General features: G+C 44.0%; 1 long non-coding RNA gene across 1 annotated transcript; it reads right to left on the minus strand.

Annotated features, from left to right (window-relative positions):
- Positions 1 to 117301: 117301 nt before the first annotated feature.
- On the minus strand, positions 117302 to 118861 carry LOC138680704 (uncharacterized). The gene is made up of 3 exons (XR_011321739.1): positions 118596 to 118861; positions 118387 to 118508; positions 117302 to 117321 (listed from the first exon to the last, which is right to left on the minus strand). It is a non-coding gene; the product is annotated as an uncharacterized lncRNA (long non-coding RNA).
- Positions 118862 to 144179: the final 25318 nt, after the last annotated feature.

A 144179-nucleotide genomic window follows, 5' to 3' on the forward strand; every position in this document is an offset into this window, starting at 1 on the left:
CTCTCCATTGCTTCAATCTTCATGCTCTCGTTTAGTAGTTGTAGAAAACCACACTGCATTAGGCCTACAAATTGGGTATGGGGTGTAGAGAGATGGTGTGTTCCACTCCAAGGTGTTCCCCAGGTTTTGTCCACATTGCTTCGGTCTTCCGACTCTCGTTTAGTAGTTGTAGAAAACTACACTGCATTAGGCCTACAAATTGGGTATGGGGTGTAGAGAGATGGTGTGTTACACTCCAAGGTGTTCCCCAGGTTTCGTCCACATTGCTTCGATCTTCCGACTCTCGTTTAGTAGTTGTTGAAAACTACACTGCATTAGGCCTACAAATTGGGTATGGGGTGTAGAGAGATGGTGTGTTCCACTCCAAGGTGTTCTCCAGGTTGCCTTTCCTGAACTTCTATCTTCAGGCTCTCATTAAATTGTAGTTAAATGGAACAACTGCATTTGGCATACTAGTTGGTTTGGGGCCTACTATCGGTGTCTGCCACTCCTTGCTGTTCTCCTGGTTTCCTGTCCTGAAATTCCATTTTCAGGCTCTTGTTAAGTAGTTGTTAATGTTAGACTGCATTTGGCCTACTAGTTGGGTTGGGGCCTACTATCGGTGTCTGCCACTCCTTGCTGTTCTCCTCAACTGAACAAAGCTGGGCCGCCTGTTTACTACGGTTGCCAATTTTGAACTGCATGTCGACTACTTACTGATTTGGGCCTACTCTCTGTGTCAGCCTCTCATTCCAGTTGTCCTCCACTGCAATGCCCCCTGGTTAGTCCTGTGTTACCAATTTTGAACTGCATTTAGCCCACTTTATTCTTTGGGCCTATATCTGTGTTTCCTCCTCATCCTGCCCATTGCCCAGCCAGTGATAGATGAGTCTGCTGGTACATTGACCCATAACGCAAAATTCCCCGTGCACGCTACACAGCAAGATTGTGACCCTGCTGAAAGTCAGGTTCCTCTTCCCGCATACCATACCACCTTACACGGGGACAAAGAGGAAGGTGCAGATGAAAGTGCAGGTTCCTTCATCAGGTGGGTGGAGGAATACTAGTTGGCGACGTCACTGGCACAGGGCCTCTCATAGTACGCAAAAGTGTTGCTGCCGGTGGGAGGCGCCACCGCCGTGCAAACACACCGCTGTACTTTGAGGGGCCCTGTGCCAGTGCCAATGCCAACGAGTGGGCCCCCCCTGCTTGCTCAGGATCACAGCACTTGCAAAGTTTAAATACTTACCTCTCCCTGCTCCACTGCCGTGACGTGGTCCAGATTTACTGGGCCCACTAATTACTTGAACCAGCCCTACCCCCCACAACTTTAGCCAAATGACCCCCAATTTCAAATGCCTTCCAATTATTATAAGGTAAATTACGATTGACAAGCTTCTTTAACAAGAATGGATGTTTTTGCCATTAAAATGGGCAGTGTAGGTGTTTTCCTGGCCTCCACTCACTGCCGACTATGCTCCCCCATTGACTTGCATTGGGTTTCGTGTTTCGGGCGATACCCGACTTTTCGCGATAATCGGCCGATTCCACTCGACTCGACTTCTAAGATAGTCGGGTTTCGCGAAACACGGCTCGACTCTAAAAAGGTCAAGGTCGCTCAACCCTACTCAATACTGTATAATGACCTTACGTGATGCTCAATACTGTATAATGGCCCCATATGATGCTCAATACTGTATAATGACCTCACATGATGCTCAATACTGTATAATGGCCATATATGATGCTCCATACTTTATAATGGCCCCACATGATGCTCAATACTGTATAATGACCGCACATGATGCTCCATACTGTATAATGACCTCACATGATGCTCAATACTGTATAATGACCGCACATGATGCTCCATACTGTATAATGACCTCACATGTTGCTCAATACTGTATAATGGCCATACATGATGCTCCATACTTTATAATGGCCCCACATGATGCTCAATACTGTATAATGACCGCACATGATGCTCCATACTGTATAATGACCTCACATGATGCTCAATACTGTATAATGACCTCACATGATGCTCAATACTGTATAATGGCCCCACATGATGCTCAATACTGTATAATGACCGCACATGATGCTCAATACTGTATAATGGCCACACATGATGCTCAATACTGTATAATGACCGCACATGATGCTCCATACTGTATAATGACCTCACATGATGCTCAATACTGTATAATGACCTCACATGATGCTCAATACTGTATAATGGCCCCACATGATGCTCAATACTGTATAATGACCGCACATGATGCTCAATACTGTATAATGACCGCACATGATGCTCCATACTGTATAATGACCTCACATGTTGCTCAATACTGTATAATGGCCATACATGATGCTCCATACTTTATAATGGCCCCACATGATGCTCAATACTGTATAATGACCTCACATGATGCTCAATACTGTATAATGGCCCCACATGATGCTCAATACTGTATAATGACCACACATGATGCTCAATACTGTATAATGGCCATACATGATGTTCCATAATTTATAATGGCCCCACATGATGCTCAATACTGTATAATGACCGCACATGATGCTCCATACTGTATAATGACCTCACATGATGCTCAATACTGTATAATGACCTCACATGATGCTCAATACTGTATAATGGCCCCACATGATGCTCAATACTGTATAATGACCGCACATGATGCTCAATACTGTATAATGGCCACACATGTGTTGTGAATTCTGTTGCCGAACTCCCTCCTGTGGTCGTGAATGGTACTTTGGTGAGTTCTGTCCATGGACTTCCTCTGGTGGCTGTGAGTGGAGCTGCTGCTTCTGAGGTTCCTTGCACAGGTGACGTGGTTTATCCTTTGGTTGGCTGCTCTATTTAACTCCACTTAGATCGTTACTCCATGCCAGCTGTCAATGTTTCTGCATTGGTTCAGTTCACTCTTAGATCTTTCTGGTGACCTGTCTACTCCAGCAGAAGCTAAGTTCCTGATAGTATCTAATTCGTTAATTGTTTTCTTGTCCAGCTGGGTATCATGATTTTGTCTTGCTAGCTGGAAGCTCTGGGATGCAGAGTGGCCCCTCCGCACCGTGAGTCGGTGCGGAGGTCTTTTTTGCACACTCTGCGTGGTCTTTTGTAGGTTTTTGTGCTGATCGCAAAGTTACCTTTCCTATCCTCTGTCTATTTAGTAAGTCTGGCCTCCCTTTGCTGAAACCTGTTTCATTTCTGCGTTTGTGACTTTCATCTTTACTCACAGTCAATATATGTGGGGGGCTTCCTTTACCTTTGGGGAATTTCTCTGAGGCAAGGTAGGCTTTATTTTCTATCTCTAGGGCTAGATAGCTCTTAGGCTGTGACGAGGCGCCTAGGTCTGGTCAGGAGCGCTCCACGGCTATTTCTAGTGTGTGTGATAGGATTAGGGCTTGCGGTCAGCAGAGCTCCCACATCCCAGAGCTCATCCTGTGTGAGGTTTAACTATCAGGTCATTCCGGGTGCTCCTAACCACCAGGTCATAACAGTACAGCTGGCCCAAAGTATTAATGCATCTCAATAGAGGGATAAGAGAACTTCTGAGACCATTTTTTTTTCTTTGCACTGTGTTTTGTCTTTCTTTTCCCCTAGACCTTTGGGTGGTTCAGGACACAGGTGTAGATATGGACATTCAAGGTCTGTCCTCTTGTGTGGATCATCTCACTGCAAGGGTACAAAACATTCAAGATTTTGTGGTTCAGAATCCTATGTTAGGCTGGTTTCACATTGGCGTTTTTTCGGGTGCGTTTTTGCGGTAAAAAACGCAAAAAAACGCATGGTGAAAAACGCATGTAAACGCGTGTAAACGCTGCGTTTTTTTGACGCATGCGTTTTTGCATGTGGTGAAAAAAACGCGGCGTTTTACCGCGTTTACATGCGTTTTTTCATGCGTTTGCGTTTTTTAAACGCATGCAGAAAAATGTGTGACAACTGCCAATCATCAAAATAAAGTAAAAAACCCACTATAAACAGAAATAGTTAGGGTTAGGGTTAGGGTTAGGGGTAGGGTTAGGGGTAGGGATCATAACCCTAACCCTAAAGGGATCCTACCCCTAACCCTACCCCTAACCCTAACCCTACCCCTAACCCTAACCCTACCCCTAACCCTAACCCTACCCCTAACCCTAACCCTAAGGGATCCTAACCCTAACCCTACCCCTAACCCTAACCCTAACCCTAACCCTAAGGGATCCTACCCCTAACCCTACCCCTAACCCTAACCCTACCCCTAACCCTAACCCTAAGGGATCCTAACCCTAACCCTACCCCTAAGCCTACCCCTAACCCTAAGGGATCCTAACCCTAACCCTACCCCTAACCCTACCCCTAACCCTACCCCTAACCCTAAGGGATCCTAACCCTAACCCTACCCCTAACCCTACCCCTAACCCTACCCCTAACCCTAAGGGATCCTAACCCTAACCCTACCCCTAACCCTAACCCTACCCCTAACCCTAACCCTACCCCTAACCCTAACCCTAACCCTAACCATAAAGGGATTAGGGTTAGGGTTAGGATCCCTTAGGGTTAGGGGTAGGGTTAGGGTTAGGGGTAGGGTTAGGGGTAGGGTTAGGGGTAGGGTTAGGTTCCCTTTATCACCTTTATGCTGGGGGGTGGCATATCAGTGTGTTTTCTGGTTTTTTAATAAAAAAACGCATGCGTTTTTTACTGCAAAAAACGCATGCACCAAAAAACGCATGCGTCCCCATTGACTCCAATGTATTTTTTGACCCAAAAAAAACGCATGAAAACGCATGCGTTTTTTTTTGGTCCAAAAAACGCTTCTAAAAATACTACAAGTAGCATTTAAGAAAATGAACGCATGCAGTAAAAAAACGCATGCGTCAAAAAACGCGACCAAACGCGTACACAAAAAAACGCATGCGTTTTCAATGTTAAAGATAGGAAAAAAAAACGCATGCGTTTTTTTGAAAAAAAACGCTGCAGACAAAAACGCAAGTGTGAAACCACCCTTAGAGCCTAGAATTCCTATTCCTGACTTGTTTTTTGGGGATAGATCTAGGTTCTTGAATTTCAAAAATAATTGTAAACTGTTTCTAGCTTTGAAACCCCGCTCCTCTGGTGACCCCGTTCAACAAGTAAAAATCATTATTTCTTTGTTACGTGGTGACCCTCAAGACTGGGTATTTTCCCTTGCGCCAGGAGATCCTGCATTGCGTGATGTTGATGCCTTTTTTCTGGCGCTTGGATTGCTTTATGATGAACCAAATTCAGTGGATCAGGCAGAGAAAATCTTGCTGGCTTTGTGTCAGGGTCAGGATGAAGCGGAGGTGTACTGTCAGAAGTTTAGAAAGTGGTCTGTGCTTACTCAGTGGAATGATTGTGCCCTGGCTGCAATTTTCAGAAAGGGTCTTTCTGAAGCCCTTAAGGATGTCATGGTGGGATTTCCCACACCTGCTGGTCTGAATGAGTCTATGTCTTTGGCCATTCAGATCGATCGGCGCAAGCGTGAGCGCAAAGCTGTGCACCATCTGGCGGTATTCTCTGAGCATAGGCCTGAGCCTGTGCAGTGTGATAGGACTTTGACCAGAGCTGAACGGCAAGAACACAGATGTCGGAATGGGCTGTGTTTTTACTGTGGTGAATCCACTCATGCTATCTCCGATTGTCCTAAGCGCACTAAACGGTTCGCTAGGTCTGCCACCATTGGTACGGTACAGTCTAAATTTCTTTTGTCCGTTACTCTGATTTGCTCTCTGTCGTCCTATTCTGTAATGGCATTTGTGGATTCAGGCGCTGCCCTGAATTTGATGGACTTGGAGTTTGCCAGGCGCTGTGGTTTTTTCTTGGAGCCCTTGCAGTATCCTATTCCATTGAGAGGAATTGATGCTATGCCTTTGGCCAAGAATAAGCCTCAGTACTGGACTCAATTGACCATGTGCATGGCTCCTGCACATCAGGAGGATATTCGCTTTTTGGTGTTGCATAATCTGCATGATGTGGTCGTTTTGGGGTTGCCATGGCTACAGGTCCATAATCCAATGTTGGATTGGAAATCTATGTCTGTGTCCAGCTGGGATTGTCAGGGGGTACATGGTGATGTTCCATTGCTGTCAATTTCGCCTTCCACTCCTTCTGATGTCCCTGAGTTTTTATCAGATTACCGGGATGTATTTGAAGAGCCCAAATCTGGTGCCCTACCTCCTCATAGGGATTGCGACTGTGCTATTAATTTGATTCCTGGTAGTAAGTTTCCTAAGGGCCGTCTGTTTAACCCCTTAATGACCGCCAATATGCCTTTTAACTGACCTGAGATATAAGAGAATAGCCTCCCCATACAGGTGACAATCCAGCATCTGTCAGTTTTACACTATAGCTGACAACTTGCTGTACCAGCCACGATCAGTATTTGCACCATCTAAATCTGTTTAACCCCTTAGATGCTGCTGTCAATAGTGACTACATCATTCTAAATGGTTAACAGAGCGTGGGGGCTTCTTCTTTGTCCCAATTGGTACCCTCATATCATGATTTTGTTGTCCTGATGTTTGCCATGGCAATTCATGGCCAAATAGCGGCCTTAGAGTCTGACGGCTGTAGTAATCTGTTTAGAAGTTAGAGACATTTAGGTGGCAAAAATACACATTTTCATTTCTGTCATACCACTTTGCATTAATTCCTGTAACGCACCTGAAGGGTTAATAAACTACCTGACCGCAGTTTTTGATATGTCAGGGGGTGCTGTTTTTAAAATGGTATCACGTTTGTGGGTTTCCCAATATATGGGACCCCTAAAGTCACTTCAAACATGAATAAGTCCCTAAAAAAATAAATTTTGTAAATTTCTTTGAAAAAATGAAAAATTGCTGCTACATTTTTAAACCTCCTAAACTGCTAACAAAATAAAATAATATTTTACAAATGGTCCTGATGTAAAGCAGACATGTGGGAAATGTTATTTATTAATGGTTTGCTGTGGTATGACCATCTGGATTAAAGGGATAATCATTCAAATTTAGAAAATTGCTAATTTTTTAACATTTTTCTCAAATTTTTGATATTTTTTATAAATAAACACAAAAAATGTTGAACAAAATTTACCATTATCATAAAGTATAATGTGTCACGAAAAAACAATCTCAAAATCACTGGGATTTGTTGAAGCGTTGCAGAGTTATTACCACATAAAGTGACACTGGTCAGATTTCAAAAATTTGGCTCGGTCACTAATTTATCTGTGCCAGAGCACGCCGCTATGCGGAGTTATATAAAGGAATCCTTGGAGAAGGGTCATATTCGTCCGTCGTCGTCACCATTGGGAGCAGGGTTCTTTTTTGTGGCCAAGAAGGATGGTTCTTTGAGACCTTGTATTGATTACCGCCTTCTTAATAAGATCACAGTCAAATTTCAGTATCCTTTGCCGCTGCTGTCTGATTTATTTGCTCGGATTAAGGGGGCTAGTTGGTTCACCAAGATAGATCTTCGTGGTGCGCATAATCTTGTGCGAATTAAACAGGGTGATGAATGGAAAACGGCATTTAATACGCCCGAGGGCCATTTTGAGTACCTGGTTATGCCATTCGGGCTTTCTAATGCTCCATCTGTGTTTCAGTCCTTTATGCATGACATCTTCCGAGAGTACCTGGATAGATTCATGATTGTATATTTGGATGACATTTTGGTCTTTTCGGATGATTGGGAGTCTCATGTGAAGCAGGTCAGAATGGTGTTCCAGGTCCTTCGTGCGAATTCCTTGTTTGTGAAGGGGTCAAAGTGTCTCTTTGGAGTTCAGAAGGTTTCATTTTTGGGTTTCATTTTTTCCCCTTCTACTATCGAGATGGACCCTTTTAAAGTTCAGGCCATTTACGATTGGACTCAGCCGACATCTGTGAAGAGCTTCTGTAAGCTCTTCACAGATGTCGGCTGAGTCCAATCGTAAATGGGCTTTGCTAATTTTTATCGTCGCTTCATCGCTAATTTTTCCAGTATTGCTAAACCGTTGACTGATTTGACCAAGAAAGGTGCTGATGTGGTCAATTGGTCCTCTGCGGCTGTAGAGGCTTTTCAGGAGTTGAAGCGTCGTTTTGCTTCTGCCCCTGTGTTGTGCCAGCCAGATGTTTTGCTCCCTTTTTAGGTTGAGGTTGATGCTTCTGAAATTGGAGCAGGGGCTGTTTTGTCGCAGAGAAGTTCTGATGGCTCGGTGATGAAACCATGTGCCTTCTTTTCTAGAAAATTCTCACCTGCTGAGCGCAATTATGATGTGGGCAATCGGGAGTTGTTGGCCATGAAGTGGGCATTCGAGGAGTGGCGACATTGGCTTGAAGGAGCTAAACATCGCGTGGTGGTCTTGACGGATCACAAGAATTTGAGTCTCGAGTCTGCCAAACGGTTGAATCCTAGACAGGCTCGATGGTCGCTCTTTTTCTCCCGTTTTTACTTTGTGGTTTCATACCTTCTGGGATCTAAGAATGTGAAGGCTGACGCCCTGGCAAGGAGTTTTGTGCCTGACTCTCCGGGTGTTCCGGAGCCGGCGGGTATTCTTAAAGAAGGGGTAATTTTGTCTGCCATTTCCCCTGATTTGCGGCGTGTGCTGCAAAAGTTTCAGGCGGATAGACCTGACCGTTGTCCTACAGAGAAACTGTTTGTCCCTGATAGATGGACTAGTAGAGTTATCTCTGAGATTCATTGTTCAGTGTTGGCTGGTCATCCTGGAATCTTTGGTACCAGAGATTTGGTGGCTAGATCCTTTTGGTGGCCTTCTTTGTCACGGGATGTGAGTTCTTTTGTGCAGTCCTGTGGGACTTGTGCTCGGGCTAAACCCTGCTGTTTTCGTGCCAGTGGGTTGCTTTTGCCCTTGCCGATCCCGAAGAAGCCCTGGACGCATGTTTCCATGGATTTTATTTCTGATCTCCCTGTTTCTCAAAAGATGTCGGTCATTTGGGTGGTTTGTGATCGCTTCTCTAAGATGGTCCATTTGGTACCCTTGTCTAAATTGCCTTCCTCCTCTGATTTGGTGCCATTGTTTTTCCAGCATGTGGTTCATTTGCATGGCATTCCGGAGAACATCGTCTCGGACAGAGGTTCCCAGTTTGTTTTGAGGTTTTGGCGGTCCTTTTGCGCTAAGATGGGCATTGATTTGTCTTTTTCTTCGGCTTTCCATCCTCAGACTAATGGCCAAACCGAACGAACTAATCAGACTTTGGAGACATACAGTGGGGCAAAAAAGTATTTAGTCAGTCAGCAATAGTGCAAGTTCCACCACTTAAAAAGATGAGAGGCGTCTGTAATTTACATCATAGGTAGACCTCAACTATGGGAGACAAACTGAGAAAAAAAAATCCAGAAAATCACATTGTCTGTTTTTTTAACATTTTATTTGCATATTATGGTGGAAAATAAGTATTTGGTCAGAAACAAAATTTCATCTCAATACTTTGTAATATATCCTTTGTTGGCAATGACAGAGGTCAAACGTTTTCTGTAAGTCTTCACAAGGTTGCCACACACTGTTGTTGGTATGTTGGCCCATTCCTCCATGCAGATCTCCTCTAGAGCAGTGATGTTTTTGGCTTTTCGCTTGGCAACACGGACTTTCAACTCCCTCCAAAGGTTTTCTATAGGGTTGAGATCTGGAAACTGGCTAGGCCACTCCAGGACCTTGAAATGCTTCTTACGAAGCCACTCCTTCGTTGCCCTGGCGGTGTGCTTTGGATCATTGTCATGTTAAAAGACCCAGCCACGTTTCATCTTCAATGCCCTTGCTGATGGAAGGAAGTTTGCACTCAAAATCTCACGATACATGGCCCTATTCATTCTTTCATGTACCCGGATCAGTCGTCCTGGCCCTTTTGCAGAGAAACAGCCCCAAAGCATGATGTTTCCACCACCATGCTTTACAGTAGGTATGGTGTTTGATGGATGCAACTCAGTATTCTTTTTCCTCCAAACACGACAAGTTGTGTTTCTACCAAACAGTTCCAGTTTGGTTTCATCAGACCATAGGACATTCTCCCAAAACTCCTCTGGATCATCCAAATGCTCTCTAGAAAACTTCAGACGGGCCCGGACATGTACTGGCTTAAGCAGTGGGACACGTCTGGCACTGCAGAATCTGAGTCCATGGTGGCGTAGTGTGTTACTTATGGTAGGCCTTGTTACATTGGTCCCAGCTCTCTGCAGTTCATTCACTAGGTCCCCCTGCGTGGTTCTGGGATTTTTGCTCACCGTTCTTGTGATCATTCTGACCCCACGGGGTGGGATTTTGCGTGGAGCCCCAGATCGAGGGAGATTATCAGTGGTCTTGTATGTCTTCCATTTTCTAATTATTGCTCCCACTGTTGATTTCTTCACTCCAAGCTGGTTGGCTATTGCAGATTCAGTCTTCCCAGCCTGGTGCAGGGCTACAATTTTGTTTCTGGTGTCCTTTGACAGCTCTTTGGTCTTCACCATAGTGGAGTTTGGAGTCAGACTGTTTGAGGGTGTGCACAGGTGTCTTTTTATACTGATAACAAGTTTAAACAGGTGCCATTACTACAGGTAATGAGTGGAGGAAAGAGGAGACTCTTAAAGAAGAAGTTACAGGTCTGTGAGAGCCAGAAATCTTGATTGTTTGTTTCTGACCAAATACTTATTTTCCACCATAGTATGCAAATAAAATGTTAAAAAAACGGACAATGTGATTTTCTGGATTTTTTTTTCTCAGTTTGTCTCCCATAGTTGAGGTCTACCTATGATGTAAATTACAGACGCCTCTCATCTTTTTAAGTGGTGGAACTTGCACTATTGCTGACTGACTAAATACTTTTTTGCCCCACTGTATCTGAAATGCTTTGTTTCTGCTGATCAGGATGATTGGGTGTCCTTCTTGCCTTTGGCTGAGTTCGCCCTTAATAATCGGGCCAGCTCAGCTACTTTAGTTTCTCCTTTATTCTGTAATTCTGGTTTCCATCCTCGTTTCTCTTCAGGGCAGCTTGAGCCTTTGGACTGTCCTGGTGTGGATGCGGTGGTGGACAGGTTGCAGCAGATTTGGACTCATGTGGTGGACAATTTGACATTGTCCCAGGAGAAGGCTCAGCGTTTTGCTAACCGCCGGCGTTGTGTTGGTCCCCGACTTCGTGTTGGGGATTTGGTTTGGTTGTCATCTCGTCACGTTCCTATGAAGGTTTCCTCTCCTAAGTTTAAGCCTCGTTTCATTGGGCCATATAAGATTTCTGAAGTTCTTAATCCTGTGTCATTTCGTTTGGACCTTCCAGCTTCTTTTGCCATCCATAATGTGTTCCATAGGTCGTTGTTGCGGAGATACGTGACGCCTATGGTTCCCTCCGTTGATCCTCCTGCCCCGGTGTTGGTCGAGGGGGAGTTGGAGTATGTGGTGGAGAAGATTTTGGATTCTCGTGTTTCGAGACGGAAACTCCAGTACCTGGTCAAGTGGAAGGGTTATGGTCAGGAAGATAATTCCTGGGTTTTTGCCTCTGATGTTCATGCTGCCGATCTAGTTCGTGCCTTTCATTTGGCTCATCCTGATCGGCCTGGGGGCTCTGGTGAGGATTCGATGACCCCTCCTCAAGGGGGGGTACTGTTGTGAATTCTGTTGTCGAACTCCCTCCTGTGGTCGTGAATGGTACTTCGGCGAGTTCTGTCTATGGGCTCCCTCTGGTGGCTATGAGTGAAGCTGCTGCTTCTGAGGTTCCTTACACAGGTGACGTGGTTTATCCTTTGGTTGGCTGCTCTATTAACTCCTCTCAGATCGTTACTCCATGCCAGCTGTCAATGTTTTTCCATTAGTTCAGTTCGCTCCTGGATCTCTCTGGTGACCTGCCTTCTCCTGCAGAAGCTAAGTTCCTTATAGTCTTTATTTGTTCTCTGTTTTTCTTGTCCAGCTGGTTTTCATGATTTTGTCTTGCTAGCTGGAAGCTCTGGGATGCAGAGTGGCCCCTCCGCACCGTAAGTCGGTGCGGAGGTCTTTTTTGCACACTCTGCGTGGTCTTTTGTAGGTTTTTGTGCTGATCGCAAAGTTACCTTTTCTATCCTCTGTCTATTTAGTAAGTCTGGCCTCCCTTTGCTGAAACCTGTTTCATTTCTGCGTTTGTGACTTTCATCTTTACTCACAGTCAATATATGTGGGGGGCTTCCTTTACCTTTGGGGAATTTCTCTGAGGCAAGGTAGGCTTTATTTTCTATCTCTAGGGCTAGATAGCTCTTAGGCTGTGACGAGGCACCTAAGTCTGGTCAGGAGCGCTCCACGGCTATTTCTAGTGTGTGATAGGATTAGGGCTTGCGGTCAGTAGAGCTCCCACATCCCAGAGCTCGTCCTGTATGAGGTTTAACTATCAGGTCATTCCGGGTGCTCCTAACCACCAGGTCATAACACTAATCAGACTTAGGAAACATATCTGAGATGCTTTGTTTCTGCTGATCAGGATGATTGGTTGTCCTTCTTGCCTTTGGCTGAGTTCGCCCTTAATAATCGGGCCAGCTCGGCTACTTTGGTTTCTCCTTTTTTCTGCAATTCTGGTTTCCATCCTCGTTTCTCTTCAGGGCAGGTTGAGCCTTCGGACTGTCCTGGTGTGGATACTATGGTGGACAGGTTGCAGCAGATTTGGACTCATGTGGTGGACAATTTGACATTGTCCCAGGAGAAGGCTCAACGTTTCGCTAACTGCCGGCGCTGTGTTGGTCCACGACTTCGGGTTGGGGATTTGGTTTGGTTGTCATCTCGTCATGTTCCTATGAAGGTTTCCTCTCCTAAGTTTAAGCCTCGTTTCATTGGGCCATATAAGATTTCTGAAGTTCTTAATCCTGTGTCATTTCGTTTGGACCTTCCAGCTTCTTTTGCCATCCATAATGTGTTCCATAGGTCGTTGTTGCGGAGATACGTGGCGCCTATGGTTCCCTCCGTTGATCCTCCTGCCCCGGTGTTGGTCGAGGGGGAGTAGGAGTATGTGGTGGAGAAGATTTTGGATTCTCGTGTTTCAAGACGGAAACTCCAGTACCTGGTCAAGTGGAAGGGTTATGGTCAGGAAGATAATTCCTGGGTTTTTGCCTCTGATGTTCATGCTGCCGATCTAGTTCGTGCCTTTCATTTGGCTCATCCTGATCGGCCTGGGGGCTCTGGTGAGGGTTCGGTGACCCCTCCTCAAGGGGGGGTACTGTTGTGAATTCTGTTGTCGAACTCCCTCCTGTGGTCGTGAATGGTACTTCGGTGGGGTCTGTCCATGGACTCCCTCTGGTGGCTGTGAGTGGAGCTGCTGCTTCTGAGGTTCCTTGCACAGGTGACGTGGTTAATCCTTTGGTTGGCTGCTCTATTTAACTCCACTCAGATCGTTACTCCATGCCAGCTGCCAATGTTTCTGCATTGGTTCAGTTCGCTCTTGGATCTTTCTGGTGACCTGTCTACTCCAGCAGAAGCTAAGTTCCTGATAGTATCTAATTCGTTCATTGTTTTCTTGTCCAGCTGGATATCATGATTTTGTCTTGCTAGCTGGAAGCTCTGGGATGCAGAGTGGCATCTCCGCACCGTTAGTCGGTGCGGAGGTCTTATTGCACACTCTGCGTGGTCTTTTGTAGTTTTTTGTGCTGATCGCAAAGCTACCTTTCCTATCCTCTGTCTATTTAGTAAGTCTGGCCTCCCTTTGCTGAAACCTGTTTCATTTCTGCGTTTGTGACTTTCATCTTTACTCACAGTCAATATATGTGGGGGGCTGCCTTTTCCTTTGGGGAATCTCTCTGAGGCAAGGTAGGCTTTATTTTCTATCTCTAGGGCTAGCTAGCTCTTAGGCTGTGAAGAGGCGCCTAGGTAGAGTCAGGAGCGCTCCACGGCTATTTCTAGTTGTTGTGATAGGATTAGGGGTTGCGGTCAGCAGAGCTCCCACATCCCAGAGCTTGTCCTGTGTGAGTTTTAACTATCAGGTCATTCCGGGTGCTCCTAACCACCAGGTCATAACACACATGATGCTCAATACTGTATAATGGCCACACATGATGCTCAATACTGTATAATGGCCACACATGAAGCTCCATACTTTATAGTGGCCCCACATGATGCTCAATACTGTATAATGACCGCACATGATGCTCCATACTATATAATGACCTCACATGATGCTCAATACTGTATAATGACCGCACATGATGCTCCATACTATATAATGACCTCACATGATGCTCAATACTGTATAATGACCGCACATGATGCTCCATACTATATAATGACCTCACATGATGCTCAATACTGTATAATGACCGCACATGATGCTCCATACTGTATAATGACCTCACATGTTGCTTAATACTGTATAATGGCCATACATGATGCTCCATACTTTATAATGGCCCCACATGATGCTCAATACTGTATAATGACCGCACATGATGCTCCATACTGGATAATGACCTCACATGATGCTTAATACTGTATAATGACCGCACATGATGCTCCATACTGTATAATGACCTTATATGTTGCTCAATACTGTATAATGGCCCTACATGATGCTCCATATTGTATAATGGTCCCACATGATGCTCCATACTGTATAATGACCTCACATGATGCTCCATACTTTATAATGGCCCCACATGATACTCCATATTGTATAATGACCGCACATGATGCTCAATACTGTATAATGGCCACACATGATGCTCCATACTGTATAATGGCCCCACATGATGCTCCGTACTGTATAATGACCGCACATGATGCTCCATAGTGTATAATGGCCATACATGATGCTCCATACTTTATAATGGCCACACATGATGCTCCATACTGTATAATGGCCACACATGATGCTCCATACTGTATAATGGCCATACATGATGCTCCATACTGTATAATGGCCATACATGATGCTCCATACTTTATAATGGCCACACATGATGCTCCATACTTTATAATGGCCCCACATGGTGCTCCATCTAGATATATAACTAGATTGTGGCCCGATTCTAACGCATCGGGTATTCTAGAATATGCATGTCCCCGTAGTATATGGACAATGATGATTCCAGAATTCTCAGCAGACTGTGCCCGTCGCTGATTGGTCGAGGCAACCTTTATGACATCATCGTCGCCATGGCAACCATTATGACATCTACGTCGATACTGTGCTCGTTGCTGATTTGTCGAGGCCTGGCGGCCTTGACCAATCAGAGACGCGGGATGTCTACGTCCTTTATGACATCATCGTCGCTGTGCTCGTCGCTGATTGGGATTTCTATGTCGATACTGTGCCCGTTGTGCCTGGCGGCCTCGACCAATCAAAGACGCGGGATTTCCAGGACAGACAGACAGACAGACAGTGTCTGTCTGTCCTGGAAATCCCATGTCTCTGATAGCGGCCTCGACCAGTCAGCAACGGGCACAATATCGATGTAGAAATCCCACGTCTCTGATTGGTCGAGGCCGCTAGGCCTCGACCAATCAGCGATGGGCACAGCGACGATGATGTCATAAAGGACGTAGACATCCCGCGTCTGATTGGTCGCGGCCTCGACCAATCAGCGACGGGCACAGCGACGATGATGTCATAAAGGACGTAGAAATCCCACGTTTCTGATTCAGCGACGGGCACAGTATCGACGTAGATGTCATAATGGTTGCCATGGCGACGATGATGTCATAAAGGTTGCCTCGACCAATCAGCGACGGGCACAGTCTGCCGCGAATTCTGGAATCATCATTGTCCATATACTACGGGGACATGCATATTCTAGAATACCCGATGCGTTAGAATCGGGCCACAATCTAGTATTGTATAATGGCCATGGCTCATATCCCCCCTCCTCCTGTATGCATGGCTGATGGCTCATAATTCCCCCCCTTGTATGCATGGCTGATGGCTCATAATTCCCCCCCCTGTATGCATGGCTGATGGCTCATAATTCCCCCCCCTCCCTATGCATGGCTGATGGCTCATAATTCCCCCCCCTATGCATGGCTGATGGCTCATTATTCCCCCCCTCCCTCCCTATGCATGGCTGATGGCTCATAATTCCCCCCCCTCCCTCCCTATGCAAGGCTGATGGCTCATAATTCCCACCTCTCTCCCTATGCATGACTGATGGCTCATAATTTCCCCCCCCCCTCCCTCTGCATGGCTCATCTCTCCACCCCCTCCCCCGCTCCTTCTCCCGGGCCATCTTGCATGGCGCGGGTGGCTTACCATCCTCCCCCCGCCCCCCGTCCCTCATACTCACCTGTCAGCTGCCTGTCCCACACGCCGTGCCGACATCCCTCCGGCTCCGGCTCTGTCCCGCCGCAGCGCCTTCTTCCTGAGTGAGTGGTCATGTGGTACCGCTAATTAAGGTCATGAATATGCACATATTCATGACCTTAATTAGCGGTACCACATGACCGCTCACTCAGGACGCGCTACAGAGGCTGAGACCAGGCATCTCTGGATCAAGTGAGTATCGTCTTCAAGGAGGGTGGGTGGGACTCGGAGGCGGGGGGACTCGGAGACTTGGAGGTGGGGGGACTCTGAGGTGGGGGGACTCGGAAGCGGGGGGCGGGGCCGTCGGTCACGTTTTTGACCCGGGACTTATAAAAAAAAAAAACACCTTGCTCAGGTGCCACCCCCCGCAATGTCGCCGCCCTAGGCACGTGCCCTCGCGTGCCTAGTGGCAAATATGGCCCTGATCTTGGTACCGTGTTAGCCAGTGGTTAGAAAAATATTTAGAATTGAGAGTCCTCAGTAGTTGATACCTTTTAAGATGAAGAGACCTGTGTAGTCTCGAAAGCTTGGAATTTGTTACCATCTTTTCAGCTAACAATTAAAAGGTATCAACTACTGAGGACTCTCAATTCTAAATAGTGAAGTCTTTGGCACTTATAGTATATACTTTTTACGTAGATTTAAAAAGAAACTAAAGGGCTGAATTAACAAAGTGTTTACATACCTATGTTTTTTGGGCGCATTTTGGTGTGTTTTTTGACAGCTTGAAAAATCCTTGTAAAAAGAAAAACCTCCTTAGGTATAGTCACACAGAATTTCACACAGAATTTTATTGCAGTTTTTTTACCCAGCTTCCTCACCAAAATAGAAATCTAAAAATACTTCAAATCTGCTTCCAGCAATTTATCATATACTCGTCCGGGTCCGGCGCCTCCCATCTTCTTGTGATGCCACCATACTGTTGCTTCCTGGCTCCCCAGCATCGCGCTCCGTACTTATCTGTCCTGTTGAGGGCAGAGTAAAGTACTGCAGGTGAGGTTCCTCTCTGATCTTTCCCAGCACCTGTGCACTACAGTACTTTGCTCTGCCCTCAACAGGGCAGATAAGTACACCTGTGCGGCAGCGCAATACCGGAGAGTGATGAAGCAACAGGAGGGCGGCATCGCAAGAAGATGGGACGCGCCGGACGAGGACCTGCAGATACCTATCGGACCGGACCGCATCGGACCACCCCCCCCCCCCCCCGGGTGAGTATAATAAAACTTATTTTTCTTATCTTTCAGGTGGGACTGGGGGCTTATCTACAGCATTATAGAATACTGTAGATAAGCCCTGAAAGGCGGTGGCCATATCTTATATCATCCGCCAAAACTGCTGACAGGGGCACTTTAATAAAATGAGGCATGTTATTAGGATAATTGACTGGCAATCCCTTTGTGTATTGGATGTGAAATTTTTTTAGACTTACAGTGGGCATGGAAAGTATTTAGACCCCTTTTAATGTTTCACTTTTTGTTTCATTGCAGCCATTTGGTAAATTCAAAAAAGTTCATTTTTTCACATTAATGTACACTTTTCACCCCATCTTTACTGAAAAAAAACAGAAATGTAGTAATTTTGGAAAATTTATTTAAAAAGAAAAACTGAAATATCACATGGTCATAAGTATTCAGACCCTTTGCTCAGTATTGAGTAGAAGCCCCCTTTTGAGCTAGTACAGCCATGAGTCTTCTTGGGAATGATGCAAAAAGTTTTTCACACCTGGATTTGGGGATCCTCTGCCATTCTTACTTGCAGATCCTCCTTAATTCCAATAGGTTGGATGGTGAACATTGGTGGACAGCCATTTTCAGGTCTCTCCAGAGATGCTCAATTGGGTTTAGGTCAGGGCTCTGGCTGGGCCAGTCAAGAATGGTCACAGAGTTGTTCTGAAGCCACTCCTTTGTTATTTTAGCTATGTGGTTAGGGTCATTGTCTGAGGTCTAGAGCACTCTGGAAGAGGTTTTCATCCAGAATATCTCTGCACTTAGCCGCATTCTTGTTTCCTTCAATGACAACCAGTCATCCTGTCCCTGCAGTTGAAAAACACCCCCAAAGCATGATGCTGCCACCACCATGTTTCACTGTTAGGATTGTATTGGGCAGGTGATGAGCAGTGCCTGGTTTTATCCACACATACCACTTAGAATTATCACCAAAAAGGCCTATCTTCGTCTCATCAGAACAGAGAATCTTATTTATCATAGTCTGGGAGTCCTTCATGTGTTTTTTAGCAAACTCTATGTGGGCTTTCATATGTCTTGCACTGAGGAGAGGATTCTGTTGGGCCACTCTGTCATCAAGGACTGACTGGTATAGGGCTGCAGTGATAGTTGACTTTGTGGCACTTTCTCCCATCTCCCTACTGCATCTGTGGAGCTCAGCCACAGTGATCGTCAGGTTCTTCTTTACCTCTCTCACCAAGGCTCTTCTCCCACAATTGCCCAGTCTTCTGGTGGTCTCAAACTTCTTCCATTTAAGTATTATGGAGGCCACTGTGCTCTTAGGAACCTTGAGTACTGCAGAAATTCTGTTGTGACCTTGGCTAGATCTGTGCCTTGCCACAATTCTGTCTCTGAGCTCCTTGGCCAGTTCCTTTGACCTCATGATTCTCATTTGGTCTGACATGCACTGTGAGCTGTGAAGTCTTACATAGACAGGTGTGTGCCTTTCCAAATCAAGTCCTATCAGTTTAAGCTGGACTCCAATGAAGGAGTAGAACCATTTCAAGGTGGATCACAAGGAAATGGACAGCATGTGACTTAAATATGAGTGTCTGAGCAATGGGTTTGAATACTTATGACCATGTGATATTTAAGTTTTTCTTTATTATTAAATTTGCAAAAATTTCTACATTTCTGTTTTGTCTCAGTCAAGATGGGGTGCAGAGTGTAGTGTACATTAATGTGAAAAAAGTGTACCAAATGGCTGCAGTGAAACAAAGCGTGACAAATTTAAAGAGGTCTGAATACTTTCCATACCTACTGTATCTAATAGGTATGTTTTTTTAAGCATCACTTTTAACCCCTTATCCCCCGGAGCTTTTTCAGTTTTAAGTTTTTGTTTTTTGCTCCCCTTCTTCTCAGAGCCATAACTATTTGCGGGACGAGTTGTACGTTTGAATGACTCCATTGGTTTTACCATGTCAGGTACTAGAAAATGGGAAAAAATTCCAAGTGCGGTGAAATTGCAAAAAAAGTGCAATCCCACACTTGTTTTTTGTTTGGCCTTTTTACTATGTTCACTACATGCTAAAACTGACCTGCCATTATGATTCTCCAGGTCATTACAAGTTCATAGACACCAAACATGTCTAGTTTTTTTTATCTAAATCGCGAAAAAAAATTCCAAACTTTGTTAGAAAAAAATTGCACCATTTTCAGAGACCTGTAGCGTTTTCACTTTTAGTGATCTCGGGTTTGGTTGAGCTTATTTCTTTCATGTCAAGCTGATGTTTTTAATGATACAATTTTGGTGCAGATATGATCTTTTGATCGCCCGTTATTGCATTTTAATGCAATGTAGCAGCGACTAAAAAAAAATGGCGTTTTGACTTTTTTTTCTCGCTACGCTGTTTAGCGATCAGGTGAATCCTTTTTTTATTGATAGAGCAGGTGATTCTGAATGCGGTGATACCAAATATGTATATGTTTGATTTTTTTATTGTTTTATTTCAGATATGGCAAAAGGGGGGTGATTTGAACTTTTATATTTTTTTATTCTTTTTATATTTTTAAAAACATTTTTTTTCTTTTAGCATGTCTCAATAGTCTCCACAGGAGACTAGAATCTGCCACAACCCGATCGGCTCTGCTACATAGAGGTGATAGAAGAAATCCTACAAGAGAACAGTACTACAAGAACCAGTGTAAAACTAATTATTTTATTGAATCAATAAGTAAAATCACAAGAGATGTATACAAAGGGATAGCGTGAATGACAATCATTCCCCAAACAGCAGCAGCCTCATGCCCAACAGGTAATGTCCCACAATAACAAGATGAACTGTAAACATATAGTTAACTCCAAAAAGTTCAAGTGCATTGTGCATTTCAATATAAAAATAGTAACACCAAAGGCACCATGTCACAAGGTATATAAACCAATATATGCATACTTGGTATAGAGTACAAGCGTACAAGGCAAAAATAGTGTGGGCTAGTGCTATAGTTACCTGGAGAGCTGCGCTGCCGCTTGCCCCAATGCGCATTTTGGCATAGTGCCTTTTTCCAGGGGTAGCCCACACTATTTTTGCCTTGTACTCTCTGTTACTCCATATTTACTCTTTAGTGCCACCTCGGTAGCCATTCCCTCATATAACTGTACCAAGTATGCATATATTGGTTTATATACCTTGTGACATGGTGCCTTTAGTGTTACTATTTTTATATTTTGGGGGGAATGATTGTCATTCATGCTATCCCTTTGTATACATCTGTGATTTTACTTATTGATTCAATAAAATAATTAGTTTTACACTGGTTCTTGTAGTGCTGTTCTCTTGTAGGATTTCTGCAATCTTTCTCGCACTGAACTACCTATATATGTCCTTGCACCCACTATTGTTTTTGAGGTGCTTGTGTGGTCTGGTATATAAGCTTTACATAGAGGTGATGCTCATATTGCCTGTATATAGCTGAATTACTCACTCGCTATGAGCACTGACCACTGGGTCGCGCTCAGAGTTTGACAGCGGCATTTAACTGGTTAATAGAAATCGCGATCCACACGCAGCTATTGCGGGCACTTGTCAGCTGTTCAAAACAGCTGACATGTACCAGAAAAGATGTGGGCTCCCTGCTGCAACCCGCATCAAAGGGACGCTGTCCGACATCGGTGTACTATTACGCCCCATGTCGGAAAGGGGTTAATGATGGCTAGTTTGGGATTGTATAATGCATTTCCAAAGGTTGTTTTGTGTATTCACAGTCTCCACTGTGTAGTTTCCCCTGGAGCACCCCATAGGACTGTGGGGTACTCGGGCCGGGTGCAGCGGTACTTAAAGGGGTGGTCATGGAAGCGATGACCCGGTCCATGGCCTTGGGCGTCCAATTAAAGGGGATGAAGTGTAGTTGGAAATAAAGGCTATGGAGAAATGTTCGTGACGCCACCTGTGGTACTCAGCCAGGGATGGCCGACGCTGCTTGGGGCCCACTGGGGCTGATGGTGTTGCAGCAGAGTTGGTATAGCTTCCCAAGGGTAGAGCTTAGACCCCAGGGCTACAAGTGTAGTTGGTAAGGGATGATAGCTGGTGGGGTGCAGGACGGAGGGAGCAGGAAATAATTGGAGTACACAGGGTTTCAGTCTCCTTTACCTTTTACTGATGAATTTCAGGTGCAGTCCGGGGCACAGGTTACAGGTGTAGATTGGATCCGACTGGCCTGGGAGTAACTTAGGTTCCACTTAGCCAGGTGGGTTCGGAGGCCTTCCTTCTGCGCTGAATTCTCTGTCCCTTGCTGCCTGAAGCTTTACACACGTTTCTCTCAGTGTCTGTTACTCCTAACCTGTATGGTTAACAGCATGAGCCTTTCATGGGCACTGTCTTCTCACTGACAGCCCCAGGCTCCTGACCTGCTGTGGTGCCTCCAGGTGTCAGATGGGCCAGGCGACCTGCAATCTCCTGCCCTCCGGTTCTAGCTGCTGGGACTTTAGTACCCGTGCAACCATGGACGCCGGTGTCCATTTTTTTTGCACTTTATCCTGGGAAGAGCTCAGTTACAGCTCCATTCCCAGTCTCTTTCCTCATGTGCTTCCTCTCCCTTCAGTGTCTTACCCTACACTCCCCAACCTTGCCTCCAAACCAGAACTTCTAGGGAAGTTCCCCTGAAACCGGGTTTAGAGCTCCCCCTTCTGGTCTGAAGTCAGAAGGTTTTGTATGTTTGTGTTACCTACCAAGGGGATCCCTCCTTACTCCCAGGCATGACATCACCCCATGAGGAATGAAATGCCATTATGGCAACCGGGGTGCCACACCCCCACAGCTATTCATTAGATGCATTAAATCAGCTTAGTTCACTAAGAACATGCGGATTTAAGTGCATGATTAGAACACAGCATTTTGGAGCCAGTGAAAATACGCTGCGTCCAAAATACTGCTATTCCTGATCATGAGCACATAGCCTGCAATTCTTACATTCAAGTAAGGCTGCTTTCACACATCAGGTTTTTGGTTTCAGGCTAGATCTGGCAAATTTGCAAAAAAACGGATCCGGCGCAAATTGTGAAAAACTGATGCACCAGATCCGTTTTTTTAGCTGGATCCGGCTCTCTTTACGAGAGAGAGATTTTCCCCATGCCAGAATCAAAAACAAAGCTTCTGGGCATGCTCAATGTGTAAAAAATGGATTCGGTAGCCGGAAACGTTCATTCACACATCCGTTCCATGCGTTTATTGCCAGAAACGTCCCTTCAGGCTTTTTCGCCGCACAGAAAAAACGTTGCAGTGAACGTTTTTTATATCTGGCAAAAAAGCCTGAAGGGACGGATCCGGCACAAAACGGATGAAACGCGTGTCCTACAGGCACAATCCGGTGCTAATACAACTCTATGGGGAAAAAACGGATCCGGCGTAAGAAAAAAAGGGATCCGTTTTTTTCAAAAACTGCCGGATTGTGCCTGAAACAAAAAACCTGATGTGTGAAAGTAGCCTTAGAGACTGCAATCAAGATTTTTCATTGAAACTCATAATACATTTTCTGACAACATTTTAAAGGGGTTATTCACTACTTATTAATGATCTATCCTTGGGATCAGTGGAGGTCAGTAGGGGTCACCTGGTACCCGCTGTTTGCAGAGGTGGTGGCGGCCGGATACAAACAGTGTACAGAGCTGTGTTGCTTGTGCAGATCAGGTCCCATTAAAGTGAATAGGAGCTGAGCCACAATCCTCAAAAATGGCCACTACACAGAGTATGAAACTGTGTTGTTCTGACTTCACACACAGTTTAGATATGTCTACTATTGGCAATGCAAACAGTTGATCATTGGGATAGCTCTCCGCTTATGAAACATTGAAGACTTGAGCATAGGTAATATTCCTTTAAAGAGGTGTGGCTTGAAGGAGACCCACCCACGCTTATGTGGTGCTTTCTGGCCAATCAGGCTTGGATAAACCATAATCAGAATGAAGGGCATTCTTTTGGCATAATAAGTGCTTCATAATTTCATAACAAACATCAAAGATAAGACCATCTTAAATCTTGAAATCTTTCCCAGCCCAATTGACAGATGGTGAAAATGTAAAAATTTGAAGAACCAAAACTATAACACTTAGCTTATCCATTGTGCTAAATTATAACAGTTTTGAACATATTGCCATTAAATTGGTTGGTTTATGGGAGAATATTTATTTAGTATGCAAATAAGTTATGTAATTAATACCCTCAGTAGAAATTGCTTATTATTATGCAAACTACAACTCATCTATAAACACTAGGCATAGATGGAAGATGTCACGAAAAACTGGGATGCTTTATAAGAAAGGCAACACAATTCAAACATGACTTGATTATGACAGAAGGTCACGTACTGTGCAGTTATTGTGTGATATGAAATATCTCTCGTCTACTGTAATTCACTCAGGACAGTGTGCTGAGGATTTACAGCTCATATGAGTCACGGACCTAAAGTGTTTTTAATGGATTTGTTTGTGATGAAACACTGAAAAGTAACTGCTGGGATAAGCATATTGCAGAGAGCCTAATTAAGTGATCTGACAAAGAAAATAAAGCTCCTTTATCAAAATAAAATAGAAAATGATTAAATAAGAATAAATTGAAGAGACATGCCCTTAGGCAACGAAAAAACAGCATGGTTGACCAGCAATAATGAAAAGATAGGAGCATCACAAAGCATTTCCAAAGTAACATCTTTATGAACAAAAGACTGCAGGAAGAGCTGACAGGGGAATAATGTAGAGATTGGAAACCATTTCCACATAAGTAAAATCTGCCTTGGGTGGCACAAAAAAATATTAAACTGCTGCGTCCATTCAGCAATGGTAGCTTTTTAATAAGAGCAATTTTACCTCCTTATAAAATAAATCCAAACTAAAATACAAAATGAAGGAGGCAATAGGTTAAAAAACTAGTTACACTAACGTCTTCAACTTCAGATTCCAACTCACCATATGCTTTGAAAATTCCATTGTTACAAAAGCAGTAAATCTCAACAGTAAAACCTATACATTCAGAGATATCTATTGGTAGGTGGTCTTCTTAGCGGTGATCACCTAGGCAGTGAATGCCATAATGCATACTTACCGCTTCATAAAAATACTAATATTTGTCTAACATTTGCGTTACCTACTGTGCAAAGTCATCGTAATCCACTCATGTAACATTCGCTTTCTCTTCATGTGGACAGACGAAAGTAAATGCTATAGAGAATAGTTCTCAAATAAATATATAACTTAAACATGGGTATAGATCGTAAAAGGATTCTGAATAAGAAACTAAGGGTTTTCCGGTCTAGTAAAATACAGCAGTTCCTCAACACAGAAGACTCTGTTTCTCAAATGTGTGGATTCCACTGTGACATCATATGGTTTGGGGGCTGTGAGGAACTGTGGTGACATCATACTGAGTAGGCAGCTGTGGGGGCATAATATTGTGTGGGGGACTATGGAGCCATCATAATGTGTGGGGGCTGTAGGGGCATCATGCTGTGTTGGGGATGCTGTTGGGGCATCATATTGTGTGGGGGACTATAAAGCCATCATATTGTGTGGGGACTGTAGGGGCATCATGCTGTGTTGAGGATGTTGTGGGAGCATCATAATGTGTGGGGGTGTTAGGGGCATCATGCTGTGTTGGGGATGCTGTTGGGGCATCATATTATGTGGGGACTATAAAGCCATCATATTGTGTGGGGACTGTAGGGGCATCATGCTGTGTTGAGGATGTTGTGGGAGCATCATAATGTGTGGGGGTGGTAGGGGCATCATGCTGTGCTGGGGATGCTGTTGGGGCATCATATTGTGTGGGGGACTATAAAGCCATCATATTGTGTGGGAACTGTAGGGGCATCATGCTGTGTTCAGGATGTTGTGGGAGCATCATAATGTGTGGGGGTGGTAGGGGCATCATGCTGTGCTGGGGATGCTGTTGGGGCATCATATTGTGTGGGGGACTAAAAAACCATCATATTGTGTGGGGACTGTAGGGGCATCATGCTGTGTTGAGGATGTTGAGGGAGCATCATAATGTGTGGGGGGCTGTAGGAGCATCATACTGTGTTGGGGATGCTGTGGTGGCATCATTATGTGTTAGGAGCTGTTCATCAAGGTACATCTATACTTATACATAATAAAAATGCATTACAGGAGCAGTACAACTTTTTTTAAAACTCAGTAAATTATGTTGTTTCAATTAGCTTCTACTGGTAAGAATACATGTTATAATAAACCATGTAAAACGTATTAGCATATTTAATTCTGCTCAATATTAAAAACTATATAAAACAATAATAATATTGATCAGAATTTAGTTCAGCATGTTGGTTCAACCCTCCACAACAGTAATGGTCTCTCATGTCGCCCCTTGAGAAAATTAATTGTCCACCCCTAATTTAGATGTCAATCACTGAAAGCAGCATTTAGATGGGCACATCTAAATTGTGGGGTGTAGAGAGGAAACCAGGAACTGCACTTGGAGTACATGGTTTCCTCTTCATGTCTACAAGATAATTTACTATAGAGCACCCACCTTTTATAGCTGTGGTGTGCCTACCATATACTACTATTAAATTGTGGGGTGGTGATGGGTTACCATGACAGCTAGGGCCCTCTCAAGGGCTTTCACAGAAAATCGTGAAATATTATAATAGTGTAGTATTTCAGTATATTGTACAAGTGATGAATTTCCTTAGTGGGCCTAAAAAAGTGAAAAATAAATAATGTTTTCGCCAAGTTTTTTAAGATAAAAAGCATAACATTTTTTAACAAGGACCCCACTCCCTTTTAAATTCAAAAATATGGCAATGAAAGATATCAAAATGCCAGAATGCACAATTTTTGATCATTGTACCTGTCTCAAAAAGGCAATAAAAAGCAATCAGAATTTTGAATGTATCCCAGATTGATCAGCAAAAAAAGAAAAGTTACGAGTCTCAGAAAATGGAAACATAAGCACATTTTTTTACTCATTGAAAACTGCAAGCCCTTGTACAGCTATGTCAATGCAAAAATAAAAAAAAAGCTATTACCTGGTGAAGGAGTTAGGCTATCTTGAAAAATCTATGTAAATATTTTGATATACCATACATTCAAGACAGGAGGTTCGCACAGACACACAAGTTGTGGACTTGGAGAGATGACAGCTGTAACACATGGTTCTCCGGCACAGAAAACATCTCAATCTTAGCCATTAAACTTCTCTGATGCCATAAATAATTTTCATCACAACATCTAAGCGGTATAAACAAAGTGAGTAGGTTCCCATTGTTTAACACTCAAACCCAGCTGTAAGAGATGAACATCAGTCATTAGAACCACAAAGAAATCCCTTTACATGGACCTTTAAACCTTTTGGTGATGAACAAATGTGCATGGAAATGGTGTTATCCGAGCACGCTCGTGTCCTAAATGAGTATTTTTGACGTGCTTGAAAAAAATGCTCAAGTCGCCATTGCTGCATGTGAAATTACCTAACAAACAGGAAATCCCTGTATGTGTTGCGGCTGTCAAACAGCTGCGAGACATGCAGTTCCGGCGTCTTGAACATTTTTTTCATGAACGCCGAAAATACTTGTTTAGGACAAACCATCTGGGCTGAACGATTTATTGTCAATTGCACAGTGCACACAGACTGCCATCTTTCTCGGCACTGGTAGTGTTGTTAACACAGGACAATGCACTGCTGAGAACTCTGCACTTCTTTCTCAAGAAGAACGATCATTTCATCCGGGTGATCGGCAGCCTGTTTACATGGAAGACATTTGTGAACATGACTAGATTTAGGGTATATTCCCAATGTGTTTTAGTTTTAGTACAAATTATGCAGATTTCTTGCACTTCTCACTCTCAGCACATGCTGCAGTTATCAAATCAGCAACACTCGTTAATTTATGCTTCAGATTTTCTTTGCAGAGTGTGAAATGGGGCCGTGCTTTTTCTGTACCATCCATAGATTAAATTTAAAGTGATATTTTTGTAATTGAAGGAAAAAAAATCTTTGGCTATCAAGTTACCTGCAGTAGAATGATTCTATATGGAAAGGAGGGAGGAGGCTCCCTTTATGGTCACTTAGAAGTATATTAAACAATTTAACATTTTTCTGATAAAATAGAATCAAATGAAATGATTTGAATAAATTCTAAAATTAGAACTATATTGATCTGCAATCACTACTGAAGACTTATACTGTCGGCAACTAATCAATTTGAAAACAGCAAATTGATTAAATAAACATAAAATATTTTGCAAACAACAAAAAACAAAACTTCTGAGCTCACTGTGTGCAAATGATAAACTGTACCATAAAAATGCTGAGACACTACATTCAGATGCACAAAACTGAATAAAAAATCGGAACTATCCACTGTATCACATCACAACACACACCACATCAGCTAAAATAAGAAGGTGAGTCTACATGTATTAAATTAGAATTAGATAGAATATCAATGGCATCAATCCAAAGTGTGGCACCCCAGGATTCCGGTTGCCACAGTGGCATTGCCTCCCTCTCAGAGGTTGATGACATGCCTGGAAGCAAGGAGGGTTTCCTTGACTAGATAACACTTACATCCAACATTCTTCCTACTCCTGACCAGAAGGGGGAGCTCTAACACCTGATTTCAGGGGAGCTTCCTTATATAAGTTCTGGCCTGGAAACAGAGTTAGTTAGTCTAAGGAAGGCAGAGAGGAAGTCAAGGAAGAACCTGAGGGGTTTGAGCTGCGACTGAGCTCACCCCAGGACTGAGCGCCAAAGATCAGACACCAGAGTCTGTGGTTGTGTGGTAACTGCAGGCCCCGCAACTAAATCCGGAGGGCAGGGGACTGCAGGTCTCCTGACCCATCATAACACCTGAAGACACAGCAGCAAATGAGAGTCCGGAGCCACCACGAAGGAGTGACACCTGTAGTAGGCTCAAGCTGCCTGCCATACAAGCAAGGACTACAGACCAATAAGGAACAGAGGACTGAGAATAGCTTTAGGCAGCAAGGGCCTCAGAGGACAGTGCAGTAAGGAGGCCTCAAAATCCATCTGGCTAGTGGATCCTAAGTTGCTTCCAGGCTCCCTGGACTTCCATTGTCATCTGTAACCAGTGCCCTGGCCTGCACTTCAAACTGTGAGTAAACTGTGGAAACCGGACCCTGCTGTGCCCTCTGAATTATTGCTGCACCACCTGCACTACAACATTCACTTCCACCATCATTGACTTTAGCACCATAATTGCCCAGGGACTAAGCTCTACCTGTGGATAGCTGTAACAATTATGCTGCATGATCATCAGCCCCAGCGGTCCCCTTTAAGCAACGTCGGCCATTCCTGGCCGAGCACCATAGGTGGCATCACGAACAATACCCCTGTTAACTTTATTTCCCCTTTCAATTCATTGACTCTTTTATTGGACGCCTAGGGCCATGGACCGGGTCACTGCTGCCGTGACCACATCCCTTTAAGAACCGGCCCGATACCGGAGGGGGCTCCAAAAGACCAAAAACTCACTATCTAATGATAAAAGGCATTTCTATCTGTAGCTATTAATAAAAAAAAATTAGGTATTTCATAAAGCTGTGAAAAATTCAAGGATGAATTTGCAGTTTAGTAATGAATGCAAAAATTCCTACAAAGACCTTGCCAGATAAGGTGAAAATGCAGTCAATTAATCTGTTTGTTATTAGCTACCCTCCGGAAGTGCAAACTTATTGTCTTATACCGGGGTGCCAAAAGTGGCCGGAAGCTTTTGATGCAAGTATTGGTGTGTGCCATCACTTGCTTTAAAGTACAGGTACCCGTGAGAACCAGAAACCCTACGCATTTTGGAAAAACACCTTCCTTCATCAGGGTTTTAATTCCTCACAGGCTTTCGCTTTCGTATAAAATGTTTTGGATGGCAGTAGAAGAGGGAGGCATAAAAATTCCGGAATACATCCAGACAATAATAGCATATATAGAAACTTCCACTTGGTATATTTGCATGTTTCAAAATTACTCCTTTACTCATAACAGTTCAAAATTATATAGAATATGGACCAAATGCCGATTTATAGCTACAAATCTAATATTCAGCCCTATTAAATGCCTCTAGGCGACTTTCTGTTTTTGTCTTTTTCCTTCCCTTCTTCCAAGAGTTATAACTTTTATAATTTTCCATCAATATGGCCGTATGAGGGGTTTTTCACAGGATAAGTTGTGCTTTTGAATGACTCTATTGATTTTACCATTTAGAGTAATGGAAAACAGAATACAAAATCTAAATGCGATGAAATTGCAAAAAAAAAAGCGCAATTTCACAATAGTTTTTTTAGTTTTTTTTATTTACTATGTTCTCTATATGGTAAAACTGACCTAGTAGCATGATTCTCCAGGTCATTGCAAGTATGTAGATACCAAACCATGTATGGTTTATTTTTTCTTTAAGTAGTGAAAAAAAATCTGAAATTTCTATCAAAAAAAGTTTTTGCGTTTGTTACCACTTTCCGAGACCCGTAACATTCTCATATTTTGTGATCAGGGGCTGTGTGATTGCTTATTTTTTCTGCCCAGAGCTGATGGATTTATTAATAGCATTTGGAGGTAGACACAATGTTTTGATCGCCTGTTATTCCATTTTATTGCAAAGTTGAGACAACTTTAAAACTCTAATTCTTACGTTTTGATTTTTTTTCTCTATATGCCGTTTACGGATTGGATTAATTTACTTTATATTTTAATAGATCATACATTTCTGAATGCTCCAGCCCTGCTATGTATAGAAAAAAATCACGATCTCCAATGAACGACAGCCACAAGCGTTAAATCAGTCATCAAGTGTGGGGAAAGATGCAGGCTCAGTGTAACTATACATCATCGATCGTGAAAAGATTTAGATATACTCCCTCAAATGTAGACATTATGCAGCTCGCTGTATCTGTAACCCCAGAACTGGTGAACATACTGTATCATTATTATTATTATTCATTTTTATAGCGCCATTTATTCCATGGCGCTTTACATGTGAACGGGGCAAATATAGACAAGTACAATAAACAGGAGTAAAACAAGGCACACACAAGTACAGGAGGAGAGAGGACCCTGCCCGCAAGGGCTCACAGTCTACAGAGGATGGGTGAGGATACACTAGGAGAGGGTAGAGCTGGTCATGCGGCGGTTCAGTATACTGGGGATCACTGCAGGTTGTAGGCTTGTCGGAAGAGGTGGGTCTTCAGGTTCCTTTTGAAGGTATCAAAAACAATCTAACAATGTAAGGAGCAGAAATAGAATACAATAACAAACAATACAAATCATATGTAAAAAAATGTAAAATCCACCATAATCTCACCAGATCACTCTATGTATGGGAAAATAATGCTATGAATCCTAAGGAAAAATCTATATCGGGATACCCAAAAACCTTATAATACTGCTGTGCTTGTTCAAAAACAAAGTAAAATTTCTTAATTTAAAACAAAACCCTTAGGGATAGAATATTTAAATAAAAAATCCATCTAGATTCAAACTTAGCGCTCATTCATATTTACGTGCAAATCGGTATGAGCACAGACAGCAATACACAGACTGGCAGCAGTTCTCCCAACCCATGTGAGATAGAAGTACATGTACCTATAATGCTCCAGTCTGGAGACCTGTGGCCAGTTCATCCGTTATGGTCAGTGCTCGGACCGATTTGCACTTACTCATTGAGCCCTTAGACTTTTCAGATAGTCGCCGTCTCTCCATTCCTTATGAACAATTAGTTACGAACTCAAATAATCCTGTATCCGAACATATTTGTAGATGAGCCTTTACTTAAGTGCTCATTCACATGTCAGTTATTTTCGGATGCAAAAAAATATATTTTTTCATCAGTGTTTTCATCATACTGTGTATGTGTGGGGTCACTGTGGCAGCATAATACTCTTTGTAGAGGCATCATACTATCATACTGTGTGGGGGGGGGAACTATGAAGACATTTTACTGTGCTGTGGGGATTGTGGGGCATCACTTTGTGTGTGGGGGAATTGTAGGCATCATACTGCGTGTGAGGGACTATATGGGCTATCATAGATGAAAAATGGGAAAAGATTCCGGCACAACATGGGCCATCATACTGTGTCTGGAAATGTACAGTGGAGGCATCATACCATGTGTTGTGTGGGGGGTCAGTATATTGGGGGTGGGAGTTTTGGGAGATGTCCTACTGTGTGAGGGTCTGTGGAGGCCAAAGTACTGTGTAAAGGTTTTGTGGACCATCATACTGTTTAGTGGTTGTGGGGGCCATTGTACCATGTGGGGGTCTGTGGTGCCAGCATACTTTGTTGGGGGCTTTGGGAGCCATCATAAAGTGGGCACATCATAATAAGGGGATTAGACTGGGGGGCATCATACTAAGTGAGGGACTTTGGGTACATCATACTGTTTTGAAACTAGATATGTATCATACTGTTTTGGGGTTCACTGTTGGGGTCTCATAATTTGTGTGAGAGAGCTGTGGTAGCATCATACTATGTGTAGGGGGAATCATGGATGCATCATACTGTGCGGAAAAGTGTGGGTGGCTATGGGGCCAGGAAGCTACAGGTGCATCTCACAAAATTAGAATATCATCAAAAAGTTAATTTATTTCAGTTGTTCAATACAAAAACTGAAACTCATATATTATATAGAGTCATTACAAACAGAGTGATCTATTTCAAGTGTTTATTTCTGTTAATGTTGATGATTATGGCTTACAGCCAATAAAAACCCGAACGTCATTATCTCAGTAAATTAGAATACTTTAAAACACCTGCTTGAAAAAAGTATTTTCAAAATCTGAAATGTTGGCCTACTGAAATATATATTCAGTAAATGCAGTCAATATTTGGTTGGGACTCCTTTGGCATCAATTACTACATTGATGTGGAGTGGCATGGATGACATCAGCCTGTGGCACAGCTGTGTTATGGAAGCACAGGTTGCTTTGATAGCAGCCTTCAGCTCATCTACATTGTTGTGTCTGGTGTCTCTCATCTTCCTCTTGACAATATCCCATAGATTCTTTATGGGGTTAAAGTCAGGCGAGTTTTCTGGCCAATCAAGCACAATGAAACTGTTGCTTTTAAACCCGGAATTGGTACTTTTGGCAGTGTGGACAGGTGCCAAGTCGTGCTGGAGAATTAAATTTCCATCTCCAAAAAGCTTTTCGGCAGAGGGAAGCATGTAGTAAATTTCCTGGTGGATGACTGTGCTGACTTTGATCTTGATAAAACACAGTGGACCTATACCAGCAGATGACATGGCTCCCCAAACCATCAATGATTGTGAAAACTTCACACTAGACCTCAAGCAACTTGAATTGTTTGTCTCACCACTCTTCCCCCAGACTCTGGGACCTTGATTTTCAAGGTCTAGTGTGAAGTTTCCACAATCAGTGATCAGCTTCATACTATGGAGCACTATGAGCGTATCATACTATATAGGATTCTGTGATGGTCATCATTTTGTGTGTGTGCGGGGTGCTGTTAGGGTTGTGTTTAGGGCTGTGGAAGCTATAGTAGTGTGTTTGAATGTGTGGGAGCTATAATACTGAGTGGAGGAGCTGTGGGGGCCATCATACAGTCATGGGGCCTATGAGGGCCATTTTACTGTATGGTGGTCTGTAGTGGCTATCATACTCTGTGGGGATATGGGGTCCATCATACTGTGAGGACATCATACTGTGTAGGGTCTTTGTGAGCATCTTATTGTGTTGGGAGTGACTGTTAGGGCCTCATAATGTACAGTATGTGGGGAGCTGTGGGGGCACTATACTGTTGAAAAGGGGTCGTCCCCATTTAATGAACAGATTTTGGAATAATAATACGTTCCACAATTGGATGTGATTAGAACAAATGTTCCTGCACTGAGATAATCTTATAAATGTGCCCCTGGTACAGTGGCATGTAATAGTTTGGGAATCCCTGATCAAAAGTACTGATATTGTTAACTTTGACCAAGGTTTCAGACCTAAATTAGTTTGTTAAAATTAAGACTTGTTCACTATCATAGGAAAGGTCAGGTGTTGCAAATTTCCCAGCTTTATAAAAACCCAGCCTACTCTAACCTTGTGACAAAAAACAGAAGACATTGGTTCTTCTAAGTAGCTGCCTAGAACTCTGAAAATGGTGGATGCCCACAAAGCAGGAAAAGGCTATCAGAAGAAAGCAAAGCTTTTTTTAAAGTTACCCTTTCCTCAGTTCGAAATGTAATTAAGAAATGGCAGTTAATAGGAACAGTGGAGGTTAAGATAAGGTCTTTAAGACCAAGCAAAATTTCAGTGAGACCTAGTCGTAGGATTGCTAGAGAGGCAAATAAGAATCCCCACTTGACTGCAAAAGACCTTCAGAAAGATTTAGCAGACTCCAAAGTTGTGGCACATTGTTCTACTGCTCAGAGACACCTACACAAATATGGCCTGCATTGAAGAGTCATCAGAAGAAAACTTATCCTGCATCCTCACCATAAAATATAGCATTAGAAGTATGCAAAAGAACATCTAAATAAGCCTGTTGGATTTTGGAAAAAAGTCCTGTGGACCGAGGAGATTAAAAAAGAACTCTGGCCACATTGATCAAATTGATCAAATTTCAAGAAAATAACCATGGAACTAGGTTTTTTTCAACCTGACTCCCAACCTTTCTGACCTTGACAGCCCCGTTCAGATTTGAGAGAGAGTCACAAGCCACATCCAGCTCCTGCCCCTTCACAATACGGACACACAAAGCCCCCATTACTGGTGTAATAAAAGCCAAAACTTTTAAACATAAATCATATCGAGGCAGAATACCAAGATCAAGAAGTTCCCACAATACCTCCATTCAATAATCTCGCGTCAATCACTCTGACCACACTGTTGAATCTGGCTTCAAGTACCTCCTATGACAGTTCGTTTCATCCAGACTCCAGCTGACTATACTTGAATTACAGTGCCTTGCGAAAGTATTTGGCTCCCTGGAACTTTTCAACCTTTTCCCACATATCATGCTTCAAACATAAAGATACCAAATGTAAATTTTTGGTGAAGAATCAACAACAAGTGGAACACAATTGTGAAGTTGAACAAAATGTATTGGTTATTTACCTTCAGTGCAGCAAACTCACTCCAGAAGTTCATTGTGGATCTCTGAATGATCTAATGTTGTCCTAAATGCCTAATGATGATAAATATAATCCACCTGTGTGTAATCAAGCCTCCGTATAAATGCACCTGCTCTGTGATAGTCTCAGGGTTCTGTTTGAAGCACATAGAGCATCATAAAGACAAAGGAACACAACAGGCAGGTCCTTGATAATGTTGTGGAGAAGTTTAAAGCCGGATTTGGATAAAAATTATTTCCAAAACTTTAAACATCCCAACGAGCACTGTGCAAGTGATCATATTGAAATGGAAGGAGTATCATACCACTGCAAATCTACCAAGACCCGGCTGTCCCTGTAAATTTTCATCTCAAACAAGGAGAAGACTGCTCAGAGATGCAGCCAAGAGGCCCATGATCACTCTGGATGAACTGCAGAGATCTGCAGCTGAGGTGGGACAGTCTGTCCATAGGACAACAATCAGTCGTACACTGCACAAATCTGGCATTTATGGATAGTGGCAAGAAGAAAGAGCCATTTCTCAAAGATATCCATAAAAAGTGTTGTTTAAAGTTTGCAACAAGCCACCGGGAAGACACACCAAACATGTGGCAGAAGGTGTTCTGGTCAGATGAAACCAAAATCGAACTTTTTGGCAACAATGCCAAATGATATGTTTGGTGTAAAGGCAACACAGCTCATTATCCTGAACAGACCATCCCCACTGTCAAACATGGTGGTGGCAGCATCATGGTTTGGGCCTGCTTTTCTTCAGCAGGGACAGGGAAGATGGTTAAAATTGATGGGAAGATGGATGGAGCCAAATACAGGACCATTCTTGAAGAAAACCTGTTGGAGTCTGCAAAAGACCTGAGACTTGGACGGAGATTTGTCTTCCAACAAGACAATGATCCCAAACATAAAGCAAAATCTACAGTGGAATGGTTCACAAATAAACATATCCAGGTGTTAGAATGGCCAAGTCTAAGTCCAGACCTCAATCCAATCAAGAATCTGTGGAAAGAGCTGAAAACTGCTGTTCACAAATGATCTCCATTAAACCTCACTGAGCTCGAGCTGTTTGCCAAGGAAGAATGGGCAAGAATTTCAGTCTCTTGATGTACAAAACTGATAGAGACATACCCTGAGTGACTTGCAGCTGTAATCGCAGCAAAATGTGGTGCAACAAAGTATTAAGTTAAAGGGGCCGAATAATATTGCACGCCCCACTTTTCAGTTTTTGAATTTCCACAAAAATGTAAAATAACCAATAAATTTCATTCACTTCACAATTGTGTTCCACTTGTTGATTTTTCACCAAAAATTTACATTTGGTATCTTTATGTTTGAAGCATGATATGTGGGAAAAGGTTGAAAAGTACCAGGGAGCTGAATACTTTCGCAAGGCACTGTAACTTCAAACCCCCAAGGCCAGAACATGCACATTCAGAGCTGCTTTTTGGTGTAGGGCTACTCACAAAATTCACTATCTGGAGTCCTGCTCTTCGTAGTTGTTTGCTAAACCTGGTGCTAATGCAGGCAGGCAGCCGTGAACCACACATCATGGACTTATAATGACCAGAGGTCCTAATAAGATCCAGTGGGTCACAAACTGAGACTGAGGGAGAAATAACAATACTGTCTTTACTAAAGTAACAGTTGGATTGAGATTTAGTGTTGAAGGAAACAGACTGAAATTCCCTTTCAATTACACTCATTCAGCCAGAGCTGAAATCAATGTGCCAATCCCAAAGTTCCCGCTTTGAGTGTGTTACACTGAGGTTTAGAATAAATTTACCTGTCCAAAAGGTCAAACAAGGTACTAAGAAAACAGGTGTAAATTGGATGAGGTAGTATTATGGTACCCCCTGGGATGGCACACTGAGTATGAACCATTCAAAACCCACAGTAACAATACATATAAATATAACAGAAGTTCTTAATCACTTAATCTGGGGATACCCTGGTAGCTATTACTACGGTACCCTTAACCTAAGGTGAGTCTCCACTCAGGTATACAATTTGCATCGGCCGCAGCCAGTCCCAAAATCTTCGGCGCCAAAACAACCACAGGAAAACAAGGTTCCTCGTCTTGTCGGCTAATGCCAAGCCCACATGCCGGGGACTTACAGTTCTAAAGCCTCAGGATACGATCAGGGATAGCACTTCAACGGGGCTTGTCCGGATGCCTCTCAATACGAATGGTAGAGGATACCTTCTTTCCTCCAGCAGTCACTCACAAATTCTCCTGAGAGCAAACTGCCTGAATTTGCACAGGCTAAATGTTTTCTGTTGCTTTCAGCTCAGCACAGCAGGGACTCCACAGAGCTCCAAAGTGACACAGCTCTCCTGAATGCTCTGTAATTGTTCCACAAAAGAACCACGGGTTCACCAGAGGAAGGGGTTAACACCCTCACTAACACGCTGGCAGCAAAACAGTCTTTTTAGAGTCTTCACATCAGCTGCCGCATGCTGTGTCTCAGACAGCAGTTTCTCTTATCCCCCTCCATTCCTCTCTCTTGAGCTTCCCCACTCACACAGTTTCCCAGGTTTTTTCTCTCAGCTAAGTCATGCAGAAACAGCAGGGTCCTAATGCTCTCCTGATGTTATCACAGTTCACCCTCTTAAGGTACCTTCACACATAACGATATTGTTAACGATATCGTTGCTTTTTGTGACGTAGCAACGATATCGTTAATAAAATCGTTATGTGTGACAGCGACCAACGATCAGGCCCCTGCTGGGAGAGCGTTGGTCGCTGAAGAAAGTCCAGAACTTTATTTCGTCGCTGGACTCCCTGGAGACATCGCTGGATCGGCGTGTGTGACACCGATCCAGCGATGTCTTCGCTGGTAACCAGGGTAAACATCGGGTAACTAAGCGCAGGGCCGCGCTTAGTAACCCGATGTTTACCCTGGTTACCATCCTAAAAGTAAAAAAAAACAAACAGTACATACTTACCTAACGCTGTCTGTCCTCCAGCGCTGTGCTCTGCACTCCTCCTGCACTGGCTGTGAGCGTCGGTCAGCCGGAAAGCAGAGCGGTGACGTCACCGCTCTGCTTTCCGGCCGCTGTGCTCACACAGCCAGTACAGGAGGAGTGCAGAGCACAGCGCTGGAGGACAGACAGCGTTAGGTAAGTATGTACTGTTTGTTTTTTTTACTTTTAGGAAGGTAACCAGGGTAAACATCGGGTTACTAAGCGCGGCCCTGCGCTTAGTTACCCGATGTTTACCCTGGTTACCGGCATGGTTGGTCGCTGGAGAGCGGTCTGTGTGACAGCTCTCCAGCGACCAAACAGCGACGCTGCAGCGATCCGGATCGTTGTCGGTATCGCTGCAGCGTCGCTTAATGTGAAGGGGCCTTTACAGACCTGTGAGACACATGTGGCTCCTAAGCCTCAGGTTAGGTACCCCTGATCTAACAAAGTCAATAATACATTTCCCATTTTCTACCCTTTTTTTCAAGGTGGGCCCAATTAGGACCTCTGCTATGGGGCATCATGATTTTTATATATGCCTCTGCTGCAAGGTGAATGCCATAGAAGCAAAAAAAATCACACGATCCTAGGTATAGGGCAGGTCATCGATATCAGATCAATCTGTGTTAGTGAGTTTGGACTCAACCCCACTGTGCTGTTCTAATTCTATACTTTGTGTGCTACTATGGGAACTGCAAAAGTGGGGTCTGAATATGAATTTGCTGTTCAAATGTTGGTAATTATAGGCGCTATGAAAACTAGAATAGGTCACACTGCTCACCCAATTTCTGTAAAGATACATTTTATCCATTTTACCACACATTTGGGACCAATATAATAATGTAGAAAACATTTACATAAATAAAGAGTGAAGTGAGGAAAACAAAAACCAATAAAATAAAAAGTTTAGAGACATTTTTAAATGTTAAGCATTTGTTAACATTGTATTCCTCTTAAAGTGTTTGATCATACTTCCCATTAACTCATGCCTTACTTTGAAATACATTTTTCCTTGTCCTAATTAAAATGGATTAAATATCATTTTCAATACTGATGAAAATGAATGCTATTCCGCAATTAAAACAAAAGCTTTTCAGATTTGGATTAGTATCTAAGAATGCTATTAACTCCGGAGCAATAACAGGGACTCATATTCTCTGTGATGAGGCTGTTAAAATCAATTTCTGGTTAGGGCAGTCACCTCAAAGAAATTAGTTCTTTCTTACAAGTTGAAATAACACGTAGATATGGTTCCAAGCAAGCGGTAATTGCATTTGATTTAAAATGTCAGTTGTTGGCCTAATGTGAAATATATAGACCAAGTGTATTTTCTTCCTAGTGTGAACCTTACTGTTAGAATACAATGTAGTGTAGAATGTAAAGTTCACTGCTGGCACATACCAGTAATCTTCAGTGTCTCCCAAGGTTTTTTTTTTCTGAATAGCTGCTATCTGTTTTCAATCCAATTGAAAAATGTAACAATCATATAAGGAATACATAATGCAAGTTAATTAATAATAATCCCACGAAAAAGTTCAGTTCTAGTGATTTAACAATAGGCTATGCTATTAAGGAGAATCTGCCAGGCCACCCAAACCTGCCAGATCACCACGATAATCTTGAATTGGCCTACTCCTGGAATCTAATTTCAGTACAAGATGCTCCATGCAAATTTTGCAATGTTGTAAATAAAATAATTTTTATAACTTTCGTTATGTGCAAATGAGCCAATACTAGTCAAGTGAGGCATCATTTACCGCAGACTAGACATGGCTCAAATTCTACAATCACACCTGGGGGGTGACTGATATTCTCTATTCTATACTCAACTTCTTAGAAAAGCCTACATCCTGCTCGGGGTGCACAATGAAGCTGGGTGTACTCTCCTTAGCTTCACCAATGCACTGTGTATGCCAGTGATGGCAAGTGCAAATTGAAAAACTAGAGTTCTCTTCTATAGCTGCTGGCTCAGAGAGACTGACCAAAATGTAGGGCGTCAAGCACTGTATTTGATTGCAGAGAAAAATCAATTTTGACATTATAGTGATGGTTTAGTGGCTTGGGGGACCTGACATTTTTCCTTTAAAAGTGGTTTTCCCATAATGCAAGCTCATTCCCATTCACAGGTGATTAACCCATTTATATAATTGCCTTGTAATATTTTCATTTCCTGTTCTGTTCAGATGTCACCGTATCCCAGAATTCCAAGCGGAGGAAGTTCACCGACCGCCATATTGAGACACCCAAGTGATGGGAGTCTCAATATGGAAACTGCTGCTGGTACCAACCTATAGCGCGGTACCACCAGCAGAACACCGTCGCACCACTCACACTCACTTTATACGCCGTACGCACCACACACACGCACGCACACACGTGCACTCACACACTCATACTCACACACTCACACTCACACAGCCTCTTGCACGGTACCACCAGCTGAACACCGTCATGAACACGCCGCCGCCAGGATCAGCCGAATGATCTACTGACTTCCGCCATCTTTGTACAGGAGGAGTGCATGTTTTAATGTGACCATCGCTATCTGTCTGCACAAATATGGCAGCGGCCTGATTTAGGTTGGTTTCACATTTGCATCTTTGTGCACAGCATTTGATCCACATAGATCGGCATGCATCATGCGTACATATATTTAACATGGTGTACGCATGGACATGCATGCATCGTTTCGCGGCGGGGAGCAGTGACTGCAACATGTTGCCTTTTTGGAGGCGTCAAAAATCTGTCAAATATGTGCAGGCATGCGCATGCGGATGAGTGCATCAAGACAACCCATTACTGTCTATGGGAACGCATACGTATGCAAGGACATGCGTACTCATGCGTTCAATGTGCTTGCGTACTTTGCACTGCACATGCCCAGGAACTGTTTTGAGACACACCTATTGAGACACGCCCTCCCGGGAATATAAAACACATGCGCATAATCAACGCAAATGCCTGCAAAAATGCATGCAAACGCTGCATTTTTTTGCCATCATGCGTAAGCTGATGCGGATAAAAAACGCTGCATTAGCATGCGTTTTTGCATGCATTTGCGGTTGCGGATGATACGCTGCGCACATAGATGCAAATGTGAAACTAGCCTAACTGAACCTGCACGAATTACGCGGAGGAGCAGTGAATCATTTGGCTGTTCCCAGCGGCAGATGCATGACGTGTCTACAGGCAGAGGAAGCCTGTCTTATTAAAGGGGTTTTCCATGGACAAAAGTTCATTTTAAAAATTGACTGTGTCTGACAGTGTACGGAGCATACCACACCTCCTGGGCAGGGGAGGAAGCAAAAGATAAAACTGACATTACAGCAGGGGATCACAGTGGATTCATTTTGTAAGGTAAAATATTTCACTGACTGTTTTTGAAAAATATTTTACCTCACAAAATGCATCCTCTGCGATCCCCAGCTGTAATGTCCGTATTGTCTTTTGCTTCCTCCCCTGCCCAGGAGTTGTGGTATGTTTGGTACATGGTCAGACGAAGACAGTTTTTAAAATGAACTTTTGTTCGTGGAAAAACCCCTTTAAAAAGTAAATACCAACATGGCTCCTCCTAAAATGTATGCCAATGACAATGAAAGGAAAGCAGCAAAGGCACAATGTCGAAGGCAACCAAGGGCAAATGAGATTATTGATGAGCTACAGCATCGCTGGGACGAAAACAATGCATATAAGCGTAGGCGTCAAGCACATGAGTTCCCTGATGCAAAAGTCATTAGATTATCACAGGATGCCATTAGGCAACAAGAAGCCGCATGCCTGCCCCATCGTGACATTTCCGCCCTCCTGATGTGATAGCATCGGGCCTCCATCTAGTAGTTCATTATATGTGGTATAGTACAATGCATATGTGCATTCATCACAGGACCTCAATTCATACAGGGTTCACTGAACCTCCATTCTCATGATCATTAATAGTCCCGCTGATGGCAGCCAAATCCTGTGGATAGGAGATAAGTGTTTTAGATAATATGTAAATAATATGTATGCATGTACATTGACGAGGAGGAGAAGGCTGCCAAGGGTGCTAAAGGTTAGAATACCACAATGTTTTGCTTTATTTAGTAATAACAGACAAATTATTTAAACCTACAATAATGTAACATCAGAAAAATTAGTCATGTCACTGTATTGCTGCTAATGTACATGTGCATTTCATGAAGTGAAGTATGAAACTGGAGAAACCCAAGTGCCCAGTGTGAAAATTGCAAGAATTCTGCTTTATTTTATATTTAATATGAATTGAGATATAAAAAAAAAAATTAGCAAAAAATATATTAAAAAAAATTCAGATGACATATTCCCTTTAACAATTTTTTCCTTTAGTTTCTTCAGGAGCGCACAGTTTCCCGACTTCGTGGTTGGGGGACATGAGCGCTCCTGCTTGAGTGAAAGTACAGACCAATAGCATCATCCCATTGCTGGCCTGAACTATGTGTGTGCTCCCAATGGTGCTGTCACATCTCCAGATATACAGTGGGGGGATAAGTATTTGATCCCTTGCTGATTTTGTAAGTTTGCACACTGACAAAGACATGAACAGTCTATAATTTTAAAGGTAGGTCAATTTTAATATTGAGAGATAGAATATCAGAAATAAAATCCAGAAAATCACAAAAAGTATAAAAGCATAAAGTATAAAAATGTATTTGCATTTTGCAGTGAGAAATAAGTATTTGATTCCTCTAGCAAACAAGACTTAATACTTGGTGGCAAAACCCTTGTTGGCAAGCACAGCAGTCAGATGTTTTTGTAGTTGATGATGAGGTTTGCGCACATGTCAGGAGGAATTTTGGTCCACTCCTCTTTGCAGATCATCTCTAAATCATTAAGATTCTGAGGCTGTCGCTTGGCAACTCTGAGCTTCAACTCCCTCCATAAGTGTTCTATGGGATGAATTTCTGGAGACTTTCTAGGCCACTCCATGACCTTATTGTGCTTCTTTTTGAGCCACTCCTTTGCTGCTTTGGCTGTATGTTTTGGGTCATTGTCTTGCTGGAATTTTTAATGCCCTGGCGGAGGCAAGGAGGTTGTCACTCAGGATTTTATGGTACATGGTACCATTCATTCTCCCATTGATGAGGTGAAGTAGTCCTGTGCCCTTAGCAGAGAAACACCTCCAAAACATAAGGTTTCCACCTCCATGCTTGAGAGTGGGGACAGTGTTCTTTGGATCATAGGCAGCATTTCTCTTCCTCCAAACACGGCAAGTTGAGTTAATGCCGAAAACATAAATTTTGTCTCATCTGACCACAGCACCTTCTCTCAATCACTCACAGAATCATCCAGGTGTTCATTGGCAAACTTCAGGATGGGCCTGCACATATGCCTTCTTGAGCAGGGGGACCTTGTGGGCAGTTGAGGATTTTAAACATTTACAGCGTAATGTGTTACCAATGGTTTTCTTGGTGACTGTGGTCCCAGCTGTCTTGAGATCAGTAACAAGTTCCCCTCATGTAGTTTTAGGCTGATATCTCACCTTCCTTGTTATCTAGGCTACCCCACGAGGTGAGATTTTACCTGGTGCCCCAGATCGATGTCGATTGACAGTCTTTTTTTATGTCTTCCATTTTCTTACTATTGCATGAACAGTTGTCTCCTTCTCACCCAACATCTTACTTATGGTTTTTGTAGCCAATTCCAGATTTGAGCAGGTCTATGATCTTGTCCCTAACATCCTTATAATGCTCTTTGGTCTTGCCCATGTTGTAGACTGATTAATTGAGTCTGTGGGCAGGAGTCTTTTATAAAGGTGACTATGTAAGACAGCTGTCTTTAATGCAGGTATTTTTGGAGTTGTTTTGGAGTGTCTAACTGGTCTGTAGGAGCCAAAATTGTTAATGGTTAGTAGGGGATCAAATACTTACAGTTAGGGCCAGAAATATTTGGACAGTGACACAAGTTTTGTTATTTTAGCTGTTTACAAAAACATGTTCAGAAATACAATTATATATGTAATATGGGCTGAAAGTGCACACTCCCAGCTGCAATATGATAGTTTCCACATCCAAATCGGAGAAAGGGTTTAGGAATCATAGCTCTGTAATGCATAGCGTCCTCTTTTTCAAGGGACCAAAAGTAATTGGACAATGGACTCTAAGGGCTGCAATTAACTCTGAAGGCGTCTCCCTCGTTAACCTGTAATCAATGAAGTAGTTCAAAGGTCAGGGGTGGATTCCAGGTGTGTGGTTTTGCATTTGGAAGCTGTTGCTGTGAGCAGACAACATGCGGTCAAAGGAACTCTCAATTGAGGTGAAGCAGAACATCCTGAGGCTGAAAAAAAATAAAAAATCCATCAGAGAGATAGCAGACATGCTTGGAGTAGCAAAATCAACAGTTGGGTACATTCTGAGAAAAAAGGAATTGACTGGTGAGCTTGGGAACTCAAAAAGGCCTGGGCGTCCACGGATGACAACAGTGGTGGATGATCGCCGCATACTTAATTTGGTGAAGAAGAACCCGTTCACAACATCAACTGAAGTCCAGAACACTCTCAGTGAAGTAGGTGTATCTGTCTCTAAGTCAACAGTAAAGAGAAAACTCCATGACAGTAAATACAAAGGGTTCACATCTAGATGCAAACCATTCATCAATACCAAAAATAGACAGGCCAGAGTTAAATTTGCAGAAAAACACCTCAAGAAGCCAGCTCAGTTCTGGAAAAGTATTCTATGGACAGATGAGACAAAGATCAACCTGTACCAGAATGATGGGAAGAAAAAAGTTTGGAGAAGAAAGGGAACGGCACATGATCCAAGGCACACCACATCCTCTGTAAAACATGGTGGAGGCAACGTGATGGCATGGGCATGCATGGCTTTCAATGGCACTGGGTCACTTGTGTTTATTGATGACATAAGAGCAGACAAGAGTAGCCAGATGAATTCTGAAGTGTACCGGGATATACTTTCAGCCCAGATTCAGCCAAATGCTGCAAAGTTGATTGGACGGTGCTTCATAGTACAGATGGACAATGACCCCAAGCATACAGCCAAAGCTACCCAGGAGTTCATGAGTGCCAAAAAGTGGAACATTCTGCAATGGCCAAGTCAATCTCCAGATCTAAACCCAATTGAGCATGCATTTCACTTGCTCAAATCCAGACTTAAGACGGAAAGACCCACAAACAAGCAAGACCTGAAGGCTGCGGCTGTAAAGGCCTGGCAAAGCATTAAGAAGGAGGAAACCCAGCGTTTGGTGATGTCCATGGGTTCCAGACTTAAGGCAGTGATTGCCTCCAAAGGATTTGCAACAAAATATTGAAAATAAAAATATTTTGTTTGGGTTATGTTTATTTGTCCAATTACTTTTGACCTCCTAAAATGTGGAGTGTTTGTAAAGAAATGTGTACAATTCCTACATTTTCTATCAGATATTTTTGTTCAACCCTTCAAATTAAACGTTACAATCTGCACTTGAATTCTGTTGTAGAGGTTTCATTTTAAATCCAATGTGGTGGCATGCAGAGCCCAACTCGCGAAAATTGTGTCACTGTCCAAATATTTCTGGCCCTAACTGTATTTCTCACTGCAAAATGCAAATAAATTTATATAATTTATATAATGTGATTTTCTGGATTTTATTTTTGATATTCTATCTCTGTGTTAAAATTAACCTACCCTTAAAATTATAGACTGTCCATGTATTTGTCAGTGGGATCAAGATCTGCTGTTGGCAGCTAGATTTGCAAGTGCCAATAAATGACGTTACACATGTACTCAATTGGAGACAAGCCTAAAGATACTGCAGGCGATTGTAGCACATTTAGGATAAAAAGGCTGCTCACAGTAGTATTAGCCATATGCATCCTGGCCTTTTATTAAAAATTGGCTCCTTGGCCACTTTGGATAAATAGTCATACCACTAGTTCCACAATCAAGTCAATGTAACACCATGCTGTTAGTGTAACTGGATTGAAGACTAGAGAGGTCTGGCTGCCATAAGTTATGGCACCCCACAGCACAATCCCAGGAGTAAAACAAGTGTGACATTGCCTTGTGAAAGCCGCTTTATTCCATGGCCCATGTTTTTCCCAGACCAATCTCTGGCTATCATTGTTTCCAAGACAAAAGCAGGATTCATCACTGAAGATCTTGATTCCAGTCTCCATTGCTACATTTCAACCTCTGGTCTACATCTGGAGACCACATGTGCCCTGTCATGAAGAGGTCTTCACGAGGGAATGTCACATCTGTCCTCCTGGGAGTATGTTGCTCATATTACTGTGTGCAGCCTGGATGTCCTAACCATGCAAATATGGCCTGCAGCATCTCTAGCTTGTCTCCTATTATTATTATTATTATTTATTTCTATAGCACCACTGATTCCATGGTGCTGTACATGAGAAGGGGTTACATACAAATTACAGATATCACTTACAGTAAGCAAACTAACAATTACAGACTGATACAGAAGGGCGAGGACCCTGCCCTTGCGGGCTTACATTTTACAGGATGATGGGGAAGGAGACAGTAGGTTGATGGTTGCAGGAGCTCCGGTGTTGGTGAGGCAGTATCTCTGGTAGTGATAAGGAGGCAGCAGGGTCAGTGCAGGCTGTAGGCTTTCCTGAAGAGATGGGTTTTCAGGTTCCGTCTGAAGGATCCGAATGTGGTTGATAGTTGAATGTGTTGGGGCAAAGAATTCCAGAGGATGGGGGATATTCTGGAGAAGTCTTGGAGGCGGTTGGGTGAGGAGCAGATAAGTGTGGAGGAGAGAAGGAGGTCTTGGGAGGACCGGAGATTAAGTGAGGGAAGATATCGGGAGATAAGTTCAGAGACATATGGAGGAGACAGGTTGTGGATGGCTTTGTAGGTCAGTATTAGTAATTTGAACTGGATACGCTTAGGGAATGGGAACCAGTGAAGAGATTTGCAGAGGGGGGAAGCGGAGGAGTAGCGAGGATAGAGATGAATTAGTCTGGCAGCAGAGTTAAGGATGGACTGGGGAAGTGCAAGGGTGTTACCAGGGAGGCCACAGAAAAGGATGTTGCAGTAGTCAAGGCGGGAGATGATGAGAGCATGCACAAGCATTTTAGTAGATTGACGGTTGAGGAAAGGACGGGTTCTGGAGATATTTTTGAGCTGGAGGCGACAGGAGGTGGACAGAGCTTGGATGTGCGGTTTGAAGGACAGGGCAGAGTCAAAGGTTACTCCAAAGCATTGAGCACTTCTGGAATGTCATTGGTTGGTACTTGCAAAGCAAGCTGCCAGAAGCAGATCTTGATGATTTGTGTGCATATGTCCATTCAGTGTGACAGAACATTCCTCAGACAACCATTAATAACCTCATTGATAGAATGCCAAGGCATGTAAATGCGTGCATTTCTGTGCATGATGCTCATACTTGATACTAAATAATGCAAGATGTTTTGAAATTTCTGTTTATATTTTTTCATCATTTGTTTATCATTAACATGTCTATTGATCCTGTGATTTTTGTACTTAAGTGACTTTTCATTCTTGCTTTTGCAATTTCCATATTTCAATGTTGAGGAGTAGAATACACCTTACTAAATTATTCTTATTACATTCAAATCTGTGTTCATTTTCAAATTCTCTAAATGAGTAATTAGTTTATTATCTGTGAAATAAAAATGTCTTTACATAATATAGTTATTCTTTCACATTCCAACTATAAAAATTGGAACTGCTGTTATTTGGTTTACTTATTGTTCTCCTTTTCTTAGCAAATAAGCACAAGCAACACTGAACTAAAAGATCTAATTTTGGGCATCTCTAATGGGACATTTACATGGGACATTCAAAATGTTGATTCAATTTCCTGCTTTCAAGCGATCCAGATGATAATTGATCAGTATAGATAAAAAAAAACACATGCCAATAAAACTAAAGTCCTCTTCCTTTTGAAAAGGCTAATTGCATATATTTAAATTCCCACTAGAGTATTGTATGGCCTATAAGTGTCCTTACACTGGCTCTGCAAGGAGAAAAGTTCCCCCTTAGATCCCAAGACAGAGGCCTCTCACCTAGCCAAATCAAATCTGCTTTGCACTAATGAGGGGCAACACCCAGAAACATGGGTCTGCAAATGGAGTTTCTGGTTCAGCTTCTTATCTTAATTCATGTAGCAAGGCTCGTTAAAGGGTGGATATTGACTTTTAAGATTGCTACATCCAAAGGGTGACACAAGAGAAAAGGTCCTCTTCCTCTGAAAAGGCCTATACCGTAAGTCTCCTTATGTTGGCTTGGCATTATCCGCAAGGAGAAATATTCCCAGTCAGATTCATCTCTAGCCAAATCAGATCATCTGCTTTGCCTTAATACCTTACATATTTTGATATGTTCTGGTGCACTTTTTTTATTTTTACTTTTTGGGGTGCAGTTGGGCTCTGATGGCTTTGTAAGTTGTGGCATCTGTTCACACGGGACGCATTACAGTTAGCCTGGGCAGCCCGCCACAGGGCGTTACTAATAGGCTATGATCAAAATGCTTTGCATTCTCTGTGTGAACACTGCTGCAGATTATGTATTTGCACTGGTGTGCCAAGCAGCCAATCCCTGATTGCAGGCTGGCTGTCTGAGTTGGTCTTACTGCACCTGTGCAGTCGCCATCTTTACGTGGGCCCGCTGCACCATGATAGTGCATTTGATTTGAGGCCTGGACAGGTAAACACCTTTGCCTGTTTTTTTTCTGTAGTGTTTTCTCTAAAAGAATGGAGGTTTTTTCCTCCTTTTTTTTCCTCCTGTTGTGTTTTTTGCTGTTAGAGTAGGACTGGCAAGCGTGAGGATCCGTGACGTGGGTTGCCAGCTTATGAATTGTGGCCATAATATTAATTAACACCTTACATATTTTGATATGTTCTTGTGCACTTTTTTTACTTTTACTTTTTGGGGTGCCGTTGGGCCCTGATGGCTTTGTAAGTTGTGGCCTCTGTTCACACGGAACCCATTACAGTTAGCACTGGGCAGGCCGCCACAGGGCGTTACTAATAGGCTATGATCCAGATGCTTTGCATTCTCTGTGTGAACACTGCTGCAGATTATTTATTTGCCAAGCAGCCAATCCCTGATTGTAGGCTGGCTGTCTCAGTTGGTATTACCGCACCTGTGCAGTCGCCATCTTTACTTGGGCCCGCTGCACCATGCTAGTGTATTTGATTTGAGGCCTGGACAGTTAAGCACCTTTGCCTGTTTTTTCTGTAGTGTTTTCTCTAGAATAGTCGAGGTTTTTTCCTCCTGTTGTGTTATCTTAATTCATGTAGCAAGGCTCGTTAAAGGGTAGATATTGACTTTTAAGATTGCTACATCCAATAGGTGGCACAAGAGAAAAGGTCCTCGTCCTCCGAAAAGGCCTATAAGTCTCCTTACGTTGAGAAACGTTCCCCTTTATATTCTCAGTCAGAGGCATCTCACCTAGCCAAATCAGATCATCTGCTTTGCATTAAGGAGGAGTAACACCCTGAAACAAGTCTGCAAAAGGAGATTCTGGCTTGGCTTCTTATCCTAAATCATGTGGCAAGGCTCATTAAAGGGTCAATATTGACTCTTATGATTGCTACATCCAATAGGTGTTGCTAAAGTATTGGTACCGGGTCCGGTGTTTCACAGGGGGATGTCACGGTGGCAACCCTGTCCGTGGCCGTGGGCGCCCATGTAAAAGGGAAAGGTCTTTAAAGGGAATAAAGTTTAAATTCGTGACGCCAAATGTGGTATTCGGTCAGTGGGGACCAATGCTGCTTTAAGGGGTCCTCTGGGGTGATGTTATTGCAGCTAGATGGTATAATTTCCCACAGGTGAAGTATATCCCCAAGGCTCCCGGTGTGTAGATGGAAGATGGTGAATGGCGCAGTATAGAAAGAGGACGCAGGTTTGCAGTCTCTTTACCTTGTTTACTGAAGACTTCAGGCAGCCACAGTCCAGGGCACCAGATCACAGAGCAGGCAGGGTCTGGCCGGCTTGGAAGCAAATCCAGAGTCTTCTTTACCAAGTGGAGTTAAAGGCCTTCCTCTAGCGCGTTGGTGTTGTAGTCCCTTACTGCCTACGGGTTCAGATAAGGTTCTCACAGATGTTCTCTCTCTGTCCCCCGTATAGGATAGGACATAACCCTTATGACTGGTGACTTGAGCCTGTTTATAGGGACTCTAGCACACCCTGGGCTCTATGGGTGTCACCGTGTCTTCAGGTGTGTGTGGGGACAGATAACTTGCAAATCAGCTGTCCTGCCGGTTTCTGCTGTAAGTCATAGAGTCCTTACAACCTCGGTGGTCTGGCTACCAGTTATCTGCGCATCAGAGGGAGGCAGCCTGATCTTAGCTGGTCTCCCCTGATGTTATTCTCCTGTGCTTCGCTCTCCTGCACGCTCACTGAACAATGTTCGGCTTTCTGTATGTCTTTCTCCAGGGGCTGCAGTACTTCAGACTACAGGCTCCTTCAGACCTTCTGACACTCTATGTCGGTCTGCTCTCTTCTGTGTCTCTCACTTTCTGACTGAACTTCTTTCCCTCCAGAACAGAATGTCTTTTTAGGGGAGTTCACCTTAAACAGGTTTAGTGATCTCCCTTCTAGCCTGGAGTGTGAACATGTTGTATGCATTGTGATTGCCTAATAAAAGATCTCCTTCATCGCTTCCAAACATAACAACTCTCTCCCCGTGAGTAAAGCAACGCCACTGTGACGACCAGGACCCTGGGACGCCACACTTTTCCTTCTAAAGAGACTATTTGCATACCAATAAAACTATTATTTTTTGGTTGTTGACCTTTTGCTGCTGTATTCGACAGCACAATAAGTTAAAACCCTATATAGTGACACAAAGCATTACTGCCAGCGCCATGTGATGAATACTATTCCTAGGTAACAATGGCAGTCCTTTTCTTACCCTAAGGGTAGTTGAGATCAAAATCGCAGAAAGGACTTTAGAAAGACACTGTATGTTGATGTTTCATAGCAATGTGAAGATACCTAGTCATTGCTTGCTGATCTGGTAATTTAGTTTAATTTCATAATACAATCCCTCTAATTAGGTTGTCTATATAAGCCTGCTTTCAGAAGAAGAGGAAGAATATTCTGCAATACTAGTGATGAGCAAATATACTCGTTACTCGAGATTTCGGGTGACCTCCGAGTATTTTTTAGTGCTCAGAGATTTAGTTTTTCTCACCTCAGCTGAATGTTTTACATCTCTTAGCCAGTTTGATTACATGTGGGGATTCCCTAGCAACCAGGCAACCCCCACATGTACTTATGCTGACTAACAGATGTAAATCATTCAGCTGCGGATATGAAAAGTAGATCTCCGAGCACTAAAAAATACTCGGAGGTCACCCGAGCGTGCTCGGGAAATCTCGAGTAACAAGTATATTCGCTCATCACTATGCAATACCCATAATGTCTGTTTTTGCGACTCCTGCAGTTGTTTAGCCAATCAATGAAACATGCAACCAAAAACAGATTGCGTTTATTGGATCTAAGACTCCACCATTTGCTATTTAGCTAGTTTACAATACAACCCACAATACAATAATTGGCTTGTAGATTGTGTAACTTTTTGACATTTGCTATTAGTAAAACACTAAATCAGCAGAAGCCTAGATCCATACAGTGACAGATAAGGGCCAGCAATTTAAGTAATGCAAATTGCAGAAACAGGGAGGTTATCCATAGAGTGGAGGTTTGTACAGATGAATTGGTTCTCATCTACCTTTATTTGCCATGAGCAGCTTTAACTATCACTGTGGGATATATTTCATAGCACCACTTCCAATGACCCTTTGAAGTAATTCAGGTTTGAGTATTCCTCACACAGAGTAAGTCTAATTAAATACAATTGCACAGGGACTTTAGTTTAACAGAGCATAAAATCTTTTCACTTGCAAAAGTGCTGACATTATTAACTAAAATTTTGTAAAGCTCTCAAATTTCAACAGGGCTAGTAAAATATAAAAATATACATTATAATGGAACACTTGCTGGATCAAAAGACAATGAATAAGTCTTAAAACTCTGAAGTATCTTTAGATAAGTGATTTATTTCTCAGTGTTAAGTTAATGTATACCCCCAAATAAGAAAAAACTTTTTTTATATATATATTTTGAAATAACCTTAAAGCACCACTCTAGTGGGTTGTTTTTTTATTGCAGCACTTGAGTAGTGCCACTAATCTAAGTTCCTTGTACAAAGTTTCCGGTACTGCTCCAGACTATCTCCAACAGTTTGTGACCATCCGGATCGCTCCAGTGTTTGCTGGAGAGAAAGCCAGAACAATGCTCTCATAGGCTTATACTGAGCGCTTGTGACTGTTTACTCTGAATTCTGGTCAGAAATTGTGGTCACAAAATGGCAGAGGGACCGAAGCAGCGGCTGGAAGAGCTAAAAACGGCACCTGCTAAGTATAAGACTAGAGTCATGGAACTTAAATTAGTATCACCACTCCAGTGCTGCTGCTGCAAAAAAAATAAGAGTGGTGCTTTAAAGAGAACCGTTCAGGTCCCCCGTGCCCCCAGAACCACCTGCTGTTATGTCTGCATATATAAACACCCTGCCTAACAGTCTCTGTATTACATTATACACATTATGCAAATTGTCTCTTCAGAGAGGAAGAGAGCTAGAACTCTAGTGCCACCTATTGGAAGGTAGCAATCCTGCAAGTTAATGTTGACCCTTTAACGAGCCTTGTCACATGACTTAGGATAATAGCCAAACCAGAATCTCAATTTGCAGACACTGTGTTTTGGGGTACTGACCCTCGTCAGTGCAAAGCGGAGATCTGGTTTGGCTGTGTGAGAGGCGTCAGACCGTTATCCAAAAGGTATTGTTTCTCCTTGCAGAGATTGACATGCTAAGCATGCCGAGATGAGGAGACTTAAAGCTACACTGCTCCTCTAGGTAATATGCTAATTATGCAAATTGTCTCTTCAGAGACATGCTGCAAATAGTAGTCCGAAAAAAATGAGTAGGTTTTCCATCACAGTTGGTGTCCAGAGATTTGGAGAAGGGGGTGTTATTCTCACTTGCAAGTGACCAACTTCTTGCAGTAAACTGGAATGACAAGAAGGACGTCTACATTCTGACTACGCTGCATGCGGACACCACTGTAATGGTCAAAGACAAGAGCACTACCAGGGACAGGCAAAAACTGGTCTGCATCAATGACTATAATACATTTATTGAGTGCAACCATTTTCGTATTTTGATATATAAGTTGCTTTTTTTGGTATGCACCTGTTCAGACTAGTTCTTGATGTGCCGCTCATTTTTTATGTTATTTATATAATAAATTTATAAAAGCAAAGAATCTCCAGCATAGAAAACGTAGCTAAGTTAAAAGTTACTTTTAATAGTCCATGTATAAAAACATGGGTAACTGGACACCACAAATAGAGATATATAGCAGTACAAACCGACGCATTTCAGTGGAGAGCTTTAGTCAATGGTATATGTATGTACCATGTATATAACATTTCACCTACCTACGTTCCCGACTAGGATAACTCTGGGAGTTTATCTGTAAAAAGGTTGCATTCATTTGGGTGAGTTGACTTTCTCCTTTTACATTATAATAAATTTATGGAAGGCGTTGACTTGTTGGACCATGTGCTTCAACCATATCTGGTGAAGCAGAATACCAGGGCCAGGTATAAATGTAGTAATCTACCTCATCCAGATTGCTACAGCTTTATCCTCTATGAAAAGTCACTCATTTTTCTCCAGTTCCAGGAGAAAATTGTCGTGTGTCTCCTATGTGACTCAACGACACAAGAGGCATTCTTCTAGTCAGAGGATGTCTGGAGACTATCAGAGTGATGTTTTTTTTTTTTTTTCCTTGTCCCTGCACTCCCACCCATTTATGATAGTTTGACTGTTTTTACAACTATATCTTGCTACACAAAAATGTAGTTTTCCTTTATATTACTTATACATTATTTATATTGGTGATACGGGCATGATCAGTTTATTGGAGGATCTCAACTAATGATGCTGTTCCGTACTTATACACTATGGGCTTTACTGCATGGTTCTTGCCGCACTCCTGTACCAGACAATACTTTCAAGGGATTGGTTGTTTTATGCACATAGCAGTTCCTAACTTAGCAGATGGGAGCTTGTAATGGTATACCACTTCTATTGGCACATTTGTCCCTCATATAGGGATTGATCGAGCTAAACAGACGTTGTATGATCAGTCTCTCAAAGATAAACCTGTCATTCTAGCCCTGCTGGTGTTCTTTCATCTATGGAACAAACTCAGGTTTGCCACATAGTTGCCTGCATTTTCTTCAACATTTTGCCCTTCATTCCAGTACAGTTTATTCTTACTGCTAAACGCAATTACAAGACAACTGTTTTGTTACCAAAACCAAGTTTTATAATCAGCAAATGTGTTTTTAGGGGAATGTGTCCCTCTGTGAGTAATAATTCCTAAAAGGATTTTTTTGTTTGGTAACGCATTGCCACTGTAAGCTTTGAACGGGTCCTGGAATTCCATCAATTTTACCCTAAAGACCAAATTGTACACCATCTATTATAGGCAGAACCGTGTGTCCAGTACTCGTATTGGTGCCATATTGGATGTATTTCTGAACACCTAAAAAGTAGTGCAATAGAATTTGAGGTGTGTTCCTCAGACTGTACCAAAAAGATTCAGAAAAGTGACAGTGAAAAAAATACAAAATGTAAATTTTCAAACCTGTGTTGCATCAACTGCATAAAAAATGATGGTATCAAACTAGTCACTACCTCCCTACATATAAACATTGGAGGGTATACCATATTTTTTGGACTATAAGATGCACATTTTTCCCAAAACATTTTTGGGGAAAATGGGGGTGCGTCTTTTTAGTCTGAATATACTCACCAGGAGTGTGGCGGCAGCAGGAGTCAGGCGATTCTGACGTCACTGGGCTGGGAAGAGGGGTTGTTCAGTGGTCCCACGCTGCAGGGCAATGATCTTACTCCCATCCCAGGCTAGTTCAACGATGTTTGGTTGTGTGGCGGCTCCACCAACATTTTGTGAAAGCCCGGGTCCCCTGCACATCCATTGCTGCAATGCGGTGGCCTCCAGCAAAATGGTCGCCGGAGGCGGCGTATAAGCATATTGAGATCTTGGCACTGAGATCTCGTATCCCAAAGGCCACCACATTTCAGCAATGGAAGTGCAGAGGCTCCGGGCTTTCACAAAATGTCGGCAGAGCCGCTGCACCACCGAGCACTGCCAAATCAGTCTGGGAAGGGATTTCCTGGAGGCCACCGCATTGCAGCAATGGATGTGCGGGGGCTCCAGATTTCACAAAATGTCGGCGGAGCCCCCGCACCACCGTGCACCGCCAAACCTGACACACCAGCTTGGGATGGGAGTTAGATCAACGTCGGACCACCGAACACCTTCTGTGACCCCGCTCCGCCAGCGCTGGCTATCTCCCCCTTATGCTGAATTCGGACTGTAAGACAGACCCCCATTTGGCACATTAATTTTTTTCCCTATTTTAATTCTGAATATTTGGGGTGTGCCATATGGTCTGTTGCTTTTTATTGTCCGAAAAATATGATAATTTATTAAAAAAAAATACATTTACATTTTACATTTCTGTTGCTCTTGAATCACACAGGCTCTGCAACTATGACAATCTATTCCAAATAGAGCCAAATTTGCTTTCCAAAAATCACATTGTGCCCCTTCCATTCCGAGCCTTGCCATTTGTAATAACAGAAATTTTTCACTACATGCATACCTCCCAATTTTGGAAGAAGGGAAAGAGGAACAAAGGTTGCAGCATGTGCAGCATGCTGTGGCAAATTTTAGGCCATGCCCCTTACCACACCCATTTTACAACTAGTCACACCCATATCCACCCCCCAACTACATCAATTTAGCACTGTGGATCACACTGTTTCATAAACAATAATTATAAACAGAGAAAAGATAATTTTATTTACAAGTAATGAATTAAAGTACATGCTACGCCCCCGCTACAAGTTCTGACTTATCGCAGTCATGTGACTCAAGTGTCCGTGTGCTGCTTCTGTAATTTCTCCTGAGGCTGGTACAACCTCAGTGCAGTGTGTGAAAAGTAAGATCCCGGCCAGGACAGCGGGACAGAGTCTCAAAATCAGGACTGTCCGGCTGGATCCGGGACGGTTGGCAGGTCTTATCGGGTGGGCTCAAATATAATGCTCTGTCCCTGCGGCTGCATGTCTCAAGGCTATTAGAAAGCAGCAACATATGCAGTGATTCCTGTTTGATGGGCAATACCCCGCATGTGTTGCTGCTGTCTAACAGCCAAGAAACATGCAGCCGCAGATAACGCCTTACCCAAGCACGTTCACTCATCACTAGTAGCTTCAAACCGGAGCTCATTCCAAACAAGGTTATCTAGTTTTCAATAATTGACCACTCATTGCCAGTCGGGCTCTGCACCGAAAATACCATCCAGCGCATCATAGGGAAGTATGAACAGGCTCTGGATATACCCTACTGCCAAACACAACATGGAGCCAGGTTTCTGATTCCTAATTCACTGCTTAGCACCAAGAACAGATGGGTGGTGTGCTTACAGGGTCCTGCCTGGTACTGTCAGGCTCCAGAAAAGGGGTCTCACTGGCATAGAAGACAGAGAACCACATCTGGCTGTAAAATGGCAAATGCAACTGGGCTCCATGTACACATCATACCAGGCACCACAGGGCACCATAGGCACATGGCATCATCAGGATTTCCCAGGTGCCAAACCGAACGTAGTATGGTGATAAACTCCTGTCTTCTCACACAGTCATGGGATAAAGGATCCACAACAGTCGTCAGCAAACTGGACTGGGTTCTGTCCACCAGTCATCATTATCATTACCACCACCAACACCACACTGGACTGGGTTCTGTGCACCAGTTGTGGTTGTCATCATCATCCTGGACTGGGTTCTGTGCGCTCATTGTCAGATTCATTATTATCATTACACTGGACTGTGTTCTGTACACCAGAGATCATCAAATTGGATGGGACCCAGGTAATATGACTTTACCTTCCAGTAAGATTGGGTTCCTTGCAGTCATCATCACATTGGTTGGGACCCAAGTTCTGCACAGTATCATCATCATCACATCTGTTGGGACCTGGGCTCTATGCAGTCATCATCATCACGTCTGTTGGGACCTGGGGCTTTGTGCAATCATCATCATATCTGTTGGGACCTGGACTCTGTGCAGCCACCATCATCATCACATTGGACAGAACCTGGACTCTATGCAGTCATCATGATCACATTGGACGGGACCTAGGCTCTGTGCAGTCATCATTATTTTATTATTATTATTATTTATTATTATTATAATGCCATTTATTCCATGGCGCTTTACATGTGAGGAGGGGTATACATAATAAAAACAGGTACAATAATCTTGAACAATACAAGTCACAACTGGTACAGGAGGAGAGAGGACACTGCCCGCGAGGGCTCACAATCTACAAGGGATGGCTGAGGATACAGTAGGTAAGGATAGAGTGGTTTGGTCGATCGGTGATTACTGCAGGTTGTAGGCTTGCTGGAAGAGGAAGGTCTTCAAGTTCTTTTTGAAGGTTTCGATGGTAGGTGAGAGTCTGATATGTTGTGGTAGAGAGTTCCAGAGTAGGGGTGATGCGCAAGAGAAATCTTGTATGCGCTTGTGGGAAGAGGAGATAAGAGGGGAGTAGAGAAGGAGATCTTGTGAGGATCAGAGGTTTCGTGCAGGAAAGTACCGGGAGACGAGGTCACAGATGTATGGAGGAGACAGGTTGTGGATGGCTTTGTATGTCATGGTTAGGCTTTTGTACTGGAGTCTCTGGGTAATGGGGAGCCAATGAAGGGATTGACAGAGGGGAGAAGCCGGAGAATAGTGGGGGGACAGGTGGATTAGTCGGGCAGCTGAGTTTAGAATAGATTGGACGGGTGCAAGAGTGTTCGAGGGGAGGCCACAGAGCAGGAGGTTACAGTAGTCGAGGCGGGAGATGATGAGGGCATAGACTTGGGTTTTGCAGATTCTTGGTTTAGGAATGTATGGATCCGTGAAATATTTTTTAGTTGAAGGTGGCAGGAAGTGGAAACGGCTTGGATATGCGGTTTGAAGGAGAGATCAATGTAAAGAATTACCCTGAGACAGAGAGCTTGTGGGACTGGGGAGAGTGGGCAGCCATTTACTGTAATGGATAGGTTCGTTGGGGGGTTGCGTGAGATGGGGAAAGACAATGAATTCTGTTTTTTGTCATGTTAATTTTTAAAAGTCTAGCGGAGAAGAAGGATGAACTAGCGGATAGACATTGAGGGATTCTGGTTAGTAGGGTGGTGATATCTGGTCCAGAGATATAGATCTGTGTGTCATCAGCATAGAGATGATACTAAAAACCGTGAGATTCTATGAGCTGTCCCAGGCCAAAAGTGTAAATGGAGAAGAGCAAGGGCCCTAGAACTGAAACTTGTGGAACTCCAACAGATAGGGGGCGAGGTGAGGAGGTGGTGTGTGAATGGGAGACGCTAAATGTTCGGTCAGTTAGGTATGACGAGATCCAGGATAGGGCCAAGTCTGTGATGCCAAGGGATGAGAGGGTCTGTAGTAATAGGGAATGTTCCACTGTGTCAAAGGCAGAGGACTGGTCCAGGAGAAGGAGGATAGAGTAGTGTTGCTTGCTCTTGGCGGTTAATAGGTCATTGGTGACCTTAGTTAGGACAGTTTGAGTGGAGTGGTGTGACCGGAAGCCTGATTGTAAGCAGTCGAAAAGGGAGCAGGAAGATAGATGGGATGACAGTTCAAGATGGACGTGTTGTTCCAGTAGTTTTGAGGCATAAGGGAGAAGTGATATAGGGCGATAGCCAGAAGATGGGTCAACAGAGGGCTTTTTGAGGATAGGTGTGATTGAGGCATGTTTAAAGCTTGAGGGGAAAACACCAGTTGTTTGTGATAGGTTGAAGAGATGGGTTAGAGTTGGGATGAAGACTGAGGCGAGGTTTGGGATGAAGTGGGAAGGGATTGGGTCAATTGAACAGGTAGTGAGATACTCTTGAGAGTAGAGTGGAGAGTCAATCTTCTGTAATAGAGGAGAAGTTGGTTTTGGAGGTGGAGGGCTGGGTAGTTGGGATGAAGGGCTCTGGGGGTTTTCGACTAAAACTGTCTCTGATGTTCTCAATCTTCTGCTTGAAAAATGAGGCAAAGTCTTCAGCTGAGATGAGTGGGGAGGGAGGAGGTGCTGGGGGACGGAGGAGAGAGTTGAAGGTGTTGAATAACTGTTTAGGGTTGTGAGACAGGGAGAATATGAGAGATGAGAAGTAGGTTTGTTTAGATGTGGTGAGTTTGGTCTTGAAAGTAGTGAGGGACTGTTTGAATGCGATAAAGTGCTCGTTGGAGTGGTATCTTTTCCATCTCCGCTCTGCAGCCCTGGAAGCTCGCCTCAGTTCTTTGGTCAGGCTGGTGTGCCAGGACTGTCTGTTTATTTTGCGAGCTTTGGTATGTGTGAGAGGGGCAAGAGATTCCAAAGCTGTAGATATTGTGGTGTTGTATAGAGCGGCAGCGTCATCCGCATTGTGTAGGGAATTTATGTCTGTGAGAGGGAGGTTGGATTCAGAGAGTGAATGTAGATCAAGGTGTTTAAGATTTCTGCGAGGGTGTGCAAGTTTGTTGGGTGGGGATTGTAGACAAGGAGTGGAGAGGGAAGAGAATTTGAGTAGATTATGGTCAGAAAGAGGAAGAGTTGAGTTAGAGAGGTTAGATAGGGAGCAGAGGCGGGTGAAGATGAGGTCCAATGTGTGACCATCTTTGTGAGTGGCTGCAGAAGACCATTGAGTGAGGCCGAAGGAGGAAGTGAAAGATAGAAGTTTAGTGGCAGCTGAGAGGGAAGTGTCAATGGGGATGTTGAAGTCACCCATGATGATAGTAAGGATGTCCGCAGAAAGTAAATGAAGTAGCCAGGTGGTGAAGTGGTCAAAGAAGGTGATGGCTGGCCCTGGGGGGCGGTAAAGGACAGCCAGTTGGAGGTTGGTGGGGGCATAGATGCGCACAGAGTGCACCTCAAAGGAAGAGAGGGTAACAGAGGGTGGCAGTGGGATTGGGGTGAAGCAGCAGTTATCTGACAGGAGAAAACCAACTCCTCCGCCATGTTTGCTGCTGGGGCGGGGTTTGTGAGAAAGGTGGAAGCCACCATAGGAAAGTGCAGCAGGAGAGGCTGTGTCAGAAGGGGTGAGCCAGGTTTCGGTTATCACATCTGTTGGGACCTGGGGCTCTGTGCAATCATCATCATCATCACATCTGTTGGTACCTGGGCTCTGTGCAGTCATCATCATCACATCTGTTGGTACCTGGGCTCTGTGCAGTCATCATCATCACATCTGTTGGGACCTGGGGCTCTGTGCAGTCATCATCATTACATTGGACAGGACCTTGGTTCTGTGCCATCATCATCATCATCATGTCATTGAACAGGACCTGGGCTCTGTGCAGTCATCATCATCATCATCATCATCATCACATTGGACAGGACCTGGGCTCTGTGCAATAACCATCATCACGATCACATTGGACAGGAGCTGGGCTCTGTGCAATAATCATCATCATCACATTGGACAGAAACTGGGCTCTGTGCCATCACATTGGACAGGACCTATATTCTGTGACTGTCACCCCCTAAGCCTACCTCTGTACAGGATTAGGTGGCACAGCCTTTGCATTGACTGGGGTCCAGACACACAGATGCAATCATACACCAATCCCCATCTGTGGCATTGCTGGGACCAGTAGTGCCCTGCACCTCACATACCTGCTCCTCCTGCACAATGTCAAGGACACTGCACCTCGGTATGAGCATGCTGAGCTCTGCTCAATGTGATCCCCATATAACGGGCGGCCCACTGATGTGCAGGAGCAGGTGCTCACCGCATCAGCACTGAGCCGGGGAAACTTAACGGTGCGCAGAGCCACCCCACTCGCTTCTCACCTGTCCGTGCGCTGCGAACACTACCGACCTCTCCGATCTGCAGAGCTGACAGGCACCACCTGGTTTTGGGCAGTTTTATCGCAGGAAGCTCCAGCAGTTCTGCTCGGCGATTACCTCCTGACATCAGGAAATTACATGACAGTGCCGGTCACAAGGTCTGGAACTCACAGGGGGCTTGTTTTCTTGGGGGGGGACGGAGAGATGTCATTGCTGAGATTTATTAGCAGTAAGGGACTGTGGTGGGTCTTTCTGGGAGGACGAGGATGGGGTGCATGGATGCATCAAGAGGTGGTGTGGCGGCTGATTCTCAGTGCAGGGCGGGAAAAGTAAGATCCCGGCTGGGACCGCCGGACAGAGTCTCAAAATCGGGACTGTACCTCTGGATCCGGGACGGTTGGGAGGTATGCTCTATTACTGGGTTCCCGCTGCTCACACTCAGCAAGTATCTGCACTGCGGACTATATGTCTGAAGTACCACACACATTGCCACTCTGTGCACAGCGTACACCCAGTACTTCTGTTATATGCAGTCTGCTCCGCACACCTCATACACATACACAGGGCTCTGCTCCGTACACCTTGTACACATGCAGCTCTGCTCCATACACCTTGTACACATGCAGCTCCACTCTGTACACCCCGTGCACACGTGGCTTTGCTTCTTACACCCTGTACACACACGGCTTTGCTCCATACACCTTGTACACGTGCGGCTCTGCTCCGTACACCTCGAACACATGCGGCTCTGCTCTGTACACCCCATACACATGCGGCTATGCTCCGTACACCTCGTACACATGTGGCTCTGCTCCCTACACCCCGTACACACGCAGCTTTGCTCCATACACATGCTGCTCTGCTCCGTACACACACACCTCCACTCCATACATACGCGGCTCTGCGCCGTACATATGCTGCTACGCTCCGTACACCCTGTACTCACGTGGTTCTGCTCCATACACACGCCGCTGCGCTCCGTACACCCCATACACATGCTGCTCTGCTCCATACACACGGCTCCGCTCCGTATGCATACGGCTCCGCTCCGTATACATGCAGCTCCGCTCAGTACACCCCGTACAAACACGGTTCTGCTCCATACACACGCAGCTCCGGTCCGTACACCTCGTACACACGCGGCTCCGCTCCGTACACACGTGGCTCCGTTCCATGCACCTCAAACACATGCAGCTCTACTCCGTACACCCCGTACACACGCAGCTCTGCTCCGTACACCTCGTACACACACGGCTCTGCTACATCCACACTGTACTGTGCCTGCAAAAGAGGAGACAATTGTGTCTTCTCCTCATGGTCCTGTATGCTCCATTCTGGCTGCTGTCTGAGTTCTCCTGGGTTTTTGGGGTGATAAGGGTTGGTTAGGTAGGTTCGTGTAAGGGGGCTCCCTTACATAGTTTTTTCATCTTGCTGCCTCTCCTCCATCTCCCCCGTCTTGATATTTGTACTGTCTGCATAGTTTTCTCATATGCCTGCTCTTTGTCTCCACTCTCTAGAGTTCTATGCTGTTCAAGAGATTCCTTGTCCCTTATGGGGCATATGGTTTGGGGATCCAATTGGACATTGGAGTCAATAACACTTAGGAGCCTATACTCACCGGGGGCTGCTTGGGGGGCATCATGATGGAGGATGGTGTGGTCATGAAGACAAGATGTTATGTCTATTGGGACCCAGGATTTCGGTGGTATCGGCTTACAAGACATATCCTTTCTGATGACGTTTTGAGGCATTGAGGACGTTCCGGATAAGTTTTGAGACTTTTTCTTATTTAAGAAAACTATATATATGCTGGGCCATTAACCCTCAGAGCATCTACATCCCTGGAAGAGGCCTGGGATCGGGTCACAAGGAAGATGCACCGATATATGGGTTTTCATCCATCCATATGAACTTATGTCTATTGTGCATGCTACCATCAAGTACCTTTGGTGATGCATATCATGAGTATTGTTTTCCTCAGCTGAAGTTTAGTCCATTGCTAAATAGATTATTGTACTTTATAATTTTTTAGTATTCTTTCATAATTGACACTTTTTCTTTTTCTCTCTTGGATAATATGGCCATTTGTATATCTGTAGGCCAATAAGTGGATTTTTGACTCTTGGCATTTATTTTTATCTGTTTGCCATTTAAATCTTGTTATATAAGCGAGTGGTGTTACCAGATTTTTTTTTTTTTTTTTTTTTTTTTTTTTTTATTATCTTTCGCTTCATCTCATTTGATCTTTGATGAAGTAATATACAAACACTCATTTTCTAAGTATCGCTACATCTAGTTGTCCTCCTGGAGACATATATGTGTTTTGTGCTCATTATATTCTGGGTATGCAGGCTCCCCTCCGGCTGCGAACATTTGCCCTTGTATTCCCTGTATTGCATCCGCGCATGCGCGATCTCCCCCTTTCAGTGCTGCCGTCCAGCATGTGCAACTGCACTATGACAACAGCAGCACTTTTCGGCTATAGCCACTTCCGGTACGCATTTTGCGGTGATTCCCTCTGGCGCGGCGCTCCCTGACTGCACACCGGTCTGTATTTAATTTACTTACATTCATGTATATAATGCCTCAGGGTGGACGTGTGAGTTCACTTCCCCTGACGAAGCTGCGTTTGCAGCGATACGCGTGGGGCTCGCTGCCTCACCCCTGCTCTTGTCTCTTGTCCTTCTCGGGCATTGCCTTCCATGATATATTTCTGCTTACCACTGACCACATAGGTATACCGCTGGGACATGATCTTTACTACTTTTTTTGTGGTCCCATTGTGTGTTCACATCTAAACCCTAGGGATTGTATTTCCTATCTGTCTCTCCTGCACTATTGTGTTCATGGTCTCACTAGTCTCATGCATGAGCATAATTTATCTTTTGACATCATATTATTATGTGTGTGGGGGGGGGGGGGATTTATTGTTATGATTATTGGTCATTTGGTATGCTTGAGTTGGTTCATCCCTTCTAAATTGAGTATATGTTACATTATATACTTCTTTGTGATCTGAGGGAATATCTTGTGGACAAGAGACGTTGCATATATATGTATACTCTATATGTATGTATTTATACTTCTTTATGTGTTAGGCTTATTTATGCCATATATGTCTAGGGGTGATGGTATGTGGTCTTGTATCTAGACCTTTTTAATTGGTTTTATCTATACATGTCTTGTTCTGAGGTGTAAATAAAATTGTTTCATATGTTTATAGCATTCGTGGGTGTGCATACCATTTTTGGCCTAGTCTGCTCTTTTTTTGTTTCTATCATTTGTTTACTGGCCAGGTTTTGCACCCTGCTTTCTCTTGATTTATGCAGGGGTGCACCACTTACATATATTACCACTATTGCTTCTTCAATGCTGTGACTGACTGTCATGTTGTGCAGGTACATGGGGACTCAGAGAGTAGCCACAAAAGAGCAAACAGGAACTGCTGCTTCTGGAGGTCACTGTTCTTCGTGTTTTGTCTGCAGAAATTACCCCAGTCCAGTAGTAAGTAAGCAGGACGACGAGCTGAGCTCTCTCTGAATGACAAGAGGGGGAGACAGAGAGGGCATGTCCTGATACATAAGGGGGCGTCTCCGCTGCTTCTCACTAGTACAGTGCAGGAAAAGAAGATCCTGGCTGGGACAGCGGGACAGAGTCTCAAAATCGAGACTGTCCCACTGGATCCAGGATGGTTGGGAGGTATGACTACATGTGTTGTATTGCCACACTCGTAAGAAAGTGGGAAACAAACTGTGGGGTCCACTCTTTGGTGTTACCTCTTGCAAAAGTGAGAAATTTGAGGCAAAAGCAAGATTTTTGTGAAAAAGGAACTTTTTTTAATATGACGATCTAATGTTATCAAGTACTGTGTTGCACCTGTGGGTACAAAATGCTCATCATACTCCTGGATATAATCCTTGAGGAGTGTAGTTTCCAAAATGGGGTCAGTTTTGACAAGTTTACTTTCCAAAATGGGGTCAGTTGTGGGGGATTTCTGTTTTGGCACCATAAGTGCCCTGAAAATGCGGCATAGCGTTGTGTTCCAAAATTCAGATATTGCTTCTTTTCCTTGAAGCCCTGCCGTTTGTCCAAACAGAACTTTTTGACTGCATGTGGAGTATGTCTGTGCTCGTAGAAAACAAACTGTGGGGTCCACTTTTTAGTGTTACAGCTTGAAAAAGTGAGAAATGTGGGGCCAAAGCAAGATTTTAGAAGTAATTTTTTTTTCATTCCACTTTGCATTAATTCCTTTGTGACACCGGAAGAGTGAAAAAATTCCAGACAGTTTTGAAGTATTTGAGTGGTGAGATTTTTTAAATGGTATTACTTTTGGGGAGTTTCCAATATATAGGCCCCTCAAAGTCCATGTAAATCTGAATATGTCCTTAACCCCTTCATGACCAGAGGTATCTTTGTTTTTGTGTTTTTGTTTTTTCATCCCCTTCTTCCTAGAGCCATAACTTTTTTTTTTTCCATCAATATGGCCATAAGAGGGCTTGTTTTTTGTGGGATGAGTTGTACTTTTGAACGACACCATTGGTTTTAACATATCGTGTACTGGAAGACAGTACAAAAAATCAAAGTGCGGTGAAATTGCAAGTTCATTATGAGTTCATAGACACCAAATATGTCTAGGTTCTTTTTTATCTAAGTGGTGAAAAAAAATTCCAAACTTTGCTAAAAAAAAAAAATTGTGCCATTTTCCGATAACAGTAGCGTCTCCATTTTTTGTGATCCTGGGTTGGGTGAGGGCTTACTTTTTGTGTGCCGAGCTGATTTTTTTAATTATACCATTTTGGTGCAGATACTTTTGATCGCCCATTATTGCATTTTAATGCAATGTCACGGCGACCAAAAAAACATAATTCTGGTGTTTTTACTTTTTTTCTTGCTATGCTATTTAGCGATCAAATTAATCCTTTTATTTATTAATAGATCGGGAGATTCTGAATGCAACGATACCAAATATTTGTATGCTTGATTTTTTTTTTTACTGTTTTACTTTAAATGGGGCGAACGGGGGGGTGATTTGAACTTTTATATTTTTTTATATTTTTTAAAACTTTATTTTTCACTTTTGGGATGCTTCAACAGTCTCCGTGGGAGACTAGAAGCTGTCATAACCCAATCGGATCTGCTACACAAAGGCGATAATCAGATTCCCTGTATGTAGCAGAATACCTCACTTGTTATGAGCGCCGACCACCAGGCGGCACTCATAGCAATTGGCAGTGACAAACATAGAGGTCTTCAGGAGACCTCTGGTTGTCATGTCAACCTAACGGTGACCCGCGATCACGTGAAGGGGGTCACCGATGGGCGGATTTCCAGCACGATTGCCAGAAGTACATGTTAAATGCCGCTGTCAGTGTTTGACAGCAGCATTTAACGGGTTAATAGCCACTGGTGGATCGCGATTCCACCCGTGGCTGTCCCAGGCACATGTCAGCTGTTCAAAACATGTGTCTGGAAAGATGTGAGCTCACTGCTGGAGCCCGCATCAACGGTAGGGAGTCTGACATCGGCGTACTATTATGCCCGATGTCGGAAAGGGGTTAAAAAAAGGTTTTCTACATTTGTTGAAAAAATTAGAAATTTTTAAGGACATAAACATTTAAAGTTCAAAATTGCAAATTGCTATTTTTTTGGCAAATTTTAGACATTTTCATAAATATGCACAAATCACATTGACCGAAATTTACCCCTAAAATTAAAGGAAACCTGTCATCCCCCAAAATCGAAGGTGAGCTAAGCCCAACAGCATCAGGGGCTTATCTACAGCATTCTGGAATGCTGTAGATAAGTCCCCGTTGTATCCTGAAAGATGAGAAAAAGAGGTTAGATTATACTCACCCAGGGGTGGTCCCGGTCTGGTCCGATGGGTGTTTCGGTCTGGTCCGGGGCCTCCCATCTTTTTACAATGACGTCCTCTTCTTGTCTTCATGCTGCGGCTCAGGCGTACTTTGTCTGCCCTGTTGAGGGCAGAGCAACGTACTGCAGTGTGCCGGGAAAGGTCAGAGAGGGCCGGCGCCTACGCATTTGTGTCAATTTCTCTGCATATTATCAGGCCAAAATCACCAGGGTATGTGAACTTTTGATCAGGGTCATTTGGATGTTTTGGGTTGTCATTATGATTTAAAAAGAGAAAACACAGTAGTTTGTCTTCACCCAACCACTAAACATGAGTGGAGAAAAAGTTTTGGTGTTATCATTCATATTCTCAGGAAAAAGGCCAAGAAATCAAAAATTCTGCCGGGGTATGTCAAGTTTTGAGCACAACTGTATCCCAGTAATTCTAAATTTGTTTTTTCATGACATATTGTACTTAAAGGGAACCTGTCACCCTCAAAATCGAAGGTGAGCTAATCCCACCTCCATCAGGGGCTTATCTACAGCATCTCTTCCACCCGGTCCCCTGCTGAAAGCGCAGATTTTGGACCATTCGGCCTATGGACATCTGTCTTTCACCTCACCCCTTTGCAAATCAGGCAAGCAGTCTGAGCCCCAAGTCATGCAGCAGTCATTTCTGCTTTTTGATGACTCTGCTGGCTATCCTCGTGGCCCCACAATTAAAAGAGATTGAATGCACTGATGCCAAACCACCTGTTCTGTTGGAGGATAAGCACGTGGGAGGGGTAGTGAAAAAGGTCAGTGGACAACCACAGCACATCTCTGATGATGATGAAACACAGGTGGCAACAGCTGCAGTTTTTTGCTGTGTGCATTCCAGCAAGAATGGCAGGTGTGAAGACTGGGTGTAAAATCATGCGGAAGATTATTATTAGGTTTTTTTTAGAGCACCATTGATTCCATGGTGCCGTACATGAAGAGGGGTTACATACAAAACCCAAAAAGAAATTACAAGGAACAGACTAATAATGACAGACACGTTCAGAGCAGTAAAGGGCTAGAAGGAAATAAAAAACGCAATAGGGTCTTATCTGGGTATAAGGAGATAAATTCTATTCAAATTTACTCATTAGATTGAGCCCCAACACAGGCTCATAAAGACGTAAGCTGCTGCAAATCTCCCGGTCTCCTCATGACCAACCAAAGATAAAAAAATGAGATATAGAGGTAGATTCTTCTCTGCGCCGCTTATAAAATTAGAAGTCCAATTAAGTAATCCAATAAAAAAGTGACTTTATTTTATTTATAGAATAAAGCTTCTTTTTCATTGGATTACTTAATTGGACTTCTAATTTTATAAGTGGCGCAGAGAAGAATCTACCTCTATATCCCTTTTTTTATCATTAGACACGTACAGAGGGGAGAGGACTATACCCTTGCTGCATTACATTCTACAGGATAATGGGGAAATAGACAGTAGGTTCGGTGGTTGCAGTAGCTCTGGTGTTGGTTAAGTGGCAGCAGAGTCATTGCAGGCTGTAAGCTGTTCTGAAGACATGGGTTTTCAAGTTCTAATAGAAAGTTCCACATGTAGGGGATAATCGTATGTGTTGAGCAACAGTATTCTACAGGATGGGGAATACTTGACAGAAGTCTTGCAGGCGAATGAACGAGGAACGTATGATTGTGGAGGAGAGAAGGGGGTCTTGACAGAACCAGAAATTATATGTGGTGAGAGATATCGGGAGATTATTTCAGAGATATAGGTGGAGACAGATTATGGATGGCTTTGTAGCTCAATGTTAGTAGTTTGAAGTGGATACTTTGTGGAATTGGGAGACAATGAAGGCATTTGCAGAGGGTAGAAGCGGAGGAGTTTTGAGAACAGAAGTGGCTGCAGCACATACGGGTGAATCGATCTGCAGAACAACACCAGTTCACGACCAGTGACTGGGTCTCCCTGCTGATGTGTGTGCTGTATTGCACTGCTTCCGGTGCTCCAGGAACATAGCCAGGACTGATGAGTCGACGTCATCATCAGCACTACTATCCAACTTCTATGCCTCCTAGAAAAACAAAGCTTCATGCAATGAGGGATAAAGGGGTGGCACAGGAGTAAGAGGGTTAAGAGGAACAGGCCCCATTCACACCATTATCAGGCCAGGCATCCACACATGTCTTGGAGGATGGGTTTCTGTACCAATAACGGCCAAGTAGATAAAATGTCCAACATCAAAAATTAATGCTGCCTAGGCAAGCGGCAAAACTTCCAAAATCAAATAAACATCAAAAAAGGAGAACAGGGAAGCAATAAACCGTAAAAAAAGTAATTTTTATTGAAACAAATGTATTAAAAAAAATGTTATATATTTTTTTTACCACTTTCATTATACCTTACATACTAGCAATTTTTTGCCTTTATTTGGTGGTTCTCCTTAGCATAACATCATCCCTGCTTTAGAACAAAAACATTTTTATAAAAAAAATTTTTATACATTTGTTTCAATAAAAATTACTTTTTTTACAGTTTATTGCTTCCCTCTTCTCCTTTTGTGATGTTTATTTAGATAAAATGTCCAGTCAGAGGACAGTTTGCGAGTAGGAGGAGTAGTGAATGAGGAGGAAGAACTTCCGTGCTCACAGCAGGGTGGCAATCAAAGCAGTTCAAAGGGATTATTGGAGCATGGTTGGGGGGATACAGATGATAGAGGACCCAGACAATACACCTCCTACCAAGGACTACTTGCCTCTGGGAAGCTTGGCACACATGAAGCAAGTGCAGCGCCCCAGAGATCTGGTCATTGCAGTATGACACTCTGCCACTAAGGGGAGTGATGGTACGTCTGATGGCACTGAAGGAATTCTACTGACCAGTTATCACCAGCACACATTATACTTCACACTCCGGCCACTAGGGGGAGAAAAAGGCTTTATTTATTGGGCCACTCCTCACACTGGTAAAACTAGGGGTTGGGTAGGAAGTTAGTTAGAAGCTGATTGGGTTGGATTCAGGCAACATCCCGTGGCAGGGGGTGTTGCAGGGAGAAGACACAGGGGGGTCCCTGTCGGGCATGGGAACCTGGCAGGTACCTAGCGAACAGAGCAGAACGTTACGTAACCGCGCCTGCACTACCTTGCGGCGGTATCCTAAGAAAGAGACACAAAGCGAAGGGTATTGTGGAACAGTGAGAAACGAGATCAAGCACAAAGGAGAACCAGTAGGAGTCGTGCCGTGAGACCAAGGCAACATCCTACTGAGGCGCGTAGCCGGTGGCCGGAACACCGCGGAAGTAACTGACTCTATGCCTTACTTCGAACTCCGCAGGACAGTTAATTATAGGTTGGCTGTCTACCTTAAATTTCCTACGAAGACATAGGGGTGTTGTGAGTTCTGTTTTTGGGCTCCCTCTGGTGGTTACTGATGGTACTGGGTGACTTGTCTTTCCTGGGTCTCTGGGTTCCACCTGTTCCATCAGGATATGGGAGTTTCCTATTTAACCTGGCTTTGCTGGCATTTCCTCGCCGGTTATCAATGTATCCAGTGTGTCTTGTTACCTCTGCTCCCTGCTCCTAGAACCTTCTGGTCAAGCTAAGTTTGGATTTTCCTGTTTTGGTGTTTTGCTTTATTTGGTTTTTAGTCCAGCCTGCAGATATGTGATTCTTGCTGCTGGTTGCTCTAGTGGGCTGAAATTGCTCCTCATGTACCATGAGTTGGCACATGAGTTCAAGTAATTTCAGGATGGTTTTTTGAAGGGTTTTTCGCTGACCGCGCAGTTCACTTTTGTATCCTCTGCTATCTAGCTTTAGCGGGCCTCATTTTGCTGAAACTGTTTTCATACTGCGTATGTGCTTTCCTCTCATTTCACCGTCATTATATGTGGGGGGCTGCTATTTCTGTGGGGGATTTCTCTGGAGGCAAGAGAGGTCTGTGTTTCTTCTAATAGGGGAAGTTAGATCTTCGGCTGGAGCGAGACGTCTAGGATCATCGTAGGCACGTTCCCCGGCTACTTTTATTTGTGTGTTAGGTTCAGGGTCGCGGTCAGCTCAGGTTCCATCGCCCTAGAGCTTGTTTGTATCTGTGCTTGTCCTTTAGTGATCCCCTGCCATTGGGATCATGACAGTATAACCGGCCACAAAGTGTTAATTGTATTGGCTGAAGTAGGAGGATAAGTAGTCTGAGGAAGTTTTTTTTTTTTTTTTTTTTCTTTCTCTTTCCCTCAGAGTTTGCTGCCTAGCCTTATTGCAGCCTGGCTACTTCCTCCTCCTCTTAATCTTTGAATGGCTCTGATCCCAGCTGTTTATCATGGACGTCCAGAGTTTGGCTTCCAGCCTGAATAATCTTGCCACTAAGGTTCAAAATATACAGGATTTTGTTGTACATGCTCCTATGTCTGAACCTAGAATTCCTGTCCCAGAGTTTTTTTCTGGAGATAGATCTCGTTTTCTGAATTTTAGGAACAATTGCAAGTTGTTTCTTTCTTTGAAATCTCGCTCCTCTGGAGACCCTGCTCAGCAAGTCAAGATAATTATATCTTTCCTGCGGGGTGACCCTCAGGATTGGGCATTTGCATTGGCACCAGGGGACCCTGCGTTGCTTAATGCGGATGCGTTTTTTCTGGCATTGGGTTTGCTCTATGAGGAACCTAACCAAGAGATTCAGGCTGAAAAAGCTTTGTTGGCCCTCTCTCAGGGGCAAGATGAAGCAGAAATTTATTGTCAAAAATTTCGAAAGTGGTCGGTACTTACTCAGTGGAATGAGTGCGCTCTGGCTGCAAAGTTCAGAGATGGCCTTTCTGAGGCCATTAAAGATGTTATGGTGGGGTTCCCTGCGCCTGCAGGTCTGAATGAGTCTATGACTATGGCTGTTCAGATTGATCGGCGTTTACGGGAGCGCAAACCTGTGCATCATTTGGCGGTGTCGTCTGAACCGTCACCTGAGATAATGCAATGTGATAGAATTCAGTCCAGAAGTGAACGGCAAAAGTATAGGCGGAAAAAAGGGTTGTGCTTTTATTGTGGTGATTCAGCTCATGTTATATCAGCATGCTCTAAACGCACAAAAAAGGTTGATAAGTCTGTTGCCATTAGTACTTTACAGTCTAAGTTCATTCTGTCTGTGACTCTGATTTGTTCATTATCATCCATTTCCGTCGATGCCTATGTGGATTCAGGCGCTGCCCTGAGTCTTATGGATTGGTCATTTGCCAATCGCTGTGGGTTTAGTCTGGAGCCTCTGGAAGTCCCTATTCCTTTGAAGGGAATTGACTCTACACCTTTGGCTATGAATAAACCTCAGTACTGGACACAAGTGACCATGCGTATGACTCCCGTTCATCAGGAGGTGATTCGCTTCCTGGTACTGTATAATTTGCATGATGTTCTAGTACTTGGTCTGCCATGGTTACAAACTCATAATCCAGTCCTTGACTGGAAATCAATGTCTGTGTTAAGCTGGGGTTGTCAGGGGGTTCATGATGATGCACCTCCGATTTCTATCGCTTCATCTACTCCTTCTGAGATTCCTGTGTTTTTGTCTGACTATCGGGATGTTTTTGAGGAGCCTAAGCTCAGTTCGCTTCCTCCTCACAGGGATTGCGATTGTGCTATAAATTTAATTCCAGGCAGTAAATTTCCTAAAGGTCGTTTGTTCAATCTGTCAGTGCCAGAGCATACTGCTATGCGGGATTATGTTAAGGAGTCCTTGGAAAAGGGACATATCCGTCCATCTTTGTCCCCTTTGGGAGCAGGTTTTTTTTTTCGTGGCCAAAAAAGATGGTTCCTTGAGGCCTTGTATAGATTATCGTCTTTTGAATAAGATTACCGTAAAATATCAGTATCCTTTGCCATTGTTGACTGATTTGTTTGCTCGCATTAAGGGGGCTAAATGGTTCACTAAGATTGATCTTCGGGGTGCGTATAATCTTATACGAATAAAGCAAGGTGATGAGTGGAAAACCGCATTTAATACGCCTGAGGGCCATTTTGAGTATTTGGTAATGCCTTTTGGACTTTCTAATGCTCCTTCAGTCTTCCAGTCCTTTATGCACGATATTTTCCGTGAATATCTGGATAAATTTATGATTGTGTATTTGGATGATATTTTGGTTTTTTCTGATGACTGGGAGTCTCATGTTCAGCAGGTCAGGAAGGTGTTTCAGGTTCTGCGGGCCAATTCCTTGTTTGTAAAAGGCTCAAAGTGTCTCTTTGGAGTCCAGAAGATTTCTTTCTTGGGGTATATTTTTTCCCCTTCTACTATTGAGATGGATCCCGTCAAGGTTCAGGCTATTTGTGACTGGACGCAGCCTACATCTCTTAAGAGTCTACAGAAGTTCTTGGGCTTTGCTAATTTCTATCGTCGTTTTATAACTAATTTTTCTAGTGTTGTTAAGCCTTTGACGGATTTGACTAAGAAGGGTGCTGATGTTGCTAATTGGTCTCCTGCGGCTGTGGAGGCCTTTCAGGAACTTAAGCGCCGGTTTTCTTCTGCTCCTGTGTTGTGTCAGCCAGATGTTTCGCTCCCTTTTCAGGTTGAGGTTGATGCTTCCGAGATTGGAGCGGGGGCGGTTTTGTCACAGAGAAGCTCCGATGGTTCAGTGATGAAGCCATGCGCGTTTTTTTCTAGAAAGTTTTCGCCGGCTGAGCGGAATTATGATGTTGGTAATCGGGAACTTTTGGCCATGAAGTGGGCATTTGAGGAGTGGCGTCATTGGCTAGAGGGTGCTAGACATCGTGTGGTGGTCTTGACTGATCACAAAAATTTGATTTACCTTGAGTCTGCCAGGCGTCTGAATCCTAGACAGGCTCGTTGGTCACTGTTTTTCTCTCGTTTCAATTTTGTGGTTTCGTACCTGCCAGGTTCAAAGAATGTGAAGGCGGATGCTCTTTCTAGGAGTTTGGTGCCTGACTCCCTTGGAAATTCTGAGCCCTCTGGTATCCTTAGGGATGGGGTGATTTTGTCTGCTGTCTCCCCAGACTTGCGACGTGCTTTGCAGGAGTTTCAGGCGGGTAAACCTGATCGTTGTCCGCCTGAGAGACTGTTTGTTCCGGATAATTGGACCAGTAGAGTCATCTCCGAGGTCCATTCTTCTGCGTTGGCAGGTCATCCTGGAATATTTGGTACTAGAGACTTGGTGGCCAGGTCTTTTTGTTGGCCTTCCTTGTCGAGGGATGTGCGTTCTTTTGTGCAGTCTTGTGAGGTTTGTGCTCGGGCTAAGCCTTGCTGTTCTCGGGCCAGTGGATTGTTGTCACCTTTGCCTATCCCGAAGAGGCCTTGGACGCACAATTCCATGGACTTTATTTCGGATCTCCCTGTCTCTCAAAAAATGTCCGTCATCTGGGTTGTGTGTGATCGCTTTTCTAAAATGGTTCATCTGGTACCCTTGCCTAAGTTGCCTTCCTCCTCTGAGTTGGTCCCTTTGTTTTTTCAGAATGTGGTTCGTTTGCATGGGATTCCTGAGAACATCGTTTCTGACAGGGGATCCCAGTTTGTGTCTAGATTTTGGCGGACGTTCTGTGCTAAGATGGGCATTGATTTGTACTTTTCGTCTGCATTCCATCCTCAGACGAATGGCCAGACTGAACGAACTAATCAGACCTTGGAAACTTATTTAAGGTGTTTTGTTTCTGCTGATCAGGATGACTGGGTTACCTTTTTGCCGCTGGCCGAGTTTGCCCTTAATAATCGGGCTAGTTCTGCTACCTTGGTTTCTCCTTTCTTTTGTAATTCGGGGTTTCATCCTCGTTTTTCCTCTGGTCAGGTGGAACCTTCTGATTGTCCTGGAGTGGACATGGTGGTGGATAGGTTGCATCGGATTTGGAGTCATGTGGTGGACAATTTGAAGTTGTCCCAGGAGAGGGCTCAGCAGTTTGCTAATCGCCGTGTGGGTCCTCGACTTCTTGTTGGTGACTTGGTGTGGTTGTCTTCTCGTTTTGTTCCTATGAAGGTCTCTTCTCCTAAGTTCAAGCCTCGGTTGATCGGTCCCTATAGGATCTTGGAAATTCTTAACCCTGTGTCGTTTCGTTTGGATCTCCCGGCATCGTTTGCTATTCATAATGTGTTCCATCGGTCGTTGTTGCGGAAGTATGAGGTACCTGTTGTTCCTTCGCTTGAGCCTCCTGCTCCAGTGCTGGTGGAGGGAGAATTGGAGTATGTTGTGGAGAAGATCTTGGATTCTCGTGTTTCCAGACGGAAACTCCAGTATTTGGTCAAGTGGAAGGGTTATGGTCAGGAGGATAATTCTTGGGTGGTTGCCTCGGATGTTCATGCTGATGATTTGGTTCGCGCTTTTCATAGGGCTCATCCTGGTCGCCCTGGTGGTTCTCGTGAGGGTTCGGTGACCCCTCCTCAAGGGGGGGGTACTGTTGTGAGTTCTGTTTTTGGGCTCCCTCTGGTGGTTACTGATGGTACTGGGTGACTTGTCTTTCCTGGGTCTCTGGGTTCCACCTGTTCCATCAGGATATGGGAGTTTCCTATTTAACCTGGCTTTGCTGGCATTTCCTCACCGGTTATCAATGTATCCAGTGTGTCTTGTTACCTCTGCTCCCTGCTCCTAGAACCTTCTGGTCAAGCTAAGTTTGGATTTTCCTGTTTTGGTGTTTTGCTTTATTTGGTTTTTAGTCCAGCCTGCAGATATGTGATTCTTGCTGCTGGTTGCTCTAGTGGGCTGAAATTGCTCCTCATGTACCATGAGTTGGCACATGAGTTCAAGTAATTTCAGGATGGTTTTTTGAAGGGTTTTTCGCTGACCGCGCAGTTCACTTTTGTATCCTCTGCTATCTAGCTTTAGCGGGCCTCATTTTGCTGAAACTGTTTTCATACTGCGTATGTGCTTTCCTCTCATTTCACCGTCATTATATGTGGGGGGCTGCTATTTCTGTGGGGGATTTCTCTGGAGGCAAGAGAGGTCTGTGTTTCTTCTAATAGGGGAAGTTAGATCTTCGGCTGGAGCGAGACGTCTAGGATCATCGTAGGCACGTTCCCCGGCTACTTTTATTTGTGTGTTAGGTTCAGGGTCGCGGTCAGCTCAGGTTCCATCGCCCTAGAGCTTGTTTGTATCTGTGCTTGTCCTTTAGTGATCCCCTGCCATTGGGATCATGACATAGGGGGCAACGCGTGGAGAGGGGCGTCTCTAGGGTCCCGGAAGAGCTCCGAGCCTTCCCGTCATACGGGTGCGTCCTAGCCATAATATATCTGGGGGACGAGAAACTAGTAACATCTGGAACAAGAGAGAGAGAAAGAATTAGAAAGAACTAGAAAGAACGAACGAACGAGAACAGAAGTTGTGAGGACTATTCCGAATGCTCAGCAGGGTAGCACTACAACACACAGGCGCTAGTGGTAGGCACTGATTTCCACCTGCAAAGGGAACTCTGGATGTGCCCATCGGACCGGCCAGTCTCGGAAAGCCCTGTTAAACGTGCTCTGGATTGTGGATCCTGAAGTCTTCAGTCAAGAGGTAAAGAGACTGCAACCTTGTGTCCTCGTTATTGTCTGCACCTCACACCATCGCCATCTACCTCACTGGGAAGCCCTGGGGACATACTTCACCTGTGGGAAGGTATACCATCTAGCTGCCATTCCATCACCCCAGCGGACCCCAAGCAGCGTCGGTCATCCTGACCGAACACCACAGGTGGCGTCACGAAACCTTGACAGACTCCTATCACCCTTTATTGGACGCCCCTTGGCAGGGTCACGGACCAAATCCAGCCACCGTGACATCCCCAGAACTGAGCCAGCAGAGGACCGGTACCTAGTAACCTGTGGCCCTGTGTCTGGGGGCGATCCACAAGACATGCTGCTGATTACTGTGTGGCCTCCCTGCTGGTCCATGCTACAAGCACAACGTGCCATCCTTACTTCTGTCACTAGAGCATGATTGGAAAATACAGAAATACAATTGCACTCTGGTAGACGCACTACTGACAGCGTCCTCACCTGATAGTGGGGCACCACCTCTAAAGGGAGGGTTAGCAAGGCAGAAATGTGGAAAACCTTACTCAACACATCGCAACATCCAGCACTAGTGTCGGATGCTAGCAGGATGCAGTGACAGACAGGAGGCAGAGCAAGGGTTAACAGGTTCTTTATATATAGGAACAGTAATGGTACAAGCAGGGGGGTAAAGGATGTGATTGGAGGATGGGGAGAAAGTCAAATGCAATAGAATATAATGGATTAACTTATCAGTCTCTGTGCGCTGGAGGAAGGTGGCTGGAAGATCCTGATCCAGTCCTGAAGATGAACAATGCACTTCATCCTTGCAACGACGAATCCTCCGGGTTCTTCGGCACATGATCTCCTGATCCGTGCACACGGTGGAGAAGAGGTGATGGTCGGCGGCACAGAAGAAGAAGCAGAAGGCAGATACTCTATCCTGGTCACTACCCAGTGCGGAAGTCTCTCTGGGCTGAGGATAGGATGTGTCAGTAGTCTGGCTAGTTGGGGGTATAGGCGCAGCTAGCAGGTGTAGGTCCGTGGAGAGGGAGTTATTCGTCTCACTATTCACAAGCTCGTTCCCTGCCAAGTGTCCCATCTTTCCACTCAAACTGCTATTTATGTCGGACCCGCCCCCATCAGTCAGGTGCCCTGAACTGCTCCGGTCCACAATCTCTTCCCCCTGAAACACTGGTGACAGCTCCGACAGTTCCGGCCCAGACACGCAGGAGAGACCGTTGGCTTGCCTCTCCTCCCTACACTCTCCAGCTCTTTTTCCTCTCCATTCCACTGGCGAGACTCTTCGAGAAGTGTGTTACCGTCTTGTCTTTTTCTGTTTGAATTGTTGCCAGATGAAATTCTCTTGGTTATAGCGGTTGGGGTCTTGCCAGCTGTTATTCTTTCAGGGTGTCTCAGATCAGGAAAAGTAGTGGAGCTCTCTTGTGGGGCCAAATCTGGCTGTGAGGGAAGAGCCCTGGAGGAGCTTGCATCCTCTGGTTCTAACCTCTCAGAGCTTAATCCTTCACCCCCTCTTCGTCCTCTGCTTCTACCAGCGTATGGACCATCTCAGGAGCCTTGGGCTCCTCATCTATCCAAACAGGGTTCTTAGACAGGCAGGGTCGGAGCATATTCCGATGAAGAATTCGAGTGGGGGCATCTTCTTTTCCTTCAGGTTGGACTTTGTAGACAGGTCCCTCTGGACTTAGTCTTCTCTTCACCTAATAAGGGTCTTTCTCCCAACGATTTTCCAGCTTGTCTCGAGGGCGCTTCTCCCGACCTAAGACACTGTCTCCAGCTCAAAACTCTGTTGCTCCAGACGAGGTCCTCTCTGCATGTTCTAGCTCCTGTAACCTGGTCTGGACCAACCGGTGTTAGGTCTGCAGGTGGTGTCGATGTTCTCGAACCCAGGAGGACATCCCCATCCATGGTAGTCCTTTTTGATGGCCGATGGTTATGTAGTCTATTGTCAAGAGTTCCAGAGGAGTGGAGGTTATAATGGACTGAACGGGAGCCTTCTGCTCTGGCAGCTTAGCCAGCTCACATGTCCGGCACTTCCTACAGGCCTCATCCACTTTCGCCTTCAACTGGGGATGGAAGATGAACCATTGTAGCCATTGGAATGTCTTTTCTGAACCAAAGTGGGTTCCTTGCTCGTGTGCAGTCACAGCCATTTCAAATAATTACGTTGTTGGAACGAGGACTTGCCAGGTCACATTCGGCTCAGTCCGCAGTTGTGCTTTCCGATATAGTAAGCCGTTCTTCATCCATAGTTGTTCCCACTGTTGTAGGATCCAAAACACCTCCGGGGATAAGGGGGGTGCCTTCTGACAAGCTTGGAAGTCTCTGAGAAGCAACACATCATCTTAATAAAGCCAGTTCACCATCTTCCTGTTGAAGCTGAACCCACTCATCTCAAGTTCGTCCCAGTATGTCGTCTTGGACTGAGGTATGTATCTGTCCCTGTGTTGCCACCACCATCCTGGTGGACCTCCAGAATCTAGGGACTTCTTCATCCTCTAGCTCTTCTTCTGTCCCGCTCATGTCGGGTACTCTTCCACCGGGACGGGGCATTGGCATGGGTATTAACTACCCGCCTTCTGTGGGCGATTTTATAATGGAATTTCACCATTATGGCTAATTTGTGGAGGTCGAGACAATTACTTTTCCTAACACTCCTCCCTCACATTTAGACTCCAGTACTTGTGCCACTTGTGCTACTTGGTGGAAAATTCTTCTCTGTGGTGTATGTGGGCCCCACTGTTTCAAAGTGTCATTAGAGGGGACTCTGAGGAGGAGAAGGCTTCCAAACTCCTTCAGCACATTCATCCCCAAGGTGACAACGGGTCCATAATTCACCTCTCCCTGTGTCAGTACCACGCCTTTCCATCCCAGGTCTTTCCCACAAATAGACACTTGCATCCATACCACCCCTGCGACTGAGATGGGTAGCTGATTGACCGCCATTCGGGCCGGTTTGTCAGTGGAAAATGTTGCCAGAAATAAGCCTCTGGCATCGTCGTCACCTGTGAACCCGTGTCCACCAGGCATCGCACTGCACGTCCGTCCATTTCTGCCCATATCAGGGTGCATATTGACAATAAACTTGTGGGACTTCCACTACTCTTCCTCATCTGTTTTGGCTCCGGGCGGCGTCCCCCTGGCTTTGAGCCCTCTAGTTTAATGGGCAGCAAGACATCACTCTTCCACGGCGAGTGATGAGCCTTGGCCGGCGAAATATTCTGGAGTCACGACGGGGCTCTGGACCTTCCCTGTCCTCCGGAGGATTACTGGTAGCCTCCATCTTTCTCTTGATGTCAGCCAGTTCTACTTTCACATTCAAGAGTTCTCTCCTCAGTTCTTCCACCCATTGGGGTTCAGCAATAGCATTTACAGACACCCCCACGCTCTGGACCATTCCCACCGGGACTGTCACCCCCTGCTCCTGTTCACGCATGCGTGCTTCACTATCTCGTCAGGAAAAGTCATTTGGGGGTCCACCCATACGCATTCTCGCAGGGCTTGTTTAGTCAGCATGTCTCGCAAACCTGTCACTAGGAGGTCTCGTAACATTATGTCTGTGGGTCCCACTCCACTGCCGTCTTTCCTAATAATTGCAGTGTGTAGCTCTTACAATGCATTCATATATTGGGTCACGGTCTCCCCCTCCTTCTGCATCCTACTAAAAAGGCGTGTTCTCAGTTCCCCTATGTCTGTGGGATCCCTGTGAGTTTCCTCCAAGATCTCCAGCACCTTAGTAAAGGTATCCCGGTCTCATGGGGTCCGTAACATTACTGAATCCCTGGCTTCTCTATCCAGGGCCATAATGGCCACCTCAGCCTCCAACGCAGGGGTCATGGGGTGCATTCTCATCATGCCTCTAAGGCACTCAGTCCAGCTCCAAAGCATAGTGTTGCTCCCTATGAACTTGGGAAAATTGCTCAGCATGGCCCCCAAGGAAAGGCTAGTCCTGGGGCCACCCTCAACTGCTTGGTCTTCTGCCTCCATGCTATTGGACTGCATCCTGCCAACTGCGCCAAGTGTAGGATGCTAGCATGTGCGTAGGATGCAGTGACACACAGGAGGCAGCACAAGGGTTAACAGATTTTTTAAATGTAGGAACAGTACTGGTACAAGCAGGGGGTATAGGATGTCATTGGAGGATGGAGAAAGTGAAATGCACTAGAATAAAATGGATTATCTTATCAGTCTCTGTGCACTGGAGGAAGGTGGCGCGAGATGTCTCTGATCCGATCCCGCAGATGAGCGATGCACTTTCTCCTTGCAACGACAAATCATCCGGGTTCTTCGGCATGTGATCTCCTGATCCGTGCACACGGTGGAGTAGAGGTGATGGTCGGTGGCACAGAAGAACCAGAAAGTTCAGTAGGCAAGGCCGCAGTAGAATAACACAGTCCAGCGGACACAGCCACAGGCACGAGCCAGTCCTCAGCAGACACCGCAAGGATGGGACTAAGTGGCGCCTCCACGGTGGCGAGCGGAGCCAAGGTACATACTCTATCCTGGTCACTACTCAGTGCAGAAGTCTCTCTGGGATGAGGGTAGGATGTGTCGGCAGTCTGAGTATGTGCACGTGGAGAGGGACTTAACCGTCTCACTACTCACAAGCTCGTTCCCCCGCCAAGTCTCCCGTCTTCCTGCTCAAACTGCTATTTATGTCGGACTCGCCCCCATCAGTCAGGTGCCCTGAACTGCTCCAACCCACAATCTCTTCCCCCTGAAGCACTGGTGACAGCCCCGACGGTTCCGGCCCAGACACGCAGGAGAGACCGATGGCTTGGCTCTCCTCCCTACACTACAATCTGATACGATCCGTATTAGCGGGAGGCAGCGATAGGTTATGATTGTGTAGCAACTCACTCGTTAGTAATTTGTTAGACACTAAAAAAGCTATAGGTGGACAATTTAAAACACCTGTGTTAAGCAGCTCACTGAATTTCAAATAGTAGAGACACAAAAATTATACAACTCTCACCAACTAGTGCTCAAATAATAAAATAAAACATAACTTTTAATAGATTCCAATAAAAAAATCTCAATAGAAAAATCATATATAGTTTTTGGTCCACACCCCAAAAATTACATGCTAATTGGTACAAAAAGAGAAAGGGTTCACCCTAATGGGTCACTATATTCACCCTTTCTACCAGCGGAGGTTGACACCCTAAACCTGCACACTGGCGCCCCCGCTCAACGTAGACTCTCCCTCACTATCCCTAGATAACCCTAAATAGAAAAGGGTGCAAAGAAAATATCAATAGTACCATATGCAATAGAATAAGTACCCAATCTCTGATATACCATATGGTGCGTGTAATATATCAAAGAGGGAGAGATTTTTTTGCAGAACACCAATGTCAAAAATGAGATTATAAAAATGGGTATATATTAATCGTGATATCATATGTATTCCCTTTAGTTATGCCAAGGACAGTGTCTTTTATAGATCATATAGATATTTTACCCTTATTGCACCATAGTCATATAACAAAAAGTGTTTAATGCATACGGGTATTTAGCATATCAACCCTAGGCAATCATTGTGCAACACATATATTGCACTTCGCCCAAGCAACCAAGTCCCTCTTAATAGGGTTAATACTGGGAATACTACAGCACACCGGTATGAAAATCCTGCTGCACCTTGATCAAGTTTCAAAATATAGGTGTCAAAAACTTATCATAAATAGCATCTCAGTATAGCCATCATCGGCAGACAATCAGTTATACCCCAGTCAGTATTATCATATATAGATATTGCACTTTGCCCAGGAAAGAGGGCATCATATATCACGTTGTCATAATAAATTATCAAAGATTTTTTCGGTCCTTAGAGGGATTCAGATTGTCAATCTACTCCCCCATTCATTATAGTCGTTTAGAAAAAAATGCCCAGTATGCACATTTCTCGACACGTTTCCCCAATAGTTGGTTCTTCAGGAGAACATACTGGTATCCCATACAAGGGAACATAACATCCCATACAGGGGACTTATCTTATCTATAGATCAGGGTGACAGCGTGCGGGGTAATGCCATATTCAAGTGTCAGGAACCGGTGTCTGCCATTTTTTAGAACCTCCTTCCAGCCCCTCACCTTACACCATCCATCCTCCCCACTTCTGGGGTCACAGCGGGACGTATCCATACCCCATGTTCCTGAAGCACAAGTGCGGTCCATCTCGCACAGGTGCAGAACCACCTCTAGGACGCACACAATGGTTCATCACCCAGAGGCGGTCCCAGCTATTGAGATGTAAATGCGCTCCACTGGGCGCGCATCGGTCACATAGATATCTCCCTCCGTGTCCAGGGAGTATTAAAATACATCAATCAACCTGATTCAAATGCTCTTTTCGGGTGTGTACAGATACATTATGTTCCAAAGAAGATATAATTCTAGTTAATTCCATGGGATGAATCAGGTCATATGTAAGGGGTACTTTTTAGACGGGGGTAATTAAGATTTCTAAAGTAGATATAATATACAGATATTGATACGGGCCAACACCCATTAGGGTCAATGTGCCCACATAGCAAGAGTTACCTCCAGGATAATATAACAGGGATACAGGAGCTACTGAATCAGAACACATTATGTATTGAGAATTATTAAGGGGTCAGCTAACATAGAAAAATTAAAAAAAAACACAACATGAAGAGCAAACTCACCAAAACCTTGTCAGATGACAAATGCACTCGCATGGTGCAGCGGGCCCCTGATAATAAATGCTAAAGCAGCACAGGTGCAAGCTACAGATGAGAGCAACCACACACTCGCCCAAACATTGGAGGGGCTGGCTGCCTAGTAGCAAAAATGCACACAGGTAAGGCTGGGTTCACACTTGTGTTGTGCAGTCCGTTCAACAAATCCGTTAAACGGACTGCACAAACGCAAGTGCCGACTTTGGCACTGCGCTAGCGCAGATGGAGCATCTGCTAGCTCCATTTGCGCTAGCAGTGCGCTACTAGTGACGAAACCCGGAAACGCTGCAGCCCACGTCTCGGGTCCATCACTCAATGACGGCACATCGCTAGCACACGCCCATTGTGGGCGTGCGTTAGCGATGCATTCGCCATTGACAGTAATGGCGGCGTTAACGGACAACGTTACACCGCGTTATGCCGCGGTGTAACGTAGTCCGTTAAACAGGTTCACACAACACAGTGTGAACCCAGCCTAAGGCTTGCATAAGACACTATTCACACAGATAAATGTGATGCACAGTGTCTGGACAACCTATTGATCACGCCCATAGTATTAGCAGGCGGGCCGTCCAGCACTATATATATACATGCAACACACAAGTAACAATATAAAGGGGCCCTGCTGCACCCTGCAAAAAGATGATAAAAAGTGCAAAAAAAGATGAAAAATTAAATAATTTGTCAATGGTTGGGCGAGTGGGTGGTTGCTCTAATCAGTAGCTTGCACCTGTGCTGCTTTAGCATTTATTATCGTGGGCCTGCTGCACCCTGTGAGTGCATTTGTCATCTGACAAGGTTTTGGTGAGTTTGCTCTTCATGCTGTGAATTATTAAGGGGTCACAAAAAACAGCCAAACTGCAGCTGCTCATTTAAACCGTCTGGAGATACACTATTCATACGGTAAATCCATCTCGCCTCTTTTTGAAGAAGTAGGCGGTCCAAATCTCCCCCGTTTTTGGCGGTGTAACGACCTCCATCACCGTAAATTGAAAACAGTTCAAATTTCCTTGGTGGATTTCTCTAATATGCCTCAAAATGGGGGTATCCCGGGCATTTAGGATATCCCCAACATGTTCGCCCACTCTCCTACGCAGTTCTCGCTTAGTTTTCCCTATATAGTCCATAGGACATGTACACTGAAAAAGATAAATAACTCCTAGCATTTTACAGTTTGAAAAATGTCTACATAGAAGAGGATTCTTTACTGTTAGGGCAGTGAGAATCTGGAATTGCTTGCCTGAGGAGGTGGTGATGGCGAACTCAGTCGAGGGGTTCAAGAGAGGCCTGGATGTCTTCCTGGAGCAGAACAATATTGTATCATACAATTATTAGGTTCTGTAGAAGGACGTAGATCTGGGTATTTATTATGATGGAATATAGGCTGAACTGGATGGACAAATGTCTTTTTTCGGCCTTACTAACTATGTTACTATGTTACTATGTTACATTGATATACTCTAATAAACACTTTCTCCATCTAACGAGGAGAAAAAATAGAGGAATCCACAAGAAAAATAAAAATGTATGAAATTTATTACAAAAAATTATACAATATGTAAATGGCAACAGATTCAAACAATACAAAGGAATCTAGATTAAAAACATACGGCAAATGGGCAAAAAGTAATCATATAGATATTTCATAGCACCTAATATATAAGAGAGAAATGATGGTGTAATTCAGACCCTCTATATCCCAAAATATGATGGAAAGCAACAGTGCTGTAGTCCTATACTGATATAGGCAACATATGAATTAACAGCAAAAAATGCATTAGTAAGAAATAAAGCAAGGGATAAATAGATATAGTCAAGGAAAGCCGACAAAAAGGATATTTGAAAAAAGGGCTATTTGAAAATACACCAATAGTATAAAATGTCAGAGGATCAATCAGTTCAAATTGAACAAACCTGATCACTCTATGGAGTGAAACAATGCATAGCTATGCCTATAAGACCTTAAGTCAGCTAGAGTGATGTGCTAAATACCTATCATAGTTATTAGAGCAAAAAATAAGTTAACTTACATGATATGTTTAGATGGTGCAAGTGCTGCGCCCGTGCCGTTACCCCGACAGCGTCGTTTCGCCTACCAGGCTTCTTCCATATGGGGGCCGAATGTGTGTCTGCTATGTGAGCCTTGCATTATATAGTGCCTCATTAGGTGTAATCTAGGAATCAGCTGAACAATTATGTCGCATAGCGATCCACTTAGTAGCACATGCGTCCTCCACATAGCTTCCCATGATAATCCAATACTGACTTCCGGTCTCCGCATCTGGAACGCAAGCGTGGAACGCTCACGTCACCTAGTGAGCGGGACTGGAAGTCACTGGGAGCTAAGGACGAGGCATGCGCAGTCTGGATCAGTAGCGACAGAGGACACCGCTAATCACAGGGGGCGTGTATATGGTAATAAAGGGCGTGTATGAAAAAGAAAAGAAAGGAAAAGGGGAAGGTGTATATATAATAAATATTATAAGGTGAGTAAGGATGGGAGTATACCGAACCAAAGAAAAAAAAAAGGGGGGGGGGGAAGGGAAGTGTATAAAAGTAAAAGAACGTGTCTAACAAAGTGTCTTTTATAATTTGCATGGAAGCGATTCAGACATAGAAAGAACATGCCTTTACCAGCATTCTAACAAATCACAGAGTACGAGCACCACTAATGGTCACAATTAAACAACACTGGATCTATATGCATAGAGAACATATATATGAACTTGCACATACAAATATACCGCTTCCAAGCCATAGAAAATTCTAAAAGCACAGTAATATATAAACAAAAGTAAGTGTACCATCATAATAAATATAACAATATTACCAATATAAAAACACCGTTATATTATATACATGTTGTACAAACTAGTATCATATGAATATTAAGATAGAACAAAATCCCCTACTAATAAAATGCTATATATAAATTTTCCACAAAGTGACAGTAATTGTGATATACAAAAAAATGATTAATAATATACACACCCTCCCTATAATGACAAATTAAGGCTACACATAAGAGTCATGGCGGAAGCTGAAACTTAGGTGGACCTTAATTTCTACTATCAATAATAAAGAAGATTGGTTGCAGTCATTTTCGTGTTTTTATGTGTATTCATTTAATATAGTTGTGGACTGTTATCTTTGCTCTTATGTGTAGCCTTAATTTGTCATTATTAGAGTTGAGCGACCTTGACCTTTTTAGAGTCGAGCCGGGTTTCGCGAAACCCGACTATCTCAAAAGTCGGGTCGAGTGAAATCGGCCGATTATGACGTAAAGTCGGGATCGACCGAAACACGAAACCCAATGCAAGTCAATGGGGCAGCATAGTCGGCAGTGAGTGGGGGCCAGGAAAACACCTAGAGTGCCCATTTTAATGTCAAAACCATCCATTCTTCTTAATGAAGCTTGTCAAGCGTAATTTACCTTATAATAATTGGAAGGCATTTGAAATTGGGGGTCATTTGGCTAAAGTTGTGGTGGGTAGGGCTGGTTCAAGTAATTAGTGGGCCCAGGAAATCTGGACCACGTCACGGCAGTGGAGCAGGGAGAGATAAGTATTTCAACTTTGCAAGTGCTGTGAACCTGAGCAAGCAGGGGGGGCCCACTCGTTGGCATTGGCACTGGCACAGGGCCCCTCAAAGTACAGCGGTGTGTTTGCACGGCGGGGGCGCCTCCCACCGGCAGCATCATTTTTGCGTACTATGAGAGGCCCTGTGCCAGTGACGTCGCCAACTAGTATTCCTCCCCCCACCTGATGAAGGAACCTGCACTTTCATCTGCACCTTCCTCTTTGTCCCCGTGTAAGGTGGTATGGTATGCGGGAAGAGCAACCTGACTTTCAGCAGGGTCACAATGTTGTTGTGTAGCGTGCACGGGGAATGTTGCGTTATGGGTCAATGTACCAGCAGACTCATCTATCACTGGCTGGGCAATGGGCAGGATGAGGAGGAAACACAGATATAGGCCCAAATAATAAAGTGGGCTAAATGCAGTTCAAAATTGGTAACACAGGAATAACCAGGGGGCATTGCAGTGGAGGACAACTGGAATGAGAGGCTGACACAGAGAGTAGGCCCAAATCAGTAAGTAGTCGAAATGCAGTTCAAAATTGGCAACCGTAGTAAACAGGCGGCACAGCTTTGTTCAGTGGAGGAGAACAGCAAGGAGTGGCAGACACCGATAGTAGGCCCCAACCCAACTAGTAGGCCAAATGCAGTCTAACATTAACAACTACTTAACGAGCGCCTGAAAACGGAATTTCAGGACAGGAAACCAGGAGAACAGCAAGGAGCGGCAGACACTGTTAGTAGGCCCCAAACCAATTAGTACGCCAAATGCAGTTGTTCCATTTAACCACAATTTAACGAGAGCCTGAAGATAGAAGCTCAGGAAAGGCAACCTGGAGAACACCTTGGAGTGGAACACACCATCTCTCTCCACCCCATACCCATTTTGTAGGCATAATGCTGTGTAGTTTTCTACAACTACTAAACGAGAGTCGGAAGACCGAAGCAATGGCAAGGCAACCTGGGGAACACCTTGGAGTGTAACACACCATCTCTCTCCACCCGATACCCATTTTGTAGGCCTAATGCAGTGTAGTTTTCTACAACTACTAAACGAGAGTCGGAAGATCGAAGCAATGGCGAGGAAACCTGGAGAACACCTTGGAGTGTAACACACCATCTCTCTCCACCCGATACCCATTTTGTAGGCCTAATGCAGTGTAGTTTTCTACAACTACTAAACGAGAGTCGGAAGATCGAAGCAATGGCGAGGAAACCTGGAGAACACCTTGGAGTGTAACACACCATCTCTCTCCACCCCATACCCATTTTGTAGGCCTAATGCAGCCTACTTTCCGATAACTACTAAACGAGAGCATGAAGATCGAAGCTCAGGAAAGGCAACCTGGGGAACACCTTGGAGTGTAACACACCCTCTCTCTACACCACGGAAGGGCTGATTCTTAGGAAGGAAGGCTGTCGGAAAGAAGCAGGGCGCGTCCGAGGGTGATTATATTCTTATTAGGTATATACTCACCCTCGGACGCCCTGCTTCTTTATTTGTAATGAATGTTTATTTGCAATGTGGTTTTGACTTACTCTATTTTTTTGGTAAATAATGATTTTATTATTTTCATTGTTTTGCATCTTCTTGGCAATAATATAAAGAAGACGCGACAGGACAACACTCGGTGGATGCCATATCTGTGTTTTAAATTGAAAAAAACTTTCAGTTAACTACTTGCAGGAGAAAGTTATTGTAGCTGGTGGCCTGTTAAAAATCGTTATTGCGCAAAAATATCTAATCAAGACTTAACCAGGTGCGTTATTCTTAAAAGAAAAATGTCATGATATTCTGACGAAAGTATAGTGGTTTATTGAGTTATCCACCATCGCAACAAAAACATAAAAGGTAGATGAAACAATTACAAACAGAGTGTCCATGTGTAAATATCAGCGCTTCTCCTGTTACTCATCTTTAAAAGGTAGAATGGTAGAAGTCATCTGTCTGTGTGAAAGTCTGAAGTCATCATGGCATGGAGTAGCTAACAGCTGTTGTTCCTCGTGTCTTGTCTCATGTCCATGGAGAATGATGGTGAAGGAAGGGAGGTGACCGTCCCACGTGACAAAAAGCCCCCCACCCTCCTTAGAGACGTTATTTATATGGTTTCTACAGATCACATGTCTTCTGTATATGGAGTTAACTTATACTCTGAGCTACATACACAGAAATAGCTTTTCATAGTGTCAGCAAGAAGCAATGTGCTCAGTACAGAATAAAAATAAGAATAATTAATATTTAACATGGCCATTTTTAGTACTGTACCAGATTTTTGTTGTATGTGTTTGTTTTTAATGTTAAAATGTCTGCATTTGATATCTCTCCAGTATTTTCTTTTTTATAAGCAAAATACTTATTTTTATATTTTCTGATGTTGGTTCAAGGGGAACCCGGGCAGCAGTAGACAGGTCAGTGGAGGCCTAGTGGAAGGAGGGACCGCAGACAGGCTTCGAAGCCCTAACATAATAAATTGGGCTGGCTGTAGGCAATTTAAAATTGGTTCCAGGGGAACCCGGGCAGCAGTAGACAGGTCAGTGGAGGCCTAGTGGAAGGAGGGACCGCAGACAGGCTTCGAAGCCCTAACATAATAAATAGGGCTGGCTGTAGGCAATTTAAAATTGGTTCCAGGGGAACCCGGGCAGCAGTAGACAGGTCAGTGGAGGCCTAGTGGAAGGAGGGACCGCAGACAGGCTTCGAAGCCCTAACATAATAAATTGGCCTGGCTGTAGGCAATTTACAATTGGTTCCAGGGGAACACGGGCAGCAGTAGACAGGTCAGTGGAGGCCTAGTGGAAGGAGTGACCGCAGACAGGCTTCGAAGGCCTAACATAAGAAAAATGTCAATACAATGGTATTGACAGTGCCAGGCATTGAAGGATGTCAGCGCATAGACTAAACATTGGTGGAGCTGTGAGAGAAAATTTTGCAAGTGGTAGAGCACTGTTTGACCTGGGGGGGGGGACTGTCTTGTGGCCGGCGGTACAGGCCCAGGGCCCCTCATTTTACAACGGTGTGTCTGACGTTGGGTGCGCACCACCACCGCCAGACACTTTATTGTACTATGAGGGACCTAGTGGCAGTGCCGTCGACCAAAAGCGGGCACACCCACCTCTTCAGACAAACAGTACTCTCACGGGTGCTGGCGCCAAGTGGCGATACCACGGCCCCGTATGAGGACTTTGGCCATTTAGGGAGGTGTTAACATGTCGGATGCTGGACAATCAGGTGCTGCAAATTACGAGATTGGAAAAGTCGTTCAGAATAGTCCACAGGCAAGACCTTTACATAGGAAAGCTAGGTGTCAGCCGGGCAAGGTGGGGCAAAAGATTTCGAAATCCAGTTGTGGTTCATTTTAATGAAGGTTAGATCATCTACATTTTGGGTAGCCAGACGAGTCCTTTTTTCTGTTAGTATTGAACCTGCAGCACTGAATACTCTTTCTGATAGGACACTAGCTGCCGGGCAAGCAAGCTCCTGCAATGCATATTCTGCCAATTCTGGCCAGGTGTCTAATTTTGATGCCCAGTAATCAAATGGGAATGACGGTTGAGGGAGAACATCGATAAGGGATGAAAAATAGTTAATAACCATACTGGACAAATGTTGTCTCCTGTCACTTTGAATTGATGCTGCAGTACCTGTCCTGTCTGCGGTCATAGCAAAATCACTCCACAACCTGGTCAGAAAACCCCTCTGGCCAACGACACTTCTGATTTCTGCCCCTCTAACACCTCTGGTCTGCTGGCCCCTGCAGCTCGTGTTAGAACGATCACGGGCGCTGTGTGCAGGGAATGCCAGAAGCAAACGGTCAACAAGAGTTGATTGTTTGGTTGCTAATATTAGTTCCAAGTTCTCATGTGGCATTATATTTTGCAATTTGCCTTTATAGCGAGGATCAAGGAGGCAGGCCGACCAGTAATCGTCATCGTTCATCATTTTTGTTATGCGTGTGTCCCTTTTGAGGATACGTAAGGCATAATCCGCCATGTGGGCCAAAGTTCCAGTTCTCAAATCTGTGGTTGTGCTTGGTTGAGGGGCAGTTTCAGGCAAATCCACGTCACTTGTGTCCCTCCAAAAACCAGAACCCGGCCTTGCCGCGCCAACAATTTCCACTGGCCCCGGAAAAGCTTCCTCATTAAAAATATAATCATCCCCATCATCCTCCTCGTCCTCCTCCTCCTCTTCGCCCGCTACCTCGTCCTGTACACTGCCCTGGCCAGACAATGGCTGACTGTCATCAAGGCTTTCCTCTTCCTCAGCTGCAGACGCCTGATCCTTTATGTGCGTCAAACTTTGCATCAGCAGACGCATTAGGGGGATGCTCATGCTTATTATGGCGTTGTCTGCACTAACCAGCCGTGTGCATTCCTCAAAACACTGAAGGACTTGACACATGTCTTGAATCTTCGACCACTGCACACCTGACAACTCCATGTCTGCCATCCTACTGCCTGCCCGTGTATGTGTATCCTCCCACAAAAACATAACAGCCCGCCTCTGTTCACACAGTCTCTGAAGCATGTGCAGTGTTGAGTTCCACCTTGTTGCAACGTCTATGATTAGGCGATGCTGGGGAAGGTTCAAAGAACGCTGATAGGTCTGCATACGGCTGGAGTGTACGGGCGAACGGCGGATATGTGAGCAAAGTCCACGCACTTTGAGGAGCAGGTCGGATAACCCCGGATAACTTTTCAGGAAGCACTGCACCACCAGGTTTAAGGTGTGAGCCAGGCAAGGAATGTGTTTCAGTTGGGAAATGGAGATGGCAGCCATGAAATTCCTTCCGTTATCACTCACTACCTTGCCTGCCTCAAGATCTACAGTGCCCAGCCACGACTGCGTTTCTTTCTGCAAGAACTCGGACAGAACTTCAGCGGTGTGTCTGTTGTCGCCCTAACACTTCATAGCCAATACAGCCTGCTGACGTTTGCCAGTAGCTGCCCCATAATGGGAGACCTGGTGTGCAACAGTGGCATCTGCGGATGGAGTGGTTGTGCGACTGCGGTCTGTGGACGAGGTCTCGCTTCTGCAGGAGGAGGAGGAGGAGGGGGTGCGAATGGCTACAGCCAACTGTTTCCTAGACCGTGGGCTAGGCAGAACTGTCCCAAACTTGCTGTCCCCTGTGGACCCTGCATCCACCACATTTACCCAGTGTGCCGTGATGGACACGTAACGTCCCTGGCCATGCCTACTGGTCCATGCATCTGTTGTCAGGTGCACCTTTGTGCTCACAGATTGCCTGAGTGCATGGACGATGCGCTCTTTAACATGCTGGTGGAGGGCTGGGATGGCTTTTCTGGAAAAAAAGTGTCGACTGGGTAGCTCGTAGCGTGGTACAGCGTAGTCCATCAGGGCTTTGAAAGCTTCGCTTTCAACTAACCGGTAGGGCATCATCTCTAACGAGATTAGTCTAGCTATGTGGGCGTTCAAACCCTGTGTACGCGGATGCGAGGCTAAGTACTTTCTTTTTCTAACCATAGTCTCATGTAGGGTGAGCTGGACTGGAGAGCTGGAGATCGTGGAACTAGCGGGGGTGCTGGTGGACATGGCAGACTGAGAGATGGTGGGAGATGGTATTGTTGCCGCCGGTGCCCTAGATGCAGTGTTTCCTACTACGAAACTGGTGATTCCCTGACCCTGACTTCTTTGGCCTGGCAAAGAAACCTGCACAGATACTGCAGGTGGTGCAGAAAATGGTGGCCCTACACTGCCGGAAGGGATGTTGCGTTGATGACTAGCTTCATTGGCCGAGGGTGCTACAACCTTAAGGGACGTTTGGTAGTTAGTCCAAGCTTGCAAATGCATGGTGGTTAAATGTCTATGCATGCAACTTGTATTGAGACTTTTCAGATTCTGCCCTCTGCTTAAGGTAGTTGAACATTTTTGACAGATGACTTTGCGCTGATCAATTGGATGTTGTTTAAAAAAATGCCAGACTGCACTCTTTCTAGCATCGGATACCTTTTCAGGCATTGCAGACTGAGCTTTAACCGGATGGCCACGCTGTCCTCCAACAGGTTTTGACTTTGCCACGCGTTTTGGGCAAGATACGGGCCCGGCAGATGGAACCTGTTGCGATGTTGATGCCTGCTGCGGCCCCTCCTCCTCCGCTTCAGAACTGCTGCCGCCTGCACCCTGTTCCCCCAATGGCTGCCAATCGGGGTCAAGAACTGGGTCATCTATTACCTCTTCTTGTAGCTCGTGTGCAACTTCGTCTGTGTCACCTTGTCGGTCGGTGGTATAGCGTTCGTGATGGGGCAACATAGTCTCATCAGGGTCTGATTCTTGATCAGCACCCTGCGAGGGCAATGTTGTGGTCTGAGTCAAAGGACCAGCATAGTAGTCTGGCTGTGGCTGTGCATCAGTGCACTCCATGTCAGATTCAACTTGTAATGGGCATGGACTGTTAACTGCTTCACTTTCTAAGCCAGGGACGGTATGTGTAAAGAGCTCCATGGAGTAACCCGTTGTGTCGCCTGCTGCATACTTCTCTGTTGTTGTTTTTGCTGAAGAGGACAAGGAAGCGACTTGTCCCTGACCGTGAACATCCACTAACGACGCGCTGCTTTTACTTTTACCAGTTTCACGAGAGGAGGCAAAAGAGCTAGAGGCTGAGTCAGCAAGATAAGCCAAAACTTGCTCTTGCTGCTCCGGCTTTAAAAGCGGTTTTCCTACTCCCAGAAAAGGGAGCGTTCGAGGCCTTGTGTAGCCAGACAACGAACCTGGCTCCACAGCTCCAGACTTAGGTGCAATATTTTTTTTCCCACGACCACCTGATGCTCCACCACTACCACTACCCTCATTACCAGCTGACAATGAACGCCCCCGGCCACGACCTCTTCCACCAGACTTCCTCATTGTTTTAAAAACGTTACCAAACTAACGGTATTTGTTGCAGTCACACAACTTACACGGTGAGCTATAACTTCAGTATGATTTAGCTACCCCTTTACAGGTGGGTGAGACCACAACGAAAATCAGGCACAATGTTACACACTCTGTTTTTGGTGGCAACAAATGAGAGAGATGCCACACACGCAGGACTGTCACTGAAGCGCAAATGTAAATATTAATCTCCCACTGATTTGTGTTTTTTTTTTTAAAAAGGAGACTTTAGAAAAAAAAAAAAAATGATTTTTTAAGGAAGAATTTATAAACCAAATAAAATGAAATGATTTTTTCAGGGAGAATTTAGAAAACAAATAAAACATAAAATAGCCTTTCTAGGGCCCAGTGAGTGAGAGAGGACGCACACAGGAGTCAGGAGTGGCACACAAGCCCAGAGGCCAATATTTATCTCCCACTGATTGATTTAGTGATTTTTTCAGGTAGATTTTGGAACCCAAATCAAGCAAAAAAATTAATAGGCTTTCTATGGCCCACAATTGGAGAGAGAGAGATGGCACACCCAGGAGTCAAGACTGGCACACAAGCAGAAAGGGCAATATTAATCTCCCACTGATTTGATTTTTTTTTTTTTCAGGGAGACTTTAGAAAAAAAAATACAAAAAAATGAATTTTTCAGGAAGAATTTAGAAACAAAATAAAATAAAATGATTGTTTCAGGGAGAATTTAGAAAAAAAAAAAAATAGGCTTTGTAGGGCCCACTGAGTGAGAGAGGACGCACACAGGAGTCAGGAGTGGCACACAAGCCCAGAGGCCAATATTTATCTCCCACTGATTGATTTAGTGATTTTTTCAGGTAGATTTTGGAACCCAAATCAAGCAAAAAAATTAATAGGCTTTCTATGGCCCACAATTGGAGAGAGAGAGATGGCACACCCAGGAGTCAAGACTGGCACACAAGCAGAAAGGGCAATATTAATCTCCCACTGATTTGATTTTTTTTTTTTTTTCAGGGAGACTTTAGAAAAAAAAAAAAAAAAAAAATGATTTTTTTCAGGAATAATTTAGAAACCAAATAAAATAAAATGATTTTTTCAGGGAGAATTTAGAAAACAAATAAAACAAAAAATAGGCTTTCTAGGGCCCACTGAGTGAGAGAGGACGCACACAGGAGTCAGGAGTGGCACACAAGCCCAGAGGCCAATATTTATCTCCCACTGATTGATTTAGTGATTTTTTCAGGTAGATTTTGGAACCCAAATCAAGCAAAAAAATTAATAGGCTTTCTATGGCCCACAATTGGAGAGAGAGATGGCACACCCAGGAGTCAAGACTGGCACACAAGCAGAAAGGGCAATATTAATCTCCCACTGATTTGTTTTTTGTTTTTTTTTTCAGGGAGACTTTAGAAAAAAAAATACAAAAAAAATGATTTTTTTCAGGAATAATTTAGAAACCAAATAAAATAAAATGATTTTTTCAGGGAGAATTTAGAAAACAAATAAAACAAAAAATAGGCTTTCTAGGGCCCACTGAGTGAGAGAGGACGCACACAGGAGTCAGGAGTGGCACACAAGCCCAGAGGCCAATATTTATCTCCCACTGATTGATTTATTGATTTTTTCAGGTAGAATTTAGAACCCAAATCATCCAAAAAAATAAATAGGCTTTCTATGGCCCACTATTTGTGAGAGAGATGGCACGCTCAGGACTGGCACACAAGCCCAGAGGCCAATATTAATCTCCCACTTTTTTTTTTTTTTTCCAGGGAAAATTTATAAACCCAATAAAAAAAATAATAAATAGGCTTTCTATGGCCCACTATCTGAGAGAGAGAGATGGCACGCTTAGGACTGGCACACAAGCTCAAAGGCCAATATTAATCTCCCACTGATTGATTTATTGATTTTTTCAGGTAGATTTTGGAACCCAAATCAAGCAAAAAAATAAATAGGCTTTCTATGGCCCACTGAGAGATGGCACACACAGGAGTAAGGAGTGGCACACAAGCCCTGAGGCCAATATTTTTCTCCCACTGATTGATGTAGTGATTTTTTCAGGTAGATTTTAGAACCCAAATCAAGCAAAAAAATAAATAGGCTTTCTATGGCCCACTGAGTGAGAGATGACACAGACAGGGATGGCACTCTAGCAGAAATGCCAATCTTAATCTCCCACAAAAAAAAAAAAAAAAAAAAAAAGGAACTGTCCTTCAATTACTATCTCCCTGCAGTAATCTCAGCCAGGTATGGCAGGCAGCAATAAGGAGTGGACTGATGCACAAATTAAATAAAAAGTGTGGACAAACAAACAAGATAGCTGTGCAGAAAGGAAGGAACAAGAGGATTTGTGCTTTGAAAAAAGCAGTTGGTTTGCACAGCGGCGTACACACAGCAATGCAGCTATCAGGGAGCCTTCTAGGGCAGCCCAATGAGCTACAGCGCTGAGGGGAAAAAAAAAAAATGTAGCTTCCACTGTCCCTGCACACCGAAGGTGGTGTTGGGCAGTGGAAATCGCTACAGCACAAGCGGTTTGGTGGTTAATGGACCCTGCCTAACGCTATCCCTGCTTCTGACGAAGCGGCAGCAACCTCTCCCTAGGCTCAGATCAGCAGCAGTAACATGGCGGTCGGCGGGAACGCCCCTTTATAGCCCCTGTGACGCCGCGGACAGCAAGCCAATCACTGCAATGCCCTTCTCTAAGATGGTGGGGACCAGGACCTATGTCATCACGCTGTCCACACTCTGCGTTTACCTTCATTGGCTGAGAAATGGCGCTTTTCGCGTCATTGAAACGCGACTTTGGCGCGAAAGTCGCGTACCGCATGGCCGACCCCGCACAGGGGTCGGATCGGGTTTCATGAAACCCGACTTTGTCAAAAGTCGGCGACTTTTGAAAATGTTCGACCCGTTTCGCTCAACCCTAGTCATTATAGGGAGGGTGTGTATATTATTAATCATTTTTTTGTATATCACAATTACTGTCACTTTGTGGAAAATTTATATATAGCATTTTATTAGTAGGGGATTTTGTTCTATCTTAATATTCATATGATACTAGTTTGTACAACATGTATATAATATAACGGTGTTTTTATATTGGTAATATTGTTATATTTATTATGATGGTACACTTACTTTTGTTTATATATATATTACTGTGCTTTTAGAATTTTCTATGGCTTGGAAGCGGTATATTTGTATGTGCAAGTTCATATATATGTTCTCTATGCATATAGATCCAGTGTTGTTTAATTGTGACCATTAGTGGTGCTCGTACTCTGTGATTTGTTAGAATGCTGGTAAAGGCATGTTCTTTCTATGTCTGAATCGCTTCCATGCAAATTATAAAAGACACTTTGTTAGACACGTTCTTTTACTTTTAGACACTTCCCTTCCCCCCCCCCCTTTTTTTTTCTTTGGTTCGGTATACTCCCGTCCTTACTCACCTTATAATATTTATTATATATACACCTTCCCCTTTTCCTTTCTTTTCTTTTTCATACACGCCCTTTATTACCATATACACACCCCCTGTGATTAGCGGTGTCCTCTGTCGCTACTGATCCAGACTGCGCATGCCTCGTCCTTAGCTCCCAGTGACTTCCGGTCCCGCTCACTAGGTGACGCGAGCGTTCCACGCTTGCGTTCCAGATGCGGAGACCGGAAGTCAGTATTGGATTATCATGGGAAGCTATGTGGAGGACGCATGCACTACTAAGTGGATCGCTATGCGATGTAACCGTTCAAGCTGATTCTTAGATTACACCTAATGAGGCATTATATAATGCAAGGCTCACATAGCAGACACACATTCGGCCCCCATATGGAAGAAGCCTGGTAGGCGAAACGGCGCTGCTGGGGTAACGGCACAGGCGCAGCACTTGCACCATCTAAACATATCATGTAAGTTAACTTATTTTTTGCTCTAATAACTATGATAGGTATTTAGCACATCACTCTAGCTGACTTAAGGTCTTATAGGCATAGCTATGCATTGTTTCACTCCATAGAGTGATCAGGTTTGTTCAATTTGAACTGATTGATCCTCTGACATTTTATACTATCGCTGTATTTTCTAATAGCCTTTTTTCAAATATCCTTTTTGTCGGCTTTCCTTGACTATATCTATTTATCCCTTGCTTTATTTCTTATTAATGCATTTTTTGCTGTTAATTCATATGTTGTCTATATCTGTTATAGGACTACAGCAGTGTTGCTTTCCATCATATTTTGGGCTATAGAGGGTCTGAATTATACCATCATTTCTCTCTTATATATTAGGTGCTATGAAATATCTATATGATTACTTTTTGCCCATTTGCCGTATGTTTTTAATCTAGATTACTTTGTATTGTTTGAATTTTTTTCCATTTACATATTGTATAATTTTTTGTAATAAATTTCATACATTTTTATTTTTCTTGTGGATTCCTCTATTTTTTCTCCTCGTTAGATGGAGAAAGTGTTTATTATGTATTGTTGTTGAGGTGTATATAAATTTAGGATTTTGGTTATTGATTGATATACTCTGTCTGTACTCGTGCTCGTAAAGCTCTTCGTTTTATGAGTATACTTGCAGAATTTACATTTTCCACATCTGAAATTACCTTTTTCCCTATTCTCCAAACAAGTAGGTGTTGTCACGATTCACACCGTGACGTCACCCCTACGTCACGGATCGGGGTGACTTTAGGCCAACAGACGGCTAGCACATGTGCAGGGGGGGCTTATCTTAGTTATCTCTCCACTGCTACACTGTGATGAAAACACACAGAAGGCTATTGGCTTATCAGTTTACAGCAGGGGCTTATTTTAGTTATCTCACTGCTCTGCAATATAACACGAACTGCAGGGATTTATGTATATCCCATTTTACAGTTCCGCTTGAACATGCAGTTCTCTGGCGCCCCCCTTACCCTCAGGTCAGGTTAGGTACTGCACCTAGGGTAATTAGTCGCCAGAAAGGCTGCCTGCTTTGTACTGGCTATTGGGCACGCTGCAGCGAGGCGATATAACTACTCCCACTCAGGCAGGAACAACAACAATTTTTAGATCTGTTTATACCAAGGAAGGTGACGGGCACAAGGGGGCATCCTTTGCGTCTGGAGGAGAGACGGTTTTTCCACCAACATAGAAGAGGATTCTTTACTGTTAGGGCGGTGAGAATCTGGAATTGCTTGCCTGAGGAGGTGGTGATGGCGAACTCAGTCGAGGGGTTCAAGAGAGGCCTGGATGTCTTCCTGTAGCAGAACAATATTGTATCATACAATTATTAGGTTCTGTAGAAGGACGTAGATCTGGGGATTTATTATGATGGAATATAGGCTGAACTGGATGGACAAATGTCTTTTTTCGGCCCTTACTAACTATGTTACTATGTTACTAATTATCAACGCCGCCGTCGCTAGAATGACTCCCAAAGGCACAGAACAAGATATGCTGCCACCAGCTTCGATTAAACGGGTCCAAAGCTAACCCAAAACAGTAGCGTAATTCCCTTCAGAAGACTTAGGGTACGTTTTAGAGCAGGAAGAACGAAAACTAATAATTTAAATATTTTACTCCGAAAGATTAAGGCAGTGTTTACAAAAAGGTATATAAAGTTTTTACAATATGAGACAATTGAAAATATGTACAAGGTAATTATAAAAATAACAGGGGTAGAATGAGAAATTAACACTTACATGTGTTCAGGTCATTGCAGGCAACCAGGCTAGTGGGCAGAGTTCCCAAATATCCCAGTTCATCAGGGCTAGCAGTAAGGGCTCCTCAGGTAAGACTGACTGCTGGGTGCCTTGCATAAAACGTATAGCTCAGCCTGGTGACATCACTAAAAGGGTTGGTCTCCTCAGACCCTCCCCTCTCCTCAAACTTACCAAATTTAACACAAAGTTTTATAATGCTTGTATCTCCGCTCCAGAACATGTCAGAATCACAGCACACCCCTCATTCATCTTCTTTTACCATTGGCTTTCTATTGGTACTAAATTCGGGCTAATTGGGACACACAGTTCTGGATAAATCCATACTTTTTACCTGTTGGAATTAGAGGCTCATGCTTACAGTGTTTGACAGATCCGCCGACGGAGATTCGCAAAATGGACTTATTATTTTCCTAGCCAAAAACATTGGCCCAATATCTTACAATATTAGAATAAAAAACTTCCTGTCTTTAGAGGAATTCTATACCAGTTCTAACTGATTCTAAATGGGAGGAGGGATGAGTAAGTTGCCCAGAGCCTGGAATTTACAGGTAGCAATAAAACCTCTTCTACACACACATTCAGAAACAGAGAGAAGGGGAAGTTTTGGCCCACAGCAAAGCTGCGAAATCATATTACATTTCATACAATATCGTGAGAGGTGTTCTAACTATAGGGGAGTATGAGCTGTGTACCAGTTGATCCCGTATGGATCTACCCTTCTGATATGTAACAGAAGGAAAGTCGGGGATAAAGTCACTTATCTCTGGATCCATTTTTAGTATTCTCCAAAATTTATTAAGAGCCTGCTTCACCTCCCCCACCATATTATCAAAACTACCAATCAATCTTACTTGATCAATCACAGAATCACATTCTCTACTCCTGAGTAATGAGGTTCTGTCCCTATCCTTGGCCCCCTTATATGCTTCATTTAATGTATCCAAGGGGTACCCCCTATCCAGGAAACACTTGTGTTAAGCAGACAGACTGCAGCCAGAAAACAAAACCCAAACCGAGAGAATAGATGTGTCTCCTGTGGATCAGCAGAAAGAGAAGCCGACCACAAATTACAAGCTCAAAGGGATCAAATCCATGAGCATGACAGTTTCAATAACATAGTGGAAGAGTATGCGTCCACCCATCTCTACATACTCTGTGATGAGTCTGGCCCATTTAACTTCTGGGTCTCCAAATTGGACACATGGCCTGAGCTTACCCTTCATGCCTTGGAGGTGCTGGCATGCTCTGCGGAAAGTGTACTGTCGAAACGTGTGTTTAGCACAGCAGGAAGTGTGATAACAGACACAGGTGCATGCAAGTTCACATTCATTATAATGAACCAGACAAGGATCCCGCAGGACTTATTTTTTCAGGGTATTCCCACAGACATGTGTGCAGAGTATACACATAGGTTTTTCTGGCACAGTATTTCCACAGACACGGTTGCAGAGTAGAAAAATTTGTTTTTACACACAGTAACTATTTTTTTTAGGTCCGTAACTTCTGCAGTGTATGCAGAGGGTTTTTTGCCACAGTACTCCCAGAGGCAGAGTTGCAAAGTACACAAAGGCTTTTTGGCACAGTTCTCACAGATGCTTTTTGGCACAGTACACACAGAGGCTTTTTGGCACAGTAAACACAGAGATGTTTTGGCACAGTACACACAGAGGCAGGGTTTCACAGAACACATAGAGGCTTTTTGGCACAGTACTCCCAGAGGCAGGGTTGCAAAGTACACACAGATAATTTTTGGCACAGTACTCCCAGAGGATTTTTGGAACAGTACTACCAGAGGCAGTGTTGAAGAGTACACACAGAGGCTTAAAGGCACAGCTATTTTCTTAGGCATATCCACAGCTCATGCTGATACACCAGTAGAGTAGAATTTGGTTTTAGGCACTCTACTCATATACATACAGAGTGTGAAGAAACCAGATTATAATTACCCAGATGACTATTTGCAGCAAACCAAGAAGAATATGCTGTAATCTAAAAATTTACTTCTGTAAGCCTGTAATAGTAAATTGTAAGCTGATATTTCATATAACATAGTGTGCGCATATCTTTGATGACTAGTGATGTTTACTGATATGCTAATTATGCATTGTATTATGGAGCCAGTTTGTTGACTTAGAAAGCAGAGAGGGAAAAGCTATGCAAATAGTTTAAATAATCAAGTAATGGTATTTGATCTCATCACCATTGTTCCCTTTATCTTGATGCTGGACTGAAGGACACTTGGGAAATCTAAAAATAGGTTACATGCCTCTGTATAAAGAGACTCAGAGACAGAGAGATAGGGAGAGACAGCCAGAGATTCTGCCAAGACATATAAATCCAAAGAAAACCAATGAAAGATGGACACCCGAGCTAAAATAAATAATTATATTGAAGACAAAAATCTAAAAAAGTATATAAATACAACAATACAGACAACAATAGAACAGATGCAATGAAAAAAGAAAGGCAACACTAGTGCCACGCACAAGAAAAAATAATCAGGTAAACTTTACACAGGATACATATAAATATATGCCTATAAATAATCAAAGTAGGTGAGCTGATTACTCCACATGCGTACAGATCCAAGATAATAATTGTGCCTATAGATAATAGAGCATAGGAGTAGCTACATCAACATTAAAAGGCTCCATGGCGTACCACATCAAAAAAGGGGGTTCAGAGTATACACATACAAGCAATTACTTTCATATAAACCTAGCACCATCAGGAAACCCATATACAGTTAGGGCCAGAAATATTTGGACAGTGACACAAGTTTTGTTATTTTAGCTGTTTACAAAAACATGTTCAGAAATACAATTATATATATAATATGGGCTGAAAGTGCACACTCCCAGCTGCAATATGATAGTTTCCACATCCAAATCGGAGAAAGGGTTTAAGAATCATAGCTCTGTAATGCATAGCGTCCTCTTTTTCAAGGGACCAAAAGTAATTGGACAATGGACTCTAAGGGCTGCAATTAACTCTGAAGGCGTCTCCCTCATTAACCTGTAATCAATGAAGTAGTTAAAAGGTCAGGGGTGGATTCCAGGTGTGTGGTTTTGCATTTGGAAGCTGTTGCTGTGAGCAGACAACATGCGGTCAAAGGAACTCTCAATTGAGGTGAAGCAGAACATCCTGAGGCTGAAAAAAAAGAAAAAATCCATCAGAGAGATAGTAGACATGCTTGGAGTAGCAAAATCAACAGTTGGGTACATTCTGAGAAAAAAGGAATTGACTGGTGAGCTTGGGAACTCAAAAAGGCCTGGGCGTCCACGGATGACAACAGTGGTGGATGATCGCCGCATACTTAATTTGGTGAAGAAGAACCTGTTCACAACATCAACTGAAGTCCAGAACACTCTCAGTGAATTGGTGTATCTGTCTCTAAGTCAACAGTAAAGAGAAAACTCCATGACAGTAAATACAAAGGGTTCACATCTAGATGCAAACCATTCATCAATACCAAAAATAGACAGGCCAGAGTTAAATTTGCAGAAAAACACCTCAAGAAGCCAGCTCAGTTCTGGAAAAGTATTCTATGGACAGATGAGACAAAGATCAACCTGTACCAGAATGATGGGAAGAAAAAAGTTTGGAGAAGAAAGGGAACGGCACATGATCCAAGGCACACTACATCCTCTGTAAAACATGGTGGAGGCAACGTGATGGCATGGGCATGCATGGCTTTCAATGGCACTGGGTCACTTGTGTTTATTGATGACATAAGAGCAGACAAGAGTAGCCGGATGAATTCTGAAGTGTACCGGGATATACTTTCAGCCCAGATTCAGCCAAATGCTGCAAAGTTGATTGGACGGCGCTTCATAGTACAGATGGACAATGACCCCAAGCATACAGCCAAAGCTACCCAGGAGTTCATGAGTGCCAAAAAGTGGAACATTCTGCAATGGCCAAGTCAATCTCCAGATCTAAACCCAATTGAGCATGCATTTCACTTGCTCAAATCCAGACTTAAGACGGAAAGACCCACAAACAAGCAAGACCTGAAGGCTGCGGCTGTAAAGGCCTGGCAAAGCATTAAGAAGGAGGAAACCCAGCGTTTGGTGATGTCCATGGGTTCTAGACTTAAGGCAGTGATTGCCTCCAAAGGATTTGCAACAAAATATTGAAAATAAAAATATTTTGTTTGGGTTATGTTTATTTGTCCAATTACTTTTGACCTCCTAAAATGTGGAGTGTTTGTAAAGAAATGTGTACAATTCCTACATTTTCTATCAGATATTTTTGTTCAACCCTTCAAACTAAACGTTACAATCTGCACTTGAATTCTGTTGTAGAGGATTAATTTCAAATCCAATGTGGTGGCATGCAGAGCCCAACTCGCGAAAATTGTGTCACTGTCCAAATATTTCTGGCCCTAACTGTAGCCTATTGGAAATAGTATGAACCAATATTATACCGGGGACGTCCCATAGATATACAGTGGGTAAAGCCAGGCTAGATCCCGGATGGTAGCAAAGGATAGAGGTGGAGAGTAAGAAATAATAAAAGATTGAAAACACTGAACCAACCTGCTACTTGTGCGTGGTAAGAGGGGCCCCAACGCGCGTTTCGCATACGTTGCTTCCATCTGGGATCTAGCCTGGCTTTACCCACTGTATATCTATGGGACATCCCCGGTATAATATTGGTTCATACTATTTCCAATAGGCTATATGGGTTTCCTGATGGTGCTAGGTTTATATGAAAGTAATTGCTTGTATGTGTATACTCTGAACCCCCTTTTTTGATGTGGTACGCCATGGAGCCTTTTAATGTTGATGTAGCTACTCCTATGCTCTATTAGCTATAGGCACAATTATTATCTTGGATCTGTACGCATGTGGAGTAATCAGCTCACCTACTTTGATTATTTATAGGCATATATTTATATGTATCCTGTGTAAAGTTTACCTGATTATTTTTTCTTGTGCGTGGTACTAGTGCTGCCTTTCTTTTTTCATTGCATCTGTTCTATTGTTGTCTGTATTGTTGTATTTATATACTTTTTTAGATTTTTGTCTTCAATAAAAATTGTTTATTTTAGCTCGGGTGTCCATTGGTTTTCTTATATAAATATTATGGCGGAGTATTGATTTCGTTTGCCCCCCCTATAGGTTTACTGATATAAATCCAAAGGACCAGAGACAGGACAGCAGCCAATATCATGGCACCATTATGAGGGACACGGATCTATCATTGTATCGGAAACAACCTAGGGGTTTTCGGCCTTGGTTGGAAGAATACAGATTTGCTCCATTGACCATCGCTGGACCATGGATACATTTGGAGAAAGCCAGGATTGGGACCCGCTGGTCACCTGGCTCAATGGAGATGTTTGGATAAGCCAGGTTGTGACTCTTGTGTCAACTGGCCTTGTATCTTGTATGGACTCAATGGACTGTCATCTTCCTAAGCTTGTCATTACCTCCTCTGTGTTTGTAACACAGGTGGGGTAGATGACCCTGGGAGCTCTGACGTAACATAGGCCATTATCCCGGCAGGTCATAGGAATGGTGAGACTCTGTAATGTGCACCATCTGGGGTACTGTGCTGGGACTGTTCTGTATGCTATTTTGTGTTGGTGGTTCACTAAATTATTGCCACACTGTTTTACCCTCACACTGTGCTGTCTGAGTACTGTTCTGCCCATGTTAAAAGGAGAGCGGGCGTTTGGCGGGAAGATCCCTGGTCCATGCGGTTCCCCACCACGTTAGTTGGGTCATCCTTTGCAGTCTTAAAAAAGGCCCAGGTTAGGCAACCCTTGCCACCCCTGTGAACTGCAGACACATTACCGCTGCTGGCCACAGCCACAGTTGTGGCTGAGAATGCAGTGTTTGTCGTGGTTGCATCACTCCGTGTCTGTGTAGCAAGCCACAATGTAACCTCCTCGTCCTCCAACTACTCTGCTGAGCTACTCAGCTGCGTGCTTCTCAGTTCACACCAAGTAGGATCTGTAACATCCTCATCCTCCTCTATGTTCTCCAACACCTTGCCCTGACAGTCACCCTCCTCCTCTTCCTGCACTTTCAGCATAGTACAATCCACGTGCGCCTAGGGTATCTGAGTCTCATCAGGATCACCTCCAACCTTGGGGGTTAATGTCTGGTGACAAGAGTCTGGATTCTCTTCGGACCTAACTTCGTCCAGTCCCGGATCCAGCTGGAAAAAATGTTGAGCATCGCTGCAGATGCTTTTCTTTTCTCAATTCTGGAACACATAAAATTGGCCATTTTTATGCGCTAAACGCTCTCATTTTTCATATTTCTAGTGCAGAGTTGGCGACTCTAGGTTCAGCACCTGTTCACACTTAGTCTATGTTTGGATGTGACGGTCAGTTTTTTTAAATGAATTCTTTAGCCTTCTGATCGAGCACTCCGCCTCCTAGCCACAGGTGTTTTAATTACAACAGGTCCAATACCCCTCCACAAAGAGAGAGAGAATTTTAGTCTAAGAAGAGGTTTCACAGGTACCCATTCAGATGGAGACGTTTATTCTCAGCGAGGAAAGGCAAGTGTAGGACCTGGTATAAGAGAGATGCCGTAAAGTGGCTATCAGGTACACATAAAATTGGCCATTTTCAGTGCTAAACGCTCTCATTTTTCATGTTTATAGTGCAGTAATGCAGTTCAATTTTTATGTTTCATGTTTGCATGTTTTAGCGCTGCAGTGTGCTGCCTTATTTACTTGACTATATATGAGTTGGCGACTCTATTTTCAGCACCTGTTCACACTTAGTCTATGTTTGGATGTGACGGTCAGTTTTTTTAAATGAACCACTATATTAGCCCAAACAATTTTGATTATGAAATGTGCCCTGGTGCTTGAACCACTACATTAGCCCAAAAGATTTTTATTAGGAAATGTGGCCCGGTGTGTTAGGCGTCGAGATCCCCCTGCTGCACAGGGGGAATCTCAAGCCTTGTTCTCTGCGTTCTCCCATTTTTCTTCAGCCGCAGAGGATTCTGCTCAGCAGAGATGTCAGCCCCAGCATCTTGCTCAGGCTAATGCTATGCATTTGGTTGCTGCTCCTGTCCCAGGTTCAGCTATAGCAACCAGCATTAGTAAGCGGCGAGCAGATGCTCTTGGGACTAAGTCCTGCTTTTCTCCATCTGAGCATGCCCGTGAGATGACCGCTCATTGGTGGTCGGAGGTCACATGCTTAAGTCCTCAAGCTATAAAAGGATCACACGGCCACACGCTAGTATATTCTATAATTGTGGTGTGTGTGTGCAAGCGTGTATGTCTCAGGTGAAAGCTCCTAATGATCCCCTACCCTCTGTTTGGGCGATTGGAGTCAGAGACAGCACCTAGTAGTAGCATTGCCTGTACGCCACTCTGCACTGAGTCCGCACTCCACAGTAGTTAGCATCAGTTTGGCGTTTGCCTGTGCGGCACCGTGCACTCTGTGACCTAAATTCCTTAGCTACATTTGTTAGTGGCGTTCGCCAGTGCGGGCAACGCTTGTACTCCATGCGCTAAGTTTATCCTGCAGTTCTGTGAAGCAACACACTGCACTGCTGTTCACCCCGGGTGACTGTTAATCTGTGTGTTCGTTACTATACCGCCATATTGTGTCCACCATTACCGAGCATCAGTTAACATCTCTGCACAGAGGACCCGTGCTGCGAACGAACCTTATTACTATCTTTATATTTATTTGGTGCATTCCTCCAGCCCTAACATTATACTAGCACCAGGGTCTGGCTAGTAATGGTGGACGAACAAAGACTACAGCGGTACATCTAGCAGCTGGAAGGCAGGTTGCCATCTCTTGAGCGTACAACCTCAGCTGTGGATGTGACTGCAGTAGCTGTTCAGGCAGCTAGTGAGGCTGCAGTGGAGAGCCCCCGTGGGCTAGGGGTACTCGGTTCCGTGTCCTTCGGTTCTCAAGGGGGATGTCACGGTGGCTGACCCGGTCTGTGGCCCTCGGGACGTCCGTGTTAAAGGGGAAAGGTCTTTAAAGGGATAAAGTTTGTGTTCGTGACGCCACCTGTGGTATTCGGTCATGATGACCGACGCTGCCTTAAGGGGTCCGCTGGGGTGATGTTATGGCAGCTAGATGGTATACCTTCCCACAGGTGAAGTATGTCCCCAGGGCTTCCCAGTGTGTAGATGGTGGATGGAGTGAAGCGCAGTGAAGAATGAGGACACAAGGTTGCAGTCCCCTTACCTTTTTACTGAAGGTTTCAGCATCCACAGTCCAGAGCACAGACCATAGGGAAGGCAGAGTCTGGCCGGTTTGGAGGCAAATCCAGAGTCCCCTTGTCCAGGTAGAAATCAGTAGCATTCCTCTAGCGCCGTGTGTTGTAGTACCTTACTGCTAAGCTTCTCATAAGGTCCTCACAACTGTTGAAGATGTTATAGATGTAATGTCTCTCTCTCTCTGTCCCCCACATAGGATAGGACAAACCAGTATGACCGGTGGCTTGAGGCTTTTTACAGGGACTCTATCATGCCCCGGCTTCTCGTGGGTGCCACCTTGCCTCTTAGGTATAGGGCAGGCAGGTAACGGGAAATTAGCTGTCCTGCCGGTCTCTGGAGCAAGGCATAAAGGACTGTTGCTCCCTCAGTGTTCCGGCTACCGGGATCTTGCGCCTCAGTAGGAGGCAGCCTGTGTAGGGCAGAACTCCTCTGATATACACTCCTTTGCTACTTCTTCACCCTCTATACAATACAGTTCTCTTTCTGTGTTTCTTTCTGGGAGGTTGCCGCACTCAGGGCAGGCGCAGCTCCATGTCCTTCTGTCTCAGCCTCTGACAGGATCCCCCCTGTTAGGGACCAACTACCTGAGCAAAGCTGAGCCAGCAACTGACTAACTTTCTATCCAGGCAACCAGTTTTACCTACAGTACAGACCAAAAGTTTGGACACACCTTCTCATTTAAAGATTTTTCTGTATTTTCATGACTATGAAAATTGTACATTCACACTGAAGGCATCAAAACTATGAATTAACACATGTGGAATTATATACTTAACAAAAAAGTGTGAAACAACTGAAAATATGTCTTATATTCTAGGTTCTTCAAAGTAGCCACCATTTACTTTGATGACTGCTTTGCACACTCTTGGCATTCTCTTGATGAGCTTCAAGAGGTAGTCATCGGAAATGGTCTTCCAACAATCTTGAAGGAGTTCCCAGAGATGCTTAGCAATTGTCGGCCCTTTTGCCTTCACTCTGCGGTCCAGCTCACCCCAAACCATCTCGATTAGGTTCAGGTCTGGTGACTGTGGAGGCCAGGTCATCTGGCGTAGCACCCCATTACTCTCCTTCTTGGTCAAATAGCCATTACACAGCCTGGAGGTGTTTTTGGGGTCATTATCCTGTTGAAAAATAAATGATGGTCCAACTATACGCAAACCGGATAGAATAGCATGCCGCTGCAAGATGCTGTGGTAGCCATGCTGGTTCAGTATGCCTTCAATTCTAAATAAATCCCCAACAGTGTCACCAGCAAAGCATCCCCACACCATCACACCTCCTCCTCCATGCTTCACGGTGGGAACCAGGCATGTAGAGTCCATCCGTTCACCTTTTCTGCATCACATAAAGACACTGTGGTTGGAACCAAAGATCTCAAATTTGGAATCATAAGACCAAAGCACAGATTTCATACATACCATGAGATACGGCCTTCCCAAAACCCTGTCTGATGACAAATGCACACTTAGCAGGATGCAGCAGGCCTCCACTGATACAGGCTAGGAGCGGCACAGGTGCAAACTACTTGATAAAAACAACCACCCCAACCAAACATTGCAGGGGTTGGCTGCCTAGCAGAAAAAATGCACATTGATATAACTCACATAGGACGCCAGTCACACTGATAGGTGCGGTGCACAGTGTCTGTATGCAACCTATTGATGACGCCCCTTGTATTAACAGGCGGGCTGCCCAGCACTATAAAATGCAGCGCACAGTGAAAGACGCCCCAGAAAAACCTAGCCAACATAAAGAGGCCTGGCCACATCCTGCTGAAAAGGATATGATATAGTGCAAAAAAATGCATGCATATGATAAATACATACACTATATGAGGTATTGGTTTAATATTTTGGCCAAAATAAAGTAAGCCCGCAACCCAACGTCAAGGGTCCCCATAATATTGCGGGTCCTAACACTAATATCAAAAACAGCTAACATAGAAAAAACTCAGAAAAAATACATACCACTGTGCGCTGCATTTTATAGTGCTGGGCAGCCCGCCTGTTAATACAAGGGGCGTCATCAATAGGTTGCATACAGACACTGTGCACCGCACCTATCAGTGTGACTGGCGTCCTATGTGAGTTATATCAATGTGCATTTTTTCTGCTAGGCAGCCAACCCCTGCAATGTTTGGTTGGGGTGGCTGTTTTTATCAAGTAGTTTGCACCTGTGCCGCTCCTAGCCTGTATCAGTGGAGGCCTGCTGCATCCTGCTAAGTGTGCATTTGTCATCAGACAGGGTTTTGGGAAGGCCGTATCTCATGGTATGTATTTTTTCTGAGTTTTTTCTATGTTATCTGCCAAAGCACAGATTTCCACTGGTCTAATGTCCATTCTTTGTGTTCTTTAGCCCAAACAAGTCTCTTCTGCTTGTTTCCTGTCCTTAGCAGTGGTTTCCTAGCAGCTATTTTACCATGAAGGCCTGCTGCACAAAGTCTCCTCTTAATAGTTGTTTTAGAGATGCCTCTGCTACTAGAACTCTGTGTGGCATTGACCTGGTCTCTAATCTGAGCTGCTGTTAACCTGTGATTTCTGAGGATGTTGACTCGGATAAACTTATCCTCAGAAGCAGAGACTCTTGGTCTTCCTTTCCTGGGGCGGTCCTCATGTGAGCCAGTTTCTTTGAAGCGCTTGAGAGTTTTAGCCACTGCACTTGGGGACACTTTCAAAGTGTTCCCAATTTTTCAGACTGACTGACCTTCAGTTCTTAAAGTAATGATGGCCACTCATTTTTCTTTACTTAGCTGCTTTTTTCTTGCCATAATACAAATTCTAACAGTCTATTCAGTAGGATTATCAGCTGTGTATCCACCAGACTTCTGCACAACACAACTGATGGTCCCAACCCCATTTATAAGGCAAGAAATCCCACTTATTAAAGTGACAGGGCACACCTGTGAAGTGAAAACCATTCCCGGTGACTACCTCTTGAAGCTCATCAAGAGAATGCCAAGAGTGTGCAAAGCAGTCATTAAAGCAAAAGGTGGCTACTTTGAAGAACCTAGAATATAAGATATAATTTCAGTTGTTTCACACTTTTTTGTTAAGTATATAATTCCACACGTGTTAATTCATAGTTTTGATGCCTTCAATGTGAATGTACAATTTTCATGAAAATACAGAAAAATCTTTAAATGAGAAGGTGTGTCCAAACTTTTGGTCTGTACTGTAAGTGTGAGGAGTGCCCTAATAAATAGGAGTATAGCTCCCCCTGGTGGCCTGGAGTGCAAAATGTGTTGCATATTTGTGATACCTGGATTCAGTTGTCTTTCATTGCCTCCAAACGTAACATCACTCCCCCCCCTAAAGGAGAACGATATTACTGCAACGACCAGGACCCTGGGGCGCTGCAGCAGCACGTAACATAGTAACATAGTTAGTAAGGCCGAAAAAAGACATTTGTCCATCCAGTGCAGCCTATATTCCATTATAATAAATCACCAGATCTACGTCCTTCTACAGAACCTAATAATTGTATGATACAATATTTTTCTGCTCCAGGAAGACATCCAGGCCTCTCTTGAACCCCTTGACTGAGTTCGCCATCACCACCTCCTCAGGCAAGCAATTCTAGATTCTCACCGCCCTAACAGTAAAGAATCCTCTTCTATGTTGGTGGAAAAACCTTCTATCCTCCAGACGCAAAGAATGCCCCCTTGTGCCCGTCACCTTCCTTGGTATAAACAGATCCTCAGTGAGATATCTGTACTGTCCCCTTACATACTTATACATGGTTATTAGATCGCCCCTCAGTAATCTTTTTTCTAGACTAAATAATCCTAATTTCGCTAATCTATCTGGGTATTGTAGTTCTCCAATCCCCTTTATTAATTTTGTTGTCCTCCTTTGTACTCTCTCTAGTTCCATTATATCCTTCCTGAGCACCGGTGCCCAAATCTGGACACAGTACTCCATGTGCGGTCTAACTAGGGATTTGTACAGAGGCAGTATAATGCTCTCATCTTGTGTATCCAGACCTCTTTTAATGCACCCCATGATCCTGTTTGCCTTGGCAGCTGCTGCCTGGCACTGGCTGCTCCAGGTAAGTTTATCATTAACAAGGATCCCCAAGTCCTTCTCCCTGTCAGATTTACCCAGTGGTTTCCCGTTCAGTGTGTAATGGTGATATTGATTCCTTCTTCCCATGTGTATAACCTTACATTTATCATTGTTAAACCTCATCTGCCACCTTTCAGCCCAAGTTTCCAACTTATCCAGATCCATCTGTAGCAGAATACTATCTTCTCTTGTATTAACTGCTTTACATAGTTTTGTATCATCTGCAAATATCGATATTTTACTGTGTAAACCTTCTACCAGATCATTAATGAATATGTTGAAGAGAACAGGTCCCAATACAGACCCTTGCGGTACCCCACTGGTCACAGCGACCCAGTTAGAGACTATACCATTTATAACCACCCTCTGCTTTCTATCACTAAGCCAGTTACTAACCCATTTACACACATTTTCCCCCAGACCAAGCATTCTCATTTTGTGTACCAACCTCTTGTGCGGCACGGTATCAAACATTTTGGAAAAATCGAGATATACCACGTCCAATGACTCACCGTGGTCCAGCCTGTAGCTTACCTCTTCATAAAAACTGATTAGATTGGTTTGACAGGAGCGATTTCTCATAAACCCATGCTGATAGGGAGTTAAACAGTTATTCTCATTGATATAATCCAGAATAACATCCTTCAGAAACCCTTCAAATATTTTACCAACAATAGAGGTTAGACTTACTGGCCTATAATTTCCAGGTTCACTTTTAGAGCCCTTTTTGAATATTGGCACCACATTTGCTATGCGCCAGTCCTGCGGAACAGACCCCGTCGCTATAGAGTCACTAAATATCAGAAATAATGGTTTATCTATTACATTACTTAGTTCTCTTAGTACTCGTGGGTGTATGCCATCCGGACCCGGAGATTTATCTATTTTAATCTTATTTAGCCTGTTTCACACCTCTTCTTGGGTTAGATTGGTGACCCTTAATATACCCTATATATATTTCATTGTTTCTTGAGATTTCACCTAGCATTTCATTTTCCACCGTGAATACCGTGGAGAAGAAGGTGTTTAATATGTTAGCTTTTTCCTCATCATCTACAACCATACTTTCCTCACAATTTTTTAAGGGGCCTACATTTTCAGTTTTTATTCTTTTACTATTGATATAGTTGAAGAACAGTTTGGGATTAGTTTTACTCTCCTTAGCAATGTGCTTCTCTGTTTCCTTTTTGGCAGCTTTAATTAGTTTTTTAGATAAAGTATTTTTCTCCCTATAGTTTTTTAGAGCTTCAATGGTGCCATCCTGCTTTAGTAGTGCAAATGCTTTCTTTTTACTGTTAATTGCCTGTCTTACTTCTTTGTTTAGCCACATTGGGTTTTTCCTATTTCTAGTCCTTTTATTCCCACAAGGTATAAACCGCTTACAGTGCCTATTTAGGATGTTCTTAAACATTTTCCATTTATATCTGTATTCTTATTTCTGAGGATATTGTCCCAGTCTACCAGATTAAGGGCATCTCTAAGCTGGTCAAACTTTGCCTTCCTAAAGTTCAGTGTTTTTGTGACTCCCTGACAAGTCCCCCTAGTGAAAGACAGGTGAAACTGTACAATATTGTGGTCGCTATTTCCTAGATGCCTGACCACTGTCAGGTCTATTAGATAGTATTAGGTCTAAAAGTGCTGCTCCTCTGGTTGGATTCTGCACCAATTGTGAAAGATAATTTTTCTTGGTTATTAGCAGAAACCTGTTGCCTTTATGGGTTTCACAGGTTTCTGTTTCCCAGTTAATATCCAGGTAGTTAAAGTCCCCCATAACCAGGACCTCATTATGGGTTGCAGCTTCATCTATCTGCTTTAGAAGTAGACTTTCCATGATTTCTGTTATATTTGGGGGTCGACATCCTCATTCCCTTCGCTAATATCCTCCCTTAAAGTGGACTTTAGACAAGACTTTACATAGAGACAAAACCCTCCTCCTCTCCGATTTTTACAATCCTTTCTAAACAGACTGTAACCCTGTAAGTTAACTGCCCAGTCATAGCTTTCATCTAACCATGTCTCGGTTATTCCCACTATGTCAAAGTTACCTGTAGATATTTCTGCTTCTAGTTCTTCCATCTTGTTTGCCAGGTTTCTGGCGTTTGCGAGCATGCAGTTTAGAGGATTTTGTTTTATTCCAATCTCCTTGCTGTGGATTGTTTTAGAAATGTTCTTACCTCCCTTCTGAGTATGTTTTCCTGGGTCTGCTGCCACCCCTGTTCCGACCTTATCCTGCTTCCCGCTGCCTGAGAGGTTCTCAGGTGATAGCAAGTCATGTAGGGGATTCGTGAACCAGTGTTCGATACACCTGGAGCTACTGGCGGCACGTTTCCCCTCAGGCCGCCGTCACACTTACGAGTTTTACGGACGTATGAGCGCAGAAAATACGTCCGTAAAACTCGCAAAACAAAGGGCACAATTATTCTCTATGCCCCTGCTCCTATCTGCCGTATTTTACTGATCCGTATTATACGGCTTTCTACGGCCGTAGAAAATCGCAGCATGCTGCGTTTGTCACCGTACTGCGCAAGAAATACGCCAATGAAAGTCTATGGAAGCCTGAAAAATACGGATCACACATGGACCAGCAGTGTGACTTGCGAGAAATACGCAGCGGTGTTAGAGAGAAAAGCCGGTAATTCATTGCGGTGTACAGTAAAATCACACTGACAGCTTACAGAAGAATAGGTAGAATAAATGTGTACACATAGAATAGGTACTGTATATATATATATATATGTATATATATATATATATATATATATATGTCAGTGAGACACATATATATATATATTAATATTTCTTCCAGCGCTAGATAGCTTTAAAACCGGTAATTCAATTACCGGCTTTTGCTCTCTCCTTCCTAAACCCGACATGATATGAGACCTGGTTTACATACAGTAAACCATGTTATATCCCCCTTTTTTTTGCATATTCCACACTACTAATGTTACTAGTGTGTATATGCAAAATTTGGCCCATCTACTAAATTAAAGGGTTAAATGGCTGAAAAAATTGGCGTGGGCTCCCGCGCAATTTTCTCCGCCAGAGTAGTAAAGCCAGTGACTGAGGGCAGATATTAATAGCCTGGAGAGGGTCCACGGTTATTGGCCCCCCCTTGGCTAAAAACACCTGCCCCCAGCCACCCCAGAAAAGGCACATCTGGAAGATGCGCCTATTCTGGCACTTGGCCACTCTCTTCCCATTCCCGTGTAGTGGTGGGATATGGGGTAATGAAGGGTTAATGCCACCTTGCTATTGTAAGGTGACATTAAGCCAAATTAATAATGGAGAGGCGTCAAATATGACACCTATCCATTATTAATCCAATACTATTAAAGGGTTAAAAAAATACACAAACACATTATTAAAAATTATTTTAATGAAATAAAAACAAAGGTTGTTGTAATATTTTATTCAACGCCCAATCCAATCACTGAAGACCCTCGATCTGTAACAAAAATAACATAATAAACCAACAATATCCATACCTTCCGCAGATCTGTAAAGTCCAACGATGTAAATCCATCTGAAGGGGTTAAAATATTTTGCAGCCACGAGCTTTGCTAATGCAACATTGTTCGTGGCTGCAAAACCCCGGGGAATGAAGGTAAAGTAGGTCAATGACCTATATTTACCTTCATTTGGGGTGAGGCGCCCTCTGCTGGTTGTTCCTAGATCGTGGGAACTTTCCTAGAAAGCTATAAAGAAAGAAGAAAAGAGAAGCGCAAAGAGGTGCACACTGAGCCAATGTAATCAATATAAACAAATCTTTATTGAGACCAAAACTTCAGTGCTAAACTTTAAAAACATACATTAAAAACAGCATAAAACATATGCCTGTACACACTACTTTCAATGTCCTCTGTATGGGGACATGATAGAAACCAGACCCCCTAGGAAAAATAATCCTGTGGCGTAGCTCCGTGAGTTGCAAAATAGTATAAAGTCAGAGCAATGCAGATAAGTGTCCTGTGGTGCCGTCCTGACGTGGTTTAATAATGTCCAAAATAGATATCCGGCTCTTGTTATATATAATAATACTATGATATCACAAGGTTTAGATGACTAATTAAGAACATGCAGATATCCATTTAATATGTCCACTAAGTACTAAACAATGAGCCCTTCATATATTGTGGGCATGGAAATGCACATAAACAATATTATGATACATTTAGAAAAAAAAAAAAAAAAAAAGACAGAAATGGAACCACAGGCATCACCCACTACATGTGAAGATAAATAAGTAATATACTCACTAGGAGACAGGGTCTGGAAGCTCCCTACGCGTATCGCCACTCCTGGTGGCTTCGTCAGGGGAAATGATGATATACAAGTCGTGTCCAGCATATATAGCGTAAGTGCACTTACTTATTGGTCAGCTAATGCCGACACCTGTGTTCGGCAGTCTCTGACCAATAGGAACCAGTCAGTAAGTCTTGAGTGGGGATAAGTAAAACCTGTCCTTATTTGTAGACGGTCTAATAATGTCACAGTTCCCCTCCCTTCTCTGCTGTGCAATGTAGACTCCGATTGGTGAAGTGAAACTTGTGAGAAGTTCCCTTGGTTACCGAACGTCTTAGAGGCCTGACTTCAGTCCAATAGGTGTCCTCCATTTTCCGCGTCTGCGCAATGCGAACAAAATGCATCTTAATTATACAGCGTCCTGGAACCAGACATTTGTCTTTCAATGCAGGCCGCTTTTGCGCCTGCGTGATACGCTATTACTAAAGTCCGGCGCCAGCCCTATAATGACTATTTGCTGAATGCGTTTGCGCAGTACTTGCGGACAAATCATACCTATAAAATACATTTTTCTCTTATGGAAAACTCCATGGTTAATTAGGAAAAAAAAAAAAATTGTTTATCTCCTTTGTGCACCTGCGCAGTGCTATCAAAATCTGGGAAAATCATGTCTATTGTAAAGCCATACGGGCATGAGTTACCAGCTGCAAGATATACTAATTGTGCATCTATGCAATATAATCCCCTAATTGCCTGGCGTCTGGAGATACAGACGCTGGTCCACTAATGTAGATATACTTTACACCTGCACCATATTCCGATAGTAAGCGTCCGCTAGTCGCGCCTGCGCAGTGCGACCAAAATACATCACTTCATAGTTTCTAGGCGTCCTAAAACCAGACGCTGATCTACCGATATGGTTCGCTTATTGCGCCTGCACGACGCGCTGTTGCTAGAGCCCATCGCCAGCCCTATAACCACCATTACTAAGTATGCCTACGCAATATCTACAGGGAAGTCATTCCTATAATAATTCGTTCTTAGAACTCCATTTTTGATGAGGTAATAGTAAATCTCTTGTTATTCCTACACAGTGTTTATTAAGATCCAGAAAAGTCCTATCTATTGCCTTACGGGCATCAGTTTTCCACTAGATGATAAACCGTTTGTGCATCTATGCAATACAGAACGCTGTTAACCAAGCGTCCAAAAATACGGACTCTGGTCCACTAGTGTGAGTAATATTTTACCATGTTATCCCAAGAGAAAAAAAAAAAAATTAGAAAAATGATGATGAACCCATCTAGGGCAGAAGGAATCCTGTATAGAGGAGATCCTCATTGAGGCCCCCTGGTGATACTGATCCCAACTGGTATATCCAGCGGGCCTCTAGTCTGAGCAATTCCCCCTGTCTGTCCCTTCTGCGGATATTTGGTGGAATTTTCTGCAGGCCGGTAACCCGTAGATCCCGAGTATTGCTAGAATGAACCTGCAAAAAATGCATGGCTACTGTGGAAACCATTTTGCCTTTGGATATATCTTGTTTGGCGCAATTAATATTAGAGATATGCTGTTGTATTCTTTTGCGAAGCTCCTGGGAGGTCTGTCCTACATAGGTCTTGGGGCAAGAGCATGTCAAAGCATAGATCACATTAGATGTTTTACAGTTCATATAGTCCTTTAAATTATACTCAGTCCCATCTAGGGGATTGGCAAAGCAGGAGCCCCTGCTTACCAACGAGCAAATATTGCATTCCCCGCATGGATACATACCTCTGAGGGTACATCCCCTGCCCAGTTTCAAAGTTGGTTTAATAAAGTGGCTCCTTGAGAGGGAGTCTCGTAAATTTGGTGCCCTCCTAGCTGTAATTAGAGGGCGCTCTGGTACAAGGTCTGTCACCTTAGGGTCTGTTTTCAAGATGTTCCAGTGTCTCCTGAATAATTCGGAGACTTCCTTCCAATGATTGTGGAATGTAGTTATATACCTGAGTTCGTTATCCACTTTCCTGTTTCTCGGTTTTAACAGTTGTGTCCTTGGGATAGATTTAGTTTGCTGTAGGGCATTTTTTATAATCGATCTCGGATAACCTCTTGCCTGCAGACGCGTTGAGAGGGCCTTAGCTTGAGAGCAAAAATCACTCTGTAGGGTACAGTTCCTCCGGATTCCGTGAAATTGACCAGTAGGTAAATTTTTCTTCAGATGATGAGGATGGAAACTTTTAAAATCCAATAATCCATTAGCTGCCGTGTTTTTCCAGAACAGGTCTGTATATATGATGTCATTTTGACGGATGAATCTTAGATCTAGAAATCCCACTGTAGACAAGGATATTTCAAAGGTTAAATGAATGTTATATACATTATCATTCAGCATCCGGAGGAAGTCCTCACATCCCTCCCTTGAGCCTGCCCAGATAAAAAAAATGTCATCGATAAACTGAAACCAATATAAAACATTTTCTCTAAAGGCCCTAGACGGGTACACGCTGGTCTCCTCCCACCAACCCATGAAAAGGTTGGCAAAGGAAGGAGCACAGCGGGCACCCATCGCGGTAACCGATAACTGTTTGAAAAAAGAAAAATCAAATATAAAATAATTGTGTGTTAACACAAACCTGAGCAGGCTCAAAAGGAAGGAATTATGTGGGAGCTCCCCAGGATGCACTCTTCTTAGAAAATGATCTACTGCCCTTAATCCGTCATCATGTGCAATGCTGGTGTAAAGAGCAGAAACATCGGCTGTCACCAGCCAGGCCTGCTCTGGCAGTCTCACATCTTTCAATTTCTCTATGAGATGTGTTGAATCTCTGATATAGGACGGCAAATCCTGTACCAACGGCTGAAGAAAAAAGTCTATGTATTCACAGGCTCTTTCCCCTATACCTCCAATACCCGAGACGATAGGTCTTCCAGGAGGGCACGTGAGATTTTTATGGACTTTAGGTACCAAGTAGAATGTGGGAATCACTGGTTTTTTTACAAATATATAGTCTCTTTCTCTTTTTCTAATCACTCCCTCCATCAGTGCTGCATCCAGTAGCCTTTCCAGCTTCCCATTAAATACTAGTGTAGGATCCGACGGCAATTTCACATAGTTTTTAATGTTGGTCAGTTGTTTAGACACCTCTTCCAAATACATCTCTATTGGCCACAGAACTACATTCCCCCCTTTGTCTGCCTCCTTTATAAGGAATGTCTTGTTGGTTTTTAAGCCAGCCAAGGCCTTCCTGTCAGTCACTGACAAATTTTGTTCTTTATTTTTGATTATTGGTAGTTTATGTATATCTGCCTTGACCACTTCAAAGAAGGTTTTAACCGAAGGTACGAGAGACAAGGGAGGAGTAGTAGTAGAGGGTAGTCTATGAGGAAAGCTTTTCCTACCTGCAGTGTCATCGTTTTCATTCAGGAGTTCCAGGAGATCGTGAAAAACCCGTCTATCTACTGTCGCTGTGGAGTCCGGAAAAAGTTCTGGTTTATGATGTAATGCTTTCAAGACAATTTTTCTGCAAAATAGATATAGATCTTTAATAACGGTAAACTTATCCGTAGTTAGCATGGGAGAAAAAGTGAGACCCCTCTGAAGAACTGACCTCTCTGCCTCAGACAAAGTATATGTGGATAGGTTAATGATTTGGAGCTGGTTATTAGTTATTTCTGGCGCCTGCTGCTCTTCTTCTGCCCTAGCATGGGCTGATAGCGTGGTCGCCTGTTTTTTCTTATTTCTCTTTCCCCGCCTTGTCCTCCGTCCGTGTCGCTTGTGTCTGAGGCTAAAAAATCGCTCAGACTGCTCTCAGCTGTGGCCCCCATGTCCTGTTGATTTGTTGCAAAAAATGGTCTTTTATTACCCGAATGTTTCCACCTGTAGGCTGTACCCTGTTGTGAATTCTGTGGCTGAATTCACTCCTGTGGTCACAAGTGGTATTGCAGCCTCTGGGCTTCCTCCCTCAGGTGTTTTGGTGAGCTCGTTGGCTGCCTTGCTATTTAACTCCACCTGAGTCTGTCTTCCTTGCTCCTTGTCAATGTTCCAGTGTTGGATCTGAGCTACTGCATCTTTCCTGTGGCCTGCTGCTCTGCTAGATAAGTGTTACTTTGTTTTTGTTTCCGTTTTTTCTGTCCAGCTGTGCTATTCTCTTTTGCTGGAAGCTCTGAGACGCAAAGGGTGCACCGCCGTGCCGTTAGTTCGGCACGGTGGGTCTTTTTGCCCCCCTTTGCGTGGTTCTGCTTTAGGGTTTTTTGTAGACTGCATAGTTCTCTTTGCTATCCTCGCTCTGTCTAGAATATCGGGCCTCACTTTGCTGAATCTATTTCATTCCTACGTTTTGTCTTTTCATCTTGCTAACAGTCATTATATGTGGGGGGCTGCCTATTCCTTTGGGGTATTTCTCTGAGGCAAGTCAGGCTTGTATTTCTATCTTCAGGCTAGTCAGCTCCTCAGGCAGTGCCGAGTTGCATAGGTAGTGTTAGGCGCAATCCACTGCTGCTTTTAGTTGTGTGAGGATAGGTTCAGGTATTGCAGTCTGCAGAGATTCCACGTCTCAGAGCTTGTTCTATTGTTTTTGGGTTATTGCCATATCACTGTATGTGCGCTGATTACTGCACACTGTGTTGCCTGATAGCACAGCATAACAGTACAAGGAGCCAAACCAATGATTCTCAATAGAGGGAAAAAAGAAGTCCTGACATCATTTTTTTTTCCTCAGCTCTGTCTTCAGTTTTTTTTTTTTTTCCCCTAGACATTAGAGTGCTTCAGGACACAGCTGTGGACATGGATATTCAGGCTCTGTGCTCCTCAATGGATAATCTCGTTATAAATGTACAAAAGATTCAAGATACAATTGATCAGAAATCTATGCTAGAACCAAGAATTCCTATTCCTGATTTGTTTTTTGGTGACAGAACTAAGTTCCTGAGCTTCAAAAATAATTGTAAGCTATTTCTGGCCTTGAAACCTCATTCTTCTGGTAATCCTATTCAACAGGTTTTGATTATTATTTCTTTTTTGCGCGGCGACCCACAGGACTGGGCGTTTTCTCTTGCGCCAGGAGACCCTGCATTGAGTAATGTTGATGCGTTTTTCCAGGCGCTTGGATTGCTTTACGATGAGCCTAATTCAGTGGATCAGGCTGAGAAAAATTTGCTGGCTTTATGCCAGGGTCAGGATGATGTAGAAGTATATTGTGGAGAAAATTTTGGATTCTCGTGTCTCTAGACGGAAACTTCAGTATCTGGTCAAATGGAAGGGTTATGCTCAGGAGGATAATTCCTGGGTTTTTGCCTCTGATGTCCATGCCCCAGATCTTGTTCGTGCCTTTCATGTGGCTCATCCTGGTCGGCCTGGGGGTTCTGGTGAGGGTTCAGTGACCCCTCCTCAAGGGGGGGGTACTGTTGTGAATTCTGTGGCTGAATTCACTCCTGTGGTCACAAGTGGTATTGCAGCCTCTGGGCTTCCTCCCTCAGGTGTTTTGGTGAGCTCGTTGGCTGCCTTGCTATTTAACTCCACCTGAGTCTGTCTTCCTTGCTCCTTGTCAATGTTCCAATGTTGGATCTGAGCTACTGCATCTTTCCTGTGGCCTGCTGCTCTGCTAGATAAGTGTTACTTTGTTTTTGTTTCCGTTTTTTCTGTCCAGCTGTGCTATTCTCTTTTGCTGGAAGCTCTGAGACGCAAAGGGTGCACCGCCGTGCCGTTAGTTCGGCACGGTGGGTCTTTTTGCCCCCCTTTGCGTGGTTCTGCTTTAGGGTTTTTTGTAGACTGCATAGTTCTCTTTGCTACCCTCGCTCTGTCTAGAATATCGGGCCTCACTTTGCTGAATCTATTTCATTCCTACGTTTTGTCTTTTCATCTTGCTAACAGTCATTATATGTGGGGGGCTGCCTATTCCTTTGGGGTATTTCTCTGAGGCAAGTCAGGCTTGTATTTCTATCTTCAGGCTAGTCAGCTCCTCAGGCAGTGCCGAGTTGCATAGGTAGTGTTAGGCGCAATCCACTGCTGCTTTTAGTTGTGTGAGGATAGGTTCAGGTATTGCAGTCTGCAGAGATTCCACGTCTCAGAGCTTGTTCTATTGTTTTTGGGTTATTGCCATATCACTGTATGTGCGCTGATTACTGCACACTGTGTTGCCTGATAGCACAGCATAACAGTACCCTTTTCATAATCCTCCTTTCCTAGAAAGCTCCCAGGCTCGAGTTCATAAGAGGCGCCCTCTGCTGGTTGTCCTCATATGAACTCGAGCCAGGGAGCTTTCTAGGAAAATTCCCACTGACCTACTTTACCTTCATTCTCCGGGGTTTTGCAGCCACGAACAATGTTGCATTAGCAAAGCTCGTGGTTGCAAAAAATTTTAACCCCTTCAGATGGATTTACATCGTTGGACATTACAGATCTTCGGAAAGTATGGATATTGTTGGTTTATTATGTTATTTTTGTTACAGAACGAGGGTCTTCAGTGATTGGATTGGGCGTTGAATAAAATATTACAACAACCTTTGTTTTTATTTCATTAAAATAATTTTTAATAATGTGTTTGTGTATTTTTTAACCCTTTACTAGTATTGGATTAATAATGGATAGGTGTCATAATTGACGCCTCTCCATTATTAATTTGGCTTAATGTCACCTTACAATAGCAAGGTGGCATTAACCCTTCATTACCCCATATCCCACCGCTACACGGGAATGGGAAGAGAGTGGCCAAGTGCCAGAATAGGCGCATCTTCCAGATGTGCCTTTTCTGGGGTGGCTGGGGGCAGATGTTTTTAGCCAGGGGGGGGCCAATAACCATGGACCCTCTCCAGGCTATTAATATCTGCCCTCAGTCACTGGCTTTACTACTCTGGCGGAGAAAATTGCGCGGGAGCCCACGCCAATTTTTTCCGCCATTTAACCCTTTAATTTAGTAGATAGAACGGCCAAATTTTGCATATATACACTACTAACATTAGTAGTGTGGAATATGCAAAAAAATGGGGATATGACATGGTTTACTGTATGTAAACCAGGTCTCATATCATGTCGGGTTTAGGAAGGAGATAGCAAAAGCCGGTGATTGAATTACCGGCTTTAAAGCTATCTCGCGCTGGAAGAAATATTAATATATATATATATATGTGTCTACTGACATATATATATATATATATATATATATATAGAGAGAGAGAGAGACAGTATATATATATTTTTTTTTTTGTGACACATGGATCCCTTCTATAGCGGTATGTTGGTTTTGCAAGCCTGCGAGAAAAACACGCAGTACGGATGCCATACGGATTACATACGGAGGATGCCATGCGCAAAAAACGCTGACACACCCTGCCTACGGAGGAGCTACGGACCGCTATTTTGGGGACTTTTCAGCGTATTACGGCCGTAATATACGGACCGTATTGTTTTACGCTGTGTGTGACGCCGGCCTCAGAGTGAGCTAAAGTCGGGTTTATTATTTCCCTTCTGTCGGACAAGGCCTTGGAGTTGGCTACGCCGCTGTGAGAGCACGACGATCATGTGGTGCAGAATGCTCCACGGTTTCTGAGCACTCTGAAGCAGGTCGTCTCTGGACCGCGAGTCACCCATTTCAATGATTTCTCTCTCTTCTGACATGATATACATGTCAGAGGATAGAGAAATTATACCCCCTGAAATCCCCTGGTACCACCACAATGTGGATTTACCTGCGTGATTGAAACGCGGCATTTTGGAAACAGCGATAATACGCTGTGTCCAAAGCGCTGCTACTTCCTGATCGGGAAAACGTACACTTAGGAGTGTTTTGCAGTGTTGATACATAGTTCCATACAGTGTTGAGCCCTTCGGCACCTTCTCTAAACCAGAAAATGGCAAGAACCACTCAAGAAAAGAAAAACAACAGTCCATAATTACCTTAACACATGATTATCAGTTAATCCAGAAAATTGCTGGAACCTTGAAGATATCCTCGAGTGCAGTCATGAAAACCATCAATCGCTTTGATGAAACTGGCTCTTATAAGGACTTCCCGATGAAAAGAAGACCAAGAATATTCTCTGTTGCAGAGAATAAGTTCAGAAAAGTTCAAAGCCTCAGAAAAGACAAATAGCACCACAGTGGAATGTGCGCATTCCAATCAGCGTGAGGAAAACCTTTGCATAAACAGGTGTGTCCAAACTTTTGACTGACAGGGCCGCCATCAGGGCATTACTGCCCTGACTGGTGTATGGGGCCCAGTCAGCAGAGGGAGCCCGCATTGGGGCCCTGTCTCTTCTGCTGATCGGGCCCCAGCGGCAGGATTTACTGAACCCAGCGTCCGAGACGCAGGGTTCAGTTACACTCCATTGCCGTGCGAGCCCGGGGCCCGCATGGCAATATTTAAAGCCGCCAGCCAATAGGAGGCTGGCAGCTGACGTCAGCGTGCACGTCGCCAGCGTCTGATGTAATCGTTATTTGCCGACGAGTGCGTGCTTTCAGCCTGGAGGGAAAATCACTTGCCGCAGGAGCGCGGCAAATTAAGGAAAGGGGTTATTTTTCATTTATTTATTTATTGAAAGCAGTAAGCCGGCAGGATGGAGACAAGTGTCCATCCTGGAGGGGGCAGAATCGAGACAGGGCATAAAGGAGACAGGGGGCAGAATGGAGACACATGGGCAGAAAGGAGACACAGGGCAAGAATGGATATAGGGGCAGGATTGGAGATACAGGGGCAGAATGGAGACACGGGGCAAGGATGGAGACACAGGGGCAGAATGGAGACACGGGGCAGGATTGGAGACACAGGGCAAGAATGGAATTACAGGGGCAGAATGGAGACATGGGGCACGATTGGAGATACAGGGGTAGAATTGGAGACACGGGGCAAGAATGGAGATACAGGGGCAGGATTGGAGACACGGGGCAAGAATGGAGACACACGGGGCAGAATGGAGACAAGGGGCAAGAATGGAGACAAGAGGCAGAATGGAGACAAGGGACAGAATGGAGACACAGGGGGCAGAATGGAGACAAGTGGCAGAATGGAGATACGGGGGCAGAATGGAGACATGTGGTAAGAACGGAGATAGAGGGGGCAGAATGGAGACACGGGGCAGGACTGGAGACACAGGGCAGGATTGGAGACACAGGGTAGGATTGGAGACATGGGGCAGAATGGAGACTCGTAGTAAGAACGGAGATACAGGAGGAAGAATGGAGACGAGGGGAAAGAATGGAGACATGAGGCAGAATGGAGACAAGGGGCAGAATGGAAACAAGGGGCAGAATGGAGACACGGGGCAGGATTGGAGACATAGGGCAGAATTGGAGACACGGGGCAGAATGGAGACACGTGATAAGAACGGAGATACAGGGGAAAGAATGGAGACAAGGGGCAGGATTGGTGTCCCAGGGGTCAGAATGGAGACATGGGACACGATTGGAGATACAGGGGTAGGATTAGAGACACGGGGAAAGAATGGAGATACAGGGGCAGGATTGGAGACACGGGGCAAGAATGGAGATACAGGGGCAGGATTGGAGACACGGGGCAAGAATGGAGACACACGGGGCAGAATGGAGATACAGGGGCAAGAATGGAGACACGAGGCAGAATAGAGACAAGGGGCAGAATGGAGACACAGGGGGCAGAATGGGGACACATGACAGGATTGGAGACAGGGCAGGATTGGAGACACAAGGCAAGAAAGGAGACACAGGGCAAGAATGGAGACAAGGGGCAGAATTAAGACACGGGGCAAGAATCGAGACACGGGGCAGGATTGGAGACAAAGTGGGAAGAATGGAGACAAGTGGCAGGATTGGAGACACAGGGGGCAGAATGGAGACATGGGGCACGATTGGAGATACAGAGGTAGGATTGGAGACACGGGGCAAGAATGGAGATACAGGGGCAGGATTGGAGACACAGGGCAAGAATGGAGACACATGGGGCAGAATGGAGATACAGGGGCAAGAATGGAGACATGAGGCAGAATGGAGACAAGGGGCAGAATGGAGACATGGGGCAGAATGAAGACACAGAACAAGAATGGAGACACGGGGCAGGATTGGAGACATGGGGCAGAATGGAGACATGGGGCAGAATGGAGATACGTGGTAAGAATGGAGACAAGGGGGCAGAATGGAGACACGAGGAAAAATGAAGACAGGGGGCAAGAATGGAGACAAGGAGCAGAAAGGAGACACGGGGCAAGAATGGATATAGGGGCAGGATTGGAGATACAGGGGCAGAATGGAGACACGGGGCAAGGATGGAGACACAGGGGCAGAATGGAGACACGGGGCAGGATTGGAGACACGGGGCAAGAATGGAGTTACAGGGGCAGAATGGAGACATGGGGCACGATTGGAGATACAGGGGTAGTATTGGAGACACGAGGCAAGAATGGAGACAAGGGGCAAGAATGGAGACAAGGGGCAGAATGGAAACAAGGGGAAGAATGGAGAAACGGGGCAAGAACGGAGACACGTGGCAGGATTGGAGACACAGGGGGAAGAATGGAGACAAGAGGCAGGATTGTAGATAAGGGGCAGGATTGGAGACACGGGGCAGGATTGGAAACACGGGGCAGGATTGGAAACACGGGGCAGGATGGAGACACATGGCAAGAATGGAGACACGGGGCAAGAATGGAGACACAGGGCAAGAATAGAGATAAGGGGCAGAATGGAGGCACAGGGGGGCAGAATGTAGACAAGGGGCAGAATGGAGGCACAGGGGGGCAGAATGTAGACAAGGGGCAGAATGGAGACACGGGGCAGAATGGAGACACGGAGCAGGATTGGAGACACGGGGCAGGATTAGAGACACGAGGCAGGATTGGAGACACGGGGCAGGATTGGAGACACGGGGCAGGATTGGAGACATGGGGCAGAATGGAGACACGGGGCTGAATGGAGATACAAGGCAGAATGGAGACACGGGGCAAGAATGGAGACACGGGGCAGGATTGGAGACAAGGGGCAAGAATGGAGACATGGGGCAGGATTGGAGACACAGGGCAGGATTGGAGACACAGGGCAAGAATGGAGACAAGGGGCAAGAATGGAGACATGGGGCAGGAATGGAGACATGGTGGCAGGATGAAAGATATGGGGGCAGGATTGGAGACACATGGGGCAGTATTGGAAACACAGGGGGCATGATTGGAGACAAGTGCTGGATGGAGACAGATCAGGCAGGATGGAGACACATGGGGCAGGATCAAGGGGCAGGATGGAGACAGGTGGTGCAGGTTCATGAGGCAGGATAATGGGACAGATGGGGCAGGATCATGGGACAGATGGGGACATCACATGGGGCAGAATTGATACTCATGAGGGCAGGATGGGAGAACATATGGCTGGAGCCAGGAATGAGACACGCAAGGGCCAGGATTGGGGATATTATTACCATAGGGGCTAATTAAGGAATATTATTACTGCAGTGATGTATTTATTTTATTTTTTGAGTATACTGTTTTAAATGGGGAGGCGATCCTGTTACTGTGCAGAGTGATACTATGTTGCCTTTTTTCTTCATTTGGTGTAGTGTAGAAGTTGGGAAAAAAATAAGTAATAATATATATCAGCTCACCCGTCAATGCATTAGCTGAGCTTCGGGAGCACGGACCCACTGTGTCCAAGCAAGTATAATCCAAAGACGAATGTCCAGCTCCATCGAATCCGTAAAGATAAAGTTTCTTTATTCACAAAACTTGTAACATAGAGGATACAAACTTCAGCACAGACCAAATAAATAGGTGTGAATATCAACGCATTTCTGGAGACTAAGCTCCCTTAATCATGACATGTCATGTCAGCTGGACATTCTTCTTCTTTAAAAATATAAGTAATGTGTTCTGCAAGCGGTGCTCTAGATAACTGTGTTATTTCCTGCAGAGACGAGCCCTGGCCGGAAGAAGTGACGTCGAACTATGCTGGATGAAGATGAAAGACTTCACCTAGAGGCGTCACTGGTGAGCCAGTGTGTTACCTATACACTGTATAGTATATACAGCGGTCCTGTGTACAATGTCACCAGTGATCACTGTATTACATATACACTGACACTGCATACTAAGTACAGATCTCCTGTGTATAATGGCACATATGGTAATATTAATATTGTGGGTTTTTTTTTATAACTGATCAGTATTGTAGTATTCAGTCAAAAAGTGGTAATATGTTGTCCAGCCATGGTCTGGTAGTATTTGTTCCTTGTATGTGGTCTTATTGGTCCCCATGTGGTGGTAATATGTGGTCTGGACACGGTGTGGCAGTATTTGTTCTTTGTATGTGGTATTATAGGTCACTAGGTGGTGGTAATATGTGGTCTGGTCATGGTGCGGTGGTATTTGTAACTTGTGTGTGATATTATTGGTCATTTCAAAAATATGCCTAAATTGTATTGCATATTTTACCAAATGTTTAATAGGTTAGAGTATAGTTGGGCCCGGCCCGGCCAAAACAAAGGCTGCTGGTTATATGTGTGATCTGGTGATGAGGACTGTTAATGTGTGATTGGTTAGAAGTGGAGTTTTTCCAAGAGAGAGCGGTGGGACTGTGGACAGTTTGAGGGGTGGAGGCGGGGCTGGGGTGGAGCCTGGGCGGAGTCTCAAGGGGGCCCCGAAAATTTTGCCAGTATGGGGCCCCGAAATTCCTAGTGGCAGCCCTGTTGACTGATACATGTACACATGAAATAAATGACACTTTAAAAGACCTCAGTCCCTACTGCAATGAAAACCACATTTTTGCCAGCAACCTGTAGTTCCAGCTCAGTTCCTAATACATTTCTTAATGCAAAAACTACAGTGCTAGAACAATCCATTAACTTAGGGCCAAATATGCACATGGTCTCTATTGAGGCTGTCAATCGCTTTATGTAAAGTTCAGTTTTAATAAACATTGGATCCCAACTAATTGCTAAAATGCATTGACCAGTTTTAGTCTCTATGAACCTTCTGACTTACATCTTCATTACATCAGGTGCTCCCAGTCCATGTGCAGTAGACTATCTGTGCTGGATATGGCTCTATATGGGCAGCACGGTGGCTCAGTGGATAGCACTGCAGCCTTGCAGCGCTGGAGTCCTGGGTTCTCATCCCACCTTGGACAACATCTGTTTGTATGTTCTCCCTGTGTTTGCATGGGTTAACTCTGGGCTATCTGGTATCCTCCTACATTCCAAAGACATACTAATAGGGAATTTAGATTGTGAGCCCCATCGGGGACAGTGATGATAATGTGTGTAAAACTGTAAAAGCGCTGTGGAAAATGTTAGCGCTATATAAAAATAAAGATTATTATTATTATCTGGTGATGAAGATTTGCTGCCCACTCTCTTTCTTAAAACCTTCTATGGTGTTTAAACTTCCTGCCTAAGCCTGAAAACTACAGCTAAGGCTTCTTTCACACTTCCATCGGTACGGGGCCATCGCTAAGCATCGGCACAACGTGCCAACAGATGTTGTGAAAATTCTGCACAACATTCAACACGTCCGCTGCCCACTGTAAAGTCACAGGGAGGAAGGGACGGAGTTCCAGCCGTGCATGCGTGTTAGGAAATGCAGGACACAATGTACAAAATAAGTTCCCTTGAACGTTTTTTCGATATGACGGCCCGCCAAATACCGACGCATCCAGTGCACGACGTATGGAACATGTGTCCATACGTCGCGATGCATCGGTAATACAAGTCTATGTGCAAAAAACGCATCCTGCGGGCAACTTTGCAGGATGCATTTTTTCCACAGAACGACGCATTGCGACGGCCCCTAAACGACGGAAATGTGAAAGAAGCCTAACTCCTGCACTTGTCTAGCTGCAGTGTATCACCTGACCTAATTTAAATGATTGGATCAGTTAGGACCTGCAGGCTATTGCAACCTGAAAATGTGTCCAGGGGCTTATATTTGAACCACAGAATGTTAGAGCTGGAAGGAACCTCCAGGGTCATCATGTCTAACCCCCCTGCTCAATGCAGGATTCCCTTAACCATCTCAGACAGATGTCTGTCTCTGTTTGAAAACTTCCATTGAAAGGGAACTCACCACCTCTCATGGCAGCCTATTCCACTCATTGATCACCCTCACTGTCAAAAAGTTTTTTCTAATATCTAATCTGTATATTCTCCCCTTCAGTTTCATTCCATTGCTTCTCATGTTTCCATGTGCATATGAGAATTAGGATGATCCCTCTACACTGTGAGATCACTTTAGATATTTGTAGAGAATTACTAAGTCTCCTCTTAGTCTTCTTTTTTGCAAGCTAAATATTCCTAAATCCTTTAACCATTCCTAGTATGACATACTTTACAGTCCGCTCGCCATCCTGGTAGCAATTCTCTGAACTTGCTCCAATCCTTAACTCATTACCTAGGGAACAGCAACTTATTGCCACTTCATCGTACACAGCAAAAAAAAGCTATACATCTATTTTCTTTGTTTTGTACCTCTATAAAATAGTAGGCATATAAAAAAATAGTACCGTAAATTCCCATGGTATTTTGAAAAGGTAATCTGTTATGATCCGGTGACCTTGGAGCAGCATGAAAACTTTCACTGGAGTAGGTGGTAACTATACTGACCGCAAATCCTGATCTTAACACCGCAACTAGAAGTAGCCGTGGGGTGTACCTAACAAACCCTAGAAACCTCGTCACAGCCGGAGGACTAAATACCCCTATAGATGGAAATAGGAATTCTACCTTGCCTCAGAGCAGAACCCCAAAGGATAGGCAGCCCCCCACAAATATTGGCTGTGAGTAGGAGAGGAAAGACACACACAGGCAGAAAACAGGATTTAGCACAAGAGGCCACTCTAGCTAAAATAGGAAAGGATAGGACAGAGTACTGTGCGGTCAGTATTAAAACCCTTCCAAAAATATCCACAGCAGATTATACAAAAATTCCTCCATCTAACTAAAGACGTGGAACGTATATCTGCAACTCCAGAGACTCCTACACTCAGAGCAGGAATACAATCAAAAAACAAGCACACAGCTTGTGTGCTATAGAAAAAGAAACAGACACTTATCTTTGCTGAATTGGCAGCTAAGCAGGAGGCCAGACAGATGTCCAACACTTCCCAAGAAACATTGACAACTGGAAAGGACTAATGAGTCCTGCAAACCTAAATACCCCAGTCAGAATTGCAATCAGCAGATACACCTGTCCAGGACTGCAGCCCAGGGACAACTGCATTACCATCTACAACCACCGGAGGGAGCCCAAAAGCAGAATTCACAACAGTAATCGCTAAATTGGAATGGTCACATTGTAGATTCAGAAAAAGCGGCAGCAAAACAATGAGTGAACACATATGGAAACAGAGTAAAGAAACAAATCACACCATGTTAACAGTTCACCTCTAGCTTTGATCCAAAACTCCAGTTCGATATGTACATACAGTTTGCGAAAACCGTAAAAAGATTCAGTCAACCTATAGAGTCTGCATTAATATACGCCTGGGTGCAATACTCGCGTAAATCTAAAAATGCAATGAGAAATGTTCCAAGTTTCCTAGGTGAAACAAGTATTATGTTTACTTTATACTGAAATAGTAACACAGGTCTACAGACCATTGTTTCTCCTTACACAATGACAAGCGTAAACTTTATTTATATGAGCTTGCATATTTGGTAATGTTCCGCCTGTGCCCTTCCTTTGGTAGGACTAATGTCATAGAAAAATGCATACAGTAGCTTTTCTCCAAATAAAATACATTGCAGACCAGCAATAGCTCATTATATTAATGCAGCACCCCAGGTTACCAGTTGCTGCAGTGATGTTACTTTTCCTTCGGGGAAGGTGATGTCATGCTCCGAGGCAAAGGAGTTTTCTTCACCAGGTAAGGCACACGCATGCAACACATTCTAAATCCAGGCCAGGAGGGGGAGCTCAATACCCGGATTCAGGGGAGCTTCCTTGTATAAAGATCTTGACCTGGAGGAGGAGCGAGTTTAATCTGGGAGAGAGACAGAAGTAGAAGGAAGTCTGGAACTGAGAGCAGACAGAGAGGCCTGGCAGCCACGAGGGAGCTGCAGCCTCTGGAAGGACAGATAACCTGGAAGGGTTGTATGTGGAGTAGCCAGAAGGGAAGGAGCACAGGAGAGGAACAGAGCTCAGAGGGGAACTGTGGTGGGGCACCCTCAGAGCTAAAGCGCAGTAGCTGGGAACCGGGAGCCCAAGGCTCTTGTGAGACTCTAGGACAGGGAGCAGAACTGGAGGGCATGACACTATACGTTACCTGCCAACACCATGCCTGAGATGCAGCAGCACCTGAGGAGCCCGGGGCATTTTAGAGTCCCTGTAAAAAAGCTCAACTGCCCGTTGTGCAGGTACCTGTCTCAGGATAGGGAGAAACTACAGGACCCTGTAGGAAGCTTCAGGCAGCAGGGACCTCACCTTGAAAGGCTCTAGTTGGAAAGGCTCATTGACCTCTACTAGTACAGGAGAACTCTCACTTGCCTCTGAGCCGGCTGGACCACCATCATCCATGCCTGGTACCCTGGACTGTGGCCAGCAAACTGCAGTAAACCAGGTAAAGACTTATAACTTGTCTCCTCCATTTATTCACTGGTTTTACCATCTACGCCACACTCCATAGGTCCCCTGGGGACCCCGCTTCACCTGTGGGAAGTGTAACATCTGGGCTGCCGCAACATCCACCAGGGGACGTCTTTAATGCAGTGTCGGTCCAACTACTGACCGAACTCCACAGGTGGCGTCACAACAAACTTTGAACATTTAACCCCCTTTAACGTTGATGCCCAGGGCCACGGATCGGGTCGCAGCCACCGTGACATCCCTCTTTGTGACCAGACCCGGTACCGAGTACCCCACTGCCCTGTCGGTGCGTCATTAACATGGTTAACAATTTTAGTAAAGAAGAGTAAGTCTCCATGTACATTCCGTATGATCCATATTGTAGAGGTTTGGAATCAGTCAAGTACCGGTAGTCTTCTTTGACGTTCCTTTTCCCCAAGATGGTTGTCATGGTCGTATATGCCAATTTAATAGGGTCTGCTATAAAAATAAGAGTGGCTTTGTGGGCCACAACTTTTACGATAGGCTTCACTTAGACAATTTTCCTTCATTTCATAGGCCTTGTCTGTCTAGTGTACAGGAAAACAATTTTTTTTTAGAAAGAGGAAGATATTTCAGAAGTCACAATAATAGCAAATATACAAATCCAAACATGTCACTACACTTTCTTTATGTCATTTCCCACTTGTCTTTATTTTCTAGGATCAACAAGTGTTTCTTTAGAAAAAAAATATTGGAACAAGGCTGTCTGGGGATAAAACATCATTAGTTACAGCGCGCAGTTTGTTTGAAATATGCGTTCCAGTACTTTAATATCTAAGTACCGCCTTGTGGAAAACTAATTACTGAACCACTGAGAGCTTCATAATGTCCTGCATTTAAGTCCTGAGCGTCATACATAATGCATGGGAAGCAGGCTCTGCTCTCTGATTACAGAACACTGTCATTAAGTGAGCAAATTAAAGATGTGAATAATTCACAGGCTGAGCGTATTGTCAGAGCTGCATTGTGAAATTAGAATTTCTAATAAGTACTGCAATTTTTTTTAACCCAATTAACACAGAGAACGTCTTGAGACTGAATAGTACAATAAAAATTATTACCTTATTCTTTTGCTTCACAACAGACAAATTAAACACTGCACTTAATTTTGCAACATTAATTACTTCGCAGGAATCCGCCGTTTTAATCAAAGTTCAAATATTTACCGTACTTGAAAGCAGAGCAAAAATACACAAGAAGCTTCTTAAATATTTTCATATAAAAATGGTTCTGAGGACAACTGAAGTACATTGAAATAACCTAATATTTTGTGCCCCGTGAAAATAAAATCAAAGCTAATTTCCTTGGCAGCCAGTGCTAGTTTTGTTCTTCCTATGAGCACGCACTAGGCTTCTATAATCACACTGCAAAAAGACGTACGCTCTATTCTGTGTATGTTCTTGATGTGACACTCAAAAAAAGCTTTACGTAATATATAAAACATTTACGTACCTTAAATACTGTAGCAGAAGATTAGTTCATTTCATTTTTCGGCCAGCAAGAAGTCCAAGGCTATGCATATTCATTTTCAGGACAAAATCTATGCGTCGTCAAGATAACGATACATCATTTTTCTTCACAATGTGAGTTTTTTTCCATCTTCTGTAGAGTAAATTCCAAAACAGTTGATAGCATCCGCATGATGTTTTCATCTTTCCATCCGTAACAGGCTGCTCCACAGGCTGAAGAAGTTAAAAATCAGGTAAAAGAATGCAGTAGGTTTAATTAAAATCAGTCGCAGCAGTTGTCGATTGTCTTTAATATGTTCATTATTTGGTCGTGTGCTTATTAGAAGGTAGCTACTGGAAGCAGTCTCAATGCAATGCCCAAAGATATGGGGAGAGACACGGAGAGGGAGAAGGAAAAGAAAAAAAAAGAGGGCTGTCAGTGCAGATAAATCTGCATATGGAAATTAGGGTAATCCTGGGTACAGTTTTATTTAACAATGATGTAGTGTTTTTTTAATTAGCCAGGAATGTTAGCAATGCAGAATGAGACAACTGAGGGGATGGAAGGGACCCACACAAAAGTTTAGTGAAATTTGAACCAGCAAAAGTACATCATACCTATTCATTTGTATCTTTATCCTATTGTAATTACTAATCATCTTTAAAAAGAAAATAAAATGATTTCATATGCAAAGCATAATACAGGGAATGAGTTAAGGCTCTATGGCAGTTAGTTGATGGGCCTAGAATGATCACAGATCCAGATAAGGGCACCGTCTCACAGTGGCACTTTGGTCGCTACGACGGCACGATCCGTGACGTTCGAGCGATATAGTTACGATATCGCAGTGTCTGACACGCTCCTGCGATCAGGGACCCCGCTGAGAATCGTACGTCGTAGCAGATCGTTTGAAACTTTCTTTCGTCGTCAAGTGTCCCGCTGTGGCGGCATGATCGCATCGTGTAACAAAGGTGTGCACGATATTGTATACGATGTGCGCATAGTAACCAACAGCTTCTACATCGAAAACACGTCATGAAATTATCGCTCCAGCATCGTGCATTGCGAAGTGTGACCGCAGTCTACGACGCTGGAGCGATAATGGAGCGATGCTGGAGCGTCACGGATCGTGCCGTCGTAGCGATCAAAGTGCCACTGTGAGATGGTACCTTAAATGTGACACGAGACAAATGTTGGTTCCGATGCGCAATAAGTGCAGATTTTGGACAACTCACCATGAGAACAGGATTATTTGAACATTTAGAAATCAGATTTTTCAAGCTTCATTAACATTTGTTGTGTGTAGTTTTCTTTTTTTTTTTACTAGTTGTAGCACTGTAGCTGTTAATGCCGCTCTTAAATTCACCGATTTTGTGTCATGAAATGATCACCGCTTGGTAAATATATTTACAGATATGTAACAGCCTGTTTACACAGGCTAGTTCAAAAGGTGGATCGCCACTCCGTGTGAAGTGGTGCTTGAGGAAAATGCAATGCATAAAATTCAAAGAGGTCCAGGCTCTCACTTACTGATGAATCAGGCTTTTGATTTAATAAATAGATAAATCCAATTAGGATGCATTGCAGCTTATCCCAGGTTTTCATCAATATTGTCCATGAAAGCCTGGAATGGGCTAAAATGTGTCCTAATTGGATTTATCTGTTTATTGGATTAAAAGCCTGATTCAACACTCCTTGTTTACACCTGCAGACTGCTCTTCAGATTCGCCATGAATGATTAGTAACAGATCAATTAGTGTGCATAAACTGCCATTGTTCTCGCCAGCACAATTCCTGTTTACACAGGGAGATGTGCTGCAGAGAACAATGATGTTTTGGGCAAACCAAATGATTGGCTTTCTGTTTATATTGCACAATAATTGTAAACAAGACATGAATGGAGTTTCTATGTTCTTCCCATGTTTGTGTGGATTTCCCCCAGGTTTTCTGGTTTCCTGTCACACTCCAAAGGAAAGTTAGATTCCGAACCCCAATGGGGACAGTAATGATGATGATGTCCATAAAGCATTGTGGAATTATTGGCACTATACACCGTATTTTTCGGACTATAACACACATTTTTCCTCCAAAAATGTGGAGGAAAATGGGTGGGTGTCGTATAGTCCAGATGTATTGGACGGCTCTGGTGGGGAGGTGGGGGAGCAGCATCGGCGGAGCAGCGGGTCACAAGAGGCTGTAGCCTGCGGCTGTGGCTAACTCCTGTGCCCGCTGCTAAAGAGAAATTAATATTCACTGCATTCCAAGCCCATGGGTTTGGAGGGCAATGAATATTAATTTCTCTTTAACAGCATCTTGGTATGATTGGCCCAAACCCTGGTCCTGGTATGCATGGCCCCATCCTTTGACTGGCCCTCACCCCCATCCTGGTATGCATGGCCTATCAGAAAACATAAAAAACCCAACATAACACTTACCTTCCCGGCACTCCCTCGCAGCGTCCTGCTCCGTTGCCAGCAACTGCTTTATGCTTGTAAGCAGCGCATGGCAGTGACGTCATGTGTTACTCACAAGTAGATCATAGCTGGCGGAATACTCACTGCTCTTCACGCCGGGACTGTGTGCGCAGAGAGCCGTGAGTATTTATTGCTCTTTAATAGCACGCACAGTGTCAGCCGCCGGCTTCCTGCCGCTGCGTGTGGTCACATGTGCCACTGCTTAAGAGAAATGAATATTCACTTCTCTCCACACCCAGAGAGGCGAATATTCACTTCTCTTAAGTAGTGGCACATGTGACCACACGCAGCGGCAGGAAGGCTCTGGCTGACACTGTGCATGCTATTGAAAAGCAATGAATCCTCACTTCTCTCTGTGCACAAAGTTCCGGTGTGCAGAGCAGTGAGTATTCTGCCAGCTGTGCTCTGCTTGTGAACAGCGCATGACATCACTGCCATGCGCTGCTTACAAGCATAAAGCAGCTGCTGGCAACAGCGAGGGAGCGTCGGGAAGGTAAATGTGATGGTTTGGTGTTTTTTTAACATTTTCTGATTGCATACCAGGATGGGGGTGGAGGACAATTATAAGGATGGAGCGGTGCATACCAGGACAAGATGGGAGCTCTGCATACCAGGATAAGGATGGGGGCAATGCATACTAGGACGAGATGGGGGCCATGCGCATACCAGGATAGGGATGGGCACATGCATATTTGGATGAGATGGAGGCCCTGCATACCAGGATAGGGATTGGGCCATGCATACTAGGACAAGATGAGGGCCCTGTATACCAGGATACGGATGGGGGCCATGTATACTAGGATGAGATGGGGGCCCTACATACCAGAATAGGGATGGGGGCCCTGCATACCAGGATAGGGATTGGGCCATGCATATTTGGACGAGATGAGGGCGCTGCATACCAGGATAGGGATGGGGCCATGCATGCTAGGACTGGGATGGGGGCCAATCATACCAGAATAGGGATGGAGCCATGCATACTAGAACAAGATGGGGGTCCTGCATACCAGGATAAGGATGGGGTCCATGCATACTAGTACGAGATGGGAGCCCTGCACACCAGGATAGGGATGGGGCCTTGCATGCAGGATAGGAATGGGGCCATGCGTATTTGGATGAGATGGGGGCCTTGCATAGCAGGATAGGGATGGGGCCATGCATACTAGGATGAAATAGGGGCCCTGCACACCAGGATAGGGATGGAGTCATGCATACTAGGATAGGGATGAGAGTGATCTTTCCTGCCAGGATACGGATGAGGGGAACCATTCCTACCAGGATAGGGATGAGGGGGCCATGCACACCAGGATAGGGATGAGGGGGCCATGCACACCAGGATAGGCATGAGGGGGCCATGCATACCAGGATAGGGGTGAGGGGGCCATGCATACCAGAATAGGGATGAGAGGGCCATGCACACCAGGGTAGGGTGAGGGGGCCATGTGTATCAGGATGTGGATGGGGGGACTCATATATACCAAGATAGGGGACATTAAGTACAGAATTGACCACATTTTTTGCTTTATTTTTTTCCTAATTTCCTCCTCTAAAACCTACGTGCGCCTTATAGTCCACAAAATACGGTAAGAGAGTAAAAAATAAATAAAGTAAGTACAATTTAACTGAGAGATCTCCTTATATAAAATTAAAGCAATTCACACAAGGTTCCCAGTTTGAGAAAGATAGGTGATGCTACAGTAGCTGTTGTTACGCCCAAAGGGCGTGATGAGGTATACTGGACTCATTAGATCACTGATGGTGCAGCGGCAGCTGTATACCAGATACTCAAGAGACAAGAGATTGAGCTTCATAAACCAAGGATATTTATTAAAGAAGATTTAACAGAAGGAAAAAGGTGCCTGAGAAGAGGACCCTCTGGATCACAACACTGAACCTCGTAGTGGAGCACTGGGCAAGGTGTACCCCTATACAGAGATTCCCGTCACAACACCAGGATACCTAAATGCTGTGAATCCTGGACCAGAGGGATGACCCGTATAGACTGGATAGAAGAGACTTGTGAAATACTGGCTCTGTCGATAGAGAGAACCCCATAAGCTCCGTATAATCCTGGAAAGGCTGATCTAGCTGGTAGTGGTATCCGGATGGTTCCGAGGGATCCAGGAAAGGGAACTGCCAGCAGAGGATTTTATGGAGACAGTGATATCAGCATAAAGGAAAACAACAAACTTCTGATTGCAGAGCACAGCAGAGTGCAGCCAGAGCTGGAAGCAATGATCCCACATAATGAACACGTTGCCCAGGCACCTCCCTTAAGGGGAGGATGCCTTTTATGCACAGAGCATCACAGCACAAACAGCCAAAATAGAGAACAGGTGCCCTGCTGCTTTAAGTATGTGCAGGAAGCGGGGCACGCCTCCTAAGAGCATTTACAGGAGACCTGCCAAGAGGTTGCAAATTCCTAGTAGAGAAAGGAACCGCTGATCGTCTGGAGCCAGCTGCGGGCATGACAGCTGTTATGCTCCTGGATTCAACGCCTTGAGTCTTTGGTCAGCTTCTCTTTCTGCCGAGCCACAGGAGACACACCTTTTCTCTGGGTGTTTGGGTTCTACTTTTCAGGCTTTTGTTTAGCTAAATACAGGTGCAGCTTTATATTCTGTCCCCCTGCTGGCATTTCCTGCTGGTGATAGATTAATTTAGATGTTCTGACAGTCTATTGATATTTGGAGCCAGTCTGTGAGATTCCAGCTGATTTTTTGCTCTGCTGTTTCTTTGCTATACTTTGCACCCATGTTCTGTTTATCATTAGGAAGTAGGCAGTATATTTGTTAACAGTAATTAATTCTTTATTTGGTATTTCATTATTTGCTATACTCCATTTGGGATCTTTCCTTTGTTCAGCACACTTTTCTTCTTATTGGTAATTCACACTCTGCTCTGCCCACTGGTTCATTAGGAGGAAAGTGAAGCAACTTGTTGGCCTTTTAGACAGTTAAAGCCAGAATTGCTATCTCCTAGTCTGTGATTAAGTCTATCTTTGCTCCCGCAGGTACCACTAGGGACTGCAGAGTCAGGATTTCTAGTCCATACAGGAACCGGGAGGGTCACTTACAGTTTTTAGTGTATAACCTATTTTTCCAAGTTAGTTGCTACACAGCCAAAGCTATATAGAACAAAAAACCTGACCAGTACCACCATATAGTGTGAACAGGTGCCTACTGCAATGACTACATAACTTGTAAAAAGGTGGAATGCAGCAGCACTCTGTAGAAACCAATATGTGAACACAAAATCTATCTGTGCTTTTCTGACTGCAGTCTGCTTAGCTTAACAAAGATGTTTTCATTTGTGTCTATCACCTTTTGGATGCAACTTTATATTCTGTTCTTCTGCTGGTGATAGATTCTTTTGGGTGTTCTGACATTCTATTGATGTTTGGAGCCAGTCTGGGAGATTCCAGCTACGTTTTTTTGATTTGCTGTACCTATCTTCTGTTTATCATTAGGTAGTAGGCAGCATATTTATTAACAAATAAACCTAGAAAAATTGCACCAGACACTCAGATAATCCCTAGATCCAACAAGGATCATATAGGGAAAGGTCACAGACCATGGGTCTAGGCATGCCAAATAGAGGTACAAAAGAAATATATATGAACATAATTTTATTAATGTATCAAATATACAAAAAATGCTATAGAATATAACAATACAAGGACAAAACAGGTTAAATATTGTTATATTTATTAACAATACTTGCTTAATTCTTTGCTTGGTATTTTGGTATTTACTTTACTCACTTTGGAATCTTTACTTTGTCCAGCACACTTTTCTTCTTGTAGGTAATTCATGCTCCGCCCTCCAATTCTTTAGGAGGAACGTGAAGCAACTTGTCACCTTTTAGGCAGTTTAGGCCACAGTTGCCATCTCCTAGTCTGTGGTTAGGTCTATCTCTGCACCCGCAGGTACCACTAGGGACTGCGGAGTCAGGATATCTAGTTTGTAAAGGAACCGACAGGGTCAGTTAGTTTTAAGTGTATAACCTATTTTCCCAAGAGAGTTACTACACAGGCGTAGTTATACTAGCTGCATTCAGGGTGAGCCACCGTCGAGTGGGGGGCACCATTGCGTTATCTTAAGGTGCCAACCTCCGCAGTCAGGTAAGGACAAACAGGGATAGATTAGAGCTTTTACCAGTCAGAACAAGGATGTCATGTTCAGGCATTTTCCCACCTCGTTTGTAAACTAACCATGTGCATGGGCTTGCACAGTCATAACACTAGCTTGTTGGAGTCAAGATTGGTGTGGTAAATGTATATTTGAGATGTTAGGTAGTAGACCTGCATATGCTATCTATGGAAAGTTATACAGTATGTGTAGATAATAACCAATCAGCTCTAGGATTTTTTTTTTTACTGTGACACGTAATATTTCTTTGCCTGAGAAGAAAATAAAACTAGTTCAGTGAAAAGCCTGTGTCTTGGCCTAGCATTTTTTGTATCATTGGAGCTGGTTATCCCATGAGTTAATTCTGCCTGAAACATTGACTTTTTGTGTTTCTACTCTTTTTCCAACGAGATTTGTCAAAGTACACATAGCTGGGGCCTGATGAAACCCACCCAACAAATTTATCAAAATTTATGCCACATTAAGGGCGTACATTTTGGTAGAAGTGTACTCCAGAGTAGCACTTCTGGCACAGGCACATAAAATGCCAGTCTTAATGAATCAAGCCTTACATTTTTGGAGGTAGTGGAAAATTAGGTCAGTTATATGGAGGTCACTAGAAATTGTATTGTAAGAAATGTATGTTACTGTTAGTATTTTTAACTGAATTATCGGGGTAATGTGTAATCTGTGAAGGGATTGGCAGAGGACAGGTGCTGAAGAGAAACAAGGTCAGAGCTGGACTAATCAGATAATCTAAGAATAGATTGGTGGAGCACAGGAGTACTAGATGGGAAGCCACAGAGAAGAATGGTCCAGTAGACTAGGCAGAAGATAATGTGGACTTTTACAAGCATTTTTGCTGATTCAAAGTTGAGAAAAGAGAATATTCAGGAAATGGTGTTGAATTTAGAGATGGCATAAGGTGATGAAGGACAGGGGTGAAATTCAGACAGTTTACCCCTATTCTCCTGAACAGGGTAACTAAATATTCAATTTTTTTTTCATATTTTGCAGACACTTTGTTTGCATGGCAACCAGTAGGTGACTGGGTACTGAAACCACCTATCAGTTGCTCAGGTCACCCCTAAGAAGTGCACAGCTCAGAGCAGAAAAGCACATAGTTCCTGCCTGAACATAGAACAAAGCGGAGTATGGACTCAATAAAAAGCATAGGCTTGGCATTGTCCCAAGACCCCCACAGGTCACTCAAGAGAAGTGTAGAGGCTATGCTTTCTATTGAATCCATACTCTGCTCTGTGTGCCCAATTAAGTCGGAGCTGTGTACTTCTGTCTACTGAGCTGCACACTTCTCAAGGGTTTAACAAGTAATCGTGGTGTTCCCAGGATCTGAACCACCCCATATCAACAGAACAGTGCCTGTAAAATGTGAAAAAAATGTTGAACGTGTATTTACTATTAAAATCCAGTTTGGTGACCTGAAGAAGCTTCAGGATGCCGATCGGGTTCACCATCGATTATTTAATTGTATCTACAACTATTTTATGAGGATACAATTAAAATATGTGCAGTCTGATGAGGAGCTTCAGTAGAGGCTAAATCTCATGCTTCGGAAGGACCAGCTGACATTGGAAGGTCATGAATCAGCCTGAAGTCATGTCACTTAGTTGCAGATGATGGCTTGATAGAGAAGATAATGGTTCAAGTTGCTGTAAAGGTTTCCTAAAAAAAACATTTAAGACAGGGGGAAAAAGAGAGGTTCCTGTGGTTTTACTGCAGGTACATGGAAAGTTTGAGGTTGGTTTGTTTGCAGATAAAGGCCTCACATTCTATGCTTTCCCCACCCCCCTTCCCTTATACTTCATAATAATAGATAAATAATAATAATCTTTATTTATATAGCGCCAACATATTCCGCAGCGCTTTACAGTTTAACAGTTTCAAACACAACAGTCATAAGTAACAACGTTAACAATACAATAATTAAAGCGAAAGAAAACGACCCTGCTCGTGAGAGCTTACAATCTACAATGAGGTGGGGGAGATACAAAGCACAGGTGTGTATTTACAATGATGTATTTACAATGATGGCCCAGCCATCTTCAGGGAGTGGGGGATACAGTCATGGCCGAAAGTATTGACACCCCTGCAATTCTGTCAGATAATACTCAGTTTCTTCCTGAAAATGATTGCAAACACAAATTATTTGGTATTATTATCTTCACTTAATTTGTCTTAAATGAAAAAACACAAAAGAGAATGAAGCAAAAAGCAAGGGAGGGAGGAGATGTAAGGGGGTGCCGCATTGTGGAGAGCTTTGTGGGTGAGAACATGTACTTTGAATTGGATCCTGTAACGAATGGGCAGCCAGTGTAATGACTGGCAAAGAGCGGACGCGTCCGAGTAACGATTAGCCAGATGAACTTCATGATATAGAATAAGGATAGACAGTGGGGGGATGACAGTGTAATGAGGAGATGGAGTGGGGCACCATATGTGGAGGTACAAAAGGTGCATTACAACCATGTGGGGGTAAAAGGTGGTCACTAGTACCATATGGAGGCACACAAAGGTGAGTTTCCAGGACAGAAAAGAGTTAAAAGTTACCCCAGGGTATCGACCTGTCGGAACTGTGTTGTAGAGCCATTAAGAGTGAGGTGTCATGAAGTGACCCATGTCAAGTTGATATAGCAATAGACTGTGTAAAATCAGCTCGGATTCAATCACCTGATTTAGTTTCTTTCTGAAACATGCCTTGGAAAAAGCTAGTCCAGATCTAACATGAGTGGTGGTAGTCATTGTGTGAGGGGGAGAAGAAGATAGCCGAGTTTGAACTATGAGGAGAAGGCTGCTTCTTTATTTAATTTGGATACTTGTGTAGCACTACAATTGTTTTATTGCTTTTATTAATTTTTCAGCTAATTGGGTAAATCTAAGTGACAATATTAAAACTGTGTAATGTCTGGTTTGGAAACATTTATCCATTTAGATAAAAATATAAAACTACTAGTTGGCCTGTGCAAAATTTTCGCACATTGGTTGTTGGGGTCGCAGGCAATTTCAGGAAAATCAAGCTGGTCAAATGTTGATGTATTTAATGAGATGATGAACACTGAAAGGTATTTATATATGTAGATTGGTAATACAATAAATTGGTTTGATAAGTAGAGACTAAAAAATGTATTGAGGTTGTGGTGCCACCTGCTGGTTATTGTTTTTTTTTTTGCAGGTTTCTGAAAATGAATGTTTAAACTGTATTTATTGATCAAATCGTGAATGTGTGGTTTGTTTGTGTCTTTTCTTGCTGAAGGGGAAAGTTTACCTTAACCCCTTTCTGACCTCGGACGAGATAGTACGTCCGAGGTCAGATCCCCTGCTTTGATGCAGGGCTCCGCGGTGAGCCCGCATCAAAGCCGGGACATGTCAGCTGTTTTGAACAGCTGACATGTGCCCGTAATAGGCGCGGGCAGAATCGCGATCTGCCCGTACCTATTAACTAGTTAAATGCCGCTGTCAAATGCAGACAGCGGCATTTAACTACCGCTTCCGGCTGGGCGGCCGGAAATGATCGCATCGCCGACCCCCGTCACATCATCGGAGGTCGGCGATGCTTCAGAATAGTAACCATAGAGGTCCTTGAGACCTCTATGGTTACTGATCCCGGGCAGCTGTGAGCGCCACCCTGTGGTCGGCGCTCACAGCACACCTGCAATTCTGCTACATAGCAGCGATCTGATGATCGCTGCTATGTAGCAGAGCCGATCGTGCTATGCCTGCTTCTAGCCTCCCATGGAGGCTATTGAAGCATGGCAAAAGTAAAAAAAAAGTAAAAAAAAATGTGAAAAAAATAAAAAAAATATAAAAGTTTAAATCACCCCCCTTTCGCCCCAATCAAAATAAATCAATAAAAAAAAAAATCAAATCTACACATATTTGGTATCGCCGCACTCAGAATCGCCCGATCTATCAATTAAAAAAAAGCATTAACCTGATCACTAAACGGTGTAGCGAGAAAAAAATGTGAAACGCCAGAATTACGTTTTTTTGGTCGCCGCGACATTGCATTAAAATGCAATAACGGGCGATCAAAAGAACGTATCTGCACCAAAATGCTATCATTAGCCCCTTCATGGCGCTCACAGCCACCGGTGATCAGTAACCATAGAGGTCTCTAGGACCTCTATGGTTACCATCCTGACGCATCGCCGACCCCCGATCGTGTGACGGGGGTCGGCGATGACGTCATTTCCGGCCGCCCGGCCGGAAGCGGTAGTTAAATGCCACTGTCTGCGTTTGACAGCGGCATTTAACTAGTTAATAGGTGCGGGCAGATCGCGATTCTGCCCGCGCCTATTACGGGCACATGTCAGCTGTTCAAAACAGCTGACATGTCCCGGCTTTGATGCGGGCTCACTGCGGAGCCCTGCATCAAAGCAGGGGATCTGACCTCGGACATACTATCCCGTCCGAGGTCAGATAGGGGTTAAAAACGTCATCTCGGCACGCAAAAAATAAGCCCTCAACCGACCCCAGATCATGAAAAATGGAGACGCTACGAATATCGGAAAATGGCGCAATTTTTTTTTTTTTAGCAAAGTTTGGAATTTTTTTTCACCACTTAGGTAAAAAATAA

This window comes from Ranitomeya imitator, chromosome 5 (assembly GCF_032444005.1).
Source record: "Ranitomeya imitator isolate aRanImi1 chromosome 5, aRanImi1.pri, whole genome shotgun sequence".
Classification (NCBI taxonomy): Eukaryota; Metazoa; Chordata; class Amphibia; order Anura; family Dendrobatidae; genus Ranitomeya; species Ranitomeya imitator.